At 42.8% G+C, this 144,179-nt stretch overlaps 1 protein-coding gene across 2 annotated transcripts; it reads right to left on the bottom strand.

The window, feature by feature from the left end:
* Nucleotides 1–70,746: 70,746 nt before the first annotated feature.
* Nucleotides 70,747–143,780, bottom strand: LOC139530671 (collagen alpha-1(XII) chain-like). Of its 2 annotated transcripts, XM_071327269.1 has the most exons (66): nt 143,602–143,780; nt 142,491–142,599; nt 136,308–136,424; nt 136,045–136,188; nt 135,581–135,637; nt 134,311–134,574; nt 133,879–134,043; nt 133,532–133,705; nt 133,041–133,331; nt 132,289–132,891; nt 131,026–131,304; nt 130,574–130,849; nt 130,171–130,446; nt 118,971–119,240; nt 116,494–116,760; nt 115,986–116,178; nt 114,578–114,699; nt 110,440–110,589; nt 110,155–110,274; nt 109,612–109,776; nt 109,195–109,341; nt 108,330–108,469; nt 107,547–107,676; nt 106,691–106,836; nt 105,888–106,017; nt 105,543–105,679; nt 103,655–103,784; nt 103,355–103,494; nt 103,050–103,182; nt 102,896–102,919; nt 102,562–102,701; nt 100,753–100,882; nt 100,339–100,478; nt 99,984–100,113; nt 98,278–98,420; nt 96,313–96,442; nt 96,064–96,206; nt 95,771–95,900; nt 95,168–95,287; nt 94,847–94,993; nt 94,658–94,774; nt 93,793–93,945; nt 93,554–93,628; nt 93,296–93,435; nt 93,008–93,131; nt 92,659–92,802; nt 92,197–92,361; nt 92,036–92,074; nt 91,765–91,903; nt 90,601–90,743; nt 89,986–90,095; nt 82,956–83,114; nt 82,515–82,592; nt 81,566–81,652; nt 80,952–81,005; nt 80,342–80,437; nt 79,928–79,981; nt 78,593–78,646; nt 78,111–78,164; nt 77,561–77,632; nt 77,188–77,223; nt 77,036–77,102; nt 76,753–76,935; nt 76,146–76,223; nt 74,624–74,794; nt 70,747–74,193 (listed from the first exon to the last, which is right to left on the bottom strand). In XM_071327269.1, the coding sequence occupies exons 2-66, from the start codon at nt 142,558–142,560 to the stop codon at nt 74,183–74,185; spliced, it is 9,216 nt and encodes a 3,071-aa protein (XP_071183370.1). In that variant the 5' UTR covers nt 142,561–142,599; nt 143,602–143,780; the 3' UTR covers nt 70,747–74,182. The 2 variants fall into 2 exon arrangements, with proteins under 2 accessions (XP_071183370.1, XP_071183371.1); XM_071327270.1 differs by lacking the exons at nt 114,578–114,699; nt 115,986–116,178; nt 116,494–116,760; ... (10 more) ...; nt 136,045–136,188; nt 136,308–136,424 and having other exon boundaries at nt 143,602–143,778.
* Nucleotides 143,781–144,179: the final 399 nt, after the last annotated feature.

Here is a 144,179-nt window from a genome sequence, read left to right as displayed (position 1 = left end):
GCGGTAGTCGTTTAGCTCAGTTACCTTAGCTTTCTTGGGAACAGGAACAATGGTGGCCCTCTTGAAGCATGTGGGAACAGCAGACTGGGATAAGGATTGATTGAATATGTCCGTAAAAACACCAGCCAGCTGGTCTGCGCATGCTCTGAGGACGCGGCTGGGAATGCCGTCTGGGCCTGCAGCCTTGCGAGGGTTAACACGTTTAAATGTTTTACTCACCTCGGCTGCAGTGAAGGAGAGCCCGCAGGTTTTGGTAGGGGGCCGTGTCAGTGGCACTGTATTGTCCTCAAAGCGGGCAAAAAAGTTGTTTAGCCTGTCTGGGAGCAAGACATCCTGGTCCGCGACGGGGCTGGTTTTCTTTTTGTAATCCGTGATTGACTGTAGACCCTGCCACATACCTCTTGTGTCTCAGCTGTTGAATTGCGACTCGATTTTGTCTCTGTACTGGGACTTAGCCTGTTTGATTGCCTTGCGGAGAGAATAGCTACACTGTTTGTATTCGGTCATGCCTCCGGTCACCTTGCCCTGGTTAAAAGCAGTGGTTCGCGCTTTCAGTTTCACGCGAATGCTGCCGTCAATCCACGGTTTCTGGTTTGGGAATGTTTTAATCGTTGCTGTGGGTACGACATCGTCAATGCACTTCCTAATGAACTCGCTCACCGAATCAGCATATTCGTCAATATTGTTGTTGGACGCAATGCGGAACATATTCCAATCCGCGTGATCGAAGCAGTCTTGAAGCGTGGATTCAGATTGGTCGGACCAGCGTTGAACAGACCTGAGCGCGGGAGCTTGTTGTTTGAGTTTCTGTTTGTAGGCTGGAATCAACAAAATGGAGTCGTGGTCAGCTTTTCCGAAAGGGGGGCGGGGGAGGGCCTTATATGCGTCGCGGAAATTAGTATAACAATGATCTAGGGTTTTTCCAGCCCTGGTAGCACAATCGATATGCTGATAGAATTTAGGGAGTTTTGTTTTTAGATTAGCCTTGTTAAAATCCCCAGCTACAATGAATGCAGCCTCAGGGTGTGTGGTTTCCAGTTTACAAAGAGTCAGATAAAGTTCGTTCAGGGCCATCGATGTGTCTGCTTGGGGGGGAATATATACGGCTGTGATTATGATTGAAGAGAATTCCCTTGGTAGATAATGCGGTCGACATTTGATTGTGAGGAGTTCTAGATCAGGTGAACAGAATGACTTGAGTTCCTGTGTGTTGTTATGATGATCACACCACGTCTCGTTAATCATAAGGCATACCCCCCCGCCCCTCTTCTTACCAGAAAGATGTTTGTTTCTGTCGGCGCGATGCATGAAGAAACCAGCTGGCTGCACCGACTCCGTTAGCGTCTCTTGAGTTAGCCATGTTTCCGTGAAGCAGAGCACGTTGCAATCCCTGATGTCTCTCTGGAATGCTACCCGTGCTCGGATTTCATCAACCTTATTGTCAAGAGACTGGACATTGGCGAGTAGTATGCTAGGGAGTGGAGCGCGATGTGCCCGTCTCCGAAGCCTGACCACGAGACCGCCTCGTTTGCCCCTTTTACGGCGTCGCACAGGGTCGCCGGCTGGGATCAGATCCATTGTATTGGGTGGAAGGCAAAACACTGGATCCGTTTCGGGAAAGTCATATTCCTGGTAGGAACGATGATGAGTTGACGTTAATCGTATATTCAGTAGTTCCTCCCGACTGTATGTAATGACACCTAAGATTACCTGGGGTACCGATGTAAGAAATAACACATAAAAAACCAAAATACTGCATATTTTCCAAGGAACGCGAAGCGAGGCGGCCATCTCTTTTCGGCGCCGGAAGTTGAAGGTCCTGTAACATCATGAGTTGTGATTATGGTCCATTGTTTAGCTAGCTTATGTCTGTACAGTTGGAGGTACATTACTTTTTGAGGTTGTGCTAACGTGTAAGAATGCATAACTCTGAGGGCCTTGAACACACTCCTCACCAGGTCCCTCGCCCTCACTGGTAATAACTTTGACTATCCACATTGGACATCACTGTAGAGACAGAATGGTATCTGATCCTGGATCAGCTACAGAATGATATGTGCTTCTCCTAGTTCCTCCTGTTACATGGTGATTTCTTTATGTCTACATGGACATGTGGCAACACTTACCTAGATTCAAGATTATATTCCATCTCTGTTGTTCCTCAGATATATTCCTAAATTTAAGCCCCTGCTTTACTGTTTAAGTGAACTCTCTTGTCACACACCACATCTGAAATGGGGTGCCACTTTGAAGTCCAATTCGCAAAAAGCAAGAGTCCAACATCTGTTTATTCCAATACCTGTTATTTTGACACCTTTGAACTAAAGTTAAGTTAGAGCAACATGTTTTTGCATGTCCTCATCAAACACTTTGGATACTTACCACATTCTACATATCACTGTGGAGAGACCTGTCAGCAGGATGTGTAATTCTTCTCATGTAATGAGCCAAACTAGAGTGGGGAAGAAGACATCAAGGAAGCTAGTCAACAAGCTTCAAAAAGGAGCACTTGTTGAATATAAAAAATCCTACATGGGAATGTGAGGTCATTATTGCTATCAAAAATGTATCTCTTAAATAAGAAACTCATAACAGATAAAGCTCATACCAAATTGATAGTTTTGACTCGCACAGATAATTCATAATTCATGCTATAATCAAGATATTTGTTACATTTATTGGACAATGTATTGGACATGAATTGTTTTCCAAAAATACGTACGCACTTGTCCCAAACTACCAAATCCCTAGTGATAAATCCCATACATAAAAAAGGGCACAACAATGATTGAAATATGCATAATAAAATAAAATATGATTCCAGTTACAACAGTGCAGCATGATGCTATTACTATGGGTCGTTAAGTGAACCGATAAAGCCAGAAAGACACATGCTAAGCTCTTGAACCTACCCCATATTTAATGATGATAATCAATAAAGTCTTGGCAGATAGCTATTATACTGTATATCCAAACATAACAAACCAATGTCCTGTGATGTCAAAGTCTTTATTTTCTCTCGAGAGTAATTTAAGTTTAAACATCCATGAGGGTATTGGTGTCCTTGTGGGATAGTATATATATATAGATAGTAAATATAGATATAATATTATTTCACACGAACATGTGTTAAAAATGTGGAAATTGTCTTAAATACCAATTTGTGAGTAATATTCCAAGAGTCCATGCCCCTTGTATATGGACCTCCCTGATGTATGGTGTTCACTCAAGTCCTGTATTGATAGGAAACAGATTGGAGCATCATAAATGGACAATCTAAGAAATGAGCCCAATTAGTTTTCAACAATCGTTTCCAGAAGTATGAGAGGTCTTTGCTTCATTTTTAATATTTCAATTTTCATGAGAAAGGAGCCTATTTGTGAGCAGCAGGATTTTATCTATGAAAACGATTAAATGGCAACAATAAACAGTATGTCATTTCTAGTTTCAAATTGTATTAGTTGTATGTACTGTACAGGATACACATGGTATACACCGTCCAACTAAATGCTTACTGGCAGGTTCCTTCTGGACAATGAAACTGATAAGAAATAATACAACATAAGGAACATAAAGTAAATGGCTCAGTAGAATACAAAATATTTTTGCACAAGTATAGTGCAGGAAGGCACAATTTATAGTCTTATATTTACACATGTTTTGGCGAAGGGAGATTGAGGGCAAGAGTTTAAATTGTGCAGTATTTAGCAATAATAATAGTATTCTGGTAGCAGCAGTTGTGATGTGTGTGTAGCATGAATGTATGTGTGTGTGTGTGTGTGTGTGTGTGTGTGTGTGTGTGTGTGTGTGTGTGTGTGTGTGTGTGTGTGTGTGTGTGTGTGTGTGTGTGTGTGTGTGTGTGTGTGTGTGTGTGTGTGTGTGTGTGTGAGTGAGTGCATGTGTGCTGAGGTGCGAAGAGTCAGTGCAGGTGCAGAGAGTCAATATCGTCTGCCCGGCGATAAGGGAGTGAACAGCTTGTGGCTTGGGCGTGTGGGGTCCTTGATGATGCTGCGGGACTTCCTCAGGCACTGTTTCGAATAGATGTCCTGGATGGGTGGGAGCACGGTCCCAGTGATATACTGGGCCAACTTCACCACGCTCTCGAGGGCCTTGCGGTCGTGAAGGAGGAAATTCCTGTATCAGGCTGCGATGAAACCTTTTGATGGCGCGGCGGTGGTATTTGGAGAGTACCCGGGGTGGCATGCCGAATTTCTTTAGCTGCCTCAGGAAGTAGGGACGCTGTTGCGCTCTCTTGTCAAGAATGGTGGTGTTGGTCCATGTCCTGTCCTCTGGCAAGCAGTACCGATTCACCATGTCTGGAACCAACAGGACACTGAACAGCTTCTACTCCAAAGCCATAAGACTACAAAATAGTTAACACAATAGCTACCCGGACTATCTGCATTGACCCTCTTTGCACTAACTCTTTTGATCCATCACATACGCTGCTGCTTCTATTTATTATCTATCCTGTTGCCTAGTCACTTTACCACTACCTATATGTACATACCTACCTCAATTACCTTGTACCTCTGCACATCGACTCTGTACTGGTACCTCGTGTACATAGCCAAGTTATCGTTGCTCATTGAGTATTTATTACTAGCGTTATTATTTTTCTATTGTTTTTCTTTTTTTATCTCAGCATTGTTGGGAAGGGCCCATAAGTAAGCATTTCACTTTTAGTCTACACCTGTTGTTTACGAAGCACGTGACAAATAAAATTAGATTTGAATCGTGATGTGGAATCCGAGGAACTTAAAAGAAAACTCTTAAGGATCCGACCCTTTTGTTAAATTTTCGCCTAAAATGATATACCCAAATCTAACTGCCTGTAGCTTAGGCCCTGAAGCAAGGATATGCATATTCTTGGTACCATTTGAAAGGAAACACTTTGAAGTTTGTGGAAATGTGAAAGGAATGTAGGAGAATATAACACATCAGATCTGGTAAAATACATTTTTTTTTGTACCATCATCTTTGAAATGCAAGAGAAAGGTCATAATGTATTATTCCAGCCCAGGTGCAATTTAGATTTTGGCCATTAGATGGCAGCAGTGTAGGTGCAAAGGTTTAGACTGATCCAATGAACCATTGCATTTCTGTTCAAACTTTTGTATCAAGACAGCCCAAATGTGCCTCATTTGATTTTTAATAACTTTTCATGTTCAAAACTGTGCACTCTCCTCAAACAATAGCATGGTATTATATCACTGTAATTACTACTGTAAATTGGACAGTGCAGTTAGATTAACAAGAATTTCAGCATTCTGCTAATATCAGATATGTCTATGTCCCGTTAAATTTTCTTGTTACTCACAACCTCATGTTAATCGCATTAGCCTACATTAGCTCAACCGTCCTGTGGACAGGACACCGATCCCGAATAAGCTAACCACTAGGCTACCTGCCTAGGTGTACGTTTAGTCCAGAAGTTTTAGGGCCGTGCGAATAGCAATGGAAATGGCATCTACCGTGGATCTTTTGGAGCGGTAGGCAAATTGGAGTGTGTCCAGTGTGCCTGGAATACTGGCCTTGATGTGAGCCATGATCATCCTCTCGAAGTACTTCATGATGACCGGGGTGAGTGCGGCGGAGTCATAGGACTTTGGGCATGTCACCTTATTTTTCTTGGGCACTGGGACGATGGTGGTCTCCTTGAAGCAAGTGGGGACTACATTCTGGGACGCATCTTTCTTTTCCCCAATGCAGTTAAGCCAAAACCACGGCCCGTGGTTCAAAGGGCGTTCTAAAATGACTTCAAAGGGCGTTTTAAAATGCTTTGAGTGCTCTCCAAGTCCGGAAGTGAATATCACGTAGCGCGAAATTTCAGTCATTGATTAATAACATTTGCCCTTGTATTTCAAGATGGTAAAAATATAATAACATAATGTTGTGGACCGAGGTTTGTTCTGCTGACATTGAATGCTGCACTGCGGGCTCTCAGCATAGTATGGATTTCTCCATTCATCCAGGGTTTTTAGTTGGGGTTAGTACAACATCATCATCACATTTTGTAATCAAATCAAATCAAATGTATTTATATAGCCCTTCGTACATCAGCTGATATCTCAAAGTGCTGTACAGAAACCCAGCCTAAAACCCCAAACAGCAAGCAATGCAGGTGTAGAAGCACAGTGGCTAGGAAAAACTCCCTAGAAAGGCCAAAACCTAGGAAGAAACCTAGAGAGGAACCAGGCTATGAGGGGTGGCCAGTCCTCTTCTGGCTGTGCCGGGTGGAGATTATAACAGAGCATGGCCAAGATGTTAAAATGTTCATAAATGACCAGCATGGTTAAATAATAATAATCACAATAGTTGTCGAGGGTGCAGCGAGTCAGCACCTCAGGAGTAAATGTCAGTTGGCTTTTCATAGCCGATCATTAAGAGTATCTCTACCGCTCCTGCGGTCTCTAGAGAGTTGAAAACAGCAGGTCTGGGACAGGTAGCACGTCCGGTGAACAGGTCAGGGTTCCATAGCCGCAGGCAGAACAGTTGAAACTGGAGCAGCAGCACGGCCAGGTGGACTGGGGACAGCAAGGAGTCATCATGCCAGGTAGTCCTGAGGCATGGTCCTAGGGCTCAGGTCCTCCGAGAGAGAGAAAGAAAGAGAGAAAGAGAGAATTAGAGGGAGCATACTTAAATTCACACAGGACACCGGATAAGACAGGAGAAGTACTCCAGATAATACTGGAGTACTCCAGTAATGAAGCCTGTGAATGACAATGTATATTCCTCAATGTTGATGGATGAGTCCTGGGTTGATGAATCTGAACATATTCCAATCAGTATTCTCAAAACAGTCCTCCAGCATTCAGTCTGCCTCCTCTGTCCAGCGCCTCATTATTCTCTGTGTTGGTAGCTCATTTGTCATAAAGTATGCTTCTGGTTTTTAAACATGCTAGACTGTACAGATGTAGGATCTGAATATGAGTTTGCTACAGCAGGAACATAACCCTGAAGCAACAGGAAATGTGAATTATTATGTGAATTCTAATTAATGGACATTTTTTGTCGGGGTTGATCCATTTTTCATTTTTCATTTTATTTTTTTATTTCACCTTTATTTAACCAGGTAGGCTAGTTGAGAACAAGTTCTCATTTGCAACTGCAAATTTCATTAAGGCAAATGAAATTGGAAATTACAAACTTCAGAATACTTTTTATACCTGCTGTGCAGGAAAATACTCAGCAACAAAAGTGTGATCAAATTTAGATCCTAAATCTGTATATTTAGACCTTGTGAATGTCTTTCAATGCAGTCATTTGTTAATGAAAGCTGTAATTAATTTCAAATGCTTAAGTCAATGATACATTTATAGAACAGTCATGGTCAATAGGCTTAACTCATAACATAACATATGACATATGAGGCGGGAAAAAAATCCTCTCTAACATAATGTTATTTCATTAACCTCACAGTGTGACCAATTTCTGCAGTTTTAAAGCACAGAAGTAAATGTGACCGACCGGCTCGATTCGGTCTTATGTAGCAAAATGCAAAATGTAGTTTTTTACATTGGATAAAATGTATATCATATACTACAGTTGAGGAACAATGGAAAAGTAATTCTGCTTGAAAGTTGATAAACTTGCAACCGCAATTGTTTGTCTACACCCGTTCAGCATCGTTCACACCCTCTAAAGCCTTAGCCACACCCATCTCTTTAAGGATTCACATGTGAGGCCATGTACTAAACAACCAAAGATTTCAAGGTAAAGGCTGGTTTACACTACGGGTGTATTTGTACATTTAATCTGGAGTGCCAGAGTGTGCTCGTAAACTCAGAGCGTTGTTAGATTGTCCATTTGTAAATTCAGAGTGCACACTGGACACTCTGGCCGAGGAGTGGGATTGATCTGAACGTTCTGACCTAACAACAGCAGTCAATTATCCAAGCTAACTGGCTAACGTTGGCGAGCTTGCTAGCTACTTCCTGACACAAATGAGAGAACAGCTCACTGATCATTTTACTTGCCCTAGCAGAGCTGGTTAGGCTGTTTTTTATGTTATCCAGAGAGTTGGTGACTGCAACTGTGCTGCTGGCAACAATTGGATTATGTTTTTTTGCCGACGTTTACTGACACCGGCCATACTCAATGGGTGTTGAGCGTTCATCAATTTGTCAGTTATTCTGCGCTCTGGCACACTCAGACGACAGTGCTCTGAAATCGGAGTAGATAGCCAGAACAAATTTACCAGCTACGTCTATCGACAGTTGTCGCACTGACATCATGAACATTCCATTGAAATGGTTACTTGCATAGGAGTGTTTTGTTTAGACATGTAGCTAGCTAGCTAAACAATGAACCATAATCCCAACTCATAACATTACTACCCTGCATGAATCTGCAGATGGCTAACCAACCAGGTTCAATGTTAGCTAGCTAACATTAGGCTATAAATAGCAATGCAAATGGCTCTGAGATACGAAAAATATAACTACGCATATCATATATGTAATGTTAGCTAGCGAGCCAGCCAGCTAACGTTAGCTAGCTAGCTAACAGTACATTTTAACTTGAAATGAAAATGACTTTCTGACAAAATTAGAAACGTGTAATTTCTGAAAATGTAGCTAGCTAGACTATCTTACCGTATACATGGATGTATACATGGTATCTCTGTCACGGATACCATGGTTGCACTTAGTTTGAAGATGTAATCCAGAGACATGTCACGCCTTCTCCCGCTCCCCCTCCCTGGAGCTGGAGGGCGCCAGGATGCCCATCATTAAGCACACCTGTCACCATCATTACGCGCATCAGTGCAATATTGGACTCACCTGGACTCCTTCACATTGTTGATTGCCCCTCCATATCTGTCTGTTCCTCAGTTTGTTCCCCGTGTCATTACTGATGTCGTTATATTTTCCCCGGTCCAGACGCTGTCCTTGTTTGTTTCTTGTCTATTATCCATTAATGTTCACTCCCTGTACTTGATTCTCGTCTCCCAGCGTCGGTCCTCACAAGACAGTTGTTTTATAAAACAGCCTTTTGTCTTTTCTCTTTTTGACTTCGTCTGCATATTTTCAATCAAATGCCAGAATTTTCTCTATCTCCTTAGCTATCATATTCTAATTCCACTGATTTCAAAACTCGGTCCCCCAGAAAGTGGAGAGCAACACTTATTCAGTTCTACTAAACATTATCTGAGGGCAGAGATACGGGCGACAGCTGATGCATTGGTCCAGAGCCCAGCGGTATTGGCAGAGAGTCACTCGTCATTGGCAGGGAGTCAGGTGGCATTGGCGGAGAGTCAGGTGGAGGATGACGCATTGAAGAGGGCGAGGAACGAGATGGAGTCACAATCCATGCCAGGCACACCACCTCCAACGGGCAGAGTCAATTTACCTGGCGGGTTTGTCAGGTCGTCGGTTCACCCTGACATTTCCATTCCTCTTCTGACAACAGAACTTGACCAACTGCTCACCAGGCACAGCAAGTCTGGACCGTTATGCTGTTCTGCTATTCCAAGGATGTGTAACCGAAGACAGATACCACGAGTGGACACAGAATAACAACTGGGATGGATGCCGAGGCAAATGTGGATTACCAGTGAACCTCTGGGTGTTCATCATTAATACTGTGTCTCAGAAGTTTCTGTCCATGACTGATGAAACCCGAAAAAGCATTAAAGACAGAGTTAATGAGTACTTGAGGTCACCGAGAAAGTCTGGACATGGCCTGCTCTCCCTCATGTATGGAATTAGGCACTTTACCATGTTTACTACAGCATGTACTGTAGGCTATGCTTATTTGTCAGACTGCACAGTAGCCTAATAAACAAATGAAGGCGGCTTCTTCAAAATGCTTTAAATGCTTTATTGTCCAAACGTTTAAAGTGCGCGTGGGCAACCTCATGCAACGCAAAATGCCGGATAAAGCATATACTGTACAGTACTGTTTCTTCATCAGCATCTTTATGCTTTCGTTAATAAAATAATGACAAAAATACTCTTTCAAAATGCAGATGCTTATTTAGTTATGGATCCATAACGAATTACTATGGGAATAAATATCACTGAATGACATAAATGGGCTATTAGCAGGACAATATATATTGGTCATATTGGTCATGGCCCCTGAGTGGCGCAGTGGTCTAAGGCACTGCATCTCAGTGCTAGAGGCATCACTACAGTCCCTGGTTTGAATCCAAGCTGTATCACATCTGGCTGTGATTGGGAATCCCATAGGGCGGTGCACAATGGGCCCAGCGTCATCCGGGTTAGGGGAGGGTTTGGCTGGCCAGGATGTCCTTGGTTTCTCTCCCTCTAAAAACATAAATAGATATTTTGGCCTTTTTGAAAACGAAATGATCTCCAAAATATCGTTATATATAGCCTACCCGCTGTGGTCAACTATTTCAGCACCGTTTCGTGCTGCTCTGAGACAAGCATGGAGAAATTTAAATGTTAAATTATATTCCATGATATTCTTAAGATATATGTGTTGACTGAATATATACAGATGGCATACAAATGTGTTATTAATAAGGCACATGAAAGTTCACATGTTCCAGAAGGCATTTCTGCCAAAAAATGCATTTTGATTGAAAGAAAAGTTTACGTTCAAATGGCTCTCCTGTGAAGTAGTGACGTGCGACATACGCCTAGTTCCTGAAACAAGTCACAAATGTCTACACCCGAACTCACAAACTTCTGGGAAAGGAGGTGACAAATGAATGCTAGATCCAAGAGAGTGATGCGTGTGGAAGGCATCTTAACCACAGTTCTCATGTGAGTCACGTGCCCCAGTCTTTACAGATAGTGGGGGCCACAGGTGGTTGGTCACCAAGGAAAGGGACTGTTCTTAAAGTTGTTTTAAAAGGGCAATTGTGTAAGGCACATTTTGCTCCCTTTATTCATGGCCTAAAACCTAGACTACTGTTCAGGTGCCTGCCTAACACATATACCATGAATCAGCCTAACAACCACTCTGTTACAACCACTCTGTCTCCTCTGTTGGGCCAGTTAGGGAAGAAATGTGGCATTGCTCCTTGTAGCCTACATGTGAAAGGATTTGAGTAATGTTATTTTGTGAATGACTTGGTTTTGGCGCTGTTTCACAGTCTAAATAATAGCACCTTAAACTTGTTTTGAACATCAAAACAGCTCCATTGCTTGAAGTCATACTTACAAATACTAATTCTGATGTAGAATACAGAGTGTTAAGACATTGTAACTGAGCTGTTTAAAGCCATCTGATCTCAGAACCAGCTATTAAATATGTTCCATAATCCTTTCTGGAGTAGATTGTGGATGCAGTCATGGTTGGGTGAGCGTTACAATCATAAAGTTAACACCAGATAACTTTGACATAAAACACACACTGTTTCTCATTTCTTTTATGATAAGCTTTCCATTTATGAAATTCTAGCCTTCCATTCCAGGGAAAATGTGAATATTTTGTAGTTAATTGAGCAAATGGAATAATAAAATGCAGTGTGTTTTCTGAACAGAAAACAACTAATGATTCTTCTATTTGTTTCTATTAGTCCAACTATTTGAATCAGTTATTCAAATAAATATGTTTATATCTATACTGTGCTATGATGACTATTACAGGTAGGTTGCAAATAGCTGGACTTTTAACTGCTTTCCATTGAACCATCATATGTATAAACTGAGTGTTCCAAATATTAGGAACACCTTCCTAGCTGGACTTTTAAGAACAGCCTCAATTCGTCAAGGGGCATGGACTCTTCAAGGTGTCGAAAGCGTTCCACAGGGATGCTGGTCCATGTTGACTCCAATGCTTCCCACAGTTGTGTCAAGTTGGCTGGATGTCCTTTGGGTGGTGGAACATTATTGATACACACAGGAAACTGTTGAAAACCCAGCAGCGTTGCAGTTCTTGTCACGAACCGGTACACCTGGCACCTACTACCATATCCCGTTCAAAGGCACTTAAATCTTTTGTCTTGCCCATTCACCCTCTGAATGGCACACATACACAATCCATGTCTTAATTGTTTTAAGGATTAAAAATCCTTCTTTAACCTCCCCTTCATCTACACAGATTGAAGTGGATTTAACAACTGACATCAATAAGGGATAGCTTTCACCTGGTTAGTTATTTAGTAAATATTTTATTAACTCTATTTCTTGAACTGCATTGTTGGTTAAGGGCTTAAGGGCTTGTAAGTAAGCATGTCCCCGGTAAGGTTGTATTCGGCGCATGTAACAAATACAATTTGATTTGATTTGATTTCATGTCATGTAAAGGGCAGGTGTTCCTAATGTTTTGTACACTCAGTGTACATCAGCACATAGCCTACAGCATTTGTACAGCATGTGTAACAGACATGAGTCAGGCACGGTTGCTCATGGTCATGTGATGAGGTAGCCCTGGGTGCAAACTTCAAGTCTAATGTCTGCCCTCTGACCTTTTGGTCTAACGGTCTAAGACGTTGGTTGCTCCCGTGAGACACCTGGGGTTCATATCCCGCGTGTTACACATAGACTCCTCAGACTTGAGCTACTTCCTGAACTACCGTGCATGGAACATTATAGCTTGTCTTCCCCTCCCGAGAGCCATCCAGTCACCGGAGACGGATGTCACTATCCCAAATAAGTTCACAGCCTATTGGTGAAACCAGGTCTGACAGCTCACATTAATGGTCTCCTGTATGGAACCACTGCATTTGTTTTTCCTTTTCAATGTAAGGTTTGATTTATAGTAGCCATATCCTGCTCATTATGCCTTGCTAACCAGAGACATTTCTTCAGAATTCAGTAGCCCTAGATTGTTCAGCTCAGACACTCACATTTTACAGTCTCACATTGAATAGGCCTTTGGGTGACATTTTACTAGTATGTATATTAGATGAGTTGTCCTGAGAGGATGTTGAGGATTTGACTGTTTATTCCCAAATAGTCCCATTGCAACAGAGGTTTATATGCATCCGTGTGAGGGTGGTTGCTCTGCTATTCAGATAGATTATCTTCAAAGTCAAATGACGATATCAGTTAGTCTAAATGTTTGCTAACCGAACCAGCATCTGTAGGATTGCGTCCCTGCCGCCTCAATAAGTTGTGTTTAGAATGAGAACCGCATCATGTAAGGATTGAACTATCCAGCAACTCAAGCTTTCCATTGACCCTGTATTTTAACATTCAGCATTCACCATGGGTTTCCGTCCCACTTGGCACAGCAGATGCTCAGATAACCTTCAAAGGCCAGACAACGTGTAAAAGTAAATTAAGAAATCAAGTCTAGACATTCCTCTAACCACAGGGAAATTGGCAGAGTAGCACTTGTTCTTTTTGCGACATAGAGATTGGACCGATCAGAACTATATTCAGCCTTACGAGTCCCCTACTAAACGTTACATGAAGGAGTGCGTCAGGGGTGTTTACCCTCGCTAATAATACCCCGTTTCTCACAGGATGACATACTGTAACTGACCGGCAGCCAGGCAGGCGGCTGACCGCACAACGTATGCATGATGTCGTTTAAGGACACATTTCCTGATCAGCCTCTGCGATAACACTGTTTCAATAACCTCCAGAGAGATCAAGCCCTTTACTCATTGAAAGAGCTGGATATGCTTCTTTAAGCACCAAAGCCATAATTACAGACAGTGTATTCCTACATGATAGAAAGAACAGAGAATAAAGTTCTTTTTTACAGCTTATTAAGTTTATGTAGGATGGAAGTATCTGAACTCAGAGGTCCTTGTTGCCAAAGAGTTAGGGGAGAGAGAGAGTCCAAACCCTTATTCTGCCTAGGCTTGTCAAAAAATGCAAGTGAAAAGAAGGCTCTGAGTTTTTCGCAAAACCAATAATTGCATGTTTCTCAACACCGGCCTTCAGTTGCCAAACGTTCTCTGGAAAAAAAACTCTAGCTAGTATTCTGCTGCTTTTTCACAGACACTATTACAATTATTGTCCATGGTTGCACTTACAAATGTAAATGTTCTGCAAGAGCAAATGAGGCATGAATACACATTCTTGATATTTCTATTTGTATCCCGTATTGTTCATAGGCCTACTACACCCAATGCACTACATGTCCTTTATTAAATGTGCATTCCTTTTAAAAGCTGAAAAAAACTTACAATAGGAAAAAACCTACAATTACACACACTTTCTAGTGACCTCATTGAAACAGAACTAAATATAAGCAAGCGTAGACAAGCATGAATCTGAGGGGGTCAAAACCTCAGAAGTCAAAGGGAAGCCACCATTGGACCACCATCCCTGTCTGACAGTATTCTGAGGCCTCTTTGTGTAACAGAGTGGTACTGTGGTAACCAGGAGGTAAACCCAGCAAGAAGAGGACCCCCCGAGGCTTAACCAGCCTCGCTCAGTGGTTCATCCCCGTGGAGGGTGGCTCAATGGCTAAGTGGCCATGTGTCAGGGCTAGGAATGATGGATGACCAATGATCAAAGGAGGAGGAAGAGAAAAGAGAGAGGTGGTCAAATTATACCATCAGTAAAGGTACTAATTAAGTACTACTGACAAGACTCAGGCCCTTTGGCCCTAGTATGATGTGTTTTAATGATTTTCATTAAATCAATTCATTAAATCATTAAATCAATGAACCTCCACACAGTCAGTCAGTGCGGGAACGTGATCATTGCACCTAAGATTGAGCTACAACTGGCTAGACAGTTGGTAGCCTAAATCCTGCCTGATGTTACTGCTGGCCCTAAAACCATTGACATACATTAACCTACTGTAACCACACACAGAGAGAGTGTTAGTGTGCGTGTGCGTGCGTGCGTGCATGCGTGCGTGCGTGTGTGTGTGTGTGAAAGTTGGGCGATTGTGTGGGGGTTCTTTCTCATGGCTACCAATGTATTTCCATGGAAATATGTTTATTTGGAAAGTAATAAATATATATTTTTTTTAAAGCATTCATTATTTGCGTAAATGTAATATACTAACTATTACTCTTGTTAAAAATATGAAATGGTATTACATTTGGTGAAGAGCACATTATGACTTGTTTAGGACTCGAAACTCTAAGTTTAGGACTTGAGACTTGACTCGGACTTGCCTGTCTTGACTTGGGACTTGACTTTGGACTTGAGTGCTAAGACTTGAGACTTACTCGGGACTTGTAAAACAATGACTTGGTCCCACCTCTGTAAATTATTATTAACTTTGAAAACAAAGGCTGTGTTGTAAATAACAGAAGAAAACAGAGATTGCCCAGTAAAAAAAAAATATGTAATTGAAAAGTAAAATGTGGATGCTGAGTAATTATCAGTTGATAGCCACATGTTACATTATGAAGTAGTTAGTCCACACTAGACATTGAGAACATATATTTTGAATGCGGTAAAGAGTCGGTACAAACTCACAAAGCAACATAATGTACATCACATCTGGTGAGTTCATTCAAATGATTAGGGAAGAGCAGCGACACACAAAGAGTTTTACTTTCTCAACAAAGTATGCTAATTCTATGGAAAAGGGACACTTTTCCCAGCACTTCTTCTCCTTTTAATTCACAATATGTAAAGTCAGTGAATATACTGTAGGCTATGTCTGTGGTTTAAGGCCAGAGTCCTATCCATCCCTATTATTCCTAACATCAGGATACTGTAGTATGGCAAGGTGGTGGGAAATACATTAACTCTGCTGTGCTGCCTTTGCTTCTACTCTGTTCCAGTGTCTGTCATGGATCCCATGCTAAGATATTTAAGATCTGTTTGTGGTTGCCCAATTTTCTTGAGGTTGCAAGAGTAATTCATTTCTTGCCTCACCCACCCCTCAGGATTTTGGCGAACATCAGAGGATACTGTGGCCATCTATGAGGTTGCGGAAGACATAGTTCCCTTATTTGATGGCCAGTGTTGAGAGAACACGGACATTCACTTTTTTAGCTTTTAATGTTCTTCCACTGGAATCTCAATCCAACTACTTGTCAGCTCAAAATTGGTTATGAAACTCTTTAAGGATCCTGAATGCAGTCCAGTACAACGCAAGAAAAATCCAAAAGATAGAATTGTACATTTTTAGAGCTGTTTGAGACAAATATATATATATATATGTTGTATATTTCCAGGTTAATATCAATGCCAATAGTCCTGACCCCTTATTATACTATAAATAGACAACATCAATGACGGAAATTCACAGCAATTTGGACTTGTTTCCCCAAATCACTGGATTCCCACATCCCTGGATCAACCGTATATATTTAGACTTCATTCACAAGGCCAATCCGGATGCTAATAAAGCTTTGCGGCCTGCAAGTCACATCCAAAATATACCGTATGAGGACACTTTAATAAGATGCTTTTACTGTCAGCTTTGCGTGAACTCAGAGAGCCCTTATACCACAACCATTGATCGTACTGTACATAAGATTTGATAAGGGGTACCTAATAGGGCAGACCTTTTTTTTGTGTACGTTTATTCAGGTGCTTCCTGTTCAATGAAGAAAGCAAAAAAAATGTTTCCCTGAGATCTAACGCTGTGTGAAATCTTAAATTCATCTCTACACACTGATTAAATGCTAATCTGGAGGAGATCCTTCTTATCCTGTTCCTCTCCTGACAGACAGAGAGTGGAGATCCAAACCCTATCAGGCAACAGAATGACTCCCATCTCCAGCTTGCTGCCTGCGTCACGTCTCAAAGACACAGCCTTAACACCATTAGGAAGATTCCGTGCAGCCTCCACTGCACGGAACACCATGGACATGCATTGGTCTTCAAGGAATGTATGGTCTGTTCAACTTCTTTGTAATCTTTGGGAAGGGAAAGGGGATACTTAGTCAGTTGCACAACTGAATGCATTCAACCAAAATGTGTTTTCCGCATTAAACCCAACCCTTCCAAATCAGAGGTTTGGGGGACTGCCTTAATCGACGTCATCGGCGCCCGGGGAGCAGTTGTTGTTGGGGGTTAACTGCCTTGCTCAAGGGCAGAAGGGCAGTTTTACCACCTTGCTGGCTCAGAGATTCGAACCAGCAACCTTTCATTTACTGGCCCAATGCTCTTAACCGCTAGGCTATTTGCCGCCAAAGTTTTGGGAAGAGAAGAAGAGTGGAGCGGAGTGTGTTTTTGAAACAAATAACACAGTTCTGACCATGGGGCTTTGACAGTGGGTTTCATACCCCCACACTCTTAGAAAAAAGGGTTTCAAAAGGGTTCTTCGGCTGTCCACATCGTCCCAGTCGGTATAAGAAAGATAGAACGTTGCGGCCCTGCCCGCCTGTGTTTACCAAGGCTACATTGGTTCACAGCTAAACTTGACCTTTTTCAAATGCAATTTTCTGGTTGTCTGCATATTTTAGTCAATTAGACTAATTAGTCAACTACATTTAAGAAAAGAACAACATGTCTACAGATATCTTTTCAACATTGCCTGCTCCCGAGCATTCTCACTACTTAGAAAAACTGAATAGTGTAGGGCTTTCCTCATGCTCGAACAAGTGAGTGCTAGCTAGCTAGCCAAGAACAATGACAAAAACAAACAGACTATACAGCTACAAGTAATGAGTGGAGTTACAAACAGACTATACTAAACAAGTTAAATGTATTACCTGTGATGAAATGTTTTCCACACAAATAGCTACATGCAGCCTACTTGGACACCGGGTCCCTACATTTCCCACACTCCAATGCAGAATGGCCTGAACCCACAGGGCTCTTCTCGCAGGCTCTTTTTACCTACGTGGGAGCATTGCGAACTGTATGTCGGGATTTTTTTACCTGGTTACATGTACATTGACAGGAGCTTTTCGGCATGTCTTGTTATTTTTGTATAACAAACAATTGGCGACGAAGTTGGCTCTTTTACAATGGGGCTCAAAAGGAAAGAATGTTAGTTTACCACAATTTGTGGGCGTAGTCGAGGTGAATTCCTTATTATTACGTGAATATCGACCCGGAGTATAGGATAACCCTTTTTGGTTCCAGATAGAACCCTTTTTGATTCTAGATATAACCCTTTTGAGTTCCATGTAAAACCCGATGTGGAAAGGTTTCTTCAAAGGGTTCTCCTATGGGGACAGCCTAGGTTCTAGATAGCACCTTTTTTTCGAAGTGCATAGTTTGTGCTGTTGGGAAGGGGTAAGTAAAGAGGTGCTTTAGTTTTCCACCAAAGGAAAGCCTTAACGTCCAGAACCAGAACCATTGAATGAAACAGGAACTGGTTTCAATATAATTGGCTGTTGGAAAGTTCACAGGCTCTCTGTGCTGGCATCATGTGCATGTTCCAAGACCTCTAATTGCATTACTAATCATCTATATGTTGAGTTGAAGCTCTCTTTTAACAGTACATGGCAGACATCCTCAAACCAATGACAATTATAATAACAGCATGTGAGACTTGCAAAACTGCATGCAGGCCCACAAATGCCATTCCATTCTGTTTCAAAATGGCTGATCACAAGCTCTCCACTGAGAGTTGACGCAATGATGCATCATAGCACAAAACAGAAGCCACTGGGGTGATTTGGACAACTGGGTGGGTTTCACTGACCCGTTAGCTAGATCAGCTTAAACGGTTGGCAAATAAAACTTGTAGACACTGTGTGGGACTTCTCTGGGTGTCCAATACATCTGAGTGATGGCTTCTATACTGTAGGTTTACACGTACAGTACATGTACAGCATGCACAGTGGCAAATGGTTTAATCGTATTCAAAGGAAAGAGGCTCAAATGTTCTCAAAAGAGATCTTGCAGGTGTAGGGTTAGCCTCTGAGCATTTTGAATTTACTCCAGAAATTGTTGGTGCACTTCATAATTATTTTACTCGCAAGGAAAGCTGTAAGATTGTTGTACTCGGTATAATAATAACTTTATACTAGGAGGCAGGTAGCCTGGTGGTCAGAGCTTTGGACTAGTAACCAAAAGGTTGCAAAATCAAATCCCTGAGCTGACAAGGTAAAAAATCTGTTGTTCTGCCCCTGAACAAGGCAGTTAACCCGTCATTGAAATTAAGAATTTGTTCTTAACTGACTTGCCTAGTTAAATTAAGATTTGAGAAAATGTGGATTTAACATCAAGACAATTTTTGTCCCTGTTATAAAGGTAATGTGTCCACCAATGTATCTGTATATTTGAAGAGATGTTGACTAACATATATTAAAATATGATTTTATGGAACCTGCATGATGTTTTCAAATCTATTTAGCTCTCTAGCAATGTCTGACGTGACTGTTGGCTTTTCTCAGGTTTTTTCCTCCCATGGCATTGGAGGACGACAAGGAAAGGCAAGGCTTGGACTGGACAGTTATTAGTCATCATGTCCCATATAATCCTGTCACTGCCCAGCACCTGGGCACTCCACAGACACACAGAAAGACACACACATCATATTTTTCAATTCCAGATGCACGCCTGTTACCTGAACTAACCCAATACAACAATTGAGAGCATCCTGTCGGGCTGTATCACCGCCTGTTACGGCAACTGCACCGCACGCAACCGCAGGGCTCTCCATAGAGTGGTGCAGTCTGCCCAACACATCACCGGGGGAAAACTACCTGCCCTCCAGGACACCTACAGCACCCGATGTCATAGGAAGGCCATAAAGATCATCAAGGACAACAACCACCCGAGCCACTGACTGTTCACCCCGCTATCATCCAGAAGGCGAGGTCAGTACATCAAAGCTGGGACCGAGAGACTGAAAAACAGCTTCTATCTCAAGGCCATCAGACTGTAAAATAACCATCACTAGCACATTAGAGGCTGCTGCCTAGATGCATAGACTTGAAATCATTGACACTAGTCACTTTAATAATGTTTACATATTTTGCATTACTCTTTACTCATTACTCATATGTATATACTATATTCTATCCTATTCCACTTTATCTTAACCTATGCCACTCTGACATTGCTCATTCCATATATTTATATATTCTTAATTCCATTTCTTTACTTAGATTTGTGTGTATTGGGTATATGTTGTGAAATTGTTAGATATTACACAAGCATTTCGCTACACCCGCAATAACATCTGCTAAACACGTGTATGTGACCAATAAAATGTGATTTGATTCGATTTTTGATTTGAAATGAAATGTTTCTGTGAATAGTTAACCTCGTCGATAACGCATGCTTTTCCTGCCCTTGGGTAGATCCTACTCTCCAGGTGGATGTGGTACAACGAGTAGCTCAGGAAATGAATAATTGACAGTGATAGAGTGCTCATCACTCTCAGATAGACGTCCCGTTTCTAAGATCCCACCCTACATCATCTAAGGAACAACAGCATTTGCAACACCAGAGTTGTGGATTAGATTCCCACGGGGGACAAGCACGAAAATGTAAGTTGCTGTAAGTTGCTCTGGATAAGAGCGTCTGCTAAATGACAAAAATGTAAATGCTCCTAAATGGTGACTCCATTAAACTTGAGCAAGGGCATCATATACTGTATCAACAATTGCATGCTTAGTACTGTATAATGAAGTATATTGTCCCCATCCACAACCCACAGACAAAATATACCCTGAGAGGAAGGGAGTCACTAACCAACATTTACAGTAATCCAGACACAGTCCAGTAAGAAATTGCAATAAGCTACTCAGATATATCATGTATTATGACCTTCCAGTCTGTGGATTGGATTCCCTCCCTGTGAATGTGGTGGGAGTGAGACCAGTGCTTGGTATTCCCACCAATCGGTAAAAAGGGCAGGATCAAGGAGTTCCTCTGCAGTTCGTTCCTTCAACTCTGAGCTAAAACCATAACTATTAGGGCATCAGCATTCCTGCCTGGCTTCACATTGTGATATAAAGGTCCAATGCAGCCGGTTTTATCTCAATATCCAAACATTTCTGGGTAACAATTGACCCTTCGTGTTGCCCCGCCCCAGAATGTTGGCCAACCAATAGCAGCGCTCCAATGGATAGCAACTGTCATTGAGTCCGACACCTCGGACAAGTTCACGTTTCAAACGCATGAAAGCCAGTGAGGGCAATGGTAAAAACAGAGAGTTTTGTTTAATTATTTTTTTTTTGAATGGCTAAATAATTGAACAGTGCACCAGCGGTACTTGCTACTGTGATTCCTGAAATGCAGAGCCTGTTGAGGGATTATTTTCGAACATGAAATGATACAATTTGTTATATTGTTTGCTAGCTCAGCTGGTTAGCTAGCTCTCAGTCTCATTGACCACCAAACGTTGCTAACGCTAGCTAGCAAGTCACTTAATGCAACGTGTTTTCTCTAAATGTATGTTAGCTACCTAAGGTAGCGATGTAATGAACACAACTCTCATCTCTCATCTGCGGTCGATATCAATACATGCTTTTAGAGCACTTGTTAGTTCCAAAAGTGGGGACGACTTTGACTGCTACCTGACAGTGAATTCAGAGCCATTCTGTGGCTAGCCTCACTACAAACATACATTTACCAGGTTCCTGTGAAGCAATTGTAATGACAGTCCACCACAACACCCCGAGTGTCTCCTGCAGTGGCGGTTCCTCAGAGGAGGAAGGGGAGGACCATTATTGTTTTTAAATAGTAAAACATAAAAAATGATATCCCTTTTAGTTAAAACTATACTAAATATATTCAAGTCACCAAATAATTGATTAAAACACACTGTTTTACAATAAAGGTCTACAGTAGCCTCAACAGCACTCTGTAGGGTAGCACCGTGGTGTAGCCGGAGGATAGCTAGTGGTCCGTCTTCCTCTGGGTACATTGATTTCAATACAAAATTTAGGAGGCTCATGGTTCTCACCCCCATCCATAGACTTATACAGTAGTTATGACAACTTCCCGAGGATGTCCTCCAACCTATCAGAGCTCTTGCAGCATGAACTGACATGTTGTTCACCCAATCAAACGATCAGAGAATGAATCTAGTAGTAAAAGCATAAGCTAAAGCTAGCTAGCCCTACAGTGTATAAAATGCTGTGAGTAGTTGACTCAAAGAGAAAGACAATAATTGAACAGTTTTGAACAAAATAATTTCTTTCAAAATGAAGGAGAAGCAAGAGAGAGATATTTTGTTGTATTTTCTTCACGTTCACTTAGGTAGCAAATGCAGCTAGCTAGTTTAGCCTACTCATACACCCGGCTCAAACAGAGAGGGATGCTATGTTAGCTAGCTGGCTATGGCTATCCAACATTGGAACTCTTCCAAGTCAAGGTAACATTTTGGTTTTAGAAATGTATTGCCACCGAGGCCCTCCGGTGTAACTGCTAAACTGCTTGCTGACTGTACACTGTACTGCATGATTGTAGCAGGTTTTCTAACGCGTTAGTTCTAGTCGCTATGTTGACATTAGCTAATATGGTGACAACAATGTAGGCTGTGTGTGGCGGTTAGCGGTTATGATATGAAGGTTTGGCTTGGGAAGGTTTTTTCGCCTGGTCACAGACAGTGATGTGTTGTGCGCTGAAGTCCACAAGCGAAGGGAAAAGGTGAGAAGAGGAGAACGCGTAGATGCGAGAAGGAATTATACGAGCAAAATGATCATGCTGTTTGTATGTGGTTGCTATGAAAGTGAACTGTGTTTGCGTGTGATCAGGGGTGTATTCATTCCGCCGATTCTATTAAAAAACGTTTCTTGAACGGAACAAAACAGGGATAAACATATCTGAATTTGTCCAATAGAAACTCTCGAATACAGCTATTGGACTAATGATTACACCCTAGATCAGCTAGATGCAGGTAAGAGTTTACAAGAGTGTACACAAAATGTTCTCTCAACCTGTGCACCTATGTTGTAAACTTTAATTCATAGGTTGTATGGAAAATGTGAGTATCATGTCGTAGCCTAAACCTGTCGATGTTACATTAAGCTGGATGAATGGAATATGAATGATAGTCATCCAATATGTTGTAATTGAAATAAGGCCATGCTCATTAAAAAAATAACAGTCCTCCCTCATCTTAAACGTCACTGACAGGTTAAATAAGGATCTTTAAGACAATTGAGACATGGATTGTGTGTGTGTGCCATTCAGAGGGTGAATGGGCAAGACAAAATATTTAATTGCCTTTGAATGGGGTATGGTAGTAGGTACCAGGCGCACCAGTTTGAGTGTGTCAAGAACTGTAACGCTGCTGGGTTTTTCATGCTCAACAGTTTCCTGTGTGTATCAAGAATTATCCACCACCCAAAGGACATTTAGCCAACTTCACACAATTGTGCGAAGCATTTGAGTCAACATGGGCCAGCATCCCTGTGGAATGCTTTCGACACCTTTTAGAGTCCATGGCCCGATGAATTGAGGCTGTTCTGAGGGCAAAAGAGGGTGCAACTCAATATTAGAATGGTGTTCCTAATGTTTTGTATACTCTGTGTATATAAAACACAGAAAAATCTAGTTTTGGACTGCACTGGGCCTTTAAAGACTGTTGCCAGAGAATCACTCACTCCTTCACTATTTTTGGTTTCCCAAAATGGCTTCACTGGAATGATTGTGGGAAATGACATGAGCAAGCTGCATCTGAATGGTTTCCAATGATTCAGATTTTTCCCTGATGTATAATGTGATATGGGGTAATTACAAAGAGGCTATAAAACCTAAATAAAGAGGTGTCTAACAGGGGAAGGAATGCGGACTAATAAACCACTCCAGTAAACAGGAGAAATGCTTGACAGGACAAATGTTAGTCAGCCTTTACAGTAAGAAGACAAAGTTAGTTTAATTACATAATTTATCAAATATAAAAACTGTCAGCTACTGTGGTTGCTGTTTTAAGCTTTTTAATGACAACATTCAAAAATGTACTTTAAACTTGAACTGAAGGGACAACACCCATGTTAAACTCCCACTGACCATACACACAAACAGAATGAAATAGCCAGTTTGGATGGGGCTTTCAGGCTGCACAGGTGATTTTGTCTCCCCCCACTTCAACCTATCTAAGAAGTATTACAGTACAGAGAGCAAAGAGAGGAAAAGTGCCTTGAATTTCTGCTGAAAACATTGGAACCGAGGCTTTCGAAGCAAATGGAAAATGTGACCAAATGAAGCGCAAACATTGGAAAAAGCAGCACCGATGGTTTGAACATGTCTAATTGAACTAGACAGTGCTTGACTACAGAGACAAGGATTCCATTTTCTGAATAAATAAATCAATAACAAATTAAAGGTGTAAAAAATCCTCTCTTTTGCCAAGTCAGACATTTCATGGCCACCTCATAACTAAAAGCAGGCATCATATTTTTTTTAACAGTCTCAAAAGGGAATCTTCTTGTAGAAAATTCTAAGTAAATGTCTTAACTCATCATTTACCTCCTAACTGAAGTGTCATGTGCTGAGAGGATACCTAAAGGTAGCCCAGAGGGGAATGTTTCTGCAAACAAAGTACAACAAGTTTCCCTTTTTACAATCTCTGGACAGCAAAGTTGCCCAAAATCACTAATTTTTTTCGTTCCAAACTCTTAAGGTACAGTTACAGTTCCCAATATCTGGTGAGTCTGCTTTTTCTACCTTTTCCGTTCCTCATCCCAAGTAACATAAAGGCAGGAGGCTTTTACTGGAAGTCTTCAGCAGTCACGCCATCCACAGCATGTTTTTCAGGTCCAGGGGCTGTCTTAAATGGTTCCCATACCAGCACATGCACAGATAGGGGTCTAGGGGTGCTGGAGCCCCTGCCCTTTAACCCTCCTATGAGTAGAGGGCCAAAGGTAATTTGGAGCTCAGTTTGAACACTGTAAAAAATAATCTAAATATTACCCCAAAACATCTATGATTTTCACATAACAATGCAGGTTGCTGGTTTTATTTTAATAGCTTACTTCATTTGTATGTGTTCAAAAAGCATGCTATTCAAAAATGTAAATGCAATTCAATATACTCTCAAATCTAAATGATTATTTGTGAATATAAAAACCTAAAAAAGTATGTACGATTTACATGTTGCATCTTTCTCATATCTGTACAGACATACAATTTGCGAGGAACTTGAGTTTGGACAGTGGACAAGAACCAACAGACAAGCCCGCCCGGGGAAAATCCTGACTGAATCAAGCTCACGCCACAGGTAAGGACCGTCTTTCAGCCTAAAGCCAAGTTATTGCATTGCAGTCCAACAGATGCGGTATTTTAAACATAGCTATTTTATTGAAATTGGAAATGGCCTGTATATGGGTAGTTAATGTTAACAAGTTGTTGGCTAAATAGGACTAATGTTACAGTCTGAGGCCAGTTAGCTAGCTAGCTAACCACGCTGATGGTTGGCTAACCAACCACGCTGATAGAAATAGAGCCAGATACTGTTCCTGTCGTTGTAACTAGCATTGTGTGGTATTTGTGTGGTACATTGTGTGGTATTTGTGTGGTACATTGTGTCGTACATTTTTTGGCATCATTTAACATCAACACATTTTTGGGGAATAGTTTTGAAAAGTTTGATATACACCACCGTTCAAAGGTTTGGGGTCACTTAGAAATGTCCTTGTTTTCCATGAAAACATGCATGAAATTAGTTGCAAAATGAATAGGAAATATAGTCAAGACGTTGACAAGGTTATAAATACTTTTTAATTGAAATAATAATTGTGTCCGTCAAACTTTTCTTTCGTCAAAGAATCCTCAATTTGCAGCAATTACAGCCTTGCAGACCTTTGGCATTCTAGTTGTTAATTTGTTGAGGTAATCTGAAGAGATTTCACCCCATGCTTCCTGAAGCATCTCCCACAAATTGGATTGGCTTGATGGGCACGTCTTACGTACCATATGGTCAAACTGCTCCCACAACAGCTCAATAGGGTTGAGATCCGGTGACTTTGCTGGCCACTCCATTATAGACAGAATACCAGCTGACTGCTTCTTCCCTAAATAGTTCTTGCATAGTTTGGAGCTGTGCTTTGGGTTATTGTCCTGTTGTAAGAGGAAATTGGCACGAATTAAGCGCCGTCCTCAGGGTATGGCATGGCATTGCAAAATGTAGTGATAGCCTTCTATCTTCAAGATCCCTTTTACCCTGTACAAATCTCCCACTTTACCACCACCAAAGCACCCCCAGACCATCATATTGTCTCCACCATGCTTCACAGATGGCATCAAGCACTCCTCCAGCATCTTTTCATTTTATCTGCGTCTTACGAATGTTCTTCTTTGTGATCCGAACACCTCAAACTCATCTGTCCATAACACTTTTTCCAATCTTCCTCTGTCCAGTGTCTGTGTTCTTTAGCCCATCTTAATCATTTATTTTTACTGACCAGTCTGAGATATGGCTTTTTCTTTGCAACTCTGCTTAGAAGGCCAGCATCCCGGAGTCGCCTCTTCACTGTTGACGTTGAGACTGGTGTTTTGCAGGTACTATTTAATGAAGCTGCCAGTTGAGGCGTGAGGCGTCTGTTTCTCAAACTAGACACTCTAATGTACTTGTCCTCTTGCTCAGTTGTGCACTGGGGCCTCCCACTCCTTTTTATATTCTGTTTAGAGCCAGTTTGCGCTGTTCTGCGAAGGGAGTAGTACACAGCATTGTACGAGATCTTCAGTTTCTTGGCAATTTCTCGCATGGAATAGCCTTCATTTCTCAGAACAAGAATAGACTGACGAGGATTAGCTAACACAACGTGTCATTGGAACATTGGATTGATGTTTGCTGATAATGGGCCTCTGTACGCCTATGCAGATATTCCATAAAAAATCTGCCGTTTCCAGCTACAATAGTCATTTACAACATTAACAATGTCTACACTGTATTTCTGATAAATTTGATGTTATTTTACTGGACAATTATTTTTTTTTTCCTTCAAAAACAAGGACATTTCTAAGTGACCCCAAACTTTTGAACGGTAGTGTATATTTGGCGACTTGTAGCTTGCAATGTATGTGCTTGGGCACGTCGAAAACAAGAACAAGCTAACGTTAGTTAGCTAGCTATTACTAATAGTATTAGTAGAGCATAAATCAGGAAGCTATTTGAACTAGCTAGCTACCAGTGGCTAACTGAGCACTTCGGTGTCCTAACATTCTCATTGATTTTAATCAAAACATTTCTTCACCAGGTGATGACCCATTCAAGGATGTTGCTGTGAGCTTCCATCTGTCCATGCTATCGTGAATTCATTTTATGGTATGTGGGTGAATTCAGATCATGTCAGTCTGTCACTGTAGTTCATATTAGGGCTAGCAACATTAACAAGGTATCTTGGTATTTTACACAATACATGATTGCTTAGGCAGTTAAAAAAAAAATATAGCATTCCCCCTATTTGACGGTCCACATTTTCTTCCTCCTGTAGGGCTCAGACAGCATATGAGATGTAGACCTTGTCGCATCCAAACAAACTGAACAACAAACTTCTTCAGCACTATAGGCTGAGGCATGGACACAGTCAATCACTGCCTCTATGAACATTGTTTTTGTTCCTTCAAAACATGGAGTACTCTCAAGTCACATCTGTCCAGACAACATCTAACTGACCAGTCAGTAAGGCGAGGAGATGTCTTCTCTTTTAGATGTGAAGTGTGCAACTCTCGCAGTTTTTCAACTGAAAATAATTATTTTGAACATTTTGGAATCCATCTTATGAGGCACGAATCTGTCCTCTGCGTACTTGACAAGTGTGATTTCAGCATGAATGTTTATGGAACCATTGCATCTCGTAGGGGCCGATATATTGCCAAAGATATTGTGGAACTTTTGGTTGCCGCACTTCACACAGAGGATACTATTTGGTACATTGACACAAAGATATCTGAGCACAGGCATTGATTCTTGGAGGTTTTACCTCAGGAAAGACTTAACCCGAAGCATCATTTCATTGATCATTACCCGCAACTGATAAAGGCATTTGTACCCTTTATAGCTTTGTGGACTATGTGCTTCAACAGTGTGAGGGAAAAATGTCCAAGACCTTCTCACATAGAAGACAAGATGTTGTGCAGAGCCCTCACGTGAATGCCTTCAAAGGCTGTTCCAGCCTATTCAGGTACAATTCCAGTTGAATTATAATGGTTAATCAGGAATGTAAAGATTGGTAATGAGTAACATGTCTCTCTCTTTTTCTCCCTCTCTTGTTCTCTCGCTCACAGATTGAGGAAGAATTCCAAAGAATCACGACCGTCTGACTTCAGTCCAGCTTCATGGGGAATGTGGACCAATACACAACCAGTCTGTTGTCCTTGTATAAGTCAAAAGGAGGTGCTGTAAAGGAAGAGTTGCAGGGCATCCTGGAAGCGCAGTGCAGCGTTTGCAGTCAAGAGACATTCACAGTACAGTCAATAATTACATTTGGTGACATTTATTTAGTTGCCTGTATGTAGTATATACAACCATTTTGACAGTGACAACGCCATAGAGGAAAGAAGAGACTGGTTGATCTGTGGCCTGATCATATACCTCGGCAAAAGGGTCGAGGACCTTGTCAAGGTTTACAAGGTAAAGGTTATTTTATTTTCCATTTCATAGCTTTATTTATTTAAGTATGATCCCTCTTCTCTCTCTCCACCCTTATGTTGCACAGCTTGGATCTAGTTGACCTTGTCTATGTACTTTATTGTTTTTAATTTCTGAGGATGCTGACGACCACATTCTCCAAGAGGACCTCGCTCAGCATGTGCTGAAGGTATTCGTGGTGAGGGATCTGCATCGAAGGAGCCACGGTCCTAGTTGATATTCCCAGTGTTGCACGTTTGTATCTTGCCTATGGGCTTTATCTATTGCTTATACATAAGTTACCTCAAAAAATGGAAATACAACTTTGAGATGTTCCAAACAGACTTTTTGTAAATAGATACATTGAAAGCCTCCCACAAGATCCAAACTCTTAGGACCAAGTTACTCACCTAAATCGGGGGTTCACGAAACCATCTACCCACCCCATGTGTTTGGGGATTTTTTATTTTACTTGTCATGCCAAGGCCCAGTAGTAAACTGTAGTGGTTGTGAAACGCTGGCCTAAATGGCAAGCATATAACATTGTAGATGCAGCTTTCACCTAGGCAACCGAAGACTCAAATCAGAGACTGTATCAGTATGCTGTTCTGTGTTTACATTTTGCTGGTATTTCTCTAATCAAGTCACTATGTTCTATTTTTGTTTTGGTAAGCCATCGATCGAGTGCCCACATTAAACAATACATTTTGCTACAAAACCTTGCTAAAACAAGGAGCAACACAGTTTAATCATGTTGTAAAGAGTCCATGTTACTGGGGAAAGCAGCTGTTCTTTCCACAACACAAACTAAGCTACTCCAAACAACTGAAATATACTTTTGAGGTGGAGAGGATGTTTTTGGGGGGAAACCCTTGCCTAAATGGCAAGTGAACAATTTTGAAATGGCTTTTGGCAACCTAAGTCTAAGTCTTTAGTCAGATGTGATGTTCTGTGTTTGCTGTTTGCTGATATTTCTCAGTCAAGTCAGTTTGCATTGTTTTGAATCAGCCCTACTTGAATCTTTCAAATGTTTTGGGCAGCGAAAAAGTGTTCAATGCTTAATACAAAGCTTTATGTTTAATGCAAAGTTTACTCTACCTTAAAGACTGGGCAGCCTTTTGAGTTTGCAAAGAGGGCTTTTCCTGCTGAAGGGTAATTGTATTGCCTTATTTGTCTGCTTAACAATATCTTCTTTGTCTTTTTGAATCTGTTCAAATCTCACCACTATTCAACCTCTCATTCATGATTTATTTATCATTTGGTCATTTGGGTGAATTATCCGAAGGAGCAGGACCATCTGCTTTCAATCCACCTTCATGGAGAAACTGGACCAATACACGCCAAGACCTTGAGGAGGTTCTTTAGCCAAATGGGCAGGAAATATTACAAAGGGCCAATCCCAAATCGTCCCCCAAACCCTACGCATTTGAGAGGATTTGATTGTTCTACATAATATGGTATAACTACCACCTAGGGAGGCAAGGTATAGTTATTATCAGATTGATAACAACTGTCAAATCTTCTCAGTTCTCCACAAGTGCAGAGCAGGGACCGCACTAGAAGCGCCCGTACTCTTGGCCTCGCACGCTAGCAGTGAACATTTTGCAGAAACATAATGCTATGTTCCATATCTCACTGCTTTCTTCCATGCGCTGTGTTCTCCTGATGCCTAATAATTACTATTAATACAATGGATTGTGGCCAGTAAACCCATGGAATATGGTGTCAATAATATATATTTTTTTTTAATCTATTAGCAAGTACAAATTACAAGATTATAACTATATCATAATTTTCCATTAAGAAACATTTTGGAAAAAGTATTTATAATTTTGTTGCAATGTTTTCATAAACCATAAAAAAGCCTAATTTTGATGTTGGTCACATTACTGCTAACTAACATGGTGACCAGACCGCACCCATGGGTGCGTCTGCGTGCGCCATCTCGCGCATGTTGATTTTGTCCCCCCACACCAGATGTGATCAGGACACACAGGTTGAAATATCAAAACACACTCTGAACCAACTATATTAATTTGGGGGGAGGTCGAAAAGCATAAAAAATGTGTGACAATTTAGATAGCAAGCTTGCTGTTGTTAGCTAATTTGTTCTGGGATATAAACATTGGGTTGTTATTTTACCTGAAATCCTGCCATATCCTGTCCTCTACTCTGACAATTAATGAGCAGATAAAACGGTCAACTGAGTTAGTAATCTCTCCTCCTTCAGGCATCTTCTTTGGACTTTACATGGCAGTTGAATATAAGCTGCATTACCACAAACGACTGGACTGGCATGTGGACCTCAGTTCATCTTTCAATCACCCACGTGGGTATATGCTCCTAAAAACCAATGAGGAGATGGGAGAGGCAGAACTTGCGGCGCGTCGAGTGTCCCAAATAGAACCAAGTTCTATTTTAGCCGCCTGGCTACGCAGATGCTCGTTGACGTGCGCGAGCAGTGTGGGTGCAAATGTATTTGGAAAACCACTTTGACTACACCTCCATAAGTGTACACAGAAATGCTGGTTTTAGGCAGCACTAAAGGGTTTGGAGTATTTGTTGCAGTGTGAAATACAGTGTAGCCTAGCTTGTTTTACACCATCCCAGGAGGGCAAAGGACTCGGGGCTGAGACAAAATCATTAGGGGCTAAAGCCCCGAAAGCCCGGATCTGGTGACATCAATGCAGTGAAGTAGATACAACTTACAATAACTGTTCTGTAAATTATAAAATAAAGTTAGATATAACAACATTTTTGATGCTGTAAGTTGTTGGCACTTAATATAATATTGTTTGTGAAACACCAAAAGTAAAGTATTTTAGACATAAAAATACCTAGTGTTGGAAATACTCGAAAAACTGATGCAAATAGTTGCTTCAATTTTTTTAAGTAGAATAAGCACATTCTTTTTACAGTGTAGAGCATGGTGCTTGCAACGCCAGGATAGTGGGTTCGACCCATACTTAAAATGTATGCACGCATGACTGTAAGTCGCTTTGGATAAAAGCGTACGCTAAATGGCATATACGAGTTTACAAAACATTAAGAGTATCTGCTCTACCCCCTAAAATGTTTTAAAGTAATAATAATAAAAAATAATACCTGCTCTTTCCATGACATATCCAGGTGAAAGCTATGATCCCTTATTGATGTCACTTGTTAAATCCACCTCAATCAGTGTAGATGAATGGGAGGAGACAGGTTAAAGGAGGATTTTTAAGCCTTGAGACATGGCCATTCAGCGGATTAACGGGCAAGACAAAATATTTAAGGGCCTTTGAATGGGGTATAGAATTAGGTGCCAGGCCACATATTCTAAGTCAGAACCGTCCAGAGTAGTGATGCTAGTTGGGCGGGCGGGTGCGGGCAGCAGTCGGTTGAAGAGCATGCATTTAGTTTTACTAGCATTTAAAAGCAGTTGGAGGCCACGGAAGGAGTGTTGTATGGTATTGAAGCACGTTTGGAGGTTTGTTAACACAGTGTCCAAAGAAGGGCCAGATGTATACAGAATGGTGTCGTCTGCGTAGAGGTGGATAAGAGCAAGAGCCACATTATTGATATATACAGAGAAAAGAGTCGGCCTGAGAATTGAACCCTGTGGCACCCCCATAGAGAATGCCAGCGGTCCGGACAACAGGCCCTCCAATTTGACACACTGAACTCTATTTGAGAAGTAGTTGGTGAACCAGGCGAGGCAGTCATTTGAGAAACCAAGGCTGCTGAGTCTGCCGATAAGAATGCGGTGATTGATAGAGTTGAAATCCTTGGCCAGGTCGATGAAGATGGCTGCACAGTACTGTCTTTTATCAATGGCGGTTATGATATCGTTTAGGACCTTGAGCGTGGCTGAGGTGCACCCATGACCAGCTCGGAAACCAGATTGCATAGTGGAGAAGGTACGGTGGGATTCTAAATAGTCGATGATCTATTTGTTAACTTGGCTTTCGAAGATTTTAGAAAGGCAGGGCAGGATGGATATAGGTCTATAATGTAGTGATCTGCAACATATCATTGGCTAAACGAACATACATTTACAGATACATTGGAGAATTTAATCACAATCATGTTTATTTTGATTGACTTCAACTACAACTTAATCCAAAGCTTTCCGTTGCCACTGCATGCATTCACCCCTTTTGATCGTGGATGCCGTCTAAGGCACTGCATCTCAGTGCAAGATGCGTCACTACAGTCCCTGGTTCGAATCCAGGCTGTATCACATCCGGTCGTGATTAGGAGTCCCATAGGGTGGCGCACAATTGACCCAGCGTCGTCCAGGTTTGGCCAGGGTAGGCCGTCATTGTAAATAAGAATTTGTTCTTAACTGACTTGCCTAGTTAAAAAAAGGTTAAATAAAAAATAAAACAATTAATAACTAAAATATTAGCACAAAGCGGGCTCAGTTCATAATCCTATGTCTATAATTTAGTAGGACATATCGACATAAATCCTTCAGACCTGGGGATATTTATTTAACCCGGTAAGTTGACTGAGAACACGTTCTCATTTACAGCAACAACCTGGGGAATAGTTACAGGGGAGAGGGATGAGCGAATTGTAAACAGGGGATGATTAGGTGACCCGTTTAACATCCGATCCGAAAGACAGCGCCCTACATAGGGCATTGGGATATATTATTTTTGACAAAAGGAAAAGATGCCTCCTACTGGCCCTCCAACACCACTTCCAGCAGCATCTGGTCTCCCATCCAGGGACCAACCCTGCTTAACTTCAGAAGCAAGCCAGCAGTGGGATGCAGGGTGGAATGCTGCTGACTGTACATTAGCAACACTTGGCAGAATGATAACGACAAAGTCATTTAAACAGAATACTACCAATTCAAACATGCACACACTGAACGCAACAAGATTTATATCTCTATACCTTTTGAATCATATTGGCTGTGTCCAAATTGATACTCCGGATGAAAAAGAAAACCGGTATTTTCAATGACATCAGCATATCATCCTTCACGTGCACATGCTGCATACCTTTTCCCTTCGAATAATGTTTTTGGGCTCTTTTATTTTGTCTTCTCCCTGTTTCCAATGGTTACCTCTTTTTCTCATTTCATTGCTCTGGACTGTCTGGCCTATATAAGCTTGGGAGCGCAGCTGAGACTTTTATTGGTCCTGCTCACTTAGGGGGCTGTCAGTGGTGATGGGTGGGGAGTCTGGTGTTTGATCAGATCACACTAAGATCACATTGACTGTCTCTGTCAGGCTGACTGGATGTTTAAAGTAGGCCCAAGGCTGGCAGGCAGCACAGCACAGCTCCTCTTATAGCTAGTCAGCCAGCCAACCAGGCATAGCGTAGCAGAGCAGTGTTGGTAACGTAGCAGAGCAGTGTTGGTCCGATAGTAAACTTGGCCTTGTGGCCTAAACAGCATGGCGTACGAGGACCCCATGCTCTGATGGAAGGCTGCCTGGCCGGCTGACTCACTGGAGGATCTCTAACACAAATCTCTCTCTTTCTCTGTGTCCATGATAACGGCCAAAGCAAGCAGACCCATATTAGTAATAGTCAAAGCATCCCTCTCGAAGGTCATGACTTCCTGAATAGTGCTGTACACCCAATCCTGTACTCCTGATCACGATGTACCTCTGAAAGATTATAGTGTGAGTCATTACTCACTTCTAATCTAGTAGAATTACTGTTTTGTACAAACACGTTTGCCAAAAACCCTTTCATTACACAAAAAATGGTCTGTTGTGTACTGACCGTTGACTATGAATTATCCAACTTAATTGTATGATTCATATATTTTAATATGTTTTTCTGGTAAATTATGAGAGTCCCATTACAATTATGAATAATAATCCCATTATGCAATATTCTAGGGCATTGTGTTACTCAGACACCTGAGAACTAATAAAGCTCTCCCAGCTAGCACATAGATGTGTTAAGGAGGGTCAATCGAACTCGACCAAAAACAATGGAATTGCCGTGGAAACACTTGGTGGAAAGGGCCACGGGGGAAAGAATCCGAGTCGCCTCATTGGCCCCCGGCAAAATTAGCCTCCATTTAAGCTACTGTCTACATATGTATTTCACTCCATGTTGAGGTAAAAATCAGAGCATAATGCTTGTATGGATGTCATCGTTACCAATCACCTGCATTACAGTTAAAGAAAGACTTTGACTACCACCACCAATTTCTGTATGCTAGCTATGCTAACCATCTTATACGAACGGGAGTTAGCATTTGGCGGTCACTTTTTCTTATCCTGAATAGGAAAAAACTTCTACATGTTATGCAGTGAAAACAGACAAATATTTCCAAATTGTACTTAAGTAACGACATTGTGGGACAGTTACAATACATAAATCATAACTGATTTGACAAATATCCACTTTGTTAGATCAGATTTGTTGAATGTGCACCAATCTGCTCAATGGAACATCTGCTTTCCATTGACTCCTTTACTGCATCTATAATGTTCTGAGAACCATATGTTTTTTAGAGCTTGATGATAGCGTTGTTGTCCTATGGTTATTTTACATCCTTCCCACAACTTTCTGAGAATGGTGCAGGATAATTACTTGGCTTTGGAATGTTCTCAGCACATTTAAGGAACTTGGTGAAAAAATATATATAATATTTGTTGGTATTTCATTACTTTAACAGAACGTTTCCTAAAATTTCCAAACATGCTTAGATTTTATAAAAATATTGGTAATGTTCTTGGAATGTTCTCCAACTGGTTTGACATTGCAAATGTCCTCAAATAGTTCAGAGAATGTTAAGAAACAACGTTCTTCTGTGGGAATTTCAGTACTTCAGCATAACGTTTCCTACAGGCTTCCTCATGGTTCTATTTAAAGTCATGGTTTCAAATTGTTCTGAGAATGTTAAAACTTTCCATAAAAACCACAAGAAAACTTTAGTAACATTCAGAGAATGTTATTTAAAAACATATACATTCCGTTCTCAGCATCAACAAAACTCTCTCTTTTCTCAAGTGTGTTCAGGTGTGTTGGCCGTGCCCACTAATTGGCCACACCTGATCTTAATGAGTACTAGTTTCCTTTTGAAATGGGGTCTGTTTGAATAGACGAAAATTAACAGCTTTGTATGCATAAAAAATATGACGTGCTTGCTCCATCCTAGTGGCGCAGTGGACTAATTCTGTGTAAGTTTGAATCTCACTGATGCCGTGTCACAATGAAATATTAATGTGTTTGCATAATTAATGCGTTTCTGTGCTTGAACTTCAAAAAAGTTAACCCAAAATAAGGTAGTAGTGTTTTCAAAAGTCTTAATGAAACATAAAGTGAAATGTTCCCGGAACTTCACTTCTGTTCTCAGAACGTTTAAAACATGTTAAGTTTTACCGGTTAGGAAACATATGGCTTCATTCCCGCAACCAATGTGAAACAAAAAACATACGTTCCTACAACTTCCAAGGAACCAAATGTGCTAACTAGCTGCCTTTCAAACTAGCACATTTGACATATATGGGAAACATGGTTTACAGATAGTGTTTAAAATGTGCATGTGTGTAAGCCTAGGGAAGGTGGGTCAGACAGAAAAGGAAAACACAACAGCGGTTGTGCTCTGAACTTGACAGCCAAGATAAAATAATCACTATTGTACCAACAAATCACCTCTGCCTGTTGTAACAGTTCTGTTCAAAACATACAGCACAGTATATCATGGCTTTTTTTGGCACTATTGGTGTATTGGCTGATGCAATGGCCCTAGAACAATGAATCTAGCTGGGCCCTGCTGAGTATCTGCCAAAGTACAGTCATCATCATAGTAAAAAAAAAACACCACAATGAAATAATCCCCATTTTGCTTTATTAAGGCACAAAGAAATGGGACATTTTCTGAAGGGGAAAGTCACTGTTAAATGTCTGAACACTTTCTACAAAAGACAGCAACTTGAGTCTCCACCAAAAAGTAGTTAACTCTTGTGAATAGAGAAGGAAATTAGGGAGAGTGGGGGGGAGACCGTTCTGCCTTTATGGGTTTCTAGTCTGGAAACAGGAAAAGACATCACCTTGTCATCGTGCACAGGGCTGTGAGTGGGTCTGTGAGCACTGAGTAGGTCTGGAGCTGAAACCACCACACCAGGAGAGAGAGAGAGAGAGGGCTACCTTCAGGGAAAGTCATAAGGACTAGTTCTGACCCAACTCTGAATCACGCAAGAAGCCTTCAATTATTCTGTATTTCCCCCATTGTTAATCCGATCTGGGGGAGAGAGCGATAATTAGCTGGCTTTGCGGGGCCTAAGTGAAAACAGAAGGGGAAATACTGTACGGATCCATAGCTATTTCTCCTATCCTAATCCAAGCTATTGTGGAAAGGAAAGCCAGTGGGGGGGAAGGGAAGGGAACAGGGAGGTGGATGAAACTGAAGACATCTGCTGAAACCTGGCCGGACCCTCAGTCAGTCATACTGGTGAAATACTTCAATGATGGGGCGCTAATCTGGACCACATGGGTGCGAGAGGGAGATTTTATAGATGGGTAGGCAAACATGACAGGCTCAAGGGATACTATGAGCAGTAAGTGCTTGATGTCTACCTTTTTAGTATTGCGTTCCATGACTTAAATGGAACTGGAATCAGCTAGTGTGGGGTTGGGAGTTGGACTGTAACACCATGGCTGTCACCATCACTCCGTGGCCCAGCTCCGGCTCATCTTGGCCTGCATACAGCAACACAAGTGGCACCCAAGGGGCACCCTTGTTCATTGTACTGTATTTGCTGTGTTGCACAGAGATGTTGGCAGCACCTGAGCTCCTAAAACCCCATCAAACTTAACCATGAAACCAGAAACATCTTCCATATTCATCCTTTCATGGACCTCTTCCAGTGCTGTAAATTCACATTACAGAGCCCATTCCCTTGCATTAACTATACAGTGTGCAACAACTTTGAAGGGATATGTTTGCAGAGGAAAAGCTGGAAGGGTGCAACAAAGTTAAGGGGGCATCTCTTAGTCCCTGATTGTTTTTCATGCTTTGAGAACTGTGAGAACAGTACAGTAGGAGGCGGTCGTTAAAGCTCTTATCATGGGCTCTAGAAAGAGGAATGGGTCAATAAAACAACAGAATAAACTGTGCTGAGGAAGCAGCTCAGACCCATAAAATGTCTCAGACCCTGTGACCTGAGCAGGGAGGACGTGTCCGCTGGTTAACAGTTTGCTCCTGATGACAACATCTCCAAACAAACCGTCAGTATTGTAGTAATCCCAGTCTGCGACAATCTGTCTGTCGGCTGAAACACACCACTTTCTCCTTGTAATCGGTATAACAAACTTCTAGAATGGATGCGGCAGACATGTAACTGAGCCGTCCCAGGGGATGATAGAAATTTCCTCCCAGCTAAGGAATGGCCAGGGAAAGACCCAGTCTGCTGAAGAGAAAATTACCTTCTCCACTGGGAGTCTCTGGTGTCTCATGAAGTCCTCACCTATCGGTTAACACTAATATAACGTTACCTACTTCTGAAGGCCAGTGGAACATTTACACAAATAGTATTATTGCAGAAGGATTCAAATCCGGTGTCCCTTTTTTATTATAATTTTTTTTTTTCTCCCCTTTTTCATGGTATCCAATTGTTAGTAGTTACTGTCTTGTCGCTACAACTCCCGTACGGGCTCGGGAGAGACGAAGGTCAAGAGCCATGCGTCCTCCGAAACACAACCCAACCAAGCCGCACTGATTCACAGCACTGATTCACAGCGAGCATCCAACCTGGATGCCAGCCGCCCCAATGTGTCAGAGGAAACACCGTACACCTAGCGACCTGGTCAGGAGTCGCTAGTCCGTGATGAGACAAGGATATCCCTACCGGCCAAACCCTCCCTAACCCGGACGACGCTAGGCCAATTGTGCGTCGCCCCATGGACCTCCCGGTCGCGGCCGGCTGCGACAGAGCCTGGGCTCGAACCCAGAGTCTCTGGTGGCACAGCTAGCACTGAGATGCAGGGCCTTAGACCACTGCACCACCTGGGAGGCCCCGGTGTCCCTTTTTGATAAGGGAAAAAAGAGTTGCCTCCATTAACGATTTGCCTCCATTGATTCTGATTGGTCAAGGGACGTTCAACACAAACATTCTATCAACAACTGGTATTAGAAGTACAGTTACACAAATTGAAAATCCACTACACTTAAATGCATAGGAATTTTTGGGGAAATTGAGAGTGAAAAGTGATGGATTTTGAGGGACGGAGGAAGGTAGAGTGAAAACTGATGCTCTACTGTGGAATTATTTCTGTTTCTCTCCTCAGCTTGTAGCTGGTGCTGGCTGAGGGTCTGCAGTATCGATAAATGATTAACTACCACACCAGAACACGTCTGCCCCATCAGGCAGTGGAGATATGGCAAAATAGATCTTTATAGTATGCAGTCCATGAATGTATTGTAGCGACCCTGGTTTATAAGTGCTGATATCGACTCTACCACTTGAGCATGCAACCTCTTAAGTATCCAATCCTTTTTTTTCTATAATGACAAATCTAACTACCTGTAGCTCAGGACCTGAAGCAAGGATATGCATATCCTTGATATAATTTCAATGGAAACACTTTGAAGTTTGTGGAAATGTGAAATGAGTGTAGGAGAATAAAACACATTAGATCTGGTAAAAGATAATAAAAAGGAAAAAAAAGTTTTTTCTTTCTTTTTTTGAACCATCATCTTTGAAATGTAAGAGAAAGGCCATAATGTATTATTCTAGCCCAGGCGCAATTTAGATGTGTATGTGAAAAGTTTTAGACTGATCCAATAAACCATTGCCTTTCTGTTCAAAATGTTGTATTAAGACTGCCCAAATATGCCTAATTTGTTTATGAATACATTTGCAAGTTCATAATTGTGACGTGTGCTCCATCTCCGGCCTCCAGGTCACCAGGCTGCTCATTATGGCGCACACCTGTCACCATCGTTACGCGCACCTGCGCGTCGTCAGACTCACCTGGACTCCATCACTTCCCTGATTACGTTCCCTATATGTCACTCCCTTTGGTTCCTTCCCACGGCGTCATTGTTTCTGTTTCTGTTTCATGTCTGTGCGTTGATCGTGTTTTCTTGTTTTGTATTATGTTACATTTATTTATTAAAACACTCACTCCCTGAACTTGCTTCCCGACTCTCAGAGCACTCGCTACAATAATTGTGCACTCTCCTCAAACAATAGCATGGCATTCTTTCACTGTAATAGCTCATGTAAATTGGACAGTGCAGTTAGATTAATGTCTATGTCCTGGGATATGTTTTAAAAACTTACATCCTCATGCTAATCACATTAGCCTACGTTAACTCAACCGTCCCGCTCGGAGGGGGGACACTGATCCCGTAGAGGTTAAATATTATTTAACCTCTACGGGACAGTTGATATCCGTGCTTATAAACCAGGGTAGCTACAGTATATTACTGCTATTCATCAACTCACATGCACAACTGGCTTTCAATTGCTTATCATACCCCAAGTATTGAATTTCATGTCACTTACAAGGAACTGTGGCCAGTCTCTCACGTCTATACTTTAGGAAACAATACCTGTGGTCACTTATGCCCAGAGATGTGGACTCAAGTCATGTGAGACTTGAGACTTGACTTGGCAAAAATAAAAACACTTGCCACTCGACTTAAGCTTCTATGACTTGTGACTTAACTTGGAATTGAGCTATATGACTCAAGAGACTTGATTTGTCATCTCGCACACAATGTAGGCTTATCTGTTTTTCAGTGCCGATTTGAGCACGTAAGTCTTGGTGGTGCAAACTCCCCCAATTTTGTTTTAGATGCATGCCAGCAAAGCCACTACACAACACAACACTAAACAATACATTCATTGCACTATAACGGTGACAAACGGTGCCCAAAAACTGTTAGAGCCTACATAAAGCTGTCCCAACAGCAGAGTCCTAACAGCAGTCCCAACACCTTACACCTGCTACACCTGGCTATCAGCGCAGTCTGGCAGCAAAACAGTTCATTCAGCCTCATTTACTGTCTTTTAAAAAAGTTGATCGTTGATATGAATGACTTGCGTAAACAAATGTGGTTTCTACTGATGTACAAACTATGGCATAAGTGGACTACGAGCGGATGAATGGCAATTCGTAATTTCGATTAGGACATTATTGAGCGAGCTAGGACGGACGTAGTCAATATAACTTTGTTCAGCACTTTTGAAACAAGACAGAATTCAGAACATGGGCCGTTTTTACAATATTCTCCCTGTACACCAAGTCAGAACCGTAGGATAAATAAAGTGGTCATATAAGCAGACAATGTAAGCTCTTACAATATTCAATGATTACATTTCTCTAAAACAGGCTATAGGCTACATGTGCACCACCAAGTCAGAACAGTAGGCAAAATTATGAAAAGTGGAAAAGTGACCAAGTTATTAGGGTGAGGCACATACTGTAGGCTACTAGCAGCTTACTACACAACATACACTTAGTATTACTTTCTTAGCTACAGACAGTACACATATCTCCCTGGTATATTACATAATTTATGCAGCAGCATACAATACATTTTGGACACCTTGTTGTGCTGTGCTCACATGAACAGGACCGTGGCGCGGCGGTCCTTCATGGGCAAATTTTGTCATCAAACTTTCTCATTTATATTCTGGCATTCTCTGGATTTATGGTGCTTTCAAGACAACTGGTAACTTGGAGAAAACAAGGTTGAATCATGATCATGTCAGTGATCTAGAAAGAGCCCAGAGTTCCTGACTTGCAATTCCAAGTTGGATGACCATGAGCCGCTGATTCCTTCCAAACCACTCATTGTTGAATTTGCGATTTCCAACTTGTTGTGTAATGTTTATGTCCAATGGCCGATGAGCACCGATACATTTTATCTATAATTTCTCTTCACTATTTATCTTCATATGACAAGGATTGAAAAGGATTTGCCAGTAGATGGTTAACTTGATTCATGATGATTACTTCTAGTTTGCTAGCTAAATTTTGAAAGTATGATGTTGACAATCCATTTAAAGCTACTGTAGATATAACGGGATTTGATGTCATTTTATCTGTGGCCAATGACCTTGAGCCTTCTTGGATGGGCACATCTAATGTAACTCTTTGGTAGCACCCAAGGGTTGTCCCCATGAGTGACAGAACACTGAACCAATCACAGCACAACTAGAGAACCCCTGTGATCCGTATTTCCTGCTGACTGTCCCACCACCACAGAAAGCACTGAGCTAGGCTGAAACACCTGCATTTTGGAGCTGCTTTACTCAAGAAAGCAAAAACGAGACCAAGTTTGTATGCAGCTTTATTAACTCAATTATTTTATTTCTTTTTTACATTGTTTGCAAACTGATATGTGATGCAATTAATGCCAAAATAACATGCAAAACAGGCACACAAAAAAAGACATGTGGGGCTTCAAACAGGTGGGGCTCTGCCCTGAATGACGGGTCGCCACTGTTGTTTTTTTTATAACGGAGTGCTGCAGGTTCTGTGTCTTGACCAATCAGATTCACGGAAATTACAGGTTGTGCAGGCTGGGCACAATGCATGTCATCTAGCAAAGCGATCTGCTCCAATGTCCTCCGGTATTTATTTAGCAAATGTGATAACACATCACTCCGTAAAGACACAAGCAAGAACTCTTCACAGAAATGTTGCAGCAGCCTACACTTAAAGTGTATAGGAAGAAAAAGGGCCAGCCCGCTCAATAGGCAGGATTAGGTGGCCGATTGAGGAGGGCAGCATTTTCTGAGCTAAACTGACCAAGACGCCCCTCCAACAACAACACCTAAAACCTCACATAATTCTGCCCCAAAACAATGACAATTTCTCTCAACCAGTTGCATAAGGGCTTTTTAGGTGAGAGTTGATGCTGCCCTGTGATAAGCAGTGCCTACTTTGTCAAAGTCAGGGGCGCAAAATATTTTGCTTGTCCATTCCCAGCGCGCCTCTCCAGGGTGCTTTTGGAGAGACGTATCGCTGCCATGCTCCACCAACATTCCATCGAAGAAAATAATCTAACATAAATCCTGTAGCAGAAATCGTATATTGTCGAAAGAGTACGTGGCCTTTTCTGTAGCTACCGGCTAGAGATAAAATGTATGACAATGTAATGAGACACTTTTTATATCATTTAGGTTTCTCTGATCAAATAGCCTTACCTAAATGGCGCTCATTCAAATAAAAAATGTGCTGTCATGTTAACAACATATACTAAAAACAGGACAGGTCAAAGTAAAATGGACAATATGGAATGGTCAATCAATCACAACTGTTGTCCAGGAGTGGCACCTCATTGTCATGATCAGTGGTTTCAAGTTTGTATCTGTCAATTTTTGAAAAGCTGATCATAGCAAAAAAGAAAATGCTTCTGCATTTCCCACTGTGTAAACACATTGCAAATAGGCTGACTGATAACTCCTGATAAAGTTGGGTAGCTGATGTTCAGAGCTTAAAATCGGCAAATTGATTAGTCACGGGAATCAGGACTAATAAGGCCAATGCAACGGCCTGTTTTACAAATGGTGGGCCTACCACATGGATGGGCATTCAGAAAAAAATCCATTGGGGGGCGACATGGTAGGCTACACCTCAGTAAGCACGAGTCAACTTCTTTTGGATTACTTTCTTTGGACTGGATGTCTTTTTTTTGTTTTATTAACGGTAAGCTTACCACATAGATGGGCATTCATGAAATAAAATTTCAGGCAACAGTGTAGGCTGCATCTCAGTAAGCACGGACCGACACCGACGCCTTTTGGACTTCTTTTTTTGGTGCAGTCCGGACCAAACTTTATTTCAACGTCCACCGACATTGATTTTTGGTACGGTCCGGACTAAATCGGAACCAATCATAGAAGTTTATGTTTGATTCAGATTTTGTCCGGTCTGGACCAGCCTTGCTTTGGTCCTTGACATTCAGTCAAAACAAAAACTTTACCTGATTTCAACATCCGGAAAATACATATTCTTGCCTATTTAGAGCCCATGAATTTCTGTTAGGAGAAAATGTGAATGTGATCAAATTTGGTGTAGGCTATATTCAAACTTGGGCAGGCTGGCTAGGCTACCTCTTCAACCCAAAATTATTAACTGAAATTAATCAAACAGCACAATGCAGATTACATAAATAGACTTACTTTTTAATTGCAGTTGGCACAGGTCTACACGATGCAAAACTGCATAAAGTAAGCTCAGCCCTGTGCGTTTTATTGTCCAATTGCAGTGGGTGTGTCTGTGTAAAGGAACGTTTTAAAATATAATTCAGTACAAGGTTGCTGCAGTTTGACAGGGTTTTCATCCTCCCTAGAGCCAGGAGTTTTTCCAGAATTTCTTTAAAACCATGTGACCTGTTTAGAACATATCTGTATACCTAGGCAGCAGGTAGCCTAGTGATTAAGAGATTTGGGCCAGTAACCAAAGGTTGATGGTTTGAATCCCAGAGCCGACTAGGTGAAAAAGCTTTTGGTGTGCCCTTGAGCAAGACACATACTCCTAATTGCTCCTGTAAATCACTCTGGATAAGAGTGTCTGCTAAATGATTAAAATGTAAATCTGGTCTGATTGCCCATATAAAAAGCTTTTTACATCTAATGAATCGCTGTCAGACCCTATAGAGTTAGGAAAACCTCCGGGCCCCTGGGATTTTTTTTTGTTGCCCCACAACTCTAGTTGTTGATCACTGCTAGACAACCCAAAAATATTTGAGTTTGGTTTCAAGGACTACAGTATGTGGTAGTGGGGGGGGGGGGAAAGGATGCAGTTTGTAAAACATGTGGGTCCAAAATCACTGAATCATTGCAATTGCAATGAAATATGCATAAAACACTTAAACATTGACTTGAGGACTCAAAACCTCTAAATTAGGGACGTGTGGCTTGACTCGACCTAAGCTGGGGAACTTGAGACTTGCCCATTATTACTTGGGACTTGACTCGAGACTCGAAGGTTGAGACTTGCAAAATTGTGACTTGGTCCCATCTCTGCTTATGTCAAATGCTAAATTTAACAACAAGGCAATTGCACAGTTACTAAAGCCCTGCTGTAGACACTGACGCATTGTCTGCTTTTATGTGCCTTGTCAAAGGATCTAAACCATTTCTGCCACCCAACCCAACATGGTCTGACAATGTTTTGTCAATGTAATTACTGACAGCATGCCTGATCCTCATAGTTTACATGGGCAGTGTTGTCATGTTTGCCAGTTTGGGCTAAGCCCAGTAACGGCCACCAAATGTCAGTGACTCAGTGTGAAAGGAGGTTTGAGTGCTGCCACTTCAACAAACTCTGAGCGGTTGTTTTGGGCCATGTACAGGGCCCGGCAAGTACAGAACATGACATATCATTTGAAAGCTACAACCATTATGTTTTTGGAAATTGAACTCAAATCTTACTGCTGGCACTGTCATAAGAATCTTACCCCCACCGCCATAAATCATGCGCTATGGTCATATAGCGTATGCAATGTAGGTCAAGTTACCAAAAGTGATAAGTATTCAACCCCCCGAGTCAATACATGTTAGAATCCCCTTTGGCAGCGATTACAGCTGTGAGTCTTTCTGGGTAAATCGCTAAGAGCGTCCACACCTGGATTGTGCAACACTTGCCCATTATTCTTTTCAAAATTCTTCAAGCTCTGTCAAATTGGTTGTTTATCTCTGCTAGACATTCATTTTCAGGTCTTGCCATAGATTTTCAAGGAGATTTAAGTCAAAACTGTAACTCAGCCACTCAGGAACATTCACTGCTGGGTGGATTCGTCTCCCAGTGTCTGGTGGAAAGCAGACTGAACCAGGTTTTCCTCTAGGATTTTGCCTGTGCTTAGCTCCACTAAGTTTCTTTTTCATCCTGAGAAACTCTGCAGTCCTTAACGACGACAAGCATACCCATAATAATGAAGAGTGGTACTTTTCCTTTCCTCTCCGGCAAATGAATTTACCCATTTACCAATAGGTGCCCTTCTTTGCGAGGCATTGGAAAACCTCCCTGCTCTTTATGGTTGAATCTGTGTTTGTAATTCACTGCTCAACTGAGGGACCTTACAGATAATTGCATGTGTGGGATACAGAGAAGAGGTAGTCATTCAAAAATCATGTTAAGCCCTCTTATTGCACACAGTGAGCCCCTGCAACTTACTATGTGACTTGTTAATTTTAAGATTTTTTTGTTTTGTAAAACATACAGTAATTCCACTTGGACATTATGTGTAGGCCCGTAGGCCCGTAGGCCAGTAGGCCAGTGACACAAAATCTCTATTTAATCCCTTTTAAATTCAGGCTGTAACACAACAACATGTGTGTAAAAGGTCAAGGGGTGTGAATACACAGCATATCATTCATGTAAAACAAAAAATGAAGGCATGACACATTGACACAGAGCTTTTAAAATGGCTGAGTTCCTATGGGAATTTGCATATGTTTAGAGTGCCACCATAAGGTCTCAATAAAAAAACTAAAAACATTTTGGAACAGTATTTGGTGACTTATTTTATTTCGAACCTAGAATTTCAAATGTCTTATTCCCTGACATGGGGACAATTGTGGGAACCCAATGAATGTCTATCAGCTGTCTTCACTGGGTAAACGTTGCAACTTCTATCGAGTGCCACAAACTTTCCTTCATCACTCCTGTTGAAACCAATATGTGGAGAGATGATTAGACCATTTTGTTTAGCTCCACTGTTAAACTTATGAAGAAATGTTTTATCAACTTTGCCATGGCTGGACAGTAGACACTCAATCCGCTTTTCCCCTAATATGATATGAGGCCCTTTTCAATCAAACCCGGGAAATGTCAGAAATAACACTTATGATCCAATGTCTGGCTATTTAAGTTAATATTCAGTTGGTTTACTTTTGGTATCATAAACATTTTTTTGCAGAGTACATGAATCCAAACAGACATGCGGAAAAAGACAAATGTTTGCAATTTATTTCGGAAACCTGGTCAAATTCCCTAGAGCTGAAATATGTCCTGGCCTTCATTAGTTACAGTTAGTAACAGGCTTAAGGTCTGAATCCAATGTATCAACATTCATTTCAGGAGAAAATGCATTACAACACATGACTCACACTCACACGTGTAGAGCCAAATACAACACCACAGGATATACGGTACTGCACCATATATCATATACTGCCACTATGATTGTTTAGTTCAAAAAATGTCTTAACAATGTCTTCACCAACAGCAATTCTTCAATCAAACCAAAATGTTAATTTGCTGTCAACATAACAATGGACCACTTTAGATGTCATGAAGATATTGTTTATGTGCAATAAATAGCATAGTTTATATTTGATCCTCTTTGATCTCAGCGTGAAGACTGGTGCTGTATTCGGAGGCTGCACGGCATACAGTGTCTCACGTGTACAGCTCTCTGGCTTACATTAAAGCAAACGTGCTGAAATGTTCTCAATCACCCTCAAATGCAAAACAGGACCATCACTTCTGTGGCGCTCCATGTGTTGCCCATACACATTACTACAGTAGGAGACAAGGTTTCTGAGGGAGGGGATACAACAGTTCTTTGAGAAATGTTTTTTCTCAAGGGGTTATCACGTTAGGCTGTAGCATGGGACCTGCACAGTGTACACTAACCAAAACAGACATCTGTGAAGATCATCAATGATAAAAACTGGGATTATTAAAGTCCATTATCATCCCTTTGGAATATCCCACCCACACATGATATTTTATACAACATGGTCATATTGTGAGTGTCATATTATTTATTTATTACGAGGACAACTTTACTCACACATACAGCTCATATAAACAGCCATATAAGTATAATCTATGGAACCACACATGCATGCTGGGAACTGCATGAGACATACTACCTTGTATTTTGGGAAATTCACTAAGGTGGGACACACTGGTAGACAGTATAACATCCCATCTCTGCCACATAATAGGATTCCACATAACTGACTATTTTATGGCAGTGAGTGAAAGACTAAGTGGTGGAACCTAACCTTGATGTATGTTCCATAACCTAAAACCTACATATGTTCCATGGGGACGTTTGGTGACGATGTCAGTGTAAAAACTGTAAGGCTTACGAGGGTGTTCGTGCCTTCAAGCCGTGCTCTCACCATAAAATAGTGACTGGCTCGCATTACCTCTAGGACAAGAGGAATTTAAGCATGAAAAGGAATGACTAGCAAGGGACACATGTAACTGTTTTCTACACATGTTCACATTGGCAGTAGAGTACATGTTCTTAGAAAAACATTTTGAGGTCTCATTTGACAATCATGTCTATTATCTAATTAATTCACAGTTTGCTAACTAAAATGTATGCATATCACATTCTACCAGAACTCCATACAAGTGGAGAATCAAAATACAGATCATTTCATACCAAAAACAAACACAATTCCACTCCTCTCATTCACTCCATGTGAGCATGTTTATTGCATCCTAAATCTTGAAATCTTATTTACATCCACCCACATGTCTTCATCTGGGAAAACTCACTATTTCTTTGGCAAAGAATGAATGAAAACACCAGACAACATTCTTCATCATGACCAGTCTTCGCTTTCCATTGAACAACAGCAGGTGTTTCTCATCAGCCGGCCCATAAGCCCCACACTGCCTCCCCCTCACCCAGACAAACACTCATGGGAGCTTTGTAATCATGGTTCTCTTCCTCTGTTGGGGGTTTCCCCCTGCTTACCACATCCCAATGGTCCCAGGACATGATGACCAACAGTCTACCAGCTGCTCAGAACTAGATGCCTATCATGGAGAACTGAGAAAGGATTTTGACACAAGACAATACTATTCTGTAAAAAAGATTTGTCACATACTTCGTAAACAACATGTCACGCCCTGACCTTAGAGAGCCGTTTTATTTCTCTTTTTGGTTAGGTCAGGGTGTGATTAGGGTGGGCATTCTATGTTTCCTATTTCTTTGTTTTTGGCCGAGTGTGGTTCCCAATCAGAGGCAGCTGTCTATCGTTGTCTCTGATTGGGAATCATACTTAGGTAGCCTTTTTTCCCACCTGTGTTTTGTGGGTAGTTATTTTCTGTTTAGTCTCTGTTACCTGACAGAACTGTTCGCTTTCGTTTTGTTACTTTGTTCGAGTGTTTTTTGATAATAAATAAAATCATGAACACTTTTCACGCTGCACTTTGGTCCACTCCATCCGACGACAGGCGTTACACAACAGGTGTAGACTATCAGTGAAATGCTTACTTACGTGCCCTTCCCAACAATGCAGAGAGAAAGAAAATAGAGAAATAATAGAAAATAATAACACAAGGAATGAATACCCAGTGGGTAACGATAACTTGGCTATATACACGGGGTTGCAGTCGATGTGCAGGGGTACGAGGTAATTGAGGTAGATATGTACATACACTGAATACCTTCCTAATATTGGGTTACACCCCATTTTGCCCTTTGAACAGCCTCAATTCGTCTGGGCATGGACTTTTTAATTTTTTTTATTTGACCTTTATTTAACCAGGTAGGCTAGTTGAGAACAAGTTCTCATTTACAACTGCGACCTGGCCAAGATAAAGCAAAGCAGTGTGACAGACAACAACACAGAGTTAAACATGGAGTAAACAATAAACAAGCCAATAACACAAACAAGTCAATGACACAGTAGAAAAAAAAGAAAGTCTATATACAGAGTGTGCAAAAGGCATGAGAAGGTAGGCAATAAATAGGCCATAGGAGCGAATAATTACAATTTAGCAGATTAACACTGCAGTGATAAAAACCCAGCACTCAAACTGGTACACATAGCACCTACCCTGTTCAAAGGCACTTCAATCGTTTGTCTTGCCGATTCACCTTTTGAATGGCACACATACACAATCCATGCCTCAGTTGTCTCAAGGCTTAAAAATCGTTCTTTAACCTGTCTCCTCCCACTCATCTACGCTGATTGAAGTGACATCAGTAAGGGATCATAGCTTTCAGCTGAATTCACCTGGTCAGTCTATGTCATGTAAAGACCAAGTGTTCCTAATGTTTTGTACACTGTAGGTATGGATTAAGTGACTAGGCAACAGGATAGATAATAAACAGTAGCAGCAGCATATGTGATGTGTCAAAAGAGTGCAAAAAGGGTCAATGCAGATAGTCCGGTGTAAGGGCCGACGCCGGACAGGAGAAGCAGGTAAGGGGAGTCAGACCTTTATTCGGGAACAGACAGGAACAGCGTCAGACCACGGGTAACACGGACAAGAGACAATTAATCCCGAACCAGGGAACAGAGCTTGGGAACAGACAGATATAGGGAAGGTAATGACACAAGTAATTGAGTCCACGTGAGTCCAATGATCGCTGATGCGCGTGACGAGGGGGAAGACAGGTGTGCGTACTGATGGTGGCTTGAGTGCTTCATGCCGGGGATCCTGGTGCCCCCGAGTGCAAGGGGGAGGAAGAGCAGGAGCAGGCGTGAGAGTCCGGGTAGCTATTGGTTAACTATTTAATATTTAACTAACTATTTAGCAATCTTATGGCTTGGGGGTAAGCTGTTCAGGGTGTGTTGGTTCCAGACTGCAGTAGGTGTTTCTCCTCATTGATTGTTTCTCCTCATTGCCTCTCTAGAGAGAGGCATTTTAACACATTTGGCCGGACATTAACTTTCTAGGCCCCCTCACCACCACCCATACTAAGCTCAGCTACGTCTAAATGAGCCCAGTTTGAAATGACCAACTGAAATGTTCTCCCTTAGTCCCAGAATGGTGCCAGTGCAAATACTACAGTGCCTTGCAAAAGTATTCATCCCCCTTGGCGTTTTTCCTATTTTGTTGCATTGCAACCTTTAATTGAAGTTGATTTTTATTTGTATTTCATGCAATGGACATACACAAAATAGTCCAAATTGGTGAAGTGAAATGAAAAAAATATTATTTTTATTATATATATATTTTTTATGTTTAACTTAAAAGTGGTGCGTGCATATGTATTCACCCCCTTTGCTATGAAGCCCCTAAATAAGATCTGGTGCAACCAATTACCTTCAGAAGTCACATAATTAGTTAAATAAAGTCCACCTGTGTGCAATCTAAGTGTCAAATGATCTGTCACATGATATCAGTATATATACACCTGTTCTGAAAGGCCCCAGAGTGTGCAACGCTACTAAGCAAGGGGCACCACCAAGCAAGCGGCACCATGAAGAGCAAGGAGCTCTCCAAACAGGTCAGGGACAAAGTTGTGGAGAAGTACAGATCAGGGTTGGGTTATAAAAAAATATCTGAAACTTTGAACATCCCACGGAGCACCATTAAATCCATTATTAAAAAATGGAAAGAATATGGCACCACAACAAACCTGCCAAGAGAGGGCCGCCCACCAAAAGGGCCGCCCTCACGGACCAGGCAAGGAGGGCATTAACCAGAGAGGCAACAAAGAGACCAAAGATAACCCTGAAGGAGCTGCAAAGCTCCCCAGCGGAGATTGGAGTATCTGTCCATAGGACCACTTTAAGCCATACACTCCACAGAGCTGGGCATTACAGAAGAGTGACCAGAAAAAAATTATTAAAAAAATAAAAATAAGCAAACACGTTTGGTGTTCGCCAAAAGGCACGTGGGAGACTTCCCAAACATATGGAAGAAGGTACTCTGGTCAGATGAGACTAAAATTGAGCTTTTTGGTCATCCCCACAATGAAGCATGGTGGTGGCAGCATCATGCTGTGGAGATGTTTTTCATCGGCAGGGACTGGGAAACTGGTCAGAATTGAAGAAATGATTGATGGTGCTAAATACAGGGAAATTCTTGATGGAAACCTGTTCCATAGATTTGAGACTGGGACGGAGGTTCACCTTCCAGCAGGACAATGACACTAAGCATACTGCTAAAGCAACACTCGAGTGGTTTACGGGGAAACATTTAAATGTATTGGAATGGCCTAGTCAAAGCCCAGACCTCAATCCAATTGAGAATCTGTGGTATAACTTAAACGCTCAAGTTTTCAGTTTTGTTGTCTTATTTCTTGTTTGTTTCACAATAAAAAATAATTTGCATCTTCAAAGTGGTAGGCATGTTGTATACATCAAATGATACAACCCCCCCCCCCCCCCCCCAAAAAAAATATATTTTAATTCCAGGTTGTAAGGCAACAAAATAGGAAAAATGCCAAGGGGGGGTGAATACTTTCGCAAGCCACTGTAAAAGCTTCAATCAGACAAAACTAACCTTCCTGGAGATTTTCTTGCATTTTTTCATACGCTCCACGAATCATATTTTTTACTTGGATCAAGGTGATTTGAATAGGAATGTGTATTTTCTAATATATTTCATTGTCTTGTTCACATTGAGAAGAATGACTTTCAGGATGGAAATTTATTCCTCAAAATAATACATCCATGAAGAGGCATCCATTCTCTTTTCAGTGTTTCCCTCTAGACACAGCCTTCATCTCTGACACAGGCTGCTGCCTTAGATGGCCATGGCATATGGTTTACATAATTTTCATGCTAACCAAACCATTCAGTGACCACTTGTGCCCTGTGGCTGGGGGCATTGTCATCTGATGGGGGCACAGCCATGGTAGCCAAAATAATGGCCTGCCTAGCATTTTTATACATTACCCAAAGCATGATGGGATGTTAAATGCTTAATTAACTCAGGAACCACAACTGTGTGGAAGCACCTGCTATCAATATACTTTGTATCCCTCATTTACTCAAGTGTTTCCATTATTTCGGCAGTTCCCTGTATATCAAGAAGTCACCTCAGTGGTCCGGCCTTATTAAAGTTTCACACACATTCAGATCAGTGGCGGGCCTAAGATGAGGGAGTACGATTATTTTTGGGGAGTTACAGCATATTGGTTGACTGTCATTCATATTCATTCACCCAGTTCAATGCAACATCGATCGGTTTAGGCTACTAAACTAAAAGAATGATGAGTGGATAAGAGGCATTCCGTAATTTCGATTAAGACATTAATGAGCGAACTAAGACGGATGTAGTCAATATAACTACAGTTGAAATCAGAAGTTGACATACACTTAGGTTGGAGTCATTAAAACTCGTTTTTCAACCACTCCAAAAATGTCTTCTTAACAAACTATAGTTTTGGCAAGTTGGTTAGGACATCTACTTTGTGCATGACAAGTATTTTTTCCAACAATTGTTTACAGACAGATTATTTCACTTATAATTCACTGTATCATAATTCCAGTGGGTCAGAAGTTTACATTCACTAGTTGACTGCCTTTAAATAGCTTGGAAAATTCCAGAAAATTATGTCATGGCTTTCGAAGCTTCTGATAGACTAATTGACATCATTTGAGTCCATTGGAGGTGTACCTGTGGATGTATTTCAAGGCCTACCTTCAAACTCAGTGCCTCTTCGCTTGACATCATGGGAAAATAAAAATAAATCAGCCAAGACCTCAGGAAAAAAATGGTACACCTCCACAAGTCTGGTTCATCCTTGGGAGCAATTTCCAAATGCCTGAAGGTACAACGTTCATCTGTACAAACAATAGTACGCAAGAATAAACACCATGGGACCACGCAGCCGTCATACCACTCAGGAAGGAGACGCGTTCTGTCTCCTAGAGATGAACGTACTTTGGTGCGAAGAGTGCAAATCATTCCCAGAACAACAGCAAAGGACCTTGTGAAGATGCTGGAGGAAACAGGTGCAAAAGTATCTATATCCATAGTAAAACGAGTCCTATATCGACATAACCTGAAAGGCCGCTCAGCAAGGAAGAAGCCCTTGCTCCAAAACCGCCATAAAAAAGCCAGACTACGGTTTGCAACTGCACATGGGGACAAAGAGCGTACTTTTTGGAGAAATGTCCTCTGGTCTGATGAAACAGAAAATAGAACTGTTTGGCCATAATGACCATCGTTATGTTTGGAGGAAAAAGGGGGAGCCTTGCAAGCCGAAGAACACCATCCCAACCATGAAGCACGGGGGTGGCAGCATAATGTTGTGGGGGTGCTTTGCTGCAGGAGGGACTGGTGCAGTCCCAGTTCACAAAATAGATGGCATCATGAGGTAGGAAAATTATATGGACATATTGAAGCAACATCTCAAGATATCAGTCAGGAAGTTAAAGCTTGGTCGCAAATGGGTCTTCCAAATGGACAATGACCCCAAGCATACTTCCAAAGTTGTGGCAGACTAGCTTATGGACAACAAAGTCAAGGTATTGGAGTGGCCATCACAAAGCCCTGACCTCAATCCTATTGAAAATTTGTGGGCAGAACTGAAAAGCGTGTGCGAGCAAGGAGGCCTACAAAACCTGACTCAGTTACACCAGCTCTGTCAGGAGGAATGGGCCAACATTCACCCAACTTATTGTGGGAAGCTTGTGGAAGGCTATGTATATGTATATATATATATATATATATATATATATATATATATATATATATATATATATATATATACTACCGTTCAAAAGTTTGGGGTCACTTAGAAATGTCCTTGTTTTTGAAAGATTTTATTTTAAATGTCCATTAAAATAACATCAAATTGATCAGAAATACAGTGTAGACATTGTTAATGTTGCAAATTACTATAGTAGCTGGAAACGGCAGATCTTTTATTGAATATCTACATAGCCGTACAGAGGCCCATTATCAACAACCATCACTCCTGTGTTCCAAAGGCACGTTGTGTTACCTAATCCAAGTTTATCATTTTAAAAGGCTAATTGATCATTAGAAAACCCTTTTGCAATTATGTTAGCACAGCTGAAAACTGTTGTCCTGATTAAAGAAGCAATAAAATGGGCGTTCTTTAGACTAGTTGAGTATCTGGAGCATCAGCATTTGTGGGTTCAATTACAGGCTCAAAATGTCCAGAAACAAAGACCTTTCTTCTGAAACTCGTCAGTCTATTCCTGTTCTGAGAAATGAAGGCTATTCTATTCAAGAAATTGCCAAGAAACTAAAGATCTCGTACAACGCTGTGTAATACTCCCTTCGCAGAACAGCGCAAACTGGCTCTAAACAGAATATAAAAAGGAGTGGGAGGCCCCAGTGCACAACTGAGCAAGAGGACAAGTACATTAGAGTGTCTAGTTTGAGAAACAGACGCCTCACAAGCCCTCAACTGGCAGCTTCCTTAAATAGTACCCGCAAAACACCAGTCTCACCGTCAACAGTGAAGAGGCGACTCCGTGATACTGGCCTTCTAGGCAGAGGTGCAAAGAAAAAGCCATATCTCAGACTGGCCAATAATAAATAAAAAAAATTAACATGGGCAAAAGAACACAGACACAGGACAGAGGAACTCTGCTTGAAAAATATGAAGAGTGTATTCTGGACATAAAGTTAATTTCTTTGTCACATTTTTTGCAGTTTTACTTTAGTGCCTTATTTCAAACAGGATGCATGGTTTTTATTCTGTAGGCTTCCTTCTTTTCACTTTGTAGTTTAGTATTGTGGAGTAACTACAATGTTGTTGATCTATCCTCAGTTTTCTCCTATCACAGCCATTAAACTCTGTAACTGTTTTATAGTCACCATTGGCCTTATGGTAGTGGTTTCCCTCTACTCTGGCAACTGAGTTAGGAAGGACACCTGTATCTTTGTAGTGACTGGGTGTATTGATACACCATCCAACGTGTATTTAATAACTTTACCATTCTCAAAGAGATATTTAATGTCTGCTTTTAATTTTATTTACCCATCTACCAATAGGTGCCCTTCTTTGCTAGACATTGGAAAACCTGGTCTTTGTGGTTTAATCTGTATTTGAAATTCACTGCTCGACTGAGGGACCCTACCAGTGGCGATTTTAGCATGTACATCTTGGTGGGGCAAACTCCCCAAAAAATTTTGGGATGCATGCCAGCAAGCCACTACACTACACAACACAACACTAAACAATACATTAATTGCACTATAATGGTGACAAACGGAGCGCACAAACTGTTAGGGCCTACATAAAGCTGTCCCAAAAGAAGAGCTTTCTTTTCAGCACCATGGAGTTAATCCTTACCACCGCTAAACCTGGCTATCAGTGGAGCCTTGTCTGGCAGCAAAACAGTTCATTCAGCCTCATTTACTCCCTTTAAAAAAAACATAGCTGATATGGCTGACTTGCTTAAACAAATGTGGTTTCTACTGACAATTGAGATGTACAAACTATGGCATAAGGGAACGATGAGCGGATAAGAGGCAATCTGTAATTTCGATTAAGACATTAATGAGCGAGCTAGGACCGACGTAGTCAATATAACTATTTGTTCAGCACTTTTGAAATGTACAGCGACAGAAATCAGAACATGGGCTGTTCTTACAGTATTCTCCCTCTACACCAAGTCAGAACCGTAGGATAAATAAAGGGGGCATATAAGTAGACAATGAAATCTTACAATATTCAATGATTACATTTCTCTACAACAGGCTATAGGCTACTTGTACACCACCAAGTCAGAACAGCAGGCAAAATTATGATGGGGAAAGGGATCACATTATTAGGGTGAGGCACATGGGCTACTAACAGCTTACTACCCAACATATTACTTTCTTAGCTACAGAATACATGTCTCCTTGGCATATTACATTATTTATGCAGCAGCATACAACACATTTCTGGACTGACCTTGTTGTGGTGTGCTCACTTGAACAGGAAGGTGGCGCAGCAGTCCTTCTTGTGGGCAAATTTTGTCATCAAAGTCTAGCATACTCTGGATTTATGGTGCTTTCAAGACAACTGGGAAATTAGGTCGAATCATGATGTCAGAAATCATGCTGGATTGACAGCATGGCCAATGTATTCAACCTATTTTGTCCATGGCATGTAAATGTTTATCCTTTTAAGCTTGGTAAAGAGACCTTTAAACCCAGACTTGGACCACACACCCACTCCAGTGAATAGCAGACTAGTGATTGCTTCGCAAAACTTGCAGATAGCCACTGATTCCTTTCAAACCACTCATTGTTGGGTCTATACATGCCCAATTCCCCCTGAAATAACAAAATATTACGTTTTACAGTCAAAACCTGTCACACCCTGATCTGTTTTCACCTGTCCTTGTGATTGTCTCCACCCCCTCCAGGTGTCAACTATCTTCCCTAATACCCTCAGTGTATTTATACCTGTGTTCTCTGTTTGCCTGTTGCCAGTTCATCTAGTCTTGCCTAGTCAACCAGCGTTTTTCCAAGCTCCTGTTTTTCCTAGTCTCTCTTTTCTAGTCCTCCCGGTTCTGACCTTTTGCCTGCCCTGACACTGAGCCCGCCTGCCTGACTATTCTGCCTGCCCCTGACCTCGAAACCTGCCGCACTGCACCATTTGGACTCTGACCTGGTTATGAACTCTTGCTTGTCCTCGACCTGCCTCTTGCCTGCCCCTCGTTGTTCATTAAATATCAGAGACTCGAACCATCTGCCTCCTGTGTCTGCATCTGTGTCTCGCCTTCTGTCGTTATAAAACCACTGATTTAAACATATCTAAAGGCTAATGGTAAAATCATCTGTAAGATCATCTTGATCAAGTATTTCCATAACCCAACTCATCTTCAATCTACTAAAGTAAGAATTAATCTGCTAGGATTAAATACATATAGTAAATTATATCCACTGCATTTTCCAAATGTGACCGCTAAGATATTGTCTTATAACACAAGCATCATGGATTCAATGTATTGAAAATGAAGGCACATGTATAAAATAGACCATTTAAACATTATATTTAAAAAATAATAATAATGTCAACAATGTATTGTTTTAAAAAAATCTGTTGAACAGACTTCTGCACTTGATTTTATTTAGGCCTACTTTAATGTAACATTTCCTTGAGTGTCCTGAAAGGCATCTGCAAACAAAATGTATATCATTTATTATTAACACATCAAATGGGCTAAGTAAGAAGTTGGGATGAAATTAGCATGTTTTAATGGAAGCTGATGGACCATGCCAAAAACATTCAGGGGCGGACTGGCCAATTGCCAGATGGGCTGGTCCATTTCTTGCCCAGTGGGCCTGTCTAATTTCTTTTTTTTTGCGCAGAATTGTCATTATCTGGCTAATAATGGGGGCCTCAAGGAAAATAATGAGCCAGTGTGGGGGCTTGAAGGAAAAGAATGGGCCGGTGTGGGGGCCTCAAAGAAAATAGTGGGCCTGTGTGTTAGCAATGCCAGGGTTGATTTTTTATCCCAGTTCGCCCCTGCAAACATTGGAGATGACTTGTAGTAATAATATATTTCACAGCTGCCTGGCGGTATTTGGAGGCTCCAACAAAGGCATAATAAACATATAAACATGTTAACAGTTTGGATAACAAGGAGGACTATTGAAATGGATGGGGTTTGACTATTACATATTTTGGACAATAACTAAGATCCTGACCATTTACGCCAAGGATTTGATGGTTTATGAGTTCTTAAAATGTTTAGAGTTCTTAAAATGTATGGTGTTCATGTAGTGCAAAATCTGAATTATGAACAATCATTTGAAATCTGACCTCTCCTAAAAATAACCGCTGAAACCTGCAACAGCCAACCATCCAAGACAATTCACCTCAAAAACCCTCCAGACACAACACTGGACAAATAGCAAAACATCGAGGAAGACTTTCACTTCAGGGAAAACACACTTAGACAAGATCAGACGTTTGTGTCACAAATATAAACAGTTCCTCTATGGGAAAGAAGAATCTAAACAGCGGCTGGCTCAGTATCAGCTATCTGCACAGCTGTGTCTCTCAGACTCCATGTGGTGCTTCCTGCTGGAGAGGAAGCTGTTTGAGCCTAGATGGAGGACACAGGGAGACTCCTCTCCTCCTTTACCTGCAGGAGCAAGACGGGTGTAAAACACTCTAATGACTTAAGACTGAGAGAATTAACAGACTACTAGAGTAATGAGGTACACTTTTATGACAAAGGTCAATTAAAATCAGTTGTCAATTCCGAGGCTTCCTGTAAGTGTAATCTGTGTTACTAAGCCTCCCAGCATGGCTAAACAACACTTGACATTACAGACGATCTATACTCAGATACTATTACTGGATTATAGTGACTATTCACATGGGAAACTAAAAGTAGGAAATGATAATTTAATGACTTGGAACTACTGTTATCTGCATACTGTACTACCATATACTGTACACTGTACAGTATTCTCATGTTTTTCTTTTCCAGTGTCTGGGACATGGGAGGGACAGGTAATGACAGGAGCAGATGAGGACAGGCTTTAATTCATGACTGCGGACCCGACTGCTTCACTTTAATGAGTCAGTTGGAGAGCTCTTGACCTTCCTCCTTATACTCATTCAATTGGTGTTGCTGCTCTCCTGTTGGTTTTGGAACCTCGGTGGAAAACTAGTGTCTGAATGCTGAATGCTTGACCTTTGAGGACAACCCCCTTCTAGTTCTGAAAGACCACTTCATTCCTTCCTGAAGTGTTGCTTGGCAGATTATGAATTAATGACTTTCTGCACCATTTTCAGTTAAGTCAAGCAATTTGTGTGTTTTTGGTGGTTCTGACCATTTTGTTTTACATCGAAAACTTTCCAGAAACAGTATTTGTGTCGAGATGAAGAGTACACATGGAAAAGGTTACGACATCAGGAACGCATCGGATGTAAGGCTGCATAGAGAATGCAATTGTAAGGAGATTTTACACAAAGCAGTAACCTCAGTATAAGTGGATGAGGAATTCCGGTTCAGTAACTTCATTCTGGTTCCTCCATTCCAAAGGTATCAAGTGAATTTAATAAGTGCTTCCATTGTCCTCCTCTGGAAAAATGGTGTTCTGTATTGCCTCCACATTAAACAATAGTAGAAAGATTGAATCCTTTCAATATCCAATATTTGATGCATTACTGGGTATTTCTTCACATTTCCAGTCTTGAAACTCACAAAAGAGAAATATGTGTTTTTAAAATAAATTCCAAACCAAATTCTTGAATTAAAACTAACGTATTTAGTACCTAAATTGTAGAGGAAAACTAACATGAGTTAGATATGCTGTAGTTTACAGAGTGTTTTCAGATTATGAAATTATAAATGGCATGGTTCAATACAAAAGACAGATTTTATATAAAACCTTCATAAATGTGGAGCCTGTCAGTCTATCCCATAGCAAAACACAAACAGTCTGATACTTGGAGCTGCTGTCTGTGTGGTAACGTAACAAGGATACAGAAAACAACGTATTGATATCCACATAGTCAACTCTGCTTTTGATCTTGATCACTAAGGCATATAACGTAATATGGGTGCTACAAAAGGACATAAGTAACTACAGACTTCTTAAAACAGTCATTCAGAGAGCAATGATGATATTAAGGTGGTTAACTCCAACCACACATCTTTGACAAGAGCAGTGTTCATAATTTGCCAACAAAACAATCAAGAGTTTTCCACTTCTAATCTGTTGTGGTGTCACGCTCGTCAAAAGGAATGGACCAAGGCGCAGCGTTGTGAGCGTACATTTTAGTCTATTTAATGTCGCCAAAAAACAAGAAAATAACAAACGAACGTAAAGCTACGTAGCGCACGCAGGCCACTACACATAGACAACTACCCACAAATACAGGTGGGAAAAGGCAACCTAAGTATGGTTCTCAATCAGAGACAACGATAGACAGCTGCCTCTGATTGAGAACCACACCCGGCCAAACACACAGAAATACAAATCATAGAAAAAAGAACATAGAATGCCCACCCAAACCAAACCAAAATAGAGACATAAAAAGCTATCTACGGTCAGGGCGTGACAGTACCCCCCCCCCCCCAAAGGTGCGGACTCCGGCCGCAAAACCTGAACCTATAGGGGAGGGTCTGGGTGGGCATTTCACCACGGTGGCGGCTCTGGTGCGGGACGTAGACACCGCTCCATCTCTGGCTTGGCCCACTTAGGTGGCGCCTCTAGAGCGGGGACCCTCGCCGCCGACCCCGGACTGGGGACCCTCGTTGCGGGGGCCGGACTGGGGACCCTAATTGGAAGCCACGGACTGAAGGGCGCCTCTGGAAGCCACGGACTGAAGAGCGCCTCTGGAAGCCACGGACTGAAGGGCGCCTGGAAGCCACGGACTGAAGGGCGCCTCTGGAAGCCACGGACTGAAGGGCGCCTCTGGAAGCCCCGGACTGAAGGGCGCAGGCACAGGACTCACCAAGCTGGGGAGACACACAGGAGGCCTCTTCATTGGCCGAGGCACCGGATACACTAGGCCGTGGAGGCGCACTGGCGGTCTCGAGCGCAGAGCTGGCACCACCCGTTCTGGCTGGATGCCCACTTCCACCCGGCAAATGAGGGACGCTGGCACCGAGCACACCAGCCTGTGAATGCTCGGCCAAGACACAGTGCGCATCACCCCATAGCACGGGGCCTGACCAGTCACATGCTCGCCACGGTAAGCACGGGGAGTTGCCTCAGGTCTCCCAACCTGACTCTGCCAGACACCCCGTGTGCCCCCCCCCAAAATGTTTGGGGCTGCCTCTCGAGCTTCCTTGCCAGCCGTGTTCCCGTGTAATCCTTGGCCCCTTTCCTAGCTGCCTCCGCCTTCCTGGCTGCCTCCACCTGTTCCCATGGGAGGCGATCCCTTCAAGACAGGATCTCCTCCCATGTGTAGGATCCCTTGCCGTCCAGGATGTCCTCCCATGTCCAGTCCTCTCTTCCACGCTGCTTGGTCCTTTGGTGGTGGGTAGTTCTGTCACGCTTGTCGAAAGGAATGGAACAAGGCGCAGCGTTGTGAGCGTACATTTTAGTTTTTTTAATGTCGCCAAAAACCAAGAAAATAACAAACGAACGTAAAGCTACGTAGTGCTCGCAGGTCACTACACATAGACAACTACCCACAAATACAGGTGGGAAAAGGCAACCTAAGTATGGTTCTCAATCAGAGACAACGATAGACAGCTGCCTCTGATTGAAAACCACACCCGTCCAAACATACAGAAATACAAATCATAGAAAAAAGAACATAGAATGCCCACCCAAATCATACCCTGACCAAACCAAAATAGAGACATAAAAAGCTCTCTACGGTCAGGGCGTGACATGTGGTTCTTTTAAAATTACCATAAGTGTGTGCATTTTACCCTACAACAACCGTAACACATTACAGTATGACATCAAAAGGCACTGACCATTAACACGGTTTCATGAAAATATAAAGATTTTCCACATGAATGTTCTCATGTTCGTTTTTATGAGTAATTTCCTTTTCTGAGCCTTATTTCCAACAACTCCTCATACTAGCCTTTTCATTGACCTCTTAAAAATAGAGTTTGCTTCTCAATCACTTTTAATACATTTTTCAATACTTGGTACATTTCGCTCATGGACTATCCAATGTCCTTGCATGTTCCAATTATTTTAGCCTGTTTTGGCTTAAAATCATGTCTGGTGCTTTATGCAACGACTCACTATAAATCTGACCATTTGATTAATAGCTTACAAATAATTGTAAATTGTTAAACAAAGATACAAAGACAACTTCTCAAACGTTCTTTAATTAAACTTGTCTCAGCTTAGTGGTTCGATTGTAAATCAGAAACTTGTGGGAACCACTGTGGTTATGGTTCCCTCTCTTTGAACCTCCGTACACACAGACAGACAGGGTGTTTTGACTTGCCAATGTGTCTGACATTATGTCTCCGGCAAGGATCTGTCCTCGGGGGGTCGATGTGAATTTAGTACTGTCATATCACACCAGGGAGAAAAGCCTTTGAAACATGCAAAGGCAGGCATCTTAGTGATGATGTTATTCTTGTAAGAGGGCACATCAAAGCAGTGTGGTAGACTGTTTGGAATCAAATGTAATATCAAGTTACTTATTCAATAGAAAGTTAATCTAACCACATACTGTACCTATCAGTCCTCATATGGTTGTCGTCTGTGGGAAAAAAAAGAAGGAAAGGTCACCCGAAGTCAGATCTTCGGGAGTCAAGTGTCAATTTGTGTTGAGTGTTATGAGTCAAATCAAAGACAATTTTTCATCATATGTACATGTTGTTGGACAATAAGCTCTTTGAATGGAATTTAAAAGTGCAACGAGGACAATAGATTTTCTTTTAAGGAATTCTATTTTCTGAACATAAACAGTCCATGTCATTAGGAAGCAAGGCAGACATGTCATCCCATCCGACAGAACAAATGCAGTATAATCAATGAAATCTGTGTTGTAGTCTACAGAGAAAATTTGACATAATTGCAGGTCTGAGCCATATGAAGCTTGCACATTGTCTGACAATGAGGGAGACAACTGGAAGTGAATTAGGGAGCCAGTAAAGATCCCTCACAACCAGAGTCTCTGAGACATAGCCCACTTTAAACACATTGCCACAAATTGATCACAGAGGCACGTTGGGTTATGACAAATTCTGACAAGCAAAAAGAGAGTAACCAGACATGGTGACTAGTACCAGGATGTTGCCACAACTGAGTTGGACTTATTTGTGTATAGACAATAGAATTTCCTGATTTAGGGCTATGGTTGGCTATGATGGTTTTATAAAGAATAGTGAAATAGCCATTGTTTAGTCTACTATTAGTAGTCATGATTCAGAAATGCTGAGGGGTCAGGCTTTGAAGTGCATGGAATGTGGTCTTTTTTATAGATTGTTTTACTTATCTCCATAGTATACTCCCTTCCTAATCAGAACAGTAGTACGTATCGGCTTCAAAAAACAGTTGCTTTTGACACAAATCTGTATGTTTATACTGCGGTTGACATCTTAAAAGCAGAGAGGATTGGTTTTTACTGCACTTAACAATATCTTATAAACAAAGGTACTTTAGTTCCACTATTCTGATTCTCATATTTCCTTTGATAGCTAAAGATTAAAACCCCTAAAGGGTTAGGCTACGTACATTAGTGGATATGGTTTTCTCAAATTGTTCATGGCTAACACATATCATCTGGTCACAAAACCCTACCTGCAGGCAGTTCAGCACTCACTGTTATATGCAGGGCTCTATCAAATAAAACGCTTGTATCGAATTTATTTGAAGATCCAAGAAGCAAATAAAATGTTTTTAATAAGCCGTTTTACAGCCGTTAATGTTTGCATCCAGGCGGAGAGTGTGAAAACACTTGGATCCTTTGACTGCTGAGAATTGAGTGTTTTTAACAGTTTCCCATGTCTGCTGGGGTAGCAATATTGACCTCCAAATGCCTCTTCTCCCACTCTTTCTCCAGGCCTTTCTTCTATAGAACCCCCTGTAAGGTATTTTCTCTTCATCATGATAAATATAAATAATCTCAGTTGTTCCTTACATCACAGTTCTGACCTTATTCAGGCACTCACATGGAGTTCGTTTCTTTGGATAGAGATCTGCAGGAATTTGCCAGGTGCTCTTTGAGCCAAAAATTCATAGGAGTAACAGCCAGATCACTATCAAATAGTTATTATTAAGCAACACGTAAATCAATTTCTGATCATTAAACTCATCAACCATTGCTGTACTCTGAAAGAGCCTCCGTTTTTAGTTAAGAGAAAATTAGGTCATCTTGCATTCTGAACATTCTAATCTTTAGACAGCCCCCTTTGGTGGTGTCAGGACCCGGTGCGAGAAACAGTCACTAAATAATTGGCAGAACCCAGAAGATGAGGCAGACACAGCAGTACTAGAGATGGTGGTTTAATAAAAAATAGATATCTTCCAAAATACAAAGAAAATCCACAAAGTGGTAAAAACAGCAAGGGAAAAAACAAACCTCAAAAGACCAAACCAAAAATACACGAGAACAAAACCAGAGAACCTCTGGAAAATCCAACAAGAGAAAAAATGATCACAAAGGCTGGGGCTGGGTGCTAACATACAAACACTGAGCAAGGAACTGAGGAACACACAGGGTTTAAATACTAACAAGGGAATGACTTACAGGTCAAACAATAATTAGGGCAAGAAAAAACAAAAGGTACAAAAAAGGTGCAAGGGGGACATCTAGTGAACAAAACCTGAACAGTCCTGGCCAAAACCTGACAGAATCCCCCCCCTAGGAACGGCTCCTGACGTTCCTACCAGCCTTCTCAGGGTGGAGGACCCTGAACTGACGAATGAGGTCAGGGTCCAGTATGTCCTTGGCAGGAACCCAGGGGCGCTCCTCGGGACCGTAGCCTTCCCAGTCCACCAGATACTGCCAGGACCGCTGCACCCGGTGGGAATCCAGTATCCGATGGACGGTATAAGCCGACTGGCCTCCGATGATACGGGGCGGAGGGGGAGGTCTGCCTGCCGGGATAAGGGGAGAAAAAACAACAGGTTTTAATAAAGAAATGTGAAACGTGGGATTAATTCTAAGGGATCTGGGTAAGTGCAGGCGAAAAGTAACGGGGTTCACTTTTCTGGCAACCTTAAAGGGACCGATGAATTTCTGGGACAGTTTGCGAGACTCCACCCGTAGCGGTAAATTCTTGGTTGAGAGCCATACTCTCTGGCCGAGGCGCAGGGTAGGCCCGGGACGGCGACGTCTGTTGGCTTGTTGTTGGTACCTCTGTGAGGAACGCAGAAGATTAAGACGGGCCTTCTTCCACGTAAGCCGACAGCGTCTGATGAACCTCGAGGCTGAAGGCACACTGACTTCTGCCTCCTGGTCTGGGAACAATGGAGGAGCATAGCCAAACTGACACTCGTGCGGGGACATACCAGTGGAGGAGGAGCACAAGGTGTTGTGCGCGTACTCGGCCCAAACCATGAAGGACGACCATGTGGACGGGTTGTTGGAGACCATACATCTGAGGGTGGTTTCCAGCTCTTGATTCATCCTCTCGGTTTGGCCATTGGACTCCGGATGGTACCCTGAAGATAGACTGGCAGTGGCCCCTATGAGTTGGCAGAAGGCCTTCCAAAACCTTGAGGCGAACTGGGGACCTCTGTCAGAAACCATATCTTGCGGAATGCCGAAGACTCGGAACACATGGTTAATCACCAACTCAGCCGTTTCCTTGGCAGAAGGTAACTTAGTCAAGGGAACGAACCTGGCCGCCTTAGAAAACCTGTCGATGATGACTAGGATAGTTGTATTACCATGGGACGGAGGAAGGCCAGTAATAAAGTCCAATGAGATATGGGACCAGGGTCGGGTGGGGAATAGATAGAGGGTGAAGGAGTCCTTGAGGGCGGAGGTGAGAAGATTTGCCCTGGCAGCACACGGAACAGGCCTTGACGAAAGTGGCAACGTCTTCTTTTATGGTGGGCCACCAGAACTTACGCTGGATGAACTCCAAGGTGCGACCTACGCCCGGGTGACAGGTGAGGCGAGAGGAGTGCCCCCACAGAAGGACTTGGGACCTTGCTGCCTTGGGAACAAACAACCGATTGGCAGGACCTCCTCCAGGGCCCGGTTCGATGGCTTGGGCTTGTTTCACGGTATCCTCCACTTGCCACGAGATCGGAGCCACGATCTTAGCGGCCGGAAGGACAGTCATGTCAGTATCTTCTCGAATGGCAGGAGAGTAGATTCGTGACAAGGCGTCCGGTTTGAGATTCTTCGACCCGGGTCTATAGGTGAGGATAAACTGAAATCGGCTGAAGAAAAGAGACCATCGAGCTTGTCTGGAGTTCAACCGCTTCGCCTGCTGGATATACTCCAGATTTTTGTGGTCCGTATAAGCACTTGAAACGGTTGAGAAGCCCCCTCGAGCCAGTGTCTCCATTCCTTCAATGCCATCTTAACCGCTAGGAGTTCACGATCCCCCACATCGTAATTCCTCTCGGCCGGGGTAAGCCGGTGAGAGAAGAAGGCGCAAGGATGAAGCTTCTTGTCTTCACCCCTCTGAGACAGGACAGCTCCAACCCCAACCTCTGATGCGTCTACCTCCACCACAAAAGGTTCATCCGCCGTTGGTAGTGTCAGAATGGGAGCAGAGAGGATGCGCTGCTTGAGTCCTTGGAAGGCCGTCTCAGCTTCTCTTCCCCACAGAAACCTTGTGTTGCCACCCTTGGTTACAGCTGAGAGAGGGGCTGCCACCGAGCTGAAGTTCTTGATGAACTTGCGGTAAAAGTTGGTGAAGCCCAGGAAACGCTGAACTTCCTTAACGGACTTGGGGGTGGGCCAATCCGCTACCGCCCCTACCTTCTTGGGGTCCATCTGGACTCGACCGGGTTCCACTACAAATCCCAGGAATTGTACTCGGGGAGGAATGGAATTCACATTTCTCCGGCTTAACGTACAAATGGCTGTCAAGGAGGCGTTTGAGTACTTGTCTGACATGCTTAGTGTGTTCTTGAAGGGAGCTCGAAAAGATGAGGATGTCATCCAAGTAAACAAACACGAAGATGTTAAGCATATCCCTAAGCACATCGTTTATGAGCGCTTGGAACACAGCCGGAGCGTTGGTCAGGCCGAAGGGCATCACCAAGTATTCGTAGTGACCAGTAGGCGTGTTGAAAGCGGTCTTCCACTCGTCACCGGGTTTGATCCGCACAAGATGGTATGCGTTCCGCAGGTCAAGCTTAGTGAAGACAACTGCTTCCTGGAGCAGCTCAAAGGCTGTGGCCATAAGGGGTAGCGGGTAGCGGTTACGGACGGTTATGGCATTAAGTCCCCGGTAGTCGATGCAAGGACGTAATCCCCCGTCTTTTTTGGCCACAAAGAAAAACCCTGCTCCCGCCGGCGAGGTGGATGGACGCATGAGGCCTGCTGCCAGAGCGTCCTTGATGTGTAGGTATCCATAGCAGCTCGTTCGGGAGGAGATAGGGAAAAGATCCGACCCCTGGGGGGGCAGGTGCCCGGAAACAGGTCGATGGGGCAATCGTAAGGTCTATGGGGTGGTAGTTTGGTGGCCCTCTGTTTGCTAAATACCGGTTTGAGGTCATGGTAACACTCGGGAACTCGGGACAGGTCGATGGATTCTAGAGACTCGGGAGGGGAACTCGGGGAACTTGGGAAGATACAAGTGGCTTGGCACGTAGGACCCCACTGCTTGATAGTGCCCACAGACCAGTCGATGTGAGGGTTATGGCTGTGAAGCCAGGGGTATCCAAGGACGAGAGGGAACTCGGAACACGAGGTCAGATGAAAGTTCATCACTTCCTGGTGTTGGGAAACTGAAAGTCGCAAGGGAGTAGTGACACGAGTGACAAGTCCAGATCCCAAAGGGCTTCCATCCAACGTAGTAACCCTTATGGGGTCACTTAGAGGTTCAGAGGGAACGCCATTCTCCTTCGCCCAGACACCATCCATGAAGTAGTTACCTGCGGCTCCAGAGTCTACCAAGGCTTGAAGGGGAAGCTCGTGGTTGTCCCAGGAAAGGGTAACTGGAATGAGCAGGCGGGAGTTGGATGGATGGGAGGAGGTTATGTTACCCGTTACAGTCCTCCCAGGCCTGCACGGGAGAGTGCGTTTTCCCTGGAGCCCGGGACACGTGGAGAGGAAATGGCCCGGTTTGCCGCAATATAGACAGCATCGCTCCCTCATCCGGCGGTCTCTCTCAGCCTGGGAGATGCGTCCAACCTGCATGGGTTCCGGTGGAGTCAGTGAGGATAAAGGTGGAGACTCGGAGCTGGGACCGATAGGAGCTAGGGTGAGAGATCTACGGTTGAGCTCTCTCTCTCTCAGACGCTGGTCTATGCGTGAAGCCAACTTGATCAGGGACTCGAGGTTGTCTGGTGGTTCCCGAGTGGCCAGTTCATCTTGGATGGTGTCGGAAAGACCCTTCAAAAAGCACACTGTGAGCGCCTCGTCATTCCAGCCACTCACTGCTGCCACCGTGTGGAACTGGATGGAATAGTCCATCACGCTGCGCCGACCTTGGCGGAGAGTCAGGAGCTGTTTGGCTGAGTCAGGACCGCTGGTAGGACCTTGAAACACTCGCTTGAATTCTTCAGCAAAGGTAGAGTAGCTGGCACAGCAGGGACTTTGGGCATCCCACACAGCAGTAGCCCAGGCTAGGGCATTTTCCGACAGCAGGGTGATAATATATGCTATCTTGGAGCGGTCGGTGGGAAACGACGAGGGTTGCAGCTCGAAGGAGAGAGAACATTGGGTGAAAAACCCCTTACAAACACTCGGATCACCTGAGAACCGTTGGGGAGGCGGCAGACGAGGTTCAGCCAGGGGGTTAACTGCCACGGGCACTTGAATCTGATGAACTGGAGCAGAAGCGGTTGCAGGAGAAAGTTGATCAGAAATCTGCTTTATGGAAGTCATCATCTCCGACAGAAGTTGAGAATGTCCAGCCAGTAAGGCCTCTTGCTGAACCAGAGCAGCTTCGTGACGTTGGACAGTCCCCTCGTGGTGGGGACAGCATGGGAAAAAAGTCCTGGGTACTGGCTGCCTCTGGGTTCATATTAATGGCTCAGTGTTTCTGTCAGGACCCGGTGCGAGAAACAGTCACTAAATAATTGGCAGAACCCAGAAGATGAGGCAGACACAGCAGTACTAGAGATGGTGGTTTAATAAAAAATAGATATCTTCCAAAATACAAAGAAAATCCACAAAGTGGTAAAAACAGCAAGGGAAAAAACAAACCTCAAAAGACCAAACCAAAAATACACGAGAACAAAACCAGAGAACCTCTGGAAAATCCAACAAGAGAAAAAATGATCACAAAGGCTGGGGCTGGGTGCTAACATACAAACACTGAGCAAGGAACTGAGGAACACACAGGATTTAAATACTAACAAGGGAATGACTTACAGGTGCAAACAATAATTAGGGCAAGAAAAAACAAAAGGTACAAAAAAGGTGCAAGGGGGACATCTAGTGAACAAAACCCGAACAGTCCTGGCCAAAACCTGACAGGTGGACTCCCATGTTGCATTTCACAGAGTGTTTTTCTTAGTGTACCATGTTTGAAGTTTTTAACCTGAACCTTATGTTCATGCCAATATAATAAAGGCTTTTTAAACGTTCCACAATTTAAAGAGTGCCTGGGAAATGTTTTGAACACTGAAGTAAGCCTTAATAACTCCAAAGAGCACCTTGTTTAAACACACACCCAAGCACTGCTCTTAACTTTGCTTTCAATTCTAAGTGTCTTTGATGGGTACATCCCTGTTCCAAGTCTGCATGTTTTTTTGTGTGTTTTTTTAGGGGGTAGATCAGCTTTAATATTGCAGATAGATTGTAGCTTCCATCAATGTAATTGTCTTCATCATATCCAATACCCCAAATATATTTTTTGTAAATAAATATATTTATATACACTACCGGTCAAAAGTTTAAGAACACCTACTCATTTAAGTGTTTTTCTTTATTTGTACTATTTTCTACATTGTAGAATAATAGTGAAGACATCAAAACTATGAAATAACACATATGGAATCATGTAGTAACCAAAAAAGTGTTAAACAAATCAAAACATATTTTGTATTTGAGATTCTTCAAATAGCCACCCTTTGCCTTGATGACAGCTTTGCGCACTCCTGGCATTCTCTCAACCAGCTTCATGAGGTAGCCACCTGGAATGCATTTCAATTAACAGGTGTGCCTTCTTAAAATTTAATTTGTGTAATTTCTTTCCTTCTTAATGCGTTTGAGCCAATCAGTTGTGTTGTAACAAGGTAGGGGTGGTATACAGAAGATAGCCCTATTTGGTAAAAGGCCAAGTCCATATTATGGCAAGAACAGCTCAAATAAGCAAAGAGAAATGACAGTCCATCATTACTTTAAGACATAAAGGTCAGTCAATCTGGAAAATTTCAAGAACTTTGAAAGTTTCCTCAAGTGCAGTCGCAAAAACCATCAAGCGTTATGATGAAACTGTCTCTCATGAAGGAAGACACAGAGTTACCTCTGCTGCCGAGGATAAGTTAGAGTTACCAGCCTCAGAAATTGCAGGCCAAATAAATGCTTCACAGAGTTAATTTAAAGTACTCCAAAGCTTTTTTCCATCATACTTTATAGCATTTATTTTAGTTTCATAATCCAGTTTCTTATTATTTTCAGTTTATTTTCAGTTTAGTCACATCATTTCTCAATGTACATTAAGTTTGCAAATCAGCTGTACAGCCAGAATTATTAGCCACTCCTTTTGCTTCATCTCTCTCAACCACAAATGTATTAAATTCCTCATCAATCCATGGTGTCGTAACAGTTCTAACAGTCATTTTCTTATGGTGCATGTTTATCAATAACTGGGAAGAAACATTTTCATAAAAGCATCACGTGCAGCCACTGTACGCTCCTCATTACACACATCTGACCAATAAATATTTTTTACATCTTGAACATAGGAATCATTACAAAACTTGTTGTATGATTTCTTATAAACTATTTTCGGCCTGGCCTTGGGAACTTTTCTGGATATAGCCACTATATGGTCACGATTATGGTCACTACATTTTCTACTCATGTGGTACGGTATGGTATGCCTGTTCTTGTACAGTATGTGTGCCAATCTTAATAGTGCAGTTAATATTGTACAGTTGTGGACCTTCTCCTTCAATTGCATGTTCCATGTGATCTCTGCATACTAAGTGTTCCTGTACCTATAGGTCTATGTGTAGCTATAACCTTGGAAATTCATTTGGGACTGCTCTTATACCTGTGTATTAATACTCGCTCTACTAAATACATTTTGGGAGGGATTGGCATCTGCCATGTGATCATACTGTATCTAATGTTTGCAGCTACAGTGCACACCACAGACATGAGACCGAAACAAAATATACATTTTCAGTAGTTTTATTGAAAAATGCCTCTTCTGTTTCAGAAATAAATAAGAAAATAAGGCTGTGGAATTCACAATGTGCAGTTAAAACATGAGAAAAGCAATTCTATGTCCATAGTCTTGCAAACAAATTCCAACTGCATTTGGTATTGACACAAAACAACAACTATATTCTTTTTTTTTTCTTTTTTTCTTTACTAAATAAACAACACAGACATGCAATTCCACCTTTGGTAAAAAATCAGCTGTGAGTTGGTATTATAAAAACAGACACACATTCGGTTTAAAGTAACTAATTGAAAGCCGGATTTACCAGTCGTTTTCACCAGAACCTTTAATGGAGCTGGAACCAGTAACCCTCTTTCTGATGATGAGGGTGGCAAACTACGTGATTTCAATAGAACAGACCGCTTGACATTGTGAAATTTACAATGAATTGTGAGGGACAGGGGTAATGTGGATGGGTACAGAAACATACATACATACAGTGGCAAGAAAAAGTATGTGAACCCTTTGGAATTATCTGAATTTCTGCATAAATTGATCAATTTTTTAAATCTGATCTTCATCTAAGTAACAACAACAGACAAACAGTCTGCTTAAACTAATAACACACAAATTATTGTATTTTTCATGTCTATATTGAATACATAATTTAAACGCTCACAGTGTAGGTTGGAAAAAGTATGTGAACCCCTAGGCTAACCACTTCCAAAAACAAATTGGAGTCAGGAGTCAGCTAACCTGGAGTACAATCATCGAGACGAGTTTGGAGATGTTGGTTAGAGCTGCCCTGCCCTAAAAAAAAAACTCACAAAATTGTTGTTTGCTATTCATAAAAAGCATTGCCTGATGTGAACCATGCCTCGAACAAAAGAGATCTCAGAAGACCCAAGATTAAGAATTGTTGACTTGCATAAAGCTGGAAAGGGTTACACAAGTATCTCTAAAAGCCTTGATGTTCATCAGTCCACGGTAAGACAAATTGTCTATAAATGAAGAAAGTTCAGCACTGTTGCTACTCTCCCTAGGAGTGGCTTTCCTGCAAAGATGACTGTCAGAGCACAGAGCAGAAAGCTCAATGAGGTTAAGAAGAATCTTAGAGTGTCAGCTAAAGACAAAGAAATCCCTGGAACATGCTAACATCTCTGTTGACGAGTCTACGATACGTAAAACACTAAACAAGAATGGTGTTCATGGGAGGACACCACCGAAGAAGCCACTGCTGTCCAAAAAAAACATTGCTGCACGTCTGAAGTTCGCAAAAGAGCATATGGATGTTCCACAGCGCTACTGGCAAAATATTCTGTGGACCGATGAAACTAAAGTTGAGTTGTTGGAAAATGTAAGGCTATATGTTCGCCAATTGAACCTCAACAGAAGTTGGGTGATGCAACAGGACAACGACCCAAAACACAGAAGTAAATCAACAACAGAATGGCTTCAACAGAAGAAAATATGCCTTCTGGAGTGGCCCAGTCAGAATCCTGACCTCAACCCAATTGAGATGCTGTGGCATGACCTCAAAAGAACAGTTCACACCAGACATCCCAAGAACATTGCTGATCTGAAACAGTTTTGTAAAGAGGAATGGTCCAACATTCCTCTTGACAGTTGTGCAGGTCTGATCCGCAACTACAGAAAACTTTGGTTGAGGTTATTGCTGCCAAAGGAGGGTCAACCAAGGGTTCACATCCTTTTCCACCCTGCACTGTGAATGTCGATTCGGTGTGTTCAATAAAGACATGAAAGCGTATAATTGTTTGTGTGTTATTAGTTTAAGCAGACTGTGTTTGTCTATTGTTGAGACTTAGATGAAGATCAGACCAATTTATGCAGATATCCAGTTAATTCCAAAGGGTTCACATACTTTTTCTTGCCACTGTATACTTCCCCCAATGTATTTGCTGACTTTGACATGATTAGTGCATTAAACATTGGCCTCTCATAAACACTTAATGCAGTTATATTACAAGCAGAGACACTTAAGGGAACAGTTAGCAAGCACACAGATTTGTAATGAAATAATGTCTAGATTCTTTATATTTTTCACTTAATCTTCCTAAACATAGCTTGTTTATGTGTAAAGATATGCACAATAAAGCTAGGGGTATCAAACCCATAGATTTTATCATCTGAATTTCACTAATACTCGCTCATGTAAAAATGTAGATAAATTCAAAATAACAATTCTTTGTTTTGTTTTTGTTTATTGGGATATCCTCTCTGCATCATCTCTTGATAGTGACCTCTTTCCTCTCTGGTTTCGTGAGTAACCAGGCGACTGTATAGCCTCAGATTCGTCTTCCGATTCTTCCTCGAGTATAGGGACTATGTAGGTTTCAGGATCGAGCTCGTAGCCGGTGGCTAGAAATATTTGTTTGGCCAATCAAGCAGGACTTTAGTTGGCAGTCTGAGACTTGACATGCACAAAGTACAACCTAAACTTTTGACTATCTCCTAAATGTGAATAATTAACCACGGTATTCACCTTAGAACTGTTATTTATCTGTTAAATTCTCTGTTTCTAAGAATGTTCGTGATTCCATGCACTCTAGCATTTAAGGTTATTGACAACTATCAACCATATGGAACACATACCGCAAATGAAGATAAATACCAATACAAGTAATAAAGCTGGGATGGAATTTGCATCAAAACCCTAAGACGACACTGCCACTAGTGTCTAGCTCTTGCCGATATCCCGTTGCTAGTCCTAAAACCCACTGAGGTATTAGAAAACAAATGTTCTACGGCAAAGGAACTAATATGATGTGTATATATATATGTTTTTTGTTTTAAATGAAGAAAATGGCAAGAAAATAACATTTAGCATAGATTAGGCAAACATACAAAGAACATCATTATTAAATGTACAAATGGCACATGCTTCAGTTTGGATCGGAGTACAAGCTGTGTAAATCACTCAGGCATCATAATAAAACAGAGGGTTATGCTGGAAGTAAGTCAGTAAGAAGCGGGTTATAAGGCACGAGCTCAATACAGATGTCAACTGATTTTAGTGGATTGTGTGGTTCAAACATCATTTACAAGGCACAATTAGTTTATTTACAGATATCACGTCTCCATATTAACACTGTTGTTCTTTTGTTATGAGATCCAATTTATTAGTAGGTTTTTTTTGAGTGGTTTTTTACATGCTCCTTCCTGTGCAGAGAAGCCCTCTCTCTCTCTCGGTTTGCTGGGGTTTTTGCTCAAGATGCAAACAGGCCAGTAGGGTTGCCATCTCTGCAGCTTGTCTGATAGAAGCTGTGAAGTGGTGTTAGTGCCAGTCCACTCCTTTCTTTCTCGTTTTGGGTTTTTAACGTTGTTCATTAGTTATGTCCACGATGGTTATCCTTACGGGGTCATTAGCCAGTGAGCTAACATCTCAGAAACAGGACTTCAAAGTGTAAGGCGGCTTAGAAAGTTTACTAGGACCGACCTGGAAACAGTTCAAACAGGGGGTTAGATCTCTCTGTTGGAGAAAGTTATTTGCCATTTCTATTTGTTTTACATGCTATTATGAATATTAACTCTATGACAAACATATTGAGACCTTGGAAGTAAAGGGTTTATCATGTTGTGAAAAGCCTGATGTGAGCACTAAGATAAATCCACTGTACCATTTGCATAAAGTTTGTTGGATCAAAAGGAACTGGGTACTTATACTGAATATCAACATTGCACTTTTGTTAAAAACCCTTGAAACCCATGGTCTCCATACATTGAACCAGAGCAGAAAGTTAGCTGTTGAGTACAGTATCTCTCTGTAAGTTGTAAATAAATTAGTGTGCATACGTTACATTCGTACATTCACTATGTATTCAGCTATCCTGCCGTGCAGATAGAGATTCAGTCAGTCGTGGACATACCTGGGTAGCCTTGTCCATTGTAAGGAATGCCAACACACTGGGAGGAGTCACAGTAGCCAGGGGGCCCGGGTGGTCCCCTCACTCCTGGGGTTCCCTGGCGACCAGGAGGGCCACGAGGCCCAGCAGAGCCCGTAGCACCTGTGGGGCCAGTCCGAGCCTCACCTGGTGGCCCTGGGAGTAGATAAAGGAAGGTAGGGTGTGGGAATTAAATAACGAATACTCAGACTCAGAGCGAAACCCCACTGACATAACCCTTAAATCGCAACTGGAAGTGGAGGGGAGGAATTGGTTTCTACCACTGTAATTTAGATATTTAGACAGCTCAATTAAAAGTCTGAAAAAAAGCAAGCCAGTCAGACTGTGGAGTTACCCCCTGCCCCAGTCTGTCTAGACAGTACAAACCAAGGATGGAATTTCCCCCCACTCTCTCTCGCTCGCTTAAGTGAGCACATGTGTTGTCAATGAATGAGCCACCAAAGCAATGCTCATTGTACAAAAATCTGATTCTCCCACTCAACAATGAGTAATCATCGCTAGCTACCTTCCTCCCTCTGCTGCTAGGTTGTGTCTCACTTCATTCACAGAAACAGACTTGGCAGTGTTCGACTGAAGGGGAAAAGTAGACATCAATGACTGGCCTGATATCTCCACTAGCCCGTGATAGGAAAGCTTCTGGGGACTCAGGGCCTTCACATGCTGAATTTCAATTAAAGGGTAATGCTATGTTAAAGGGGCCTCCGTGAAGACAGAATAATATCAACATTGAAAAAGACGGCTATTAGAGACTAATCCTCAGCCATTTCTAGAATGGGTTTGGGATCACTGGTGAATGATTAGAGGTAGGAGTAAGATTGTTTTGATTATAGAAAATAGCATCTATAATGCATCAGCACATGTTAAATCCTTCATTCAGAAATAGACCTAGGCCTTCAGTCATTTGATGTAGTATACTGTATGTTGATCTTGCATCGTCAGACTTGTGGTATGTTGATCAAGAGGAACTTTAATTCCCATGGCAAACGTGTGAACACATCTGTGCGGACCGATCCCATGAAGAAGAAACATACATTCTCTCTAGAAAGGAGAAGTGTTTTGCTGGAAATACATTTGATCGTTCACTAAGAATTTATGAAGCACAGCAGCCCAAACGAAGGTTCTTGAGACACAGCTAGGCAAATCTTGGCCTGCCCCTCAGGTTCTCAGTTCTAAAGGTCACAAAGAGAGGTCCAAGTATAGGATGTAGAACAAAATGGCTGCCATGGTGAAACTAGGTTAGAACTGTAGATCTGGAAGTAATGAATGGGAACATAATGTCTCCAGCTGTTAAAAATGACCGTTTAGAGTAAATATGTGGGAATATTCTTATGTTCCATGCCTCGTTGTTAAGGTACATGAGCTGAATTACAGAGTCAGTGGCTTGCATTAATGGTCCCTGTTTTCTCGTGAGATGGGGGGGTACCTTGGAAGAGGCATAGCTGTGCAATAGGTTATTGTACTTGAGAAGTGATGTCCGAGGTCTTACCAGGCGGACCACTGAGTCCTCTCTGTCCTCTCTGTCCTGTTCCAGGGGATCCTCTCTCGCCCTTCTCTCCTGACGTCCCTGCAACAACACAATCAGACACAGAGAACGGGTTATTAGCAATGACAAAAAGTCCCATTCTATGGTACAATGTATCTGGAACAGAAAGTAACTGCTCTTGAAACCACAAATGAGCATGTTTGAGGATGGAGGAAATTGTAGCATAGATCATAGATTTACTGTAGGAAGTGAAGCATGATGGCAGATGACCCTCAGGTCTTAGCATGATGTCAGGTTCCAACTTCAACCCTATATGTTCAGACTACTGTAGATGGGGGGTTATGCACAATCGCTTGCAATCAAAACTGCCATTTGATCTTTGAGCTCGTCATTATTTAATTATACCATCATTGTAAAAGTTTCAATGCTACTCCAGATGATTTGCTATGAGGTTACATGGGATGAACAAGAGCACAGACTGTGTCCTACATGTAAGTCACAACTTGAAGTTCTGCATCTCTGTAGAACTTGTAATTGACTTTCTAGCCATCCAAAAACAGACAGGAAGTAATACAACAGGCAAACAAAAAACAACACATATCACACTCACCTCTCTCTCCTTGGTTTCCAGGTAAGCCGGAGTTTCCAGGGAAACCGTTTCGGCCAGTCTGTCCAGGTTCTCCAGGGGGACCTGTGTTGCCGGCAGGACCAGGGGGGCCGGCAGGGCCCGGGTTGTTGCTACGGTAACCAGTGGGGATCTGGTTGATCATATTATCAATTCTGCTCATTTGACCTGAGAGGAATGAATAAAGATATGATGTCAGACAATGAATCCAGTCTGTGTTTGTGTACCCAACCAATGCTGGCTTATGAAGTTCTAAACGGTCACTCACTGTTCACAAGCTGTTCGCAAACTTGTCTGGCAATGGAGCGCATCAGATTTTGAGATGCAAAGTCTCCCTGGAAAACAGACACATTTTGGTGAGACAAGGTAATGCTACTCTGAAAAGTTATGAAGTGTCCAAAGATACAGTACTGTACATACCCTCTCTCCCTTTTCTCCCTTTATTCCAGCCAATCCCTGTGAAAGAGAGGAAACATGGATTTTCTCAATAACAGGAATGGCATTCATTTGCATGAGATTTGCAACGTTTTCCAACTGAATCGAATGCAATCAGGGGTAAATGTTCCGAATAAGGTCGTCCAGTCAGAACCAGAGTAAAATCCAAGACACAATGCAATCAACTGTTGTAGTTTCCAATGTTTTTAACCAAACCATCCCTTCATGCTTCCACAAATGAAGTTTAGAACTTAATTTCAAGAGTGGAGGAAATTCTGCACTATTTTGGCACATCTTTGCGATTGCCTCCTTGATGACCCATGCAAATCACCATATGACCACTTGTATTTGTACATACTGGGTTTCCTGTGTCTCCTGGTTTTCCTTGGTTGCCTGTGTTTCCTGTGTTTCCTGGAGATCCTGGACTTCCCTGGATGATGGAAAGATAACAGCGTTATTGTTACATCCACTTACCAAAGTTACCAAGGAGTAAATACAAGAACAACAACCACTCCCGGTCTCTGTTAAATAACATGTGGTAAAATACGGCCCAGCCTTATATTGTGTTGTATATCCAGTATAGTAGGTATACTGTGTACTGTGCCAAGAACACTAAAGTGGGTGGGAACACTCCCAACAGGGATAGGATGCTTTTCGGTCCTCAGATCAGTCCTTACGGTAAAGTAGGCCCTCTTCCTATTGGAATGGTGTGGCCATTCATTAACTGGAGGCAGGCCTCCACCACAGTATAGGGAATGAGATGCATGCTTTATCGTCAATACTTACTGAAGGACTGAGTTGGTCAGTGTTTTGACCACGTGCTGCAGGCTAACTAACAGGCTAACTATCAGGTATTAAAAGACACTCCCAGGAGGTTTTACTTCTCTTGACTGAAATCCAGTACTCACCATCGGTCCCGTTGGGCCTCTAGGTCCCGAGGGTCCTTCCTTCCCTGGTGGTCCCTGGGGAAAGAAGATGGGCAATCACAAACAGGCAACAATAAAAGTTACACTTCATAAAAAGTAAAGTTGGCATTAAGATTTAGTTGCAGTCATTAAGTTGTTGGTATAAAGTTGTTGTTTCAAAGTTATGTTGTCGTTCCAAGAGATGAGTATGTAAAGATTTAGTGAAATGAACCAGGACCTCTCTAATCTCCCTAGCAACCCATCTCTGTAGTGTATTTTACTGCACCAGTCCAACGGAGCCAAACTATGTTATCTGACATGGGTAGTAACATCATTAACAGGCAACAGAAAACTATGAGCACACAACATTTTAACTGCACACAGGTGATCACATGCTTAAGTAGGTGCTGGCTAGATTCATGGCCTTTCAACAGAGCGTGTACACTAAGCAGCTCTGTGTAGAGGTGCAGAGAGGCAGATCTTACCCTCACTCCACCTGGTCCAATAGGACCCATAGGACCAGCAGCACCAGCAGGACCCTGCAGTAAAACAACACACTCAATCAAACTGTGATAACCAGTAATAACACACACAAACACACATCGGACTTGTCCCAAATGGCCCATAATTGCATTTTCATATTGCCAGAAATTATAGGTATTCGTTTTCTCTCTGTTTCTCTCTAGGTTCCCTGTGATTTAGTGAGAACATGATGCACTTTTCTGATGCATCTTAGTGCTGGTACCTTAGGATACGTGTATTGGCTGTTGAAATGCATGTTGTTAATAGGAGCTTTTGACAGACAAGGCTGCTATAGCCATAATCATAACACAATGAGAAATTCTCAACAAAATGCTTCTTTAGTATTATTAACTTTGCAGGGTAATTGTTAGGGTTCAGGGGAGTCTCATATTCCCAAGGTAAAGTCGCCCTTGATGGGATGCGAAATGACTACGTAAATGATGCTCATTGACGTTACAGAATACTCCCTCCGATCGTTGGAATCAAGGAGTCTCAGATCATTCAGCACTGGAGTTTTCAGTTTGTAAAGTCCCTGGCCTTGGTGGATGTTGTGTGGAGGACCAGTACCAAAGAATTATCACAGTATGTTGTGGTCCCCTTCTAAGATGGGCAAGGAGTCCATCTATGAGAAGATGAAGGATATCTTCCAAGAAAACTCTTGATCTTTAGTCCCATTGTCTCCAGAAATCACTCTTTGGGCATTTGATGCAATGTAGGCTCCAAATACACTTTGAGAACATAATCATGTGGTCATTGGCAACCTTGAGGGATGTACTCATCCAATGCTGAGGTTGTTTGTCTTCTCAACACATTCTTTCCCAGCTATTTCAATCCAATTAGTGGTACTCAAGTAGAGCAACGAATAGTCTGCAAATATCTATTTTTGGCCTTGACTACAGGGTTTAGAGTAAGCGCAGTTGAAGGACAGTAGTGGATTTTTTAGATTTATTTTTTATTTTATTTATTTAACTGGGAAAGTCAGTTAAGAACAAATTCTTATTTACAATGATGGCCTACACAAACATGTACAGTTCATGTCAATCCTCCACTCCCATTGGCAAGACCATTCTGTTTCCCATAATATCTTAACTGGTGGCCGTCCACTGAGTGTCAAACAGCAGGTTGATTGGAGAGTATACCCCACTCTGGGGACTGTATGGTCTACCTCCTACTTTGAAAGTGGTTGCAGCGTTGCCATGTGGACAGATTCCAGGCTCCAGTAGCGCTGCTTCTCTCAGTGAATCGCCTCCGGTTTCCTGTTCCAAACCACAGCTAATGAAAAAGAGAGCTGTACTCACTTTCAGCCCAGTCAGGCCTGAGTCTCCGGGATCTCCCTTTGGTCCGGGGCGTCCCTGAGAAGACGAAGAGAAGGAGAGGATTAGAACTATGAGTACAAAGGGAAGTCCAACCCTGAACAACTACAGGGATCTGGTGTTTCTCTTTGTCATGTAGTCTGTAACTGAGAGTGAATTTACACCCAGCTTTAGGAGAATTTCTAGGAGGAAGAACTTTCTAGAATAAATAAGATCTTAACACTCGGTGACTGTGTGTGTAAATCATAAGTCAGGGAGGACGTCCTACAGTCTCCACACACTGTGAATCCTACAGAACACTCCAGATGAAGGATAGCTGCAGCAATTGTATTTTTATGTTCACTAACATAAACCCCTAAGACACCGGTTTTCCTCGTAACCTAAGGGGGTGTTACTTACAGGTTCTCCTGGCAGAGACAAGCCGTTAGGACCTTGTGGACCTGGAGGTCCGGATTGTCCTGGAAGTCCTTGTTCTCCACGGGGGCCCATTGAACCCTATGGTTGAAGCGGAATGACAAAACCAAACATAGTCCCATTACTTTTAAACTATTCACACCATATCTCCCTGTAGACTTCTCCACAGCAGGGCTGAGAGAATGAGAATGAACTGTTGGTGAGAAACAAGTTCTATTTCTCATCAGACTTCTCGACACTGGCCTCCAGAAAAATACACCGTACAAATCAAGCTGAAGAATATACAGAACATTCAATAAGTGAGTTCAGATGTGAGCAATCTGTTTTGTCTGATGGGGCATGCAAATGGTGGACTGTACTGTTCAGTGGTAACTGCTTTGAGATCCCTACTGCATCATGCTGAACTCTGCTTTACTGTAAATGAGTTGGGCCTTGGACTGCAGCCGAGCTAGCTCAGTTGGATATGGCTTGATTCAACGTTTGATTGCGGCTCGGACCACACAACACCATAATATCCAATGACTCAGACTCATTAATCGCTCTGGATCCAAGTGTGTGTTAAATGGCTTGACAATGGTCCAAAATCTTGACTTACAGTTGGGCCTGAGTCTCCTCTTTCTCCTCTGGTTCCTCTAGTACCTGGTCCACCCTGGGAAAGTCAAGACAGAATGAAAGACAGAGTCAGAGACGGAGAATCAGAGCCATCCCCACAACAGGAGCTGCGTCCAGACCTAAACCCCAAGCCTTCAGGAATCTCCACAGGGGCGTAGTGAGGTTGCAAAGTGAAGCATACATATTCCAGACTCCTCTTCAAGGTTTTTCCAGGTTTTTTTTCTTCAGATGGGCATTTATCTTTTGACACATCTCTAAGCCTGATAGCCCACACCTCATCGCATGCCATTCATCTCATCCCCCTCTCTTTTGTTTTCCATGGGAAAAAACACAGATGAGGGATGTCCCCACTCTAATATCCACATGCTTAAACTTTAGAGCAGGGCAACAATTATGAAGAAAAAATAATACCCCTGTAACACTATTCCTATATGTCATCATCATCATCATAGTGGAGACAGAGTGGTATCATCATCATCATTATATGAGAGAGTAGACAGAGAGCTTTGCTGCCAGGCGAGGACAGACCGAAGTAGAGAGAACCCTGCACCAAGACAAGACGAAATGGAGGGATGGAGGTATGGTTAATGTCTTTACCGAGGGGCCGGGTGGCCCCGGAGGGCCAACACTGTCCTGTGCACATGTGCACGCGTGTGGAAGAGCCGGGCACTTGAGCTCATCTCTCTGCAATACAGAAAGGAAGGAGAGGGGGAGGGAATGGAAGATAATGAGAATGTAAAAAATACTTCACTAAAATACAATATTAATAGAATGACCCATTGAGGATCTCTTGACATCTGTGGGCCTTTCTGGTAACCCACAAAATACAGATAAGTGCAGATAGGAGTATCTGTCTTGAAAATGAGTGCCACTGCTCTGACAACCCAAACCATAAAATGGTGCCTTGAAGTTTTCCTTAAGGAAACCCATTAGAAAAGCTGATAAAGTTTTAATAAAACTGGGGTGCATACTGAAATATAACTGCTGCCCTAGTGGAGTGCATGGCCTACACACAAATACTCTTTGACAACTGAAACCCAACTGTTTTGTGGAAGGAAATATGTGACATCTTACACAACACAGCCTTCTTTGCCATGATATATGAATATATCATGCAAATTACACAGAGAGGGAGAGATGGGTAATTGGCTACAGTCAAGTAAGTAAGTGCACATGTATCTGGCAATAAACATATCACAGATGAGTACAATGATTCGTCTGTTCACCACATGATCAAAAGGACCAGTTGTTTTGGTGGGACTGGAATTGTAAAACTGTACTGAGATTAATCCAATTAAAGAGGAATACAATGGTCTATTCAGGCCTGCCAATGCAATCATTTCATTTTAAACTTTTTCCCAGCTAGGCTTCAGACAAAGTCTATACAGCACATGCACACTTTAGAAATAACATATAACCTCTGACACGTGCATGCGTGTAAGAATATAATGGCGCTCTTAACTTATAGTACGTGCTAGAGGGCGAGTCAAAGTGCCAAGGCTGGATGGTACTGTACAGGTATGAGGCCTTACTAAACTGCTCTTACCGTGGCCGGGAGGTCACAACATTTGTCTCTGCTGGTCCAGCTCAAGCTGCACACAATATCAAACATCTGGAGCTGGAACTGTACAACAGAACAGAGAGAGGAGAAAAAGAGAGATCAGAACACAGATGGGCGTTACACATGGCTTCCATTGAGCTCCAGCGTTGAGGACTCAACACGGCACGGCTCCAGACACAGACCAGCACCCACAGAGAGCTGGAACACAGGTGAGATGAGAGGGAGAGAGAGAGAGCAGCGTCTTTCATTCCTCCAGCAATGACTGTGAGTTGTAGCTCTTACTTGAGCATCAGCAGATGAGGAGCTAGGTGTAAAACCTGGGCACTTTGCACTTCACACTTAACACCAATAGCTTGTGTGTGAGTGACGGATGCATTTCCTTAGGGGTTTTCCAGTTTGAATAAGTGTTGTACATTTTCCACTCACCGTTGCCGACTCCCTTTTTGATCCTCCTGACTTGGCCATCTTTCCCAGCACCTCATAGCCGTCTGTGGAGATGTTGTTGGCCTCCTTGATGGGTTTCTCTGCCACCTCCTGGCAGTCCACGTTCAGTTTGACCCTTTCGGGAGAAACACTGATGTGAAGCTGTAGCAGGAGGAAGAAGAGGAGAGGATTATTAGTCAAGACCACTCTAATCTCAATATGAACTACGACAGCAACAACAACGGGTGACAGGTAGTCTAGCGGTTAGAGCGTTGGGCCAGTAACCAAAAAGACGCTAGTTTGAATCCCCGAGCCGACAAGGTGAAAAATCAGTCGATGTGCCCTTGAGCAAGGCACTTAACCCTAATTGCTCCAGGGTCACCTTGATAATGGCAGACCATGGCCGTGACCCTATACTCTCAGAGTGCGTCTCAGGGGGAGTTGGGATATGTAAAAAAACACATTTCCAAAGTGAAGTAGGCCAAATATAAGCACCCGCCATATTATTATTATTATTTCATTACAATGTTTGGACATCCAGGCCTGCGTGAGATACTGAGAGCGTCCAGAGTTTTTGACATGCCGTTTCCCTATTAAAAAAGATCCTCTCTCTACAATGGAAAGACCTAATAAGCAACATGATTCGATAGTCTCGTAACATAAACTAGTTTTTTTATTTGATTTGAAACTAAGAACCCAGTTGAACCCACGTGGAGTCGAAACACCTAAAGTCTAACTGATGTCTATTAAGATGCTGATAATGTATTTCACTAAATCACCACTATTAACATGATTTGTTATTCAGTCCTCCTTATAATTAAGTTATTATATATACAGTGGGGAGAACAAGTATTTGATACACTGCCGATTTTGCAGGTTTTCCTACTTACAAAGCATGTAGAGGTCTGTAATTTTTATCATAGGTACACTTCAACTGTGAGAGACAGAATCTAAAACAAATATCCAGAAAATCACATTGTATGATTTTTAAGTAATTAATTTGCATTTTATTGCATGAAATAAGTATTTGATACATCAGAAAAGCAGAACTTAATATTTGGTACAGAAACCTTTGTTTGCAATTACAGAGATCATACATTTCCTGTAGTTCTTGACCAGGTTTGCACACACTGCAGCAGGGATTTTGGCCCACTCCTCCATACAGACCTTCTCCAGATCCTTCAGGTTTGGGGGCTGTCGCTGGGCAATACGGACTTTCAGCTAACTCCAAAGATTTTATATTGGGTTCAGGTCTGGAGACTGGCTAGGCCACTCCAGGACCTTGAGATGCTTCTTACGGAGCCACTCCTTAGTTGCCCTGGCTGTGTGTTTCGGGTCGTTGTCATGCTGGAAGACCCAGCCACGACCCATCTTCAATGCTCTTACTGAGGGAAGGAGGTTGTTGGCCAAGATCTCGCGATAAATGGCCCCATCCATCCTCCCCTCAATACGGTGCAGTCGTCCTGTCCCCTTTGCAGAAAAGCATCCCCAAAGAATGATGTTTCCACCTCCATGCTTCACGGTTGAGATGGTGTTCTTGGGGTTGTACTCATCCTTCTTCTTCCTCCAAACACGGCGAGTGGAGTTTAGACCAAAAAGCTATATTTTTGTCTCATCAGACCACATGACCTTCTCCCATTCCTCCTCTGGATCATCCAGATGGTCATTGGCAAACTTCAGACGGTCCTGGACATGCGCTGGCTTGAGCAGAGGGACCTTGCGTGCGCTGCAGGATTTTAATCCATGACGGCGTAGTGTGTTACTAATGGTTTTCTTTGAGACTGTGGTCCCAGCTCTCTTCAGGTCATTGACCAGGTCCTGCCGTGTAGTTCTGGGCTGATCCCTCACCTTCCTCATGATCATTGATGCCCCACGAGGTGAGATCTTGCATGGAGCCCCAGACCAAGGGTGATTGACCGTCATCTTGAACTTCTTCCATTTTCTAATAATTGCGCCAACAGTTGTTGCCTTCTCACCAAGCTGCTTGCCTATTGTCCTGTAGTCCATCCTAGCCTTGTGCAGGTCTACAATTTTATCCCTGATGTCCTTACACAGCTCTCTGGTCTTGGCCATTGTGGAGAGGTTGGAGTCTGTTTGATTGAGTGTGTGGACAGGTGTCTTTTATATAGGTATCGAGTTCAAACAGGTGCAGTTAATACAGGTAATGAGTGGAGAACAGGAGGGCGTCTTAAAGAAAAACTAACAGGTCTGTGAGAGCCGGAAATCTTACTGGTTGGTAGGTGATCAAATACTTATGTCATGCAATAAAATGCAAATTAATTACTTAAAAATCATACAATGTGATTTTCTGGATTTTTGTTTTAGATTCCGTCTCTCACAGTTGAAGTGTACCTGTGATAAAAATTACAGACCTCTACATGCTTTGTAAGTAGGAAAACCTGCAAAATCGGCAGTGTATCAAATACTTGTTCTCCCCACTGTACATTTTATTTGACATTTATTTAACCAGGTAGGCCAGTTGAGAACAAGTTCTCATTTACAACTGCGACCAGGCCAAGATAAAGCAAGGCAGTGCAACAAAAAACAACAACACAGAGTTACACGTGGGATAAACAAAAGTACAGTCAATAACACAATAGAGAAGTCTATATACAGTGTGTGCAAATGGAGTAAGGAGGTAAGGCAATAGCTTAGAATCACGTAAGAACATTCTGGTTGTAGGTCCCTTGGAAGAAAGTTGATTTCAAACATAAAAAAATCTAAAAGATAAAACAAGCTCTGGCTATATATGAAACAACACACAGTGTCAGAATATGGGCCTTTGAAATGATGTTGTTTGTGGTAACCCATCAAAAGTGCTATACTTTACATACTTTCCTGTGCAGTTGGATTTTTTTTAACAGTCTGACAAGCTGTCACCCTGACAGAGAGAGCAGGCTAACATTACTGTCCTATAGAGCAATAAAAACCGCACTTGGCAACCACTCACAAAATTACAGTGGACTTTCTTGGCAAGAGAACAGACTATCTGGCCAACCACAGGAGAGGGGTCTGATACCTCAGGATCCTGGCATGGACATAGATACTATGATGCACTTGTGGGCTTACCAAAAATAACGCTCAATGGTGTACTGCAAGTGCAAAGAATGCGAACTTATACATTACTGGAAAATATTACTGGAAAATATTACTGGAAAATGTTACTGGAAAATATTACTGGAAAATATTACTGGAAAATGTTACTGGAAAATGAGGATTCACCATAAAACGGTCAGTGTTTTCTCTCATCATTTGAAAGCAAAATAGAATTCCATCAACTGAAATAGGCTGATGTTGGTGAACAGGAAGCTTATTCAATTGGAACGCAATCATTGAATCGCACAATGGCTCATTCTCTAACAAAGGCCTGAGAAAACTATCACACTGACACAGATGATTAACATCTTCTGAATGGATCAAAAACCACAGGAGTCAAGACAGACCAGACCTCGACTTCCACCGTGACCAGCCAAGTCACAATTACACTCAATTAATCCTCCATTCCTCTGCCCATAGCTCTTCTGGACATTGACACATCTTGGACACATCTCTTTCTCAGCACTCCATTCACACTAGTATGGATTCTCCCATTGGTATACTGTAGACACCATAATGTAGGCTATATCAGAGCTAGGTGTCCAGTCCACAGACAGTACAGTAACAGTTCATATAGTCATATATTGGCTTCTGTTGCCTTCTTTCCCCCTGATTCCCCTGACATACGTTCATGATTTCTATCGGACTCCATTTTCTTAGTATTGGCTGTCTTCACGGCTCCTCCTTTTTCTCCATCCTGAGCCCTGATGGCCATGAAATCACAGTTCACATCCAGCCTCGCTACCTAAGATAGGATTCCTTAATTAGATTGACATATCTCTCTCACTTATCTGAAATGTTTTGATGCAACGCTAAATTGCATTCACAGATCTCAACTTTTTTCAGGAAGAGACAAAATCCTAGTTTAGGTATACTACTGCCACCATATCATTCCAGACATCTATGCTCCCATGTCCAGTCCTGAAGGACAATGGAATATTCCCATCCAGGCTTCCGAAGGAGGTGCTTAGCCTTGGTTGTCACCATTTCATTTCCGAGTGGCTTCCTCTGGGGCTGGAATGGTTGTATACGTCATTAAATCTGCTTGACTACCTCACGGAATGGAAGGCTTTTAAAATAATGCATCAGAGAAAACACTGTAATAACGAGAGTACAAAGAGGGCAGTCAGGGCTTTGGCAAAGTATCAGTTAGAGATTGACCAAAGACCAACGTTTTAAACAACTTGGGTTCTTTGGAGCATTCTCTTCTCCCACTCATTCTCAATTAGTGCATGCAAATACTGGCAAAACCTAACCACCCAATCCCTGAATGGAAAGTTTGAGAGAGTTTGGGTCCTCTCAGAGAATAATAGCTGCATTTGTGAAGCTTTAAGTATGGGGAAACTGCAGAGTGGGTGGACTGAATACATCTAGCTATGACAAAAACCACTAAAAACGTTAATATTTCCACTTGATCGCAACAAAATGCAAAACCCCCAATGATACATACAATATATGAGTTGATGAAAAAACATTTACCCTGCTATTAAACTATATGAAGTAGCTACACCCTACACGTTTTACTACACTTGGCAAACATCAGGACTATAGTTCAAATGAGAGCATGGGTCAGACTAGAAATAAAGATGAGGGTTGGTTTGGATTATTGTCTCATATTTTCCCATGGACATGTCTAATCTTAGAATTAACAATTCATTTTGTGAGTGAAATAGTCGCGAGGAGGGGAAAACCTCAAATCTATTATGAGTCTCATAACAATCTATTCTGAGTTCATATCAAAAGATATGAGGTGCTCTGAGGTAGGGCACACTATCCATGCTAAGGGCTACATTTGAGCATTTGTGTAACAGCTGTGTTTAAGTCCAGCTGTCCTTTCTGACTTCACTAGTCAGATAGGTTCCAGCGCCATACGCTGAGGTCACTCCAAACCACCCATGGATGAACCATTGGGAAACCACAATACACACAAAAACACCAGTCAGTAACTACAGTATACACATGCACCAGTCCAGCAATTAATCTGGTAGGTAGACCGCTGTAGATTCCTTTTCCCTCAGCGCAGTAACCACAGCACCACATACTAGCCACTCAGAACAGTCAGACTGCAGGCACCACCACAGCAATAGACAAGAAACACAGACACGTAGGCTGGTACCTAACTAGAGCTCTGATGATGTCATTGTGCTGATGTCACTGACGTCATCGGATATAGCCCTGACCCAACATTTTCCAGGGTCCCATTCATAACACTGTCCTGTAATTAGCTTTGCTGCTTAGTGGTCTGACTGAAACTACATTCATTTGAGGTTCTATGGGCAAACCCTTCTCCCTCATAACCTTTAAGTGTTCAGAGTGGACTCATTGACCTTAGGAAGTACATTTGATGTCAGATCAGAGTAGACTACACGAGAGGGTCCTCAGAAACATGGATACACTTGAAACATTCTTCAAGTCCATTGGAAACAGTAACATCTACATCTTAGATGCATCTTACATCTTGAAACATTCATAAAATAATATGAAAATATACTGACGTTCATTGTTTAAATCCTTCTCATCTTATGATAGCTGAGCATAACAGAGGATGTTTTACGTTGTGCCCTGCTTTGAGTTGGGCCTAGCGTTTGATGTGCCATCTGAGCTCCTCTACTCCTGCTGTGACATTGCGGTACCCAGAATGTGGCAGAAACACTGTATATGACGGTTTTAAAACTTGGCTTGTGACAAAATCATTCTAGAGAAACAAGGGCTTTTAAAATCAATTACGGCATTGTCTGTAGTGTTATTTCAACAGGGTTGAAAAGCCTTGAGTGGCTAATGACTGTAGGTATGTACTCAATGACCCCCACTCAGACTTGACATTGTAATCCCACCATAGGAAAGTAATAGGGCGGCAATGGGAATCCACACTCAGAGGCAGGAAGATGTGAAGTATAGGAGATGCAATATATCTCCAAATATCTCCATTCATGTTTACAGATGTTTGTAAGTCTCTTTGGGCTTGTTGAATTTTTTGGGTCGATTACATCAGTTTATTCCCCCGGCTGCAAACATGGCGTGTGATAATACTTTGAGAGGATTTTACTCTGACTTTTAGAAACCATCTGTTGAAGCAGGAAATTAATGTTATTAACAGATAATTTGATTCAAGCAGCAAATACTCTTGAAAATACTTCATAGTGCACACGCAGCTAGCTTTCTGTTTTGCGTGGTAAAAGTACGACCTGGTCATTTTCCCAATGTATCAGGTTTTATTTATTGTAAACGAGGTAAACCACAACAAACACTGATCCAATAACAGCCCACTTCCTCAGAATGTTCAGGAATTCCCACCTGACCGCCGCCAGGACAATGGCCAATCAGTGTAAGCCTCCATCGCTAGGCTAACTGGTTGCACATTGTGCAAGGTGACCATGGGTCACAAAAGTCTCCTCCAACCTTTGGAAAGATATTTATAGTTCTTCCAAACCATTCATCAAAATAACTGCCTAAAGTCTCCGAAAACAAAGCTGAACGCCAGATTGTAAAAAGGCCTGAACTCCACTTTGGCACCGAATCCATATCGCATTCAATGTCGTGAGAGGTAGGTAACCAGATCCTAGCTAGACCTTAGTCTTGGCATTGATTATCACCTCAGTAGGTGAACTCAATGAGGCAAAACACTAATCCACAGAAACGTCAACTATGAACAGACATGACCGCTCATAAAGACTGGTAACAGACAATTACATCTATCATAGGAGGTGACCATATCAAGGGTACACATCCCAGACAGGAATAATCATTCATCTAAACATTTTACCACAGAAATCCATTATTCATGTGAAAAGGCTTCTTTGGACCCTGGTGTTTTGGAAGTAATTATCCCAAATTATTGCAGATCTGTATGTCCTCAGGAAATTCAACCAGGAAAATAAGCCAAGATATGTGATTCCTTTGCCAAGCCTTAATGTCATTCAAGTGAAATGGTGTTTACCTTGTGGAAGCTTCCGTGGAAAACTCTCTTCACTTGATCCTCATTAAACGTGGCTCTCTGGATCTCCCCTCTGGTGTCCTTGTTGTAGAACGTGATTGTTTTGCTGGAAGCTGAAAAGAGGGAACGATGGTTTCAGATGGCCCCCATACATTACAGGGAGAAGTCACGCAACACACATGGAAACAGACACAGAGAGTGAGCTACAGGGGAGATAGCCCTCACAAGTAAACACTTATGAACAACTAAACACTTACGTAACTAGCGAATACTTAGGTACAATACTTGATCACAAACTTAGGCACACAAGGGAACACTTATGGACTTGGAAATACACACAGAGCGTAAAAGTCAGTGTCAAACCAAAACACTTTCCTATGAGAGAGAACTTGATACAGCCAAGTCTGGGGGTTGATGCTTTTGCATTCAGAGGTCTGAATCTCCTTTATCCTGCATTTACCAACAGAGGATCAATGGACCGTAGTGGCTTACAGGTCATTACACTGGTCTAAGTTTCTAAACACTGTTATCTGATGCAGTAAGGAGGGGCATCAGACCATAGCTGTTGGGCAGCCACAGCTTACCCTATAAGAGAAACAAAGCATGGCGGGGGCTTACGGTTGACGGTGACCCCAACCTCAGGGTTGTTGTTGCTGTCAGCAATCTGCCAGATATCAAATGCCTGGTTGGGGGTGTCGGGGAGGAGACGGAAGAGCAGGATTATGGTGTAGGATGGAGGAAGACCCTCTGGGTGGATCTCCCTGGCAGGAACAAAAATACAGGATACAGGTGTCATGGCAGACATCTTTCATGGAGCTAAAGGATTCTACTTTTGTAAGACGGTCAACTTCATAGACACCAGCCTTGAGAATATCTGATCACTAGTTTACCCAGTGGGCACAGATGTCAATTCAAAAGTCTATTCCACGTTGATTCAACATAATTTCAATGAAATGACATGGAAATGTTGATTCAACCAGTGTGTGCCTAGTGGATATAGATCATCAGATAATGATAAATCTTTGAGCAACATGAGAGAGTTCACAAAAACCTGTTTGGATTAAGATGGCAAATCGTAACCTATAGAGCCTTGGGTCAGGATGAAACACTAGATTCTTTGTAACTCCTGGAAGACCAAAGACAGAGAGCAACAATGTTGGCACCTTAAAAACCACACCATAAACCAAAAAGACACACAATATCCACCCTGTCACGTTGGCCACACAACCTGAAAATGGTTGCCAGTTTTAGCCCAGCCTTGAAAAATTACTGACATATTGAAATATTTTTCTGTCCCTACTTTACGGCTGGAAGTGTTTTCACATGTGCACATTGAGTCAATGGCTAACCCACGCACAAATACAAACCATTATGGACAAATTAACAAAGCATGCTCGTGCCTTAGAGGTTAGAACAGAATTCTTGAGCAGCTCAGCAATTGCTTGAAGACATTTTAATGGGCTCAATAAAGACCTGGGCTTTTGACCTGTGGCTGCTTTGGTTGCTCCCTCTATGACATATGTGGAAGAGGGCCCTACCCTGAGAGCTTTACACTCCGAACAAAATTATTTTCTCTTACTAACACTTCATATTCTACAAGCTGCAACAACAAACAGAACTGGCAAGGGGCTCTGTAGATGCTGGATGGGCGCTGGGGGGACTGCAGGCTGCCGAGCCTTTGAAGGTCATTAAAAATAATTACACAGGCCAGCATTATAGTACGCAGGAGAGGAGCAGGCCGCGCACGAAGGAAACAGGCTGCAAGCACACACACACACTTACTTTGTGGGCGCAGAGAGGAATGCGTCCTTGTGAAGCCTGTAGGTTATAAAACTGTTGAAGGAGCCAGATTCCATGGACACGCCATTCATGGCAGCAAAGGTCCTGTCTGTGATGTTGAAGCCCTCAAGCATTCTGAAGCCTGGAGAATACACATCAGGTCAATACACAATCATGAGAAAATACAAGTTAATACAAAGGAAGATTCTGTACAGTACTGACTGGCCCGTAGGTGTTATTAGTATCTGTCAGTTTATTCGGAATATATACTTACCAGGTGAAGTAAACCCGTTGATGTAGATCAAAGGACAAGCTGACGAGGGAGAAATGAAACAACATGATGAGCTGTTAAAGGCTAGAGGACAACAGACAGCAAACGTCAATCTGGTTCAACTTGTGTCTTAAGGTACTGCGTCATGCCGATGCTAATCTTACTGGATGTGGCCGTTTCACAGATGAACGTGATGAGGTTGTCCTGGATCTTGGCGAACGCGTCAAAGTCATCCACAACAAAGACGTGTCTTTCACTTGGCTTGCTGCCGATGTTCCTCAACTCTGTCATGTCCACATCGGCCACACCGACCACAAACACGCTGTAACCTGGAGTGAGATGAGTACAAAGACAACCTTTAGAATCCATACGCCATGGCCTAATCAAACCTTAGTGGCTGTTCACATCTATTTCACAGTAGCTGATTAGATCTGCCAGTACAGCACTCCAACTTGAAAAAAACGAAAACCCCCCAAAAGAGGTAAACAATGTTATACCTCAAAACAAGTTACATAGCTAGCTACACTAAAATGACGTTTAAAGTCAACTAAGGTTTACTAAACCTTGACTGAAAAAAATCCAGTTTCTGACTTCTATAAGGACAAATCCCAACTTTGAACACTTACCAGAGTGTATCAGGTTGGAGGCACTCTTCTGGACCTCGTCTTGGGAGCGACCATCGGTGACGACCACCAGAACCTTAGGCACGTGCTTCCTCATGCCGTTGTCTGAGGTGAACACCTTCTCGCCAACGTGCTTCAGAGCAGCACCTGTACACAGAGGGGTCGGACATCAGTCTCAACCTTTAACTATGGACTCATTCAACTCCACCAGCATGATGAAGACACTATGATGACATTGCCGCTGAGTGAATGTATCTCAACTTTTCTATTAACTCAACATTATGCATTGAGGGTTAAGGATGTCAGTCAGTCACATTGAGACTGGCAGCCAGTCAGTGGTCTGTGGGCGTACCTGTTTTGGTGTTTCCTCCCATGTAGCGGACGAGCTGCAGCGCAGCCAAGGTCCTTCCCTTGTCTTGGTAAGTGTTCAGTTTGAACTCTGTCTTGGCACTGTCACTGTATTGCACAAAAGACACCTGTTTCCAGAAGAAGAGAGAGAGAGAGAGAGGGAGAACATAAATCATTGACATGAATCCACTCTAAAAAAGGAAAGGAGAAGAGAATATGCTGTAAACAAGCAGACTCATCACTTTCGCTTTGAAGCGTTATATCTCAGAGGATAGTCTGCATGGCTATGTACCTGCATGCCGCCAGGGTGGATGACGTCGAAGGCGCCGATCATGCTGAAGACAAACTGGATCACTTTACTGAAGCTCTCGTCTCCGATACTCCAGGAGCCATCAATCAGGAACACCAGGTCAGCCTTGGCTCCTCTGCACACTGTGGAACACACAGAGCAAAGTCAACGGACATGTCAGGTAGGAGACATATAAAGAGTCTCTTCTCTGTGTTAGCTTCACGTCACTCCACAGCCTGCTGACTTGAAGCCTCTCCTTACCGTCCAAAGCAGGGGGGATGGTGGCAGGTGGAGGTGGGGTGGGGGGCTCAGTTGGGGCCTCTGTGGGCTTGATCACTGTAACAAAGACCAGAACATAAACAGTCAAACCATTTGGCTTTTACTAGCATGCCATGTTAGCCCCCTGCAAAGACACTGAGGTGTTTTCTTACACCCTGAGTGTGGTGGTGTGTGTGTGGGGGGGGCATGTTACAGGTCTGATGGTTATTGGGGTTTCTTACGCGTCCTCTCCTTGACGCTGACTCCGGGTCCCTCCAGGTTGGTGGTCTGTGTGTACACTGTGGCGTTGTAGAGGGCGTCAGGAGTCAGGCCGTCCCAGCAGTAGTGGCTCTCAGACCCAGTAATGGTGGTCTCCTGAGCTCCCTTGTTAGAGGCTGCAGGGAAGAGGAAAGAGTTACCCACATCGGTAGTGGATCACGTGATTTATCCCCAGACACTCTAAACGTATTCCCTCAGAGGGGTTACAGCCAGTGGTACTGAGGCAGCAGTGGGCTTACACAGTGATTTCTGTTATTCAACAGATACCCTTTCAAATAAACAAGAATTCATTTAATGTGGCAAAGTGCACTGCTTCCATCTATAATGGCTACCATACTGTAAACAGACTTAAATATTCCAACATTTCTTTCCATATTTTTTCCTCTTACATAACTCTAGCGTCGGAGAGTTAATAAGAAACAGATGGATCAGTGGGCATAAATAAAATACAATTATCTAACATTCTTAAGTCATTTTTATCAACTACACCTTTGTGATAGGTTGGTAACTTTGGCTACATATCTGATCGACAGTAGACATTCTGAAATAAATATAAAACAAGAGGCAATGTATAGAAACAATCCTCTCCCATTGGGATCAATGTTATGAATGGGATCCCAGCAGAGGAGGCTGGTGGGAGGAGCTACAGGAGGATGGGCTTATTGTACTGGCTGGAACGGAATAATGGAACGGTATCAGACACATAAACATATGGAAACCACGTTTGACTCTGTTCCATTTATTCCATACCAGCCATTACAATGAGCCTGTCCTCCTATAGCTCCTCCCACCAGCCTCGTCTGGCTCCCAGCCAGGAATAGTACTTACAGTCGAAGGGATTCAGTTTGAGTCTGTAGGAAGTGGCAGCCCTGTGGGGGGTCCATCTCATGCAGAAGGTGTCATAACCAACATTGTAGGTGGTCAGGTCAGTGATGTTCAGGTACACTGTGAAAGACAGGAACAGTCAATCAACCATTTGATCAACCAAAACAATCAAACAACCAATCAATCACTTACGTGTGGTTCCTTGTCCAATGAGAGGTCCGCTAAGGCCAGCGTCATACTGGGCCAACACCTTGATGTCATAGGTGGTTCCTGGCTGCAGGTTGTGCAGCTGGTAGGTGGTCACATCTCCAACGAAAGTCTCCATGGTCTGATCAGTACCTTCAAACACAGACAGGGACACTCCAGGTCAATAACAGCAGGCAAGCAATCACATCTTCAAAAGATATGTGACTTTCTTCTTTAGCAGGATAGAGTATATTAAGCAAGTCAAGTGATTTGTCGTCAGACAATGTTCTTTCACGGCTGAATAGAATAGAACAGTAGCTATCTGACCTGCAGGTGAGTAGACCAGTTTGTAGCCCACCACTCTGGAGGGGGCGGGGTCCCAGGACACTCTGAAGCGAGTGTACCACTCATCTGACACTCTCAGGTTCTGAGGCCCCAGCATGCCAACTGTGGGGAAGGAAACACAGACATTCAAAACATATTAACAACATATTTAAACGCTTTGAACATGAATATCATAGCCATGCGATCCTAAGCCATGTATTTGCTTTGATGTGGTGTAATTTGTTAGGGGAAATGAGACTGGGTATTGGGCAGCTCCCGTATGAGATCTCCCATTGGAGGACAGCCAGTTCACGTCTCTGGCACAAACAAGCAGTCTGAGCTGAAGCCAAGTCATGCAGTTTCTATTGTTTCTTAGATCTAGGATAATAATCAGTGTCTGAGTTTATAAAACCCCTCTACTGGTAATTCTTTCTCTCCATTAACTTTGTACTGTATGTGTGCGTGTGTGTGTGTGTGTGTGTGTGTGCGTGCGCGCGTGCGACTATGACTTCCAGTATGTAATAACTGTGCGTTTGTGGAGCGCCGTGTGGGTCTGCTATTCTATCATGTTGCATAGAGGACCAAGCATACAATGTGCTAGCATACCTGTGTGTCCGTCTCCATCCAGATCTCCTCCTGGTCCATCAAGGTAGATGGCCTGCACGTTGATCTTATAGGGAGTGTCTGGATCCAGGTTGGGCAGGATGACAGTATTTCTGTTCCCAGGAACCATAGTCTACAGGACATACAGGCAGGACACTGCATGACTATTTGAAACTACAGTTACTTCAACCAGAGGATAAATAAGGACTTTGGGCCACACGTGCCTTGGGCCACATACAACTTTGGTGGTGTTTGATGAGAATTTCATTAGACAAATCAGCAATATGGGTGCTTACGTGCTCCTCAATGGGGTCTCCAGTGGTGGGGGCGTAGGTGATCTTGTACTGCTGCACTGGACCTTCAGCATGTTCCCATCCCACACTCAGAGAGCTGGTGGTGGCATCAAACACACGCATGTTCCTTGGGCCACTGCGGGGAACTGGGACCGGGATAATAAGGAAGTTAGCACGATATCAAGCGAGTAGGTGAACGTGGATAAACCTGTAAAGGCCACAGGATCTTATGTATGATTTAGTGGATCTTACGTGTTTTGCCGTTGTCTTCGGCCGGCGGTCCTTCTCCGTCAGTATAGATGGCGACCACTCCCACATTGTAGGACGTGTCTGGGACCAGCTGCTCTAGCAGGGTGGTGGTGGATGTCCCAGGAACCAGGACCTGAATAGGGACAGAGAGGACAGAGACACAGGAGTCAATGCTGAAGGACTGGGCCCAATGGGAGGATGAAGCAAACAGCAGGCCTTTGTTTGTTTGCGTGTGAGAGAGAATGAGAAAGTGTGTGTGTGCGTGCGTGCGTGAATGAGAGGGTGTATGAAATGCATTTGTGAGCTTGCTCATGTTTGTGAGAGAGAATTGTAATGAGTTGAATTAGAACAAGCATTTAGGTTTAGGGTTGTAGTTCTAGAAATACATATCTAGATGGATGGATTCAATCAAATTACTACCCTCATACATGTTTGATTCTGAAAACTGGAAAAACACTGATCAGGACTAGAATGAACAGAAATATCAAGGAGATCTGTAGAAGAACAGTGATCAGTTAGGCTAGCCTACACTGCAATATCCAGATCGGGGAGGAGTCCTTCCTGTTTTAAAAATGTGTCAGCTGTATGGGGAAAACAACAAGCATGCCATTATGCTGTTATGACCCGCATGGTCCTAGCAGCTATGACCCTCCCAGCCTGACAGCTGTTTCATGTGACAACCCTGACAGCTCGTCCTCACCTCACTCAACAACCTCTTGTGTTGTCACTGCTCAGTGCTCACTGAAAGGACAAAAGTATGCTTTGATGTCAATGATGTAGGACCCATCCAAGCAGTCAGGGAAATAACACACTGAGTAACTAACGTAATGTGCTGACAGTTGCTTACAGCCGCCTGGCTCTTATGACCTATCTGACTGACTATCAGTCGCCTGCGTGTGTCTGTGTTAGTTCACCCATACTGGATACCAGACCCCACTTGTCTGTGTCTTGCCAACATGATCTCAAAGGGAAACTAGTCTCTTCTCATCTACCTGCCATGTCCTAGTCACCTAGAGTCACATACTATACAAAATATACAGGAGTCCTGTCCACAGCCATCTGGTTTCACTCTCACTTCTGACCCAAAGCACCATTGCATCATGCTCAATGTGTGCTTTTTCTCTCTGCTTCACATGACTGTTTTTAACGAGCGTCATCAAACCCTTACTTCGGTCTCTGCTCTGGGTTTAATAGCGACATATTCCTCTCGAGGTAAACCCAATATTACAAAGCTGCTTTCCTAATCTGGTTAAGCATACACCAAATCTCCCAGTGTTCAATTTGATGGTAGATCGTGACACTGGCCACATGCTGACCTGGAAAGCTGGCTCTGGCACTGGAAAAGCCCAGCCCTGAGTCCATCAAAATATTCCCCAAGAAACAAAATGTGATGACTTTATAAAAAAAAACGAGAGCACCTCTAGGTATCAATAAAATGGAACGGCATCACTCTTCAAAGAACTAATGTTCTTTGACTTTAAATAAAAACAGGGTCTCAGTGTCTCAATGCTTCTCACAGATGTGGCTGTTTGCGCAGTGTCAAGTAACACTCTATTAGTTGTTTGTGGGGCTTCTCCATACATACTTCATAACTCCAGAGAGGTGGGCACAGCCATGCCAGATAAGGAGGGGAAAAGCCCAGACGGGGTTTCCTGTTTTAATTAATAAACATGAACAGCTCGCCTTAAACCAGTACTAGACTGTTAAATAAAACTGCCACCAGAGAGACAGTCCATGTGGAGCACAGACAGAGAGAGCTTTCTTTAACTAGCAGTAAGTCAGGGGCGAGGTTGATGTTGCTCCGTTCCGTTCCGTTCCTTCACAAAGAGCTGTAGTGCTGCAAATGAACTGAAGCGTTGGACTCGGCCACCCTTGCACACACCCCAAGTCCCTGGACTCTAACATTTGACCTCTGACCTGGGGCGGGGTCAATCAGAGGCCCTGTGGGTCTCCTTGGCGGTGACTCACCGACTCAGAGGGCTTGGTGCCGCTCAGGGGGGCGTAGACAACCCTGTACTGCACGACCTCGCCAGAGGCAGGCTCCCAGCGTACGTTCAGGGTGTTAGTGGTGGGGCTGAAGACTTGGATGTTCCTCACTGGAATACGCTCCACTATAGAGAGAGACACAGAGATGGAGGGACGGATAGAGGGACAGGGGAGAGGGGGAAAATAAGAGAGTTGGGTTGAGAACAGCAGCTGAAAACATCAATTAGAGAGTCTGACTAAAGATTTATTGGTGCCTGAATGAGACACTAGGGAATGTTCGCCTTGAAGCCATCAAAGCTTTCACTGGGCCTGTGTACAATACATACTAGTTGACTCAACCATTAAAACTGCAGCAAAACACAACATAGTTGGCCAGTCTTCAATACCACACAGTAAACATACATCAGCTTTACACTGTACACCTTCAGTAAACAACACTAGAGTACCTACAGTAGCTAACGGTTGCTCAGAAGAAGAGGAGAGAAGGTCTGTAGCCCCCTGAAAATTGCCTTTAAAACTAAAGCAGATGTTTCCAGTCTTTGTACCACTCAGCAATGTACCCTCATAAAGACAGAGTGGGAAGTACATGGCAAGCTTCTTTACTTAGAGACCAGACAGTATTGGCCAGAATGAAAGGACTTCACCCTGAAAGCACATCATCAACAGGTAGTCCATATCGATAGCTTCTGTCAGAGCAATACATCAATCCCTGAAATTGAACGAGATGACCCAAGGCCACGGTAAAATGTATCTGTTAGGTTTGATTAATGACATTTGTCAGACTACCTGAAGAGACATAGATTCCACTGAGAATGGAGAACGCAGATGTAGAGTCCCACACTTCTGATAGAGATCAAAAACTTCAACGCTATCATTGCCCGGTGTACCCTGGGATACGTTCTGGGGGGGGGGTAATAAGGGTTCCAGTAACAGTAATGACAGAAATATAACCAGTCTAGAGAAGACTGCTGAGTTGAATGTCGAAAAAAGACGTCATGCCAGCCCCCCCCGCTGTGCTACCACCACCACAACCAGGCATTACACCCCATAAACGGACCCCGTTACCGTAAGGCTGGAGACACCACTAGTGTTGCCAACGCAGAGGAATTCCTTTGCTGTGCAATCAGACCACTAAAGATTGAGTCATACTGAGGGGAGGCCCGGCCTTATAATTGTGGGAGAAAGTGTTCAAAATGGAAAGGAAAACTAAATATAGTGTCTACAGTGAATCCCTCTATCAAGCATTGAAGTGGATATTTCAGATGAGAAACAAACCATGTTCTATATTTTTGGCATTGCCTTCAGATATAAAAGGGGTTGGCTTATTTTACGAGGACAATTCAGGTACAATAAGGGCACATCCAAGAGTTTACTGGCATAAGGAGTAAGCAAGCCAATACAAGGCCCGGGATTGTATGCTCTACAGATAAGCCAGCTCTCAAAGAACGACGAAACAAACTCCCAACTCGTAATCTGATATTGTAGCCTTAGCATACTGTACAATCTTCTCCTCAGGAAAGTCTGAACTAATAATGGTAGAAATATAATCATGTCGTATTGAACACCGGTTCTTCATTATATTCCAGAGTGACCATGGTATAGCATGACAATTACCATGAGAAAAGGGTTGTTGAAGCTGTACTACAGAACATTAACCATCCTCACAGTAAACCTGTATGTGGACTCACGTGTCTTGCCGTTCTCAGACATGCGTTTGCCCTCTCCAGGGGGGTAGACAGGGACCACAGTGACGGTGTAGAGGGTGTCAGACATCAGGTTCTTCAGCACAGTGTTGGTGGTAGTACCAGAGACCTGGGACTGTAAATACACATACCCACACAACAGTCATACTAGCTACACAGAGCTGATCTGATATAAAACATCTGGTAAAGGAACAGTATTTCTGCATGTGTGTTTGACTGAGTGAATATGCCAAGTATCAGTGTAGTATTCTTTTAGCAGTAGATCATGGATTTGATAACGGATGTGTGTGCATTCCATAGTGAAATTCAGTAGTGATTGGTTAGAGGTGGCTCAGCCTACCACATCCTCAGCTCCTCCAGCAGCAGGTACATAGTAGATCTTGTACTGGCGGACGTTGCCCTCGGCAGCCTCCCATTGGACGTTCAGGGTGCTGGTGGTGGGGTCAGTGACCTGGAGGTTCCTCACTCCTCCCAGAGGCTCTGGAGAGAGAGAAGGGAGGCCATAGGATTCATACTATGTGGAATGAGAACCCTGAGGTTCTGATGTTCAAATGCATGTGGAGGTACAGACGTGGCATATGGTAGGTGTGAATCTATGTTTTACAAAGACAGTATTTAGGGCAACTTTAACATCTTCATCTAGGCATCAAATGTAACCCTGATTCCCTGAAGGAGGGAGGGTGCAGCTGAGGGGCCAAAAGGGAACATGATGTAATCACGAAGGCCTTCGACAGGCCACAGCAAGGTCACTCACTTGTCTTTCCGTTGCCAGAGATGTCCTTGCTCTCCCCGCTGCCGTAGATGGCTGCAACGGTGATGGAGTAGGGAGTGTCAGGGGTCAGCTTGGGAAGAAGCACCGTGTTCTTCTTCCCTCCGATCTGCGTCTGTTGGGGGATGAAGACAGATTCAAATGACTGTTCTCACCTGGTCAATGATTGCACTAAGGGCCTAAGGGCTGACTCATTTTAAAATGATTGGATCAAACATGAATGGTTCTTATATTCCCTTCAGATTACAAATGCATCAAATCATTTCTTCAGCGTGGCCTCAGAAGACATGAACAGGAAAAAAATACTTATTTTCTCATTGGATGTGGATGCCTCTGATTCTCTCTTCTCTCCCTTGACAGTTTTCTGTCAGTGTCAGCAACTTGATCGAAAGAATTCGGGTTGAGCAATAGCAGACTGTCAATGTTTTTGTCTGAGGATGCAGCGAGCATTTTTGCACTTTGTTATTGTAAGAGCCAAGGTAAATCTATTCTCCAGCGGGATGTGTTGTCTTAGAGGTATGAGTGGTGAATTTAGTGCATCGTTTATTATTTTTTTTACCAGGGTGACGCTGTATTGAAAGGAACACTTCTGGGTTGCATCGCCTCACAGAGACGGCTGACTCAGTAAACTCTGTGTGCGTGCGTGTGGGTTTTCAAGTTAAGCTTTGTGTTGCCTGGGGAAAACGCTTATCAGCAGGCAATGGGAAACTGTATGATGGAAGTCATGTTATTCGGCACCAAGACAATTTTCCTTGTACACAAGCATGGAGCGTGTGTCTCCCATTTCCTACACAGACCTGTTGTCACAAATGAAACAAAGCGCGGCCTCCTGAGCTCTCCATACTTGTTGAAAAGCTGTCAGTGAACCAGAAACACTTGGCTGAGCTTGGCTCATTAGCTTCCAGCTTTTCAACAATGCCTCAACGTTTAGCGTGTGACATCATCGCAGAAACCGGTGGACGGATGGCCGCTGGACAGAACTAGGTTTCCCCTCCTCTAATTAAGAAATGGAAAACATTCCATCTCGCATTGCAATGGAAACTCTGAATGGACGAATAACTGACATTACGCTAGCTACCCTTGAACTCCAACATGGCAGATATACATTACAGACAAGTCTGAAACGAGAGAGAAAACATCTCAAACTGCCTCCATCCATTTACTGTATCTCTCTCTCTTTGTGTGCGTTTACATCACGCAAACTCTAAGCGCCTAAACATCTGGCCTGATGAAAAAAGCCTGTCTGACTAAACTACTATCCAGCTCTAGAGTGGAGCAGCAGCAAGGTCAGACAGCATTGTGTAACCCTGTAACAGTCTGAGGTCAACGACCCCTGGTACCACACTCCCGTCCTGTTACATAAACACACACATGCAGACAAACACACACACATCCACCCACACACACACAACCCGGCTGAGCTCCAGGCATTCCATCTCTCCCCCGTCCTCCACCTCTCCCTCTTTCCTCACTGATAACACTCACTCCCCTGAGGCTCTGGTCAATGTCCCTGACCCACATGTGCTCCTAAAATGTACCCTGTCATCTTGATGTTTTACTGGGGGGATTTCGGTGGGAGACTCTCATAGGTTTATATGATCTTTCTATCACACGAACCAGGTGATTGTGTGTCGTGCTACAAGGCCTCCATGGACATGATCCTCAAAGTGTTCCTTTTCCTTTCATCATCCAGAGGATGGTTAGAATTAAACAATGACGTTAGCACTATGAAAGGCATGGGACTTGGGACTGTGATGCTTAAGCTGAGCCATGTGGCTACTGGCTGGTTCTTACCGACTGGGTCTTGCCTCCGGCGGTGGGGACATATGTGATCTTGTAGGTCTGGACACGACCAGGGGCGTGGTCCCACTTGACGGTCAGAGTGGTGGTGGTGGCATTGAACACCTGCAGGTTCTGGGGAGGGCCTGTGGGGGCTGGGAACGAACACAACAACATAAACAACCACTTAAACACACATCCAACCAAAACAGATCATCTTCACATTTTACCTTCTGGATAGTGATCACCTGTGTAAAATTTGCTGAACAAAATGGAATGTATTTGATTCAAATGCATGCTCTCTCGGAGTGCTGTATGGGTTTTGCTTGATTGCAACAAACAAACTTACCAGGCGTGATGATGACCTTGGACACTGGAGAGAGAAACAGAAATATAATGAGCTCTTATTAGTAAATCTCATCAGGCATTGATGGGAATCTACAACGATGTATCTTGATTGATGTATTGTGATGGCATTAGATTAGATGATGGACTTGTCTTACATGTTCTCTGGCTGCCAAGCAGGTCTTCACTCTCAGACTCGTCAGGGTAGATGGCGGTGACGGACACGTCGTACAGAGTGTCTGGCTCTAGGTTCTCCAACACATTACTGGTCTCATCACTGTTCAGGATGGCCTGGGAGACACAACACGATGGACCTTAAGGAGCTAGAACACCCGTAAGACTTTAAACTACCCAAAGCCATCAATTGCTTTGCTTGTAAGGGTTTGTTGCCTAATGTTTTGCCTCATTCGACAGGTTTTGTTGTATATTAAAAGATGAGAACCAGTAATACTAGTGCTCTTACATATTGGAAGTTGGTTTCTCCCTTCTTGGTCCAGCCGATACGGTAGAGGGCCACATCAGGGGCCCCATAGTCCCAGTGGGCTCTGAAGCTGGTCTGGGTCACCTCAGAGAAACGCAGGTTCTTAGGAGCAGGAACAACATCTAGACAGAAGAAAGGGAAAATGATATTGGTGAGATTGCCATGCCATCAATAATATTTTTCCTGGTCAGGCCTTACCTACTGTATAGTAGTGAGTAGGACTTCCATGGAGTGTAACCCCAGTGTGTTAACCCTGTACTAAGCTGTGTAACTGTACTGTACCTGTGATGGCTGTGTTGAGCATGGGGTTGCCAGCTCCCTCGTCGTAGATGGGTGTAACAGCAAGGTTATACTCAGTCTGAGAGATGAGGTTGTCCAGGGCTTTGGCGGTCACGCCTCCTCCCACTTCAAGCTGCAGACCAAGAAAACATCCTTGTTAAAATTAAGCTTCTTTGTGTCACAGATATTAGGTTTTAAAGCGTGCTTGTATCAACAGCTGAATGACTACTTTTTTTTGTAAATGAAGGGTTAGGGTTAGTAATAATGAGTAATAATGTCATCATCAAGGCCACGTTGAATGGCTTCCAAAGTCTCATTCTGGTCTCAATGATGAGTTCCAAAGAATCTGTGCGAGAACTCTGGGCGACCTTGTAAACATCCGGCGAGACAGTCTGTAAACTTCACTTCCTTCACAGGAAATGTTTAAATTCTCAGCACATCCAGAGGTGGAGAGGGATAAACAATGAACAAAACAAATATTCTGTCAAAGTAGAAGCAGTAGTATGTTTTTGTTTCTTCATAATGCACCTTTAACTTCTCCATTGCTTTTCATGCCTCTGGAATCCAGTGGTGTAAAGTACTTAAATAAAAATACAACTTTTTGGGGGCATCTGTACTTTGCTTTAGTATTTATATTTTTGACATCTTTTACTTCACTGCATTGGTAAAGAAAATGATGTACTTTTTACTCTATACATTTTCCCTGACACCCAAAAGTACTCATTACATTTTGAATGTTTAGCAGGATAGAAAATGGTCCAATTCGCACACTTATCAAGAGAACATCCCTGGTCATCCCTACTGCCTCTGATCTGGCAGACTCACTAAACACAAATGCTTTGTTTTTAAATGATGTCTGAGTGTTGGAGTGTGCCCCTGGCTATCTGTAAATAAAAAAATAAAAAATACAAATTGTGCCGTCTGGTTTGCATAATATAAGGAATTTTAAATTATTCATACTTTTATTTTTGATACTTAAGTATATTTAAAACCAAATAATTTTTGACTTTTACTCAAGTAGTATTTTACTGGGTGACTTTCACTTTTACTTGAGTCATTTTCTATTAAGGTATCTTTACTTTTACTCAAGTATGACAATTGAGTACTTTTTCCACCACTGCTGGAATCTCATGATCACGCCATTCCGAAATCTCTGTCTTTCTTTAGGCTTATTGTTTTTGCATTCAGAGTTGTTCGGGGAGAAACTTCTTTGCGAGGGGCTCTGGATCATAAATCCACAGCAAACGCTCTTTCTTGGATGCAGAAGAATAGCCCTTCCTGTTTTCTCAGTGTCAGGAACAGAGCTGGAACTGCTAATCCAGGCCTGCGTCATCATCCATCAGCTAGCCCAGAACGCTGCCACTTTCTGGGCATGAGGTTAGCCACCGCTCCCCTCCCCTCCACCGCTGCCACAGCATCCCAATCAGACGCGTGGATGTGCATTTCATCTCTTAAGTCCAATGGAGGGACATGTGATTTGCGCACCGCCATGTGATTTATACCCCAGGATGCGGGGCAGGGACCTGCTCTCCCCATCTCCTGCCGACAGTGGTGTGATCATTCCACCAGGTACCCGGTCCAATAGCAAAGCCCCAGAGGTCCCCTGCATACCCCTCTCACCAGCTGCTTTTCCCATTATGCTGTCTAATGTCATACCTCAAATGATCTGTAAAATGTATCAATCTGCTAGCTCTCTCCAGGATCACTATCATGGCTTATTATGGCATAAACAGAGAACGGGCTAAGCACAGGAGCTGGTTTCTGCTGTCACCAGTAGATGGGCTTGCTAGGCCTATACTTCAGCCCCAGGGGGAGTATCTATCTAGGGTGAAGAGTATTGCTTTCACTACCGTCTGTGTCCAACAGATGTATTGTGACCATTGAGTCTCACCTCTTTGGCTTCTCCCTCGTCAGGCTTGTAGGTGATGATGTATTTGAGGACGGCTCCAGGTGCTGCGTCCCAGTTCATCTTCAGGGCGCTGTGGGTAACGTCTCTGACCCTCAGCTCTCCAGCAGGGGGCATGGGCACTATGGTGGGGACAGAGGGACAGAAAGATGAGGATTACTAAATTCCATATTTTATTCCTTTAATCACTTTAGTTCCATAAACCTGGTAGTGAGGAGCCATGGTTTACTCTGTAGGAGTAAGGACCTGTCGTCCTTTACCGTCCATGAAGCACAGAGAGTAAAACATGAACATGAATGTGAATGTAGAGGAATTCTTCACTGCACGTACGTGTGACTCCTTGCTTGGTGAGGGGGTCGCTGGCTGACTCTCCATGCAGGGCGAAGATGGACAGAGTGTAGGCCGTGTTGGGGATCAGCTGCACCAGCTGGACATCAGTCGTGTCCTCTCCAACTCTTATCTGCAGGGGAGGACCATAACGGAACAAACCTTAGTTTACAAGGCTTACTGTTATTCAGACAGGCAGTTTAGATGAACAGATTACAAATCTTTGGTGGTGTCCAGTGTGCTGAAACAATCTAAGTGTTGCCAATACTACAGACGATCTTACCCTCTGGATTTGACACCTCCGGGACTAATATCCTGCCACAGTAAGCTAATAATCCTCACATCCCTCTGAGTCTCAATAATTGTGTGTTTTGTTGACTCGGCGTCCGTAAAACGAGAGTTAAAACACGGCTCACTTTGTAACTCATCACTGCTCTGTGACATCGGCATGCTGTCAGGAGACATTGGCAGGGTACCGGTGTATTTGGTCATTGGCTGTGTGTGTGTGTGTGTGTGTGTGTGTGTGTGTGTGTGTGTGTGTGTGTGTGTGTGTGTGTGTGTGTGTGTGTGTGTGTGTGTGTGTGTGTGTGTGTGTGTGTGTGTGTGTGTGTGTGTGTGTGTGTGTGTGTGTGTGTGTGTGTGTGTGTGTGTGTGTGTGTGTGTGCGTGTGTGTGCGTGTGTACGTGTGTGTGTGTACGTGTGTGTGTGTAGTGGAGACTTTGACTGTGTCAGTTCCACAGCTGGTCTGGCCTGGAGTCCCAGCCAGACCTCCCTCTCTCTCTCTCTATCTGGCCCGGCCTTCTCACCTCTTTGTCCACAGAGGGCTCGGTGGCATTGATGGCACTGTAGAGCAGCATGTAGCCCGTGGCGCCCACTGCCTCCTCCCACTTCACCCTCATGGTGGTGGGACGCTCCTCGTAGATGGTCATCTTCCTCACCGCGCTGAGGGGCACTGGACAGGGAAACAGGGAGAGTTGAACACTGTTAGATTCTAAACACACCTGCACACAAACACACACGCGCGCACAGTACCATCCAAAACGACATGTTCACAGTGAGACGCAGCCATGCAGATTTCATGTGGTGAGAACTAAACAATGAGTTATTTTATGGCCGCTTTTATGGAGAAATGACTTGCTTCGTAAAATCACGCTATTCTAGAGGACAAATAAAGTAAAGCTGAAGAACGATGTTAAAGAAACACTTAATTCTCGCTGCAGAGAGTGAGTGGGCGCATATATATATATCTTTGTTATTACAATGATGCTGTCTTTAAGCCTCATATGGTATCATAAACAAAACGGTTTTGTTCTTTCTTTAATGTTGAACACAGGGACCACACAAGCATCACAGGAACAGGGTGTGCTAAATATACTGGAAGAATGTTTGTTTTACAGTCCCAAAGATGTCCATTAGTTGATCCCACAGGGATTACGTTTGGGACACAGGTATGTTGAAGCACAGTAATGGACAGGTACAGTATAGTGCAGGGTTTCTCAAACTCAGTCCTGGACTGTTTTTTGCCCGAGCACAATACAGCTGATTCAAATAATCCAAACTTAATGATGAGTTGGTTATTTGAATCAGCTGTGTAGTGCCTGGGGGGGGGGGGGGGGATATAGAGGATCAAAGAATAACACAGAAAAACAGATTAGGACTCACAGGTGGTTTCAGTCCCCTTCAGCGGATCGCTGCTCTCCTCTCCGATGACAGAGTAGACGTTGACCAGATACTCAGTCAGAGGGTTCAGGTTGGGCAGCATGGCTGTGGTCACTGAGCCATCAACAAACATCTACAACCAGACAACAAGAGTGCACATGAACCAGGCGAACACAGCGTGAATATGGAGAATGACTTGGAATGTCTATTTTACGTAACCCATTCACTTGCATTGGAAAGGTTTGTTTCTATTGGCGGACAAACAAGACAAACAATACAACAAACTACAGCTATAAGTGTTTCCTGTGTTGATGCATCTGGTTTCAATTGAACCACAAATGAAGTTGTAGAACTCTGACCAAACTCTACCGGTTTCAACCCAGTGTGCGTTTCTATTTATAAGAGAACAAACACAAAAACAACATAGATCACATACTAGACCACTGCCTCACCAAACCATGAGAGCTGGACTAAAACACTTTTTAAATGAAATTGGAGTCTAAGGAGTTGGAAGTGGATCTAGCAGCTAGCTTACCCCATTCTAGCACACTGGAGCCAATACCCTGCAGTCAAAGTTAGGTGTGGGGTAAGTATGAATTCTAATGTAATCTCTTTAATCTTTATTCAGCCAAGTAAGTCACAGAACATAGGCTTTACTACAACTTGCTTCCATCCTCAGGCTCAGGGTTGTAGTGAGACGGGTTTGGGAGGCTGATAGAGGGGGATTGGCAGAGGAGTTTGGGGTTGGTCGTGGTTACCGGTCGGGTGGACGTTAGGGGTACTAACCTTCTGAGGGCGTCCAGACAAGGTCATGTACTCCACACGGTACTTCTCCACCGGACCTTCAGGGCCTGTCCAGCTGGCACGGAACGAGTAGTGGGTCACCTCCGAGGTCACCAGGTCAGTGGGCGCATCGGGGCCACCACCTATCAGGGAAAAGAGGGGGGTCAAATCAACCCTAAGCATAGGATCTCATTACATCCTTCTCAGATATGGAAACAGCTCCCTAGCAGAAAATCCAGGAGACAGACATATAGACAGTCTAAGCCGTTCCTAAAAAATGTACCCTACATAGTATTCAGTTACATCTTTTGAATTTGATTAAGGAGCAGACTATTTCTCATTTTAGACAGGAAAAAATAAACTATCAGTGGGGAAAGGAGGGCTTTAGATTCTAAATTATTTCCAGTGGTTGGCTGGCCTTCAGCTCCTTGTGTTGTCTCCCCTGGTGCACCAGACATGCTACTCTACTGAGGGTCTCCTCTAGCCATGACCTAAACCCTGTTTACATAACTACAGCCTCACACAACACAGCTGGCTGCAGAGATCATCACCCGTATTCACAAAGAGTCTCAAAGTAAGAGTGCTGATCTAGGCTCAGTTTAGCCTTTTAGATCATAATGATACAAATTATATGGACAGATCCTAGATCAGCACTCCTACTCTAAAATGGTTTGAGAATATGGGCCCTTATTCATTGTGATTTTAAATGCAAAACTGATCCTAGATCAGCACTTTTACTCTGAGACACTGTGAATATGAGCCTTGAAGGCATTAGTAATAAGACTGATTGATAACCTACATAGCCTATTTAGACGGCCACCTCAACTGTCACGGCAGGGAATGTACAGTAATGCCGGCCTGAATGTACCTGGTCCCTTGACGCTGTTACAGAGGTTGTTGGTCAGGTCGTCCACTATGTCCAGCAGGAAGGAGAAGTCAGCCACGTTGTACATGTGGATCTCATCCGGGTCAGTGGCGATGGACCTCAGCTCATTCTCATCAGCGTTCTTCACACCTAGGAGGAGTCAAACAGGGACATCAAGTCAGCTATCCCCTCAGAGCAGGTCGAGGATACATTACAGATATTTCATGAGGAAGATAAGTGGAGAATGGCAAAGGTGTGTAAGGAATTATTCTGGGGCAACTTGAGCATTCACACTGTACTTGAAGATAACAAAGATAACTGCCTTATTCGAGTTGAGATAGATACAAGGAGCTTCAGATGTCCTATCTAGTCAAAATAGAGCAAAGGTAAAACTGCCTAGTGACGATGGCTGAGACTCACCAATGGCATACAGCTCAATGCCCTGGTCACGCAGGTTCTGGGAGTTGGCAATGATGTCATCCTGAGACTTGCCATCAGTGACCAGCACTCCGATCTTACGAGCATTGGGTCTCATCCCAACATTTTCCTTGAAATTGTTCTGGAGGATGTAGTTTAAAGCGAGACCTGCAACGAGGGCAAAAACAATTATTCACACTGATTATCTGGTTTAATCATTTCTCGGAGGCCTTTCCAACCAGGCAGCTAAAGAGCAAGGAGATTATGATAAAATACATTGTGAGCCTATTAGGAACAACTCAGTTTTATTCGCATAATGGAGCATACAATTCAATTTCCTTCACCTTCTGGCTATCCCACAAACAGCTCAACCGTCAACAACCAAAGCAGAGGCACAGTTTTAATTTTGAAGTTCATGAACTGGAACTTCTTTCATTACCCGTCTAAATAGCCAATAGAAGCTTGAACACGATAGACCTTTAAATGGGACTAACGGTATACAACAGTCTCCGAATGGAGGTTGTGGTTGTAGATTGAGTACAGTACCAGTGAGGGTGTTGCCTCCTTTGTAGGGCAGGTTGGCTACAGCCTCCAGCAGGGAAGCCCTGGTCCTGTGGGCGTTCAGGTGCCACTCAGTCTTGGGGTCACCACTGTACTGGGCCAGACCTGGGAGAAACACACAGAGCCTCTGTCAGATCAGATGCCTTGTATAACCATCCAACATGATCCTAGAAAATGACTAAAGAGTGGAGACATAATAATGTTATCTGCTGCAGGTTGCAGGAATGCGCATGTCCTGTGAGACTTCAGGCACACTGAAGTTTAACCTACCAATCTGGACCCTGTCAGGGCTGATGTCGAAGACTCCCACCATGCGAGAGATGAAAGAGCGGATGGTCTTAAAGTTCAGACGGCCGATACTCCAGGAGCCGTCGACCAGCAGGACAATATCAGCCCGGGCTTTGGTCTTACACACCACATCTGAGAGGACAGAGGTTACAGGTCAGCGAGACAGTACAGAACAGTGATGGGGCACTAGTTATTATCATGCAGTTTCAGGTATAACACAGCTGGAGTTATGAGGGCAGAGGGGTTCAAAATGCATGAGTGAGAAGGGAAGTGAAGGAGTAGGAAAGAAAGGAAGTCATTGACATGTGACCTTGTTGACATGGATTCACAGAACATCACACACACTTCCCAAACACATCTATATCTGTCTCTTTACAAGCCAGCAGTAAAAACACTTTCTATTCCATTTTCAGGGTTACGAGCCATTTTCATCATCACACATTTCATTTCCAGGTGTCAATATGTTGGTTGTCTTCTTTTCTTCCGAGATGATCTCTCGCTCTCTGTGTCTGAGGAGTGTTCTTCTCTGGCCACTCCTCAGCCTCTCCCGGGGAACAAGAAGAAGAAGCCCTCCTGATGTGATATATACAAGGGTCTCCTTGGTGAGAGTTACTGTGCATTCCTCACTGGCACAGCTCTTGCTGTGTTCCGGACACCTGCATGATGAGAAGAAGGACTCGTCCGCAGTCCGTTAAGACCGCAGGGGCGGCAGCAACGCACAGATTGCGCAATCTGCCACTGTTACATGTTTGATTTACAGACTTCTCTTTCCCTCCCCATGCGACCCACAGATAAACAGATGCCCAGCGGAGTGTGAGGGTCCTAGAGTGGCTGAACCATGTGCCGTTCAGACTACAGTCTGTTATAGTTAGTCGTAATAAAGAAAACTATCTAAGGCTATCGGACAGAGACAAGAGGGGAAGATTTATTGGCCACGCCAGATGTTTGCCCTTTGACTGCAATATATATTTCGCCAAGTAAATAAATTCACGTCCAGTCCCTGTTAATGGCACTATAAATTCAACGTTAGCTTTACAACTTGTGTATTGCAGCACATACGTATCTGTCACTCAAGAGAAGGTTATCTTTTATTTACAGGAAGAAGAAAAAAACTTTCAAAGTGGAAACAAAAATGTTCATTACTGTCTCTTGTAAAATATGTTCAAAGGAGAGGGAGGCTGATGTACAGATTACTTTAGGCTCTTTTAGTGCACCTAATCCCCTCTCCTCTCTTACTCTCAGTCCTCCTTCAGGATCAGGATGGGGGATTAAATTGAGGTGTACTGGCTGAGGAGAAGGGGGTAATGGGGTGGAGAAGAGGTTTTCTGCCTCCTCTATTAAATTATATTATTGTGGGCGACTGATTGACAGGGTCTGTCACTGAATCTGCTCTCTATTAGAGGAGGCCTTCCAGGCAGCTGAGGGTCAGGACTAGCCTCTGGAGCCTTCCTTAAAACACATAACATTTTCCTCTCTCTCTTTCCTCTCCTAACACTCACTGCCCTGTGTCGTGCCGCGCGCTCACACCCGTGAGGTTGTAAAACATTTATAATTGCAAACAGATTACATTTTTTTTGTCAATTCTGCTGCTCTTAGCTGCTGCTGGATCAAGAAAAAGAAAAAGGAACCCAAAGTGACGAAATGATGAAAAAGCGAGCAGCCAACAGATGGAATAGTAGTTACATCTGTTATTTGGTGAGACAATTAGCTTTGAGGAAAGGCATTTAGGGCAACTCATCTGTTTTTATGGGGAGAGGGATTAGAACGGATTTTCCTAACGAAAAATGGACAGCGTGATATATGTCCCACACTTCGGTTATGGCCGCAGAAGTCACAACATATAATATATGTACTGTATAAGTTCTTAAGTATGATGAGGGAGATTAAAAATGGAATTTAAAATCATATTGGTTATTTACCATTGGGCATACACTGGTTGAATCAACATTGTTTCAATGTAATTTGTCAACCTATTGTGACGTGGAATTAACGTGGAAAATACATTGGGTTCGAAACGATGGGGTCCTTTGTTGGGCAAATCAGATGTCAATGTAACCAACAACCCCAAACGCACTCCAAATATACACCGAGTGTACAAAACAAAGCTCTTTCCATGACATAGACTGACCAGGTGAATCCAGGTGAAAGCTATGATCCCTTACTGATATAGCCTGTTAAATCCACTTCAATCAGTATAGATGAAGGGGAGGAGACAGGTAAAAAGTCTTGAGATAATTGAGACATGGATCGTGCCATTCAGAGGGTGAATGGGCAAGGCAAAAAATGTAAGTGCCTTTGAATGGGGAATGGTAGTAGGTGCCAGGCGCACCAGTTTGAGTGTGTCAAGAACTGCAATGCTGCTGGGTTTTTCACGCTCAACAGCTTCCCGTATGTATCAAGAATGGTCCACCACCCAAAGGACATCTAGCCAACTTGACACAACTGTGAGAAGCATTGAAGTCAACATGGGCCAGCATCCCTGAGGAACGCTTTCGACACCTTGTAGAGTCCATGCCCCGACGAATTAAGGCTGTTCTGAGTGCAAAAGTGGGTGCAACTCAATTTTAGGACGGTGTTCCTGATGTTTTGTACACTCACATGCTGACCAGACCGGACACGTCGCGTGCGCAAGCGTCGTAAATGTAGAAATCCATGTTATTCAATTATTGCACCCACACTGCTCGCACGCGCCAACGAGCGTCTGCGTTGCCAAGGGCTAAAATAGAAGTCATTCCTATTTCTGACGCAGATCGCGCTGCAAGTTCTGCCTCTCCCATCTCCTCATTGGTTTATAGAAGCAGGTACCCACGTGCCATCTCCTCATTGGTTATACCCACGTGGGTGATTGAAAGACGAAATGGACAGTGTGGATTAATTGCCAGAGTAGAGGACCTTGTGCATTTCAGGTAAAATAACAACTCAATGTTTATATCCCAGGACAAATTAGCTAGCAAAAGCAAGTTAGCTAAATAGTACAAATTAGCTAGCAAGTGCAAGCTAACTAGCTAAATTGCCATACATGTTTAATGCTTTTCGACCTGTCCCCAAATTAATGTAATTGGTTCAAAGTCTGTTTTGATATTTTAACCTGCGTGTCGTGATCGCGTTTGGTGTAGGGGGACAAAATACATTTATGCACGATAGCGCACGATGGCGCACGCGCGCAGCCGGTTTGGGTTCCGTGTCAGTGTACTTTCACATACAGCTTGTGTAAGAAAAGTTAGAGGAGTTACTTTAAACTATTCAACGTTATTTAGGTAGTCTACGCTAATGAGTATGGAGCTGATCGGTGTCTGACATGATAAGTGTCTACATGATAGTTCAGCTGAATTGAACACAGCTTGTTTCCAAAGCTTAGCAGGGTACATAGAGGATAGGCATCTGGATGGTAGACTTGTATGCATTACCCTTCATATACCAGTAGGAGTCACTGTTAGGCAAAACTGTATCGTTGAATCAAACATACCATTTTACTATCAACATTGAAACAAGGCCAAATAAAATGTCTAACCAACTATAAAATTCGACATAATTTCAACCACCCAATCAATATACAGTATATTGAATATAGGATATAGGAAGAAAAAAATTACATTCTATGAGGAATTTAACTCAATTTCAACGTATACATAGTTTTGATGATTATGTTGAAATCAGATTGATGTTAAAACCTGTTAGTCAGGTTGAGTCAATGTATTTAATTTGAAGGTGAGCCTTAATTTCAATGTTTACAACGCTGGTTGATGACTTTTTTTCAAATCCAATGTATTTTCCACATTGATTCCACGTCACAAAACATTGACACATTTCGGTGAAACAACGTTGATTCAACCAGTGTGTGCCCAGTGGGTAGGGCTGTTCAGTTCTTTGAGGAAAATGTGTTGTTTCACTTTTGCCTCTATAAAATGGATCACAGCTTGTTTATACGATTCCTACAGACTTATTTTCACCTTATGCATGACCTTTTACTTTTCAACATGGCTGCCGTGCCTGTTAATTGGCTGGGCATAAGGTGAATACAGTACTTTACAATGTAGTCTCTTGTGTAACAAGTGCTGTGTGGCTGGTGTTGCTGGCCATATGATTAATTATGTAGGAGGAGTTTGAGAGGAGGCATTACCTCCATCATACAATGGTGGTTCAGGGGCGTCAGAGAGAGTAGTCTTCTCCTCACCAGCCAATGGCTGGCTCTCTCCCCCCTCGAACATCCCAAACACACTCACTGTGTACTTGGTACCAGCCCTGTGAGAAACAACATAAATCAGTTACACTTCATTCATCTCAACAAGTTTGTCAGTTTGTCTGAGAGAAATTACTGATAGACGGACACAACAAACTCGCGAAATAATGAAAAAGTAGCATAGTTCATTCTATCTTTGCAAGGAAATACAGTAACTGTGACAAACCATCTGATATACAGTGCATTCGTAAAGTATTCAGACCCCTTCACTTTCTTCACATTTTGTTACATTTACAGCCTTATTCTAAAATGGATTAAATAAAAACAATTTGTCAGCAATCTACACACAATACCCCATAATGACAAAGCAAAAACAGATTTTTAGAAAAACAGAAATACCTTATTTACATAAGTATTCAGACCCTTTGCTATAAGACTCGAAATTGAGCTCAGGTTCATCCTGTTTCCATTGATAATCCTTGAAATGTTTCTACAACTTGATTGGAGTCCACCTGTGGTAAATTCAATTGATTGGACATAATTTGGAAAGCCACATGCCTGTCTATACAAGCTCCCACAGTTGATAGTGCATGTCAGAGCAAAAACCAAGAAATGAGGTCGAAGGAATTGTTCGTAGAGCTCCGAGACAGGATTGTGTCAAGGCACAGATCTGGGGAAGGGTGCCAAAATGTCCCCAAGAACACAGTGGCCTCCGTCATTCTTCAATGGAAGAAGTTTGGAACCACCAAGACTCTTCCTAGAGCTGGCCGCCCAGTCAAACTGAGCAATCACGCGAGAAGGGCCTTGATCAGGGAGGTGACCAATAACCCAATGGTCACTCTGACAGAGCTCTAGAGTTCCTTTGTGGAGATAAGAGAACCTTCCTGAAGGACAACCACCTCTGCAGCACTCAACCAAACAGGCCTTTACGATAGAGTGACCAGAAGGAAGCCACTCCTCAGTAAAAGGCACATGACAGCTGCTTGGAGTTTGCCAAAAGGCACCTAAAGGACTCTCAGACCATGAGAAACAAGATTCTGAGAGGATCTGCAGAGAAGAATGGGAGAAACTCACCAAATACAGGTGGGCCAAGCTTGTAGCGTCATACCCAACAAGACTGTAATCGCTGGCAAAGGTGCTTCAACAAAGTACTGAGTAAAGGGTCTGAATATTTATGCAAATGTGATATTTCAGTTTTCTATTTTTTATAACTTAGCTAAAATTTGCGAAACCTGTTTAATTTACTCCATTTTAGAATAAGGCTGTAACCTAACAAAATTTGGAAAAAGTCAAGGGGTCTGAATACTTTCCGAATGCACTGTACTTTACATTCCAAAGATAGACCTACCTGAGCTCCTCCAGAACCACAGTGTTGTCATAGGGTCCTACCAGCAGCTCTCCCAGGTCTATATCATTTCCAATGGGGTGGAAAGTGACTTTGTAGCCCTTGACTTCCCCTGGAGCAGGGTCCCAGGTCACTCTGAAACTGGTCCTAGCAGGCTCTGAGGTCTGCAAGTTTCTAGGGGCTTTGTACGGTGACACTGGAACAGAGAACATGAAGATTTGATATAAGCAGATGACTATATAAGCAGATGACTATAAAGTGGAAGTAAAATTAGGCTAAACTTTAGGCTAAATATTAGATTATTACAGGTAAAATGCTAGTTCTTAGCGGCCTCTGGAGACCCATTTTCTCCTGGCCTATCGTAGATTTAGTAGTTGATGATGATTGATGATGAGTACATGATACAAGTCTGCATAACCCTCCAGCGACTAGCTACTGCACAGGACTCCCCTAAGCTAACGCAAGCAGCACAGAGCACAGTTCAGTTGTGGTTAATGATAAACCAACGTACGTGTGGTTCCTACTCCTTGCCTTGCTTTTCCTTCTCCCTGCTTGTACACAGGCAGCACCGTGATGTCGTAGGTGGTCATGGGCGTTAAGCGTCTCAGGATGGTGTTGGTGGTACCACCAGGCACCTTGGCGGCCAGCTGTCGCCCTCCCGACGCTGGCTTGTACGTCACCCGGTAGTTGACAACGTTTCCGGGTGCAGGTTGCCAAGTCACCTTCATGCTCTTCTCCGTCTCCTCGGAAACCACCACAACTTTTCCGGCTGCAGACACTGGGAGCACAAAAGAAGGAAAATTAAACACCAATGCTTGATGGATTGATAACGGTATCATGGTGTGTTTGAGTTTGAGCAGAGAGCTGAATTGAAATGCATGCCAAATTGCTGCCGACATTTCCAAATGGTACAAAGCCATAACTGCTTGTGGGCAATCTAAACATTGACATGCTTGGTTAGCTCTGAGATTTTTACTGAGGTATCGGTTCAGTTTTCATACGCTTGTGAACACAGATCCACCCAAACATTGTTTTATATCCCAGTCAGAACATACACTGACCAGACCCACTGTGCAGATTTCCATACTATGACCCCAGTATGTTTTTGGTGCAGGAAGGACAAGTGTGAATTGTCAAAACCCTTAACGAGCTCAGGAAAATATTCAGACAGCTAGACTTCAGAGGGAGGAGTTTTATGGATGGAAAAAAAGCAGCTTGTCCAAGTTTTCAGTGTGTGGCTCAACCCAAATGGACCTGCCCTGTTAGCACAGACAGAGAGAGAGCTTGTGGTTCTGGTGGAGGAACCAGCAGGGTGAAGTGACCACGGATATAAACCATACAAGCCTCTGGAGGTGCCTGAAGGTTGTTTTTGGTGTAAATTGCACATGTCCCGCTTGCCAGAATCAATAAGCACAACGATGGAGCGACACAGTTTTCCATTAGCACATTTTGTCTCGCTAAGCAGTGGATAAATTCCCCAATCGGGGCAAGTTTCCGTCAATGTGCTTTTCTCACTTCAGTGGGTTGCAAGGAGAGGGGAAGCACTGTCTACTCCTGTGTCTAACTGAATCCACAACCTCCCCTGATAACTGGTAGCAGGTGTGGCGTATTGCGTCATGGCCATATCCTATATAATACACACGTCGTCACCCTGATTACAAAAGCATTTCAGTGGCCTTTTAGATGGATCAGGTGACTGCCAGAAGCGGTGACGTTATCTGCAAGCTCAAAGAATGAGCCGTAACTGTCACCGTATCTCACTTTTTCCACATCACGCCCAAGAAGGCGATAGGAGTGAAGTCATTTAATGTTTTTTTTCTTACCATGTCTAGGTTCTATTTGTGGATTATACGGGCTATGAAAGACATAGGTTCATGGTTTATTTATGGAAATAAGGTCTGTACCAAAATCTTAATTCCTGGTGCTCTACATAGGCACATTCCAGTTATATAATGACCTACAGTGCCTTCAGAAAGTAATCACACACTATTTCCACATTTTGTTGTGTTATAGGCTGAACTTTAAATTTGAACTTTGAACTTTAAACGATTCAGATTTTTCTGTCACTGGCCTACACTACACCATAATGTCAAATGTCATTTTACAGATGAACTAGAAATGAAAAACGAAAATGTCTTGAGCCAATAAGTATTCAACGCCATTGTTATGGCAAACCTAAATAAGTTCAGGAGTAAAAATGTGCTTAACAAGTCACATAATAAGTTGAATGGACTCACTATGTGTGCAATAAGTGTTTAACATTATTTTGGAATGACTACCTCATCTCTGTACCTCACACATACAATTATCTGTAAGGTCCCTCAGTCGAGCAGTACATTTCAAACAGGTTCAACCACAAAGAACAGGGGGGTTTTCCAACAGGGTTTTCCAAAGTTATTAATTACAATTTGGATGGTGTATCAATACACCCAGTCACTACAAAGATACAGGCGTCCTTCCTCACTCAGTTGCCCGAAGAGGAGGGAAACCACTCAAGGATTTCACCATGAGGACAATGGTGACTTTAAAACAGTTACAGAGTTTAATGGCTGTGATAGGAGAAAACTGAGGATGGATCAACAACATTGTAGTTACTCCACAATACTTACCTAATTGACAGAGTGAAAAGAAGGAAGCTTGTACAGAATACAAATACTCCAAAACATGCATCATGTGTGTAATAAGGCATTAGAGAGAGAGAGAGAGAGAGACGAGAGAGAGAGAGAGACGAGAGAGAGAGAGAGAGAGAGAGAGAGAGAGAGAGAGAGAGAGAGAGAGAGAGAGAGAGAGAGAGAGAGAGAGAGAGAGAGAGAGAGAGAGAGAGAGAGAGAGAGAGAGAGAGAGAGAGAGAGAGAGAGAGAGAGAGAGAGAGAGAGAGAGAGAGAGAGAGAGAGAGAGAGAGAGAGAGAGAGAGAGAGAGAGAGAGAGAGAGAGAGAGAGGTCCCACAGTAAGTGTGTGTATGGTGGAAACATTAGGGAGTGACTTACTATCTGTGGTCTCAGCACCCACAAGCGGCTCTCCCTCTCCCCTGCCGTAGGCGGCGTACACAGAGACCTGGTAGCGCGTCTCCGGAGTGAGCCCCTCAAGCACAGTGGTCGTTACGTCCCCGGGGACGGACTTCTCCCCTGTCTCCTCCGTGTACAGCGACTTCCACTTCAACCGGTATGAGCGCACGTTACCGAGCGCCGCCGTCCAAGAGACAGCGAAGCTGTTGTCTGTGACGTCTTTGGTGACCAGGTCTTTAGGGGAGCCAAGGACTGTGAAGGGAGAAGGACAGGGTTAAAACCTTAGGAAGCTGGGAAACATCATCTCACATATCAGTGTTAGTACATAGAGTCTTTGACAAATGAACCACAGCAGAGTTTGTGTCAAGGGTGCTAGTTGATGTGGTTGTTTGTCTGCATGTGGGTGCTGATGATTTGAAGGCAGACAGATGCAGTCTGGGGGACTGTGTTCTATTGAGCAGGAGAAATGAGCTGGTATAGCGATAAACCACCAACAATCACTGATCTGTTTCTGTTTAACCCCCTCGGGGTGTTTTTAAAACCAGTGATTTACCTTATTCATAATCTGAGGGTTTGGAAAAAGCTCTGCAAAACCAATCACACGATTACAGCCCTCAGCTCAGTTTAGAGCGTCTAGCAACACTTTCATTTTCCATCGAAACAGAAGTAATTTGATCCATTAAAGTGTGTTTGCTACAATCGCAGATGTTGCTCTCTCTCGCTCTCTGTCTCTCTACATCTCTCTCTTTCCTGAGAGACTATTGGGGTGGGTGGGAAGTAGCAGACGCTGAGTTACGGGAGAAGGATTTGTGGTGGCGTTAGCTGTGTCAGCTGTCTGCCAACAGATCTTTGGCTGTTTTGGGCACCCCTACTGAGATGGGCTCTCTGAACACAGCCTGGCTGCGCAGACAAGTTTCACTCACCACAGGGAGAAAGACCACCTCACATCTCTCTCCCACACAACCTCAGAACAGGACAGGAGAGGACAGAGCTGTTGCTGTAACCTGCACACAGCCTGGACCTAACACTGCTAATGAGGGAACAGCTAGAGATATCAAATCAGATATCAGGTAGTTAATGTGTGCCAGTAAAGAGACACCTCAGTGACTGGTTTGGCTGTGAAGCTAGCATGATTCTCTGTGTTATCAAACGTCATAAATCTAAATGAATAATCCAGGGTTCACTATTCAACCGCTATTCACCAACGAGGCAGTTTGGGTTGCACAGAGAGAGAAAGAGCTGCTCCAGATATGAGGAGTAATGAATTCAACAAGGAATGAACGGAGAATTACAGATTTTGGAGGGCCTGTCCAGGATAATGTGCTGTGGCCCCTGTAGATGCCAAGTCCCCTCTATCCAGTGTGCAGCGAGCTGCTGTCAAGCGCTGAGGAGCGAGGCCACTGACTTTCCCGGCTATGCTGCTGCACAAGAGGGACCGGATCACACAATAATCACTTCTGCAGACAATGGCCCACTTTCCCTCAGTACTTTGAGAACAGCACAGTCACAGGGCCCTGTCTGACCAAGCACTAAAGCACACACATGAAACACAGACGTAGACAGCTAGCTGGCGCCATTTTGAGTTCATCATCAAAGTTGAATCAGTTGGAATTAGCTAAACTTGCATTTGAAACCAACAATTGCAAGCGGAACTTCGATTTGTAACTACATAATTGGGCCTAGCCTCTGTGTAGCGAACCAAAGAAAAGCATTAAGGAAGCACTGGGGAAGGAGCCATCAACCAAGGATGACTTAGAGCACATAGTCATCAGCAAATTGGCTAAACAGTTATCATCGTAATCTCCCAAATCTCCAATAGCCCAATAAGGAAACAGATCTGACAAACACAATGGGTCTTCACTATATCATTGAGACACAGAGCCGAATCTGTATACTTCCCTAACTGAAGTATAGGAGTAGACAAGCCAGGGGCTTCCTGTAACCAAGGCACGTTTGTTGATGTACCTAACCTTCAAATTGACTGCCAAAAGGCTTGTGAGTTTGGGCTTGAATTGGAATGTGTCAAGAGGATGAGTCAGGTGCTAGGAAAAGTACACCATGTGTGCAACCTGCTATGAGGCTGAGCATTCATAAAAAGCTCACCCTCTCCGCTCACATGTGGACACAAATAGCGGTCTTGTCAATGTAACATAATAGCATGCATTGACTGCATTCATACAGTACATGATTTATTGCCCGACAAACAGCCTACAGACTGTTCTATTTCTTGAGCACACAGGTAAAGAAGAAACGCCACTGGAAATGGAGATATTCACTGAAATGTAGAGATCAGCAGTTTAGTTCAGTCTGATTTGAGAACAGCTCTTTCCAGATGGCTGGTCTAAAGAGGATCCATCAAACCCACTATTCCTCCAAAGTGCCATTTTAGGCCTGGCACTCCCATTTACAGTTCCTTCATGTAACTGCCCTGGAGCCTGGTCCACCTAGAATTTGTCTAGGCCAGACCATGGTAAAGACACAGGGTTCACCTGCGTGTGAGGGATGCCCTGCTCTGCCCTTTCGCCTCGAAGGACCTTCAGTCTGGAGGAAAACAGCCGCTACTTGCTCCACTGCGACAATGAGCCTGGCAAATCACCACTCCGCCAAGAGCCCAGTTTCCAAAGGGATCGTCATGAAAGGAAATCAACTCAAATGGCTAGGAATTCGCCTGGTTTCACGCCACACTCTGTGGCCCATGAAATGCTTCTCCAGCTACTTGCACACCAGCTAGCTATGTCCTTTCATGCTTTGAAGCTTGTATAACCTATAGTGAGCTCCAAAAGTATTGGGACAGTGACACATTTTTGGTGTTTTGGCTCTGTTCTCCAGCACTTTGGATGTGAAATGATACAATGATGATGAGGTTAAAGGGAAGACTGTCAGCTTTAATTTGAGAGAATTTTCATCCATATTGGGTGACCAAAAGTATTGGGACAAATTCACTTAGGTGTAAACGTTTAGTATTTGGTCCCATATTCCAAGAACAAATTTGACTACATCAAGCTTGTGACTGTAAAAACTTGTTGGATGCATTTGCTGTTTGTTTTGGTTGTGTTTCAGATTATTTTGTGCCCAGACAGAAATTAATGGTAAATAATGTATTGTGTCATTTTGGAGTGACGTTTATTGTAAATAAAAACAGAATATGCTTCTAAACACTTCTACATTAATATGGATGCTACCATGATTATGGATAGTCCTGAAGGAATCGTGAATAATGATGAGTGAAAAAAATAACAGAGACAAAAAATACTCTGAAACACAACCAAAACAAACAGCAAATGCATCCAACACGTTTATAGAGTCAAAAGCTTGATGTAATCATTGTGTGCTAGGAATATGGGACCAAATATTAAACTTTGACATAACACACATACAGTGCATTCAGAAAGTATTCAGACACCTTCAATTTTTCCACATTTGTTTCATTACAGCCTTATTCTAAAATTGATTATATAGTCTACACACAATACCCCATAATGACAAAGCAAAAACAGGTTATTAGATATTTTTGCTAATTTCACATTTAAATATCACATTTATATAAGTATTCAGACCCTTTACTCAGCACTTTGTTGAAGCACCTTTGGCAGCGATTACAGCCTTGAGTCTTCTTGGGTATGACACTACAAGCTTGGCACACCTGTATTTGGGGAGTTTCTCCCATTCTTCTCCGCAGATCCTCTCAAGCTCTGTCAGGTTGGATGGGGAGTGTTGCTGCACAGCTATTTTCAGGTCTCTCCAGAGATGTTCGATCGGGTTCAAGTCCGGGCTCTGGCTGGGCCACTCAAGGACATTCAGAGACTTGTCCCGAAGCCACTCCTGCATTGTCATGGTTGTGTGCTTAGGGTCGTTGTCCTGTTGGAAGGTGAACCTTCCAACATGACAACAAGGTTTTCATCAAGGATCTTACTGTACTTTGCTTCGTTCATCTTTACCTCGATCCTGACTGGTCTCCCAGTCCCTTCCTCTGAAAAACATCCCCACAGCATGATGCTGCCACCACCATGCTTCACTGTAGGGATGGTGCCAGGGTTCCTCCCGACGTGATCCTTGACATTCAGGCCAAAGAGTTCAATCTTCGTTTCATCAGACCAGAGAATCTTGTTTCTCATGTTCGGAGAGTCCTTAAGGTGCCTTTTGGCAAACTCCAAGAAGGCTGTCATGTGCCTTTACTGGAAGGTTCTCCCATCTCCACAGAGGAACTCTGGAGCTCTGTCAGAGTGACCATCGAGTTCTTGGTCACCTCCCTGACCAAGGCCCTTCTCCCACGATTGCTCAGCTTGGCCAGCCACCTCTAGGAATAGTCTTGGTGATTCCAAACTTCTTCCATATAAGAATGATGGAGGCCACTGTGTTCTTGGGGACCTTCAATGCTGCTGAAATGTTTTGGTAGCCTTCCCCAGATCAGTACGGACAATTCCTTCGACCTCATGGCTTAGTTGCTCGTACATGCACTGTCAACTGTGGGACCTTATATAGACAGGTGTGTGCCTTTCCCAAATCTTGTCCAATCAATAGAATTTACCAGAGGTGGATTCCAATCAATTTTAGAAACATCTCAAGGATGATCAATGGAAACAGGACGCACCTGAGCTCAATTTCGAGTCTCATAGCAAAGTGTCTGAATACTTGTGTAAATACTGTACGTAATTTTTTTAATATATATTTTTTAAATAAATTTGGAAAAGTTTCTAAAAACCTGTTTTCGCTTTGTCATTATGGGGTATTGTGTGTAGATTGATGAGGACAATGGTTTATTTTAATCCATTTTAGAATAAGGTTGTAATGTAACAAACTGTTGAAAATGTCAAAGGGGTTTGAATACTTTCCGAATGCACTGTATGTGAATTTGTCCCAATAATCTTGGACCCATAAAATGGGGGGACTATGTACAAAGGGGGCTGTATTTTCTAAACGGTTCACCCGATATGGATGAAAATACCCTAAAATTAAAGCTGACATTCTGCACTTTAACCTCATTGTCTCACTTCACATCCAACGTTCTGGAGTACAGAGCCAAAACAACAGAATTGTCACTCTCCCAATAGTTTTGGAGCTCACTGTATATAGTGCAATTTCTCAAGCAATTTCTCAAGCAATAATTTAGCTAGGACTGTCTGGGAGTTGTCTGAGTGGGGACAGGAAAATGTTAAACTTGCTGTTATTGGTAGAGAGGTTTGGAACTCTCTTTCTTCTTGGACTATGAACTAATTTAGCACCTGGGGATGTCACCAGGCAGGCCAAAACATCCCACCTCAACAGGCTGAAATTTCAGGCAGTCTTTTCAAACAGCTCTTACACTAAAAGGGCGTGTTTTCAATAATTTGATCGAAAACATATTTTCGCCCTCCGACCCAAAACATAAGCAAAAGTTTACAGTTGAAGTCGGAAGTTTACATACACCTTAGCCAAATACATTTAACAGAGACAGCTGGCTCGAAATCACGAAAAGAATGGTCAATCAGGTTGGCTGATGGAATGTGTCGAGATATCGTAATATCTCCTTGGATCGGATTCTGCCCCAAGAGCATATCTTTCGACCTCATGGCTTAGTCCGTTAACGGGACTGCAGCCATAAAAGGTTCAACTCCGTTTTTCACAATTCCTGACATTTAATCTGAGTAAAAATCCCCTGTCTTAGGTCAGTTAGGATGTGAAATGTCAGAATAATAGTAGAGAGAATGATTTATTTCAGCTTTTATGTCTTTCATCACATTCCCCGTGGGTCAGAAGTTTACATACACTCAATTTGTATTTGGTAGCATTGCCTTTAAATTGTTTAACTTGGGTCAAACTTTTCGGGTAGTCTTCCACAAGCTTCCCACAATAAGTTGGGTGAATATTGGCACATTCCTCCTAACAGAGCTGGTGTAACTAAATCAGGTTTGTAGGCCTCCTTGCTCGCACACGCTTTTTCAGTTCTGCCCACAAATTTTCTATAGGATTGAGGTCAGGGCTTTGTGATGGCCACTCCAATACCTTGACTTTGTTGTCCTTAAGCCATTTCGCCACAACTTTGGAAGTATGCTTGGGGTCATTGTCCATTTGGAAGATCCATTTGCGACCAAGCTCTAACTTCCTGACTGATGTCTTGAGATGTTGCTTCAATATATCCACATAATTGTCTTTCCTCATGATGCCATCTATTTTGTGAAGTGCAACAGTCCCTCCTGCAGCAAAGCACCCCCACAACATGATGCTGCCACCCCCGTGCTTCACGGTTGGGATGGTGTTCTTCGGCTTGCAAGCCTCCCCATTATTTCCTCCAAACATAACGATGGTCATTATGACCAAACAGTTCCATTTTTGTTTCATCAGACCAAAGGACATTTCTCCAAATAGTCGATCTTTGTCCCCATGTGCAGTTGCAAACCGTAGTCTGGCTTTTTTATGGTGATTTTGGAGCAGTGGCTTCTTCCTTGCTGAGCGGACTTTCAGGTTATGTCGATATAGGACTCATTTTACTGTGGATATAGATACTTTTGTACCTGTTTCCTCCAGCATCTTCACAAGGTCCTTTGCTGTTGTTCTGGGATTGATTTGCACTTTTCGCACCAAAGTACGTTCATCTCTAGGAGACAGAACGCATCTCATTCCTGAGCGATATGATGGCTGCGTGGTCCCATGGTGTTTATACTTGCGTACTATTGTTTGTACAGATGAACGTTGTACCTTCAGGCGTTTGGAAATTGCTCCCAAGGATGAACCAGAATTGTGGAGGTCTACAATTTTTTTCTGAGGTCTTGGCTGATTTCTTTTGATTTTCCCATGATGTCAAGCAAAGAGGCACTGAGTTTGAAGGTAGGTCTTGAAATACATCCACAGGTACACCTCCAATTGGCTCAAATTATGTAAATTAGCCTATCAGAAGCTTCTTAAGCCATGACATCATTTTCTGGAATTTTCCAAGCTGTTTAAAGGCACAGTCAACTTAGTGTATGTAAACTTCTGACCCACTGGAATTGTGATACAGTGAATTCTAAGTGAAATAATCCATCGGTAAAAAATTTCTTGAAAGATTTCTTGTGTCATGCACAAAGTAGATGTCCTTATCAACTTGCCAAAACTATAGTTTGTTAACAAGAAATGTGTGGAGTGGTTGAAACACGAGTTTTAATGACTCTAACCTAAGTGTATGTAAACTTCCGACTTCAACTGTATTCTTTGTTCTTCAAACTGGGCTTAGTGTGGAGTGGGTTCTATCTGCTCTTTCTCTCTCCATGCTCTTCGGGCCCCTCACTGGCCTGGGAGGAAGTGAACAGTCAGTTATCTGCTGGAGGAACCAGCCAGTACTCGACCGCTCACAGCTTTGACGTAACGCATCTCCTAGGTAAAACCTAACACATGTTGAGAAAGACTCCCTGCTTTAATACATATTCTCACCATATTGTTTTCTAAAGGCTCACATTTGGAATATGAATCTCAGCAATTACTCAGCTCCACTTTACATGATTCGGGGCCAGAGTTGACTCCATTAATCAAGCCAATCTTTATTGGTCAGGAATCAGGATATGGTAGGCTCAACGTACCTTAAGCTTGCCACAGGGGGCGCTATTGTCACCATCAGCCCGTTAGCATTCTCTACCATACAGCCTGACTGTGTCTCCGGGTTCTCCAGGTCCGCCTACATAGGATAACTCACACAGTGGATGACTGGAAGTCTGTGGCCCCCTAAACAATGAGATCAGTGTTGGCCTGTTTTTCTGACGTCAAGCTGTGCTGCTGTAACCAGACCAAATGCTTTGTCACGGAGCACAGAGAGGAGCCCAGACATTGGTTCTATTCTGGTGGGAGGCTAAGGCTAATGACTCAGCATAACTGACCATGTCATGGAATCTCAGCATCTGACTTCTGACCTTCTGACCATTCCCAGGCTGGAGGTCCAGAAGTGGACACATGAGGTCAGTTTTGTTGTCAAAGAAGGGGGAGAAGGTAGCCTCAAGCAGGATAGTCCCATGGAGAAAGAATGAATGTGCACCATTCAGCATGTGAACTGAAAATAGCTACATGATACTTCATAGCAGGACACCTCTCCATTGTCCTCCAGTGCAGGAGAAGGCTTCTGATATTCCCTTGTGTAGAAGCCATTTTATCTGCTAGACATGTTGTCATTTAGGTAGGAGGTGACATTGAGAGACAAGGACTCCACAGTTTGGTCATGATGAATGATATAAGCTTTGATGTGTCGAGGGCTCAAACTGCTTTTGAGAGGAGAGACCATTTGTGACCGACCGGCTCAAATCGGTCTTATGAAACAAAATTTGAAATTGTGTTTTTTACATTGGATAAAAGTAGAGACTCAGAGCTACAAAATGGTAAATCATACACTACAGTTGAGGAACAATGGGAAAGTAGTTTTGCTTTGAAGGTTGATAAACTCACTTGTGAGAAAATGGCCTTTGAATGTTTTGGTACTACTACTGGAGAGCCCTTCTTTGTCTACACCCATTCAGCATCGTTCACTCCATCTTAAGCTTTTGCCCCACCCATCTCTTTAAGGGTTGATCAGAGCGTTCTGTACTAACAACAGCAGTCAAGCATCTAAGTAAAAACCTTTATTATACACAGATTCAAAATAGCTATTGACAACAAATGTGTATTTTCTGGTTGTGACCCAGAGACTCTTGACTATTTATTTTGGGACTGTTCTTATGCAAGAAGATGTGAGTTAGAAGAATGAACTAATATTAATGTTAATTTGAAAGACTCTGATATTATGTTTTATTTTGATCCAAATTAAATGGACCCTGATTTAACTTTCATTGTTAATTTGTTTATTTTTCATGGCAGATTCTTTATCCATAAAATTAAGTGGGTGGAGAACAAACCCCTCTTCACATTGTTTAAGATAAAATTGAAATATTATTTTGAAATAATCAGTAAGTGTAAAACAATTAAAAAGTGCAAAAAACAATTAAAAAGCAATACGTACCATAAAAAAATTTAACAAATTGAAAATGTAATACCCCTGTCTGTTAGGTTTAGTTACTCTTGTTTGTATATTTCTGTTTTGTATTTGCTTTGTTCATAATAATAATAATAACAAAAAAAAGCACCCAAGCTAACTTGCTAGCTACTTCCAGACACAAATGAAAGAAGAGCTCAAAGACATTACGCGCACACTGGACGCTCTGGCCGAGGAGTAGGGTTGTTCCAAGTGTTCTGACCTCACAACGGCAGTCAAGCACCCAAGCTAGACTGGTGTTTTTTCCATCTCCTTAGCTATCATACTTGAATTCCACTGATTTCAAAACTCAGTCCTCCAGAAAGTGGAGAGCATACACATAACGTTAGCTAGCTAACAGTACACTTTAACTTGACATTAGACTTGTGCAGTTTTCCTACGCGATACATAAAAAAAAGCCTCGTTAGAGACAATTACCGAGACATACTGACCAGCTCAAATAGACAGAAGATACCTATATGGCAGACCAATCCAAACTCATCTCTCGGCATGTCCAGCCCACTCATTATCTCAGCCAATCATGGCTAGCGGAAAGGTTGCTGATTTTTTCTTTGGCTAAACCAACTAGGCTTGCAATTTAACAATTGTATTTATATTTACAAATGGCATACAAGTTTGTTATTAAGGCACATGAAAGTTCACATGTTCAAGAAGGCATTTCTGCCCAAAAAAATGCATCTTTATTTAAAAAAATAAAGTTTATGTTCAAGCGGCTCTCCTGTGAAGTTGTGACCTGCGACATACACCCAGTTTCCTGAAATGGGTCAAATTTGGTATCCACTACCTGCATTCAAATTGGCCTCTGAATGAGAGAGGAGACACTAAAGGGAGAAGGCTGGATTCTGATCAGAGCCAGTTAGGGTTGAAGTTATATCACTGCTAAATCTTTTTTCCTCTCTGCCCTCAATTAATTTCCATTCGAGTGATCTTTAATTCGTCTAGTGACAAGGACTATATATCTCTAGTCCAAACATTACATACTACTGATCCCCAAACCAAACTAAAGCACAACAGCCTCCTGAGTGCCTGACCCCAGTCCTAGTTGAGCCTCCCCTCCCCAGAGCTTTCTCTCCTAGACCACCCTCAGGATGGAACTCCACTAATGTCATAAAGCTATCCAGAGACCTGTGGTTGGGCTGCCGTGAGCAGAATGGATTGTGGGGGCGTGTAAGTTCTGGCTTGTAGGATACAGGGGTCTTTGTGGTTGTTGGGCGCCCTGGGAACCAAGCTAGCGTGACCCGGACCATAACCTCCTGCTGCCATGGCCTGAAGGTTTTCCTCTAGGCAGGGCTGCCTACTGAAAAGCCTATATAGCACTAACAGATGTCCCTCACACTAATTGACTACATGTCAGTCCTGAATAATGGTCAGTTTCCTAACACTATCCCCTAGGGTTAGAGAGAGGGTTTGGTAAATGTTGGCTAATGTTGCTCATTTAGATTCTTGAAGACGTAGGCCTACGCATGCATCAAACCCTATGGTTGAGGATCTTAGTTAGCAGAATAGCAGAGGTCTCTGCTCAGCAGCATTGCTAATCCAAATGGTTTACAAATCGTTAAAGTGATATCGAAGAATTGTTAAACAACTCCCCATGTGCCAAATAAAATAATCTTGAATAAACCATATGTCCCCGGAGTGTATAAAACTGCATGAGCTAGCCTAGCATGGCATGTGTTGGCTGTTCCAGGAGATTTTTTATGTTTACGAGAGTACCCCCACTCATTTCCATCTCTTCCAGCTTCATGGGCGGTAAAGCAGAACTAACCTACAGTCTGTCTGTGCCACAGGAATGACATTAAGCTCCACATTCCAGCTTTTGCACAGTTTCCCTTATACACTGAGTCAGAGAAGAGGGATCCTGAGATATCTAGGAAGGATTTATAGGGCAGTATGTTTTTCTAAAGACTTTCACATCACACTCCGAAAACAAAGACCATAAAAAAAGACAATTTTCCCTTTACAAAAAATGGAAGGTTAAGAAACAGAGGCATACACAATTAATGGCACTATACTTCTTTCAGTCTTTAAAGTGGAGAAGGACACAATGCAGTACACAGAGATGGCCAGTATAGACACTCCCTTTGAAGATGGCCTCAAGCTATTTTTCACACTCTCGCTCACATCAGCTGTCAAAGAAACACAACCCCATTCTTCAAAGCAGCCAAAGAGCAGACAGTCATAATAAAGACAGACACAAGAAAGTTGTTCCTGTACCTTCCAGGGTGGTGCCTGTACCCAGGAGGGGGTCTCCCAGCCCAGAGGTGTAGCGGGCACTGACAAACAGCTCATATTCAGTAGCAGGCTGGAGGTTCCTCAGCAGGGCCACGGTGGTGTCTCCCTTCACAGCTATCTCCTTCCTCTCCCCGGTGCCGTCGGCTGGTTTGAAGGCCACGCGGTACTGGAGGACGTTCCCGGGAGCGGCCCGCCATGACACCATCATGCTGGACACGGTCTCGTTGAAGACGCGGAGATCACGGGGAGAACCACGGACTGAGGGGGAAAAGACAGGGGTCAACCAATTACTGCATCTTCACTTATGTACTGTATAGTAAAAAAACTGCATTAGTTACAGGTAAGGAATTTAAATGTTAGCAGCCATGCTGGCTAACTTGCTGACCTTCCTTGGTGGTTCCGTCCACCTGCATCTCGTCCCCCAGGCCGGAGGTGTACTCTGCAGACACAGACACGCGGTAGGTGGTGATAGGGAACAGCTCCTGGAGCACGATGGTGGTGTCAGGTCCGTTGGTCTGGGCCTCCAGCCTCTCTCCTCCCCCCGTTAAGGGGACATAGGACAACCGGTACCTCACCACGGGCCCTGGCGCCGCCAGCCACGACACCCGGAAACTATCCGTGGTCTCTTCAGACACACTCAGTCCCCGCACAGTCCCTTGCTCTGGAATGGAGAATGTTTAGGCTTTGTTTAGCAGTAGCTTGTCAATATAACTTTTAAGAATAAATATTCTAGAAGCCATGTAAGTTTCTTGTGAAAAAACAAAAGCACTAAAACTTAAATCTCTTCACTTGCTTATGCTGTGAAACCCCTGAACTTGTACGCCTTCAACCCCTTACCTTCCAGCGTGGTCTCCTCCCCCGACAGAGGGAAACTGTCTCCTTTGTCGTACTGGGCGAATACGTTGACCTCGTAGGTGGTGAGGGGAGTGAGGTGTGGCAAGATTGTGCTGGTGGTGTCGGCTGGCACAGCCAGGGAGATGTAATCCTCAGTGATGTCCTCGGCCTTACGGAAACGCACCAGGTAAGACATGACGTTGGTGGCATCGGTGGCCCAGGTGGCACGAAAGCTTCTAGACGTCACCTCAGAGAACACCAGGTCCCTGGGTGCAATCAGACCTGAAGAGCGGGATAAAACACAATTAAATGGCCGGTTTGTGTTTTGTCCTCATAGACAATGTCATCATAATGGCTTTTGATAACATTAAGCCGAGCTGTATATCTCATTCCTTCAGAAAAGCTGGAATGGAACCAATTATTTGAACTCATTCAACTTTGTTCACAGTTCCATCTCTGAACATGTATTTTTCATGAGTGTCTTCGCCATAGGAAACACTCCTCGTATGCTAGCAGTATGCATTCAGTTGACAGGGTTGCAACACATTTATATTACAAACCCCTGGACATTGCCAATGCCTAAATGTTCTGTGTTCTTGTGACAGGGGGATCATTAGCAATATGTGCAGCGGAGAAACTCATGTCATGCTACCATGGTGTTGAAAACCATCCACAGTCCCGCTGACTTTCAGAGACAGGTGGCCTTTGAAATTAGCAGTACAATTAGGTCAGAATAAAAGTATCCGGTCAGTTATTATAGTGTTTAAAAACAGTAAACGATAACAAATGGTGTAACGGGCTCCCCTGAGATGCAGGCATATGGTTCTGTGGTATTTGAGGCAGCGTGATCAGTCAGGGAAAGTTAAAACAATGAATATGTCTCGCTTGTGCCTGCCTGAAACAGACCCAAGGCATTGGGAAATAAGAGATGAAGATAATTACTCAGCCTTTTTGTGTTGTGCAGATGTAGTTACATCGTGACATCACTATTTCAGTAGCACAGCTCAGTTTGACCTGCTGTACCACATCGCAAATAACTGATTACAATAGACTGTCTGGAGTTTGAGGTCATTTAGCGGCTGCCACTAAAGTTAACCAGAATGTATGGCTATGTAGCTATAGTTACAGGCACATGTACGGTCCATGGTAAGCATGCTCAACTTCAAACAGGGGTATGTGTTATGAGTAGGTCTAGGAGTTGACCACATGCCCAGACCAAGAAAACCCTGGCCTTTTGTTATAAGGGTATGTTAAATGGCTACTCACTCCTCTTCTTGATGTTGAGGAGCTCCTGTTCGATCCTCAGGCAGATGGACTGGGTGAGCTCCTTGGAGATCCTCTGGAAAGCATCAAAGTCCTCCACAGTGTACACGTGGGTGGCCGCCGGGGTGTTAGCAATGGCTTCCAACTCGGACCTCACAGCGTCCTTCACACCCACAGCAAAGATCTCCACATCTACATTCCTCAGGTTGGTGGCAGCATCCTTGAAGGAGTCAGAGGACTTCCCGTCAGTGATGAGGACCATGACACGTGGGACACTGTCGCGAGACCCTCGGGTGGGGATAAAGATCTTCTCTCGAACGTAGTTCATGGCCTTGCCCGTGTTGGTGGAGCCTCCTCGGTAGGGGAACGTCCGGACAGCCTTGACTACTGAAGCAATGTCATTATAGGTGTTGAGGGCAAACTCTGTGTGGGGGTCTCTGCTGTACTGGACTAAGCTGAGCCGGATCTTGTCGAGCGCGACGTCGAAGGAGTTGACCAGGACCTCCAGGAAAGCTCTGACCTTGGCAAAGTTTTGTAATCCGATACTGTAGGAGCCATCAACCAGCAGGACCACGTCAGCCTGTACGTCCACTCCAAGAGAGCATTCTGGGGAGGGAAGGACATTAGATACCATCTGTATATGGTCTACATCGTGATTTTTGTTTGTTTTTATAGCAACAATGTAATGTTTCAGTGAGTGAGTGAGTGAGTGAGGGACTGGATCGCTGATATGCTGTTACAGAGCTTTATCTCACCCAATGACACCTTGACGGGCTGAGTCTTCTCCATGGCCAGGACAGCGTCGCTGGGGGTCAGACCCTTCAGGGCGAACAGGCTGATCTCGTACTCGGTCTCTGGGGACAGGTCCCGGATGTTGACAGTGGTCTGGGTGGGCCCCACGTATACAACCTGGCGCTTCATCCCAGCCATCATGGGCATCAGGGTCAGCTTGTAGCCCGTGATCTCCCCTAGAGAGGCATCCCACGTCACCCTCATGGACTTTGAGGAGATCTCAAGCACCTGGAGGTTAGAAGCCGGTTCCACCACTAGAGACACAAAAAATAAACACGGTTGAGGTTGGAATGTACTGTAGTATGGTTGGAAAACACTTTAACAATACATTTACAGTTACATAGTTGTTGTCGATTCATTACACTTACCGCCTATAGACAATGTACTTGAAATAAGTGACGATTTAATTCAAACAACAGAAATGTGATGTAATGCATCATCTATAATGTCTTACCATCATCTCCGCTCACTAGAGAGTTGAGCTGGTCTTCCACACCGGAGCACACCTGAATGATGAGCTTCTGCTGCACTGCCTTGATCATATCAAAGTTAGGTACGTTGTAGACATGTGTGCTGTGGGGAGTTGAGGCCATTTCCTTCAGTTCATCCTCATCTGCTCCTTTGATGCCTAAATGGTGAAAAACATCTCAGAAGTTAGCCTGAGAAATGGAGTACTGTGGAAATCAGCCAATACGGTATCTCCAGAACTTCCAGGCGTTCAAAAACTAAAAGCATTATAGAGATGTTCTCAAGAGAGAGTAAGCATTCAGCAGTAGCATTCAGCAGTAAAACACACAGTACCTAAGGCAAATACTTCCACTCCAATGTTCCTGAGTCGTTTAGCGTACTCCTGCACTGGGTCCTGGGATTTTCCATCTGTGATGATCATGGCTATCTTTGGAAAGCCTTTCCTGGCGCCGGCCGCCTCCGTAAATATATTTTTCAGCAGGTAGTCCAAGGCGTCCCCTAGACACAGAGTGTAACATATTTAACCTTTAAGAAAATAGCGTTTCTTAGAACATTGTTGCTTATTATAACATTTACTCTCTGTGGGCGAAAGCCTACCTTGAGAACAAGCGTGTAACCAAAACATGTACCTCAATCAACGGAAGACTTGCACCAATGTTCTAGTTACACACACAGATCTCAAGTTAGGATTCAGTCCAGCAAGAATTTACAAAATATCGGCAGTACTGTATATCCATGCTGTCTAGTCCCACCTATCATGTATACCTGTCATGGTGTTTCCTCCCTTGTAGGGCAGGGTGTTGATGGCTCTGAGCAGCTCTCCTCGTTTGGAGTGGCGGTTGAGGGGGAACTCAGTGCGGGTGTCTGTGCTGTACTGGACCACAGCCACCCTGGTCTTATCCTCTCCGATGTCAAAGGCCCCAGCCATAGCACTGATGAAGCTGCGGATGTGCTTGAAGTTTTCCCTGCCAACGCTCCAGGAGCCATCCACCAGGAAGACCAGGTCTGCTATGGCATTGACTGAACACTCTGGAGGGGTGGAGAGGGGGATGGGGGTAGAGCAGGAACACAATCAACTGTCTGGACCCAATCTGGCAGATTGGCACAACTTTTCGGTACTTTAATGAATACTGTATATCTGACAGACGGTCTCTGACAGATGGTATTTCAACAGACATGATGACAAAAATGTGTTTTTATAGACCAAATAATCACTCAAACTTTCAGCGGCATTGTTTGGTTTTATGTTTTCAAACCCCCGTGATTTTTTGGGGTTTATCATGGATAGTTTAGTTTCTCTGGAACATCCAAGATGATTGGCGGGACTTCTGTGAATGTCTCAAATCTTAGCTCTCGTAGGTCCACTTGACTGAATATCCTTCCACGCTTCTCGCATCTTGTTATTACGCCTTTTGAAGATTTCTTGACAAAACATCAAATATCAAGTTCTATGGATTTATCTGGCCAATTAGGTCAAATGTGAAAGAGTGTTATGAGCGTTCCACCAGAAATAGCTTCTAGGAGCAAAGGTTTTTGGACCATCAGGAACTTTTCAATTTCCACCCAAAGCGTACATGGTGAGGGAAAAAGTGAGCATGTCTCCCTGTCAATCCACAGACTGAACTCACAGAGAGAGGCACAGAACTCCAGTAAAAGGACTTCTGGTCAGAGCAGTAATCCTTTCCACTTCTTTCAACATTTAAAAAGAAGGAAATGCACAGAGCTGGCACGACAGTGACGTCATCACTCTCCTTGGATTATACGCATAACAGAAACCTCTCATTCTTAGATTTTGATGTGAAGACTGTTTTCAATCACCAACTAATTCTCAGCCACTGTCGGAACCACCTGTCTGCTCAAATATGAACAACTCAGCAGTACAGATGGGGTATTTGAGTCTGAGGAAATTATTCCAGGGAACAATATTATGATTAGATTGGAAAAACACAAAAAATGGACTGGTAAGATCATAAAGCTATGTGGACAGGCAATGGGCATAGCGCAGATTGGTTGACATTGATGTAAATATACTTACTGATTGCATCTGAAGTCTGTGGCCTCCTTTCTGTTTCACTTGTGTTACTGGACTGAACTGAAACACAAAATAATTTGGACTGTTATCATGACATCCTGTGTGCCATGTGCCATGTATGGGGAATAAATCCAAGACATTCAACAAATCATCAAGCCTCTTCAATGGGATACCAATCACAGACATATAAACACATTTGTCCTGGTTAATCAGCGATAAACAGTGTGTGATTCAAGTTTTAAAAACAGATTTATTTGATTCTAATGTTGCTAGAAGCTAACAGACAAGCTGGAGGTTTGAAACCATGTAATGGGTCCTTTGTGGGTCCTATGGGTCCTATGACAGAAGAATCTGATCTGAGATTAAACCCTTTTCATATCAGTCCATATCAGCCTTTTGAGAAAGCCATCAGACTTTCCCAAAGTTATGTTTAACCTTGTAACAGCATCAGAATCTTGAACACTTACTAGTGAGCTGCCCAAAGATGGGTATACTCTCCTCTGTGCCATCATAGGAGTTGATGGACACGGAGTAGTCCAGATCAGGAGTCAGGTCTGTAATAGACGTCTTTGTAGCAGTGGCTGGGAGGTTAAACTCTCTGGCTGGTTCATCTGGGATATAGAGAATGGGTTGCTATTAGAATTGGTGCAAATGATCATTCGGGTTGGCATGAAAAGCTATAACTAGTCAGGCAAACATCAATGAACTAATGAGATCAATAAATACAAACCTGTATCCGATACAACTTGTATTTTGTAGCCCCGTATCCTATGCGATGGTTTTCTCCATGACATTTGCACTGTGTTCTCATTTAGAATTGTAAATTTCAAGTCTGAGGGGGGCTCCACTGCAAACAAAAGAGGAACTGATGTTAACTTACATACATGAATCACAAAACGTGTGTATGAGTTTAAAAATGTTGATCAAGTATTTCAGCAAGACATTTTATATCAAGCATTCACATTTAGCCCAACGATAAACACTTCATGACTGAAGTTGAGACGTTCATTGTTGAGGGAGACAAGAAGAACCAACATCCATGGTAAAAGTGACAAAAAAAGAAACACACAACAACATTTAAAAAGTGTGAGTAGCCATTTTGGAAAACAAAATGGCATTTGTTTGAGTTGCACAACCAGGTAACCCTAGTCAACAACTCAAGCACCGGAAGTCTGGAGTACACAACATTAATACAGACCAACTCCACACAAAACTCCCCTGAGTGCAAACATTGAGTGAACCATCCAATACATGCTGAGTGCAGTCCTTACCACGCATGCCCAACCAACCAGCACCAACACGTTGACTTGAACAACACATAAGTACAGCAACATTTTCCTTCCAACGTTATTGATTATACAATGGAGTCAAGATTGCCAGGTAAAGTTGAGGGTGGCATTTGCTGAATTTAACACCCAATGTTATATATATACTCTAAAGATGGATGTTTTGCTAGAGCAGTTCAGACAGCTGGTTGATTACTTTTTTTACTGAGGAATGTGTTTGTTTTTCATGATGGTGTTTTGTAAGTTACCTATCTTAAATTACTTGTAAATATTGTATGCTTTTATTGTGTTGGAATTGTAAATATTGTGAATTTGTATGATTGTGTGTGGGGCACCCTTGTAAAAGGGGCCTCAATGGGATTTCCCTGTTTAAATAAATAAAAATACAGAGTATATATACATATTTTGACAAAATTAAGTGTTTATGTATATTTATATTTATATATATATATATATATATATAGAGAGAGAGAGAGAGAGAGAGAGAGAGAGAGAGAGAGAGAGAGAGAGAGAGAGAGAGAGAGAGACTCTAGCACAAGTCATTGGCATAGATCCATTGCAAACCTTGCAAAAAGAATACACAATGTGTCACAGGAGACTGTTGTGTATGTTCTTTTCATTGGCAGAGTGCACAAGATGGCGTGAGGTGAAGGCACACTGCGTACACAGTCAAAATGAAGAGAGAGTTAAGATACAGAGGAAAAATAGTGTACACATTCAAAATAAACAAACAAAAACTGCGACAGATGCAGTCCGACAACAGGCGTGTCCACATTGAGCAGGTTGCCACGGCACCATGCATGTGTACATGAGAAAGTTGTTCAGAACAACTTGACTAATTCGGTGAAAGTGTTTCCATGTACACGAGGGACCACACATAGAGACAATAAATGTATTTTACAATGATATTCTTCCTCACTGGGGTTTCACATGCAACCTATTTAGATCAGAGTGTTGGGTGACCTTTCACCTTTATGTGAGTGCAGTTAAAGGAGAGTGGAAACAAAGTGTTTAAAAAGTACTATTTCTTGTTTTGGACAGACAAACTTGTACTTAAGGGTAAACAGCATAACAAGCTTTAACTGCGTAGAATATAAGAAAGTCTTAATATCTATGAGGTGATGTACAGTATGAGTTTCTATTCTTCCTGTAGCCTATGGCTGTATATGTACCTCTCATGGCTACATACTATAGTCCAGGATGATGATGAGGATGTGATAAAGACATACATACAAAGGCTGGCATTTCAGACTATGTCAGCGAGTGGACGGCATGCAAGCTGCTGAGGAGGGGCATTGGGATGGGATGCAAGAATATCACTGTAAAATACCTGCTGAGAAAAGCCACAGCTCAGGACACACTGAATGTACAGGCAGACAACATCTAGGACCTGAGCCAAGCTGGTATTGGTACACGGTAAAGGAGGATCACCAACCTGCCACATCAATTTAGGGGCCCGGGTAAGCTGCCCTCCTCTCCAACAAAGTCTCTCGAACAAGAATCAATAAACCCACTTGGGGGTTGGGAGGGGCAGTGGGGAGGAAAGTTGGGTAGGGAGAATGTCTTCACTCACAAGAGCAAAGAGCTGTGTCACCTCGCTCATCGTTGTACAAAAAGTCGCAAGTAGTTGGAATCATTCATGACAGAGTTGTTACTTCACACATTTTCTTTTCAAGCTTCTCATGTTGCGTTTTAATGTAATTTTCTAAAACAAGATATTGAAACAAATACATTGAAGATATAAAATAATCATAATAAGCATTAGCAGATATCTTTTCAGTCTCGTTCCCTATGCCAGGGGTGGATGCACATCACAGCACCCTGACCGACCAGAGGACACCTCTGCCTTACCCATGGCCAGACTTTGGCTACTGTCAGTAACCTCAGTCTGCGGCCAGTCAGCCATTCATCCTGGCCTGCTCTACTGCCAGGCCAGCCAGTCAAAGAAAGAGCTCTGACTCTCCCAAAAAGGCAGAACAGATGCCAAAGTAATTCCGCAACATGTGCTGACATTAAACATTTCTGCATATTAACTTTCTATATGGATTGCAACTCAGCGTTTTGAGAATGTCCGTAAAAAGCCTAAAAAGGCTCTTTGTCTTTGCCCTGTCTGAGGATTAATTAGCGATTCTCATATTACATCTTTCCATTCCGTTAGTGAAGATATATGGGAGTAAACATTGGACTCCCCCAAAAAGCTTTCAGGGCAAAAAAGAGAACAATTGAATGCTCCAGTTTTTGAACATCAAGGATATTGAAACTATGATGTCACATTTCTACAAATGATCAAGCCCACTAATTTGGTTTGGATATTGAAATATGAGAAAAAATCTAATCTAGAACAGCTACCGTAACGTCAATGTAACAACATAATTACAGAGGGGAATAGCTAAACCATGAAATAATTGTAGTTTTACTTTACTTAATTTTTGTTTGAGAAAACATAATTGAAAAAAACAACAACAATCATATCCAATTTTTAAAGGACTGACTATTGGGTCCTGGATTCTTCTACCAAACAATAACGTCAATAAGACTAAGGTAACACATTGTTACCTGGCCTTGTGAAGACACTGACATCAATGTAAGAGTCAGATCCAACTGTTACAGTTGACAACATGAGTCACTGTTTTCTCATTGGTAAAGTTGGAAACACTTCCAAAATTTGGGATATGACATTTAAAAAACCAAATTGAGAATATATATATACATATACACACAGTACCAATATATATACATATACACACAGTACCAATATATATACATATACACACATATACCAATATGGACTAAATGTCAAATAAATTTATAAAATTGTAATTATCCTGAAATAACTTCTAGAATGGGACTCCTAGAATGGGACTCCTAGAATGGGACTCCTAGAATGGGGCATCATATTACATCACAGAGAAAGGGAAGAGGTGTAGACAGAAGCGTCACGCCCAGGGGCACGTTCCGTCTCAGATTTGTCCTGCTAAAAAAACATAAATTAATAAATGAATTACTAAACTTAATAAAGATTTTCCATCTAGTGGCCAAAAGGCAGTTTTAGCATGGGCAGCGCCATTGAGGGCTTCCACCATTTTAATGTAGTCAACTGGGTGGGACTTCCAACTTTATTGGCTGATCCCTCCTGATGACCCTGTTGGAGTCATGTCCAACTGGGTCATTAGAAGGGATCACCTAATCATTTAGAAAAAAATTGACGACTTCAAAATGAAGATTGCCTCAATGGCGCTGTCCATGTGCTCACATACACCATAATGGGAACTATATAGAGATGTTTTCTCTATCATTCTCTATAGATGGGTTAGCTGACAACGTCACGAAAGCAATGCAGACGCTTCATTCGGCCAGAAGTCTGCAAGTTGTTGTGATTCTGAGTATGAGTATACTATCCACCATCTTTGTTGTAGACTAGAGTGACACGCTGCACGCACACACACTACATGACCAAAAGTATGTGGACACCTTCTCGTCGAACATCTCATTCCAAAATCAGGTGCATTAATATGGAGTTGGTCCCCCCCCTTTGCTGCTAGAACAGACTCCACTCTTCTGGGAAGGCTTTACACTAGATGTTGGAACATTGCTGCGGGGACTTGCTTCCATTCAGCCACAAGATCATTAGTGAGGTTGGGCATTGATGTTGGGCGATTAGGCCTGCCTCTCAGTTGTTGTTCCAATTCATTCCAAAGGTCTTCGACGGGGTTGAGGTCAAGGCTTTGTGCAGGCCAGTCTATTTCTTGGAAACACAGAAGTATTCTGGAATGTCATTGTATGCTGTAATGCTAAGGGAACTAAGGGGTCTAGCCCGAACCACAAAAAACAGCCCCGGATAATTATTCCTCCTCCACCAAACTTTACAGTTGGCACTATGCATTGGAGCAGGTAGTGTTTTCCTGGCATCCGCTAAACCCAGATTTGTCCGTCAGACTGCCAGATGGTGAAGCGTGATTCATCACTCCAGAGACCACGTTTCCCCTTCTCCAGAGTCCAATGGGGGCGAGCTTTACACCATACCAGCCAACGCTTGGCATTGCACATGGTGATCTTAGGCTTGTGTGTGGCTGCTCGGCCATGGAAACCCATTTCATGAAGCTCCCGATGAACAGTTCTTGTACCGACGTTGCTTCCAGAGGCAGTTTGGAACTCTTAGTGAGTGTTGCAACCGAGGACATGCCGCACGCTTCAGCACTCAGCGGTCCCGTTCTGTGAGCTTGTGTGGCCTACCACTTTGCGGCTGAGCCGTTCTTGCTCCTAGATGTTTCCACTTCACAATAACAGCACTTACAGTTGACCGGGGCAGCTCTAGCAGGGCAGAAATTTTACAAACTGACTTGTTGGAAAGGTGGCATCCTATGACGGTGCCACGTTGAAAGTTACTGAGCTCTTCCGTAATGCCATTCTACTGCCATTGTGTGTCTATGGAGATAGCATGGCTGTATGCTCGATTTTATACATCTGTCAGCAATGAGTGGGGCTGAAATAGCCGAATCCACTAATTTGAAGGGGTGTCCACATACCGTTGTATGTAATGGGCAGAACTCGCAGGAGGTATGTTTGTAAATTAATTTGATCAAGATTCCCTCTTGATTAATAAATAAAACTAATATGTTTTGTTGTTTCTCTGTAATTCTAGCCAGCTAGCTAGCAATTTTATCAAGTTGGCTTTAGCCAAGTTGGTAGCCCATCTATAAATGGGCTCTACATCTCTTCCCTTTCATAACGAGCTACCAAGAAGCCATTTCAGGCTATCAATCAAGTTTTAGCAAGATTGTCTACCTTGCCTAACTATCTTAGCTGGCAATTGCATGCCTGCTGGCAAGGTTGCTAGACTTTAAAAAAGCAAGAAATTACTAAATGTACTGAATAAGACTCATGTTCTATTATTTTACCCATATTTTAGCAAAGATGCAGGCTGGGGCTGGGGAAATGTAACCACTGAAATTAATAGACAGAGCTATGCATGCAAAGATTGACAGATATTTAGATTGTTATTTTCAACACTCTAATGACAAATAGATACACAATTGAATAGAATTGCTTTAATTATTGTGTAATGATACTATATACCCATGTGGCAGTTGTACTAAAGGCATAACAGTTTATTAAAATGACAATTGAACAGGTGAAGGCAGTATGCTTACATAACTTATGCAGAAAATATAGCTTTATCCCTTTTTCTTTTTTACATAAAATTAGGCATAATGATTACATTTACATTTACATTTAAGTCATTTAGCAGACGCTCTTATCCAGAGCGACTTACAAATTGGTGATTATGTCTCTTGATTCCAGGAAAAAGCTGTTTCAGCTGTTTGAAAAATTCTAAATTCTCCCGACCACCCCCTACAACATGTACTTTGTGCCCTCAGATTTTGGGGGTGCATGGTGCCCCTGGGTGCAGGGCAAGTCAAATCAAGTCAAATACTCACAACTGGGTATCATTTTATTAATCATACTGTACAATGCATTATGGTTGTTTCCATGTGATGTTTCTCACACAATAAATACCCTAAATCCTAAATCCTGTAGGTTTATATCAAACAACTGGAGAGAGATAGAGAAAGCGAGCCAGAGTTGGGGGGGGGTATGTGAAAAGGGCAGGAGGGAGGCACATTTACCTTGCGCTTCAACGGAGGCGAATAACACTGCAACGAAAGCCGACACGGCCAATGACAGCCTTATCTTCATTTTTAGAAGTTATGGGTCAGCAGCTGCACATTCATGAATCTGAGGAGAGAGTTGCGTTCAAACCCATTAGGTTTAGCTTTGAGAAGAGAATGGGCAAAAAGTCACGAGCCTTTGAAAGGGAATATATTAAATTAACGTGACTGAAGAGGCAAAATTTGGTTCAAAGGAGTGAAAGTAACGACCTAATTTTTGTCACCTCATGCATGCGTTGTCTTTTACATTTTTTCATTTTTCCTCTAAGCAAGTCAGTTAATAACACATTCTTATTTACAATGATGGTCTCAAGAATGATCATAACTCTATTCGTTAATAACCATTCGTTTAAAAAAAATAAATCACGTACTTTTAGTAAATAATTTAATCATAATTCGACCTGTCGTATAGGCTCGACATTGAAAACGGTTGAGAATTTCGTCAAAAGCAAACCTGCCTGGAATATCAGATATAGGCTACTGGTCCTACAGGTTGTGCACCCCGCCTAGTGGCACAGGAGCTCATATAGGCCTACTGAAACTGGAAGGACATTTTATTCAGTTATCCCATTTAGCTCCCAAGACCCTCAGAATTGGCCCTTATATATCCTATCATGATTGTCAACTTAATATACATCAGGCCCATAGATAACTTTGAAAAACAATGTAGTATAAATAACTTTTGCCAAAACAATGTGCCTATTAGCAAATTACTAATAATCAACTCATTTGTTGGTTACTTTGGCTAGGCTATTCTAATTCAATGTTCATACTCTAATACAGTATACTTATTGATTCCACACAGGGGTACCGTCATAATCCAACATATATATTCCTTTATGGGAAAAATACAGGCTGAAGAACTAACCAAGCACAAAAAAATCTTCCAATTGTCTGGCAGTTATTCACAGAAAAAGAATAAATCAGTCCTTTCATTAGAAAAAGCTCATAAATATAGAACATACAGCTAAGCACAATGTTTGATTAATTGAAAACCATTTATTTTGTAGAAATCTTATATTATTTCTAACCCACAGCAGGATAGAATAAAATAAAATATGTTGCTCACCTGGTCAATCTTAACAGAATAAAATCAAAAAATGTAGGTGCACCCGCCTTGAAGACTCCCCCTTCTAAAAACTGATAGAGAACTTTCAGGAGCTCTGGGTGGACTCTTCTCTCTAGCTGGCTACTGGAAGATCCAACAGCATGTGTCCCAGAATGAAAGTCTCCTTCCAAGTGGGAAGAATCTTTCCACAATCTGCTACTTAATAGGGGGCTGTTCCCAACTCTCATTTTACAATAAGCTCTTACGAAGCTCCACTGGTAAACCTCGCAATGGTTTGATATATGAAACATCCCCCAAAGTGGGAATACACTTCTGGAAACTGCATTATTTTCTGAATTAATTTGGCACTTTGATCTTATGAGTTACAAGTGCCTAATGGGCAACCCTAAGGAACTTAACATGTAGGCTATATATATATATATATACGTATATATACACATACATACATACATATATATATATACATACTATATATACAGTATCAGTAAAAAGCTTGGACACCTACTCAAGGGTTTTTATTTTTTACTATTTTCTAAATTGTAGAATAATAGTGAAGACATCAAAACTATGAAATAACA

Source organism: Salvelinus alpinus, chromosome 9, assembly GCF_045679555.1.
Source record: "Salvelinus alpinus chromosome 9, SLU_Salpinus.1, whole genome shotgun sequence".
NCBI lineage: Eukaryota > Metazoa > Chordata > Actinopteri > Salmoniformes > Salmonidae > Salvelinus > Salvelinus alpinus.
This window is presented reverse-complemented; position numbering and strand designations above follow the sequence as displayed.

Coding starts and splice junctions, on each gene's coding strand:
- LOC139530671 (XM_071327269.1), bottom strand. CDS start 142,560: ATGAAGATAAGGCTGTCATTGGCCGTGTCGGCTTTCGTTGCAGTGTTA. Junction 100,114..100,338: donor CTGGAGGAGCTGAGGATGTG/GTAGGCTGAGCC, acceptor GTGTATTTACAG/TCCCAGGTCTCTGGTACTAC. Junction 81,653..82,514: donor GTTGTGACCTCCCGGCCACG/GTAAGAGCAGTT, acceptor TCTGTATTGCAG/AGAGATGAGCTCAAGTGCCC.